General features: G+C 44.7%; 1 protein-coding gene across 1 annotated transcript; it reads right to left on the bottom strand.

Annotated features, from left to right (window-relative positions):
• Positions 1-58664: 58664 nt before the first annotated feature.
• Positions 58665-139696, bottom strand: TRIM33 (tripartite motif containing 33). Its single transcript, XM_073320068.1, has 20 exons — positions 139171-139696; positions 108763-108881; positions 108426-108573; positions 105660-105792; positions 93671-93787; positions 92808-92922; positions 88133-88279; positions 81824-81941; positions 77039-77283; positions 76590-76754; positions 75355-75555; positions 71885-72017; positions 68793-68856; positions 68224-68383; positions 66977-67323; positions 66313-66436; positions 65288-65362; positions 64436-64588; positions 62376-62426; positions 58665-62287 (listed from the first exon to the last, which is right to left on the bottom strand). Exons 1-20 carry the CDS (start codon positions 139580-139582, stop codon positions 62075-62077), a joined length of 3240 nt encoding a protein of 1079 aa, XP_073176169.1. The 5' UTR covers positions 139583-139696; the 3' UTR covers positions 58665-62074.
• Between the last annotated feature and the right edge of the window lie 4483 nt (positions 139697-144179).

Below are 144179 nucleotides of genomic sequence, written 5' to 3'. Positions count from 1 at the left end.
GCCTCATGCTTCATGCCCCGCAGCGCACCCAAGTCATAAAATAGCAGCCTAGAAACATGGATCTCGACCTGCACCACACCCCGAGGAAAGCCAGCTCCTCTCCCTGCACCCTGACTTGGGTCCTGTGACTCCCCCCAAGCCTGGCTCATCGCCTTCATGCCCCCAAGAACACACCCCAGAGATGGCATTCACAAACCCTGCTAGGCAAAGGGGGAGCATGCCACAGACAGCGACTGTTTGGCCCCAATACCCAAGCCAAATCCCCTGTCATCAGGCAGCTTTTCAGCTGAGCGGACATTCTGCAGTGCGGTAGCGACAGCAGGAAAATATTCTCTCTTCCCTATTTGGCCCTCGGCTCCTCTCGAGGGGGGTCCCAGAGTCCAGCTGATGTTCTGCATCGCTCTGATTCCCCCAACAATGTTATTTGCAGAAAGTCAGTCCCGAGAACTGTGGGAGAGTGAAAACGCTTCCCTTAAACTGGGGGGACCCAACTGTTGTGCTGGAAGAACTCCTTTAAGCAGCCTGTCATGAATTATGAATCTCTGACCTTTCCCAGCTTAATTAACACTGCAGGGCAAGGAAGGTTGTGGCTCCAGCACAGCTGGGTGCACCAGGCTCTGGAGGAGTCCGAGAGTTCCCTGCGGCTGGGGACGTTTGGAGCCTGGAACTTCCACTTTCATCTGTGCTCTGTGGCAGGGGAGGGGATTTGGAGAGCCCAGGCGCACTGGGAAATTGCCCACTGTTATTCAGGTCACACACAGGGCATTGGCAACAGGTGCCTGGCTGCCTGACCTTTGGGAGAAGACACACTGCTGTCTCCCAACCACCTCTGCTGTCTCAACCTGGCTCACCCCCCAGGGAAGAGGTGGTTTCAATTGGAATAACTTTCTGCACTTTGAGCTTGGTAACTGCAAGTCCCTCCAGGAGCTGCAGTAGCACCATTCTCTCCAGCTGGAGCTAATGACAGTGGGAGGAGCAGAGCCACCTCCAGCAGCTCAGGGCACATCTCCTTCAAAGAGCAGGTGCCTCCTTCCAGGTGTGGGCCCTTTGTCACGTCCATTCGCTCTCAGTACACCACATGCATTAAGCTGAGAGATGCAGGACACTCGACAGGCCGGCTTCTGTTCCCAGCTGGGAGAACTTTGCCCGTCATGTCCCCTCTCTGGGCCTCTCTTTTCCCTCCCACCCCATCTGTCTTGTCTGCTGCAGGCCTGATGAGGTGTTCGTACAGCACTGAGCACAGCGAGGCCCCGATCCAAGTGGGGATTCTCAGTGCTACTGGATGGGCTATGTAGACAACAAAGGCCCTGAATGGGATAAGTTGGCTGCTGGCCACAGGGTCCCTGGGTTGCAACCTGGTATAGTGGGAAGCCCCTGGCAAGGTGGCATGAGTCTGGAGGAGGTGACAAGGACATTGGAAAGCCCTGAGGCAAAGGTGTGAGAACCAGGAGCCCAGAACTGGTGGTCAAAGACCCTCTTGTGAGGACAATGGACTGTTTTATGCTCGACTTTCTGTTACCCCAGCAGGGCTGGACTACATCGCAACCTAGCCGGAGAGCTGAGTAATGGGAAGAGAGACAACAGCGACGGAGTGACCATCAGTAGCGGGAGCCATATGGTGAGGGAGCGCTATGGCATGCAAAGCCAGGAGGAGGCGCCCCTGTGGTGAACAAGTCCCCTTCACATGCTGTAATACGGCTAATACCAGGAATGCACAATTACCATCCTGTTTGAGCCAAGGTTGCAATAGCAGAGAGGAGATCACAGAGTCGGGCATACTGCAAGCAGGTAGGTAGCTTAGATTATTCTACCAAAAACAAAGGCATGAACCCTGGCACTATTGACACACCAGTCAAGTCAATATCTTCCATGCACAGAGACACACACACACACTTACTATCATGGCTCTGCATTTACAGCCATGGTTGGTTGCTATCTAAACTGATGCCCTTTCTGGATCAACTAAAAATTGTGGTTGCAAACTTCCCTCCTTTGTCCATTGGCACAAGCCTATTGGCTCGCAGAGCATGGCATGGCATGGTTACTCCTGCAGATGACAGCCACACTGCAACTAGTATGCACACCACAGACCCTAAGGCCTCTGTGTTGTGTGGCTTAGAAAAAGGTGGTTTTTTTCTCCCTCTGCATGTAAATGGTGCGACCGTACCCATGTTGCTAGCAGACTTCTCTGCACAGTGCGCTTTGTTCTGGGATGCTGAGGCTCCTTGCTAGCCTGCATTTGAGTTTAACTTGGACATCTTCCCGGTGCCAGCAGCTCTCACATCTCACCCACATACCCTGCAGAGGAGATGAATAGCCCAGAGAGCCCTGCTTGGTGAACCCCAGGCCGGCAGTTGTGGGAGTGGATTCCTTGGCAAGGAAGTCAGACAGCTGTTGCTTGTCTTGACATTCCTGGCGCTATGCACCTCTCAGAGAAGGATGCTGATTAGCACCACTGTTGCCAGATGGGGACCTCCTGGCTCTACAGCAGAGGCTGGAACATCTCCAAACCCGTTCCACCTTCCACCACTCCCTGCTGGGAAAGGTGTCAGGATCAGTGGGAAGTAGACCCCCTTCCCTGCCTGTACCATCCCTCAACAGGGAAGCTCTCAGGACAGATATGTGCCACATCCTCTCTTCGTGAGCAGGCATCTGTGGAAAGCTGGGAATCAGAAGGGGAGAAAACTAGCTCCCAGGAGAGAAGGTGTGACATTTTAGGATATTATGAATTCCAATATTGTAAAATTGCAATGAGTTATGCCAGATATGCCATGTGAGGTATCTGCAAAAATGTTGTAATTTGCCAGGTATGATCATCTCATTTCATTACCAAACAAGGGGAATGTGGTCTAAATTAAATTTCTGTAAAGTGGGTGCACAATGGTTGAAAGACTATACTCCCAAGAGTAGTTATCAATGGTTCGCTGTCCTGCAGGGATCAGTCCTGGGTCCAGTACTATTCCAATTTTTCATTAAGTACTTGGATAATGGAGTACACTTATCAAATCTTCAGATGACATCAAGTTGGGAGGGGTTGCAAGCACTTTTGAGGGCAGGATTAAAATTCAAAACAAGTTGTAGAATTAGTCTAAATTCAACAAACTGAAATTCGATAAAGACAAGTGCGAAGTACTTCACTGAGGAAGGAAAAATCAAATGCACAACTATACAATGGGGAATAACTGGCTAGCTGGTAGTTAGGCTCTGGGGGTTAGAGTGGATCACAAATTGAATATGAGTCAACAAGGTGATGCACTTGTGAAAAAGGCTAACATCATTCTGGGGTATATTAACAGGAGTGTTGTCTGTAAGACATGGGAGGTCATTGTCCCACTCCACTTGGCACTGGAGAGGCATCAGCTGGAGTTCTGTGTCCAGTTCTGGGTGCCATGCTTTAGGAAGATGTGGACAAATCAGAGAGTCCAGAGGAGAGCAACAAAAGGGATGAAAGGTTTAGAAAACCTGACCTATGAGGAAAGGTTAAAAACCTGGGTATGTTTAGTCTTGAGAAAATAAAGCTGAGGGGGAGACCTGATAACAGTCTTCAAGTATGTTCAGGGCCATTAGAAAGAGAACGGGGATCAATTGTTCTCCATGTCACTGAAGGCAGGGCAAGAAGTAATGGGCTTAATCTGCAGAAAGGGAGGAGATTTAGATTAGGAAAAACTTTCTAACCTCAAGGGTAGTTGAGCTCTGGAACAGGCTTGCCCTGGGCTCTGCTCCCACCTGAGGGGCCATGGAATGTTTTCATGCTGCTACATGAAACAGCTGAACATTCAAACCACATTGTAAGTGTAGAACAAAAGCAGCAGGCTGCAATTGGAGACGGCCCACATGGAGCCTCACTCCATCTTGTATTCACAACTCCTCATCAGCCCAATATCATTATATTCACAGAAAGGCTCAGAATTTCTCTCAAATGGGAGAAAATTTCTTCCCATTAATTCCAGGCTCTGGTGACTCAGACAGCTGAGTCTCCAGGAGCTGCTGCCTGGGATGTGCAAACAAAACAGAGTATATTGGAGACAGAAATTATAGCCCATCTTGTTATCTATTTCATATTTCAGCAGAGCACATTGCAACACATTATCCAGCAGCCTTTCAGTGCAGCGACAGTCTCATGGTGGGGACTTTTTGAGCTGTTCAGTTTAAAGCAGGAGGTGAAATGAAGCAAGAGGCTGTAATAGGCCAGGCAACTTTCAGAGAATGAATTTCACCAAATGCAAAGGATAGGGAAGAGCAGCCTGCTGTGTTTGGGTCAGCACAGGCTGGTCAGCGAAGAAGGAAATTCAGAGTGAAGGTGCGCTCAATCCTCATGTTCTGCATTCAGGCCCCTAGGAAGAGCTCTACAGATTGGGCTATGAGCCTCACATGCATGCTCCAAGATGCCGCCTACACCAGATTAGACCAGGGCAGCTAGGGACAGTGCAAAACTGTGGTGCTCAGCAGCACAGGGGGAGGGAGCTGTGCTGCCTGGGGCTCTTCTGGACCAACACTGACTTTCCTTTGAACCTAAGAGAGTAGGCTGAGATCAGTTTGGTTCCTCCTCTTCTTCTGCTTCCTGGTCTAATCTTGCTCCCTCCATGTTGGAGAGATGTCCTAACCCTTGAGCTGCCTCCTCCTCCTCACAAGTGGTCTCCCTGTCCCTTAGCCAGGCTTGGGTCTGTGCTCACAGAGGAGACAGTGGCTCCCCTGTGACACTATTGCTACCGAACTCACATTTATCCCCTACGCTTGCCAAGACCCTCCATGATTTCAGTGGGCACTGAACCTCTGGAGAGGGGCAGGAGCCACTTCCCTGCTTCCTTCAGGCAGTGTCCCCAGCCCAGACCCCTGCTGCTTTTGTGCTCGGGAGGTGTCAGAGCTTCTGCTGAACATTAAACCAAGCCTGGCCCAGGAGCATAACTGTGTGATGGGCAGCCTGTTATTAACAGACGAGGCAGGGGAGGGAATATCTTTTACTGGACTAGCTTCTCCTGGGGAGAGAGTTAAGCTTTCGGGCCACCCAGCGCTCTTCCTCAGGGCTGGGAAAGGTGCACCGAGCATCCCAGCTAAATACAAGCTGTGACAGATTGGTTAGCATAAGTAGTTAGCACATAACATTTCCCCAGTGTCTGTTAAGACACATACGCTAGCAGGATTTCCTGTCTTCCATGGAAAATTTCCCATGCAGCATCTACAAGTATCATTGCATTGCAGGACTGCAGCTGCTGCTGTCCCAAGCTTGCCTGGTGGCTGGGTGGAGACCGCGCAGCGATGGGAAGTGTGTGCAGTGAGCAGATAGCACCAAACATCTCCAGGAGCCAGTGCTGGGCTCTGGAAGGGAGATTTATAGGGGATGGCACACAAGAAGCATATAGATTGGGTTCCTGGTGCTAGACAATATACGTCCTCCTTCATGCCATGGTTAGGCTTCAGGAATAGGGATGATTGTTAAGTATTTGAAATTCCAGGGGAATGAGATGCAAAGACTGTTTCTAGGGAGCCCAGCTAAGTGGGACTGTTGCAGGTCTCTCAGATGAGGGTAAGGCAATTTGTCCGGTTGGGCTTAGAAGCCAGTGCAACCAATAACCATTTAAGCATGAAGATCTGAAGGAAGATGCAGTTACCCCAGCATGCACCACACGGACAGCAAAGACTGAAGCAAACACATCCCCCCATGCTCTGTGCCCTGCACTGGCTTCCCCGCAGCACCTGACTGCAGACTTCTAAAGCCCTCACTGGGCCTGAGACCAGATCTCTTGGACCCACCATTCACTCAGCCAGGGCATCACTCCCAGAGGCAGTGAGAGAGGTGTCTTTGGGAAGGTATCTGCTACTGCACCCCTCCTGGCAACACAGCAAGGACATGGCATGTCAGACAGCAGCAAAACCAATGGGTGGGAAGAACAACACATGGCCATCACGAAGGGAACTGGCACAGTTCTTTGTGCAGTCAGCCCATCGTTATATCATCTAAGGTCAATACACGTAGATCAGAGAGAATATTCCAGTGATGTGAGATTGCAGCAAGCGGCTTTTACTGCACCGTTGAAAGGATGCTGGTGTCATTGCTCCCTTGGGGATAAAACCGAATGATTCACAGGAAATGCACTGAACTTGTCATGTCAGGAAACAAAGATGTTTGTTGAGAGGTGACCTTGTGGTTAGTGGGGTGCCAAACTGTGCTGGTGAGGTCATAACAGACAGTATGAGGGACTCTGGCTGAGGCTGAGTAGCAGGAACCATCTGTTCCTTTGCTGAAAATCCAGCTGGTTACTATTGTAACTGAAACAAAACAGCAAACAAACAAATTCCAGCATTAACAAAGGATCAAACACTTGAGAATTTTAAAAATATTCGTTTGATGATAAAAGAAATAGGTAATAAATTACAAGCATCTGCTAACATGATCCCAGTGAACGGCACATTCGCATCACTCGGATCCACTGTTCATGGGAATCATTAATCAATTACAGCCTGATAAAACCATTACAGACCTGTAGTTCATTCCTCTCCAGGTCCTGGTTGCACTACAGGACCTCTAATGACATTCATGGGGCATGAATGGAGAAATTAGCTTCTGCACTGAGCATAATAACTGGTGAATGTTCTCATATCAAAACACCCCAAAACGTGGGGTAAAGCGTTATTTTAGTGAAGACCCAAAGCACTCAGCCTAAGGGGAGCTGGGGGATTGGGTGAGTCCCAGCACCTCTCTGACTTACCTTCCCCGTGTGTATAGTTGGGCTGGTGAGATGCACTCACCTGTGCCCAGGGGGGAGCGAGAAGGAGTTAGCTCACGCCTGGGAAGCGGTTTGAACACAGAAGATGCTCAGGGCAGTTATCATGCACTCGTCCCCAGCTAGACAGAGCCTTTATTTGTATCTCAGCAGCACTGACAGGCCCCAGGTCACAGACACCTAGCAAGAGACAATCCCTGCCCCAAACAGCTTCCAGGCCATGTGGACAGATGGACAAAGAGTGGGAGGGAGGGAGTGAGGGACGGAGGAAGGAAGGATGTAATCCGCTCTGTACAGATGTGGGATCTAAACCCAGAGAGATTAAGTGACTTGCCTAAGGTCACACAAGGGAGTTTGTGGCAGAGCCAAGAATGGGACCCATAGAATCATAGAATATCAGGGTTGGAAGGGACCTCAAAGGTCATCTAGTTCAACCCCCTGCTCAAAGCAGGACCAATCCCCAACTAAATCATCCCAGCCAGGGCTTTGTCAAGCCTGACTTTAAAAACTTCTAAGGAAGGAGATTCCACCACCTCCCTAGGTAACCCATTCCAGTGCTTCACCACCCTTCTAGTGACAAAGTTTTTTCCTAATATCCAACCTAAATCTCCCCCACTGCAACTTGAGACCATTACTCCTCGTTCTGTCATCTGCTACCACTGAGAACAGTCTAGATCCATCCCCCTTTGGAACCGCCTTTCAGATAGTTGAAAGCAGCTATCAAATCCCCCTTCATTCTTCTCTTCTGCAGACTAAACAATCTCAGTTCCCTCAGCCTCTCCTCATAAGTCATGTGTTCCAGTCCCCTAATCATATTTGTTGCCCTCTGCTGGACGTTTTCCAATTTTTCCACATCCTTCTTGTAGTGTGGGGCCCAAAACTGGACACAGTACTCCAAATGAGACCTCACCAATGTCGAATAGACAGGAACGATCATGTCCCTCGATCTGCTGGCAATGCCCCTACTTATACATCCCAAAATGCCACTGGCCTTCTTGACAACAAGGGCACACTGTTGACTCATATCCAGCTTCTCATATCAAACTGCTGCCTAACCATTCGGTCCCTAGTCTGTAGTGGTGCATGGGATTCTTCCGTCCTAAGTGCAGGACTCTGCACTTGTCCTTGTTGAACCTCATCAGATTTCTTTTGGCCCAATCCTCTAATTTGTCTAGGTCCCTCTATATCCTAGTCAAGGTGAAGAGGCCCATTCTTCTATCAGCAGTATTTCTGGTAAAAATATATGCCCCGTTGACAAACCTTGAATGTTATTTAGAAGTTAGGGTTACTTAAGTTTTACTTCTATTTAAAGAATACGTACAATTTCCTTTTGGGTATTTCTAGTACTTTCACTCTTATGAAGACAGTTCTCACAATGAGACTTTTCTTAGCAACAGTTCAAAAAATGTATTATATGAAGGCTATAAAGAGGCAGATCAGATATGAAGTTAAAGATCGTGATCCTGCAACACTTATGCACATAGCTTAACTTTAAGTACCTGTGGTCAGTAGGACTTCTTATGTGCAAAATTAAGCACATATGTAAACATTTGCAAGACTGGGGCCCAAAATCTTAAATTCTTTCCATTGCAAAAAGCTATCCAAGATCACCAGAGGTCTCACTCTGGAGCACCTGAAATGCTTACTATAGCTAGCGCATCAGGTATCAAATTAAAATCTGGAAGGGTTATCAGAAAATTCTCCACCAGAAAACTTTACAAATAATATTAAAATGGTTCTTTACTACTCTGAGACACCAGGGAGATACGTAGGAGAGAACTCAGAGTCACGCAGCTGGAGAAAGAGAGCTTAAGCAGAGACACAGCTTCCACCGCCCACTCCCCACCGCCATCTCATTGGATGCCCTGTGTATCCTCTCCCGTCTATCCCAACACCGAGCTCAGCAACGACCAGCACCAAACCTTCCAGTGTCAGTAGGGCAACAGCCGTGGTTCCACGCATGGTGCCTGGTGCTCGAGGGTACCACGGACAGGGGGCTGCTGCACTGTCAGTATTGCTGACCCCACATCTGCCTGTGGCTGGCCTTCAGGGGAAGCAAAGCATGCTAGGGTCAGCCAGGGCTGCCAGGGTCCCAGCGTGCTCGGTGCTGCACAAACAACACAAAATGCTGGTCCCTGCCCCAGAGAGCTCCCAGGCGAAAGGTCTGTCCTCCCTGCAGTGTCAGTTTGAGGGGCTGCTATCCAGGGCCCAGTCGGAGAATGGGAGAATGGTGTGACTTCACTCAGAGCCAGCTGACAAGACCTGGAGTGGGCGTGCTGAGACACACAAGATGGGTGAGAGGTGCAGCCCCCCAGTAACCACAACAGCAAGTATCCACACTTCTGGTTTTGTAGAATTCTGTTTCTGTTCTCCATGCAGGGATCCTGCATTATGAACTCCTACAACCCACAAGGGGGTTACAAGGCAGCCCAACAAACTGCAGCCATGGGTGCCACCTGGTGTGTGCTGCGGAGAACACACTTGCTGTTCTGCTTGGCATTTCAGTTCAGCAAGGCAAGTGCCTACCCAGTAACCTGAGCACTTCTAAGCCACCAACTCATCTAAACTAACTAGTGGGAAGTCTGCAGATAAAGGGAAATAAACAGCTGAAGTGAAGAGAGTGAAAAACAGCAGCAACTGAGCCCACCCCAGAAGCTGCAAGGGAGACTGGCCGCTACACAGAGATCACCACTGCACCATCAGGCCAGGGGGATCATTTTCCTCCCTAGCTCCCCAGGTAACTGGACCCGGGTGTATTTCCTCCCTCTGTTCTCCTCTCGCCCTTCACCTCTTTCTCCTTTCCTCTTTTCTGGCTGTGACAGTGCCCCACATAAGGCTTTATGGAAATATACTTATGAATGTATATATGACATAACTAGAATGTTTTTTGTGCTACATATGCCATGTAACATATCTCTGTAAAGGTTATGATCTATTGAATCTATTAACCCTATTGTATGCATGCATCATTTTTGTATTCAAAAGGTATGAATATTGGCTGTATACTTGTCTGATTCTAAGTAGGTTTTAGTGAAGTTCTCAGCTTCCTGAGAAAAGACTATTCTCAGTAAGTGCCCAATCAAGAAGCCCTTAAGCCAACAATGAACTTGGAGACACCGATCCACATCTGGGCTTTCCCAGGAATGTGGCTTGCCTGGTAAGGAACTCATGGACGGACATGTGACTTGCCCAGGTGACTCCAAAACTCCATTTTGTAGCTGGGCTTTGCATAGGAGAGAGGAGGGGGTCTCCACCCACAAGAGAAAGTCTATTTAAACCTCCACTGGGTCTTCAGCTGACTAAAGAGAGAGCCTCTCCACCCCCAAAGATACCCGAAAGAAACTGGAACAAAGGACAGTAATCATAGGGGGTGTGAGTGATTGCTGGACCCAGACTAGAAGGAGATTAGTCTGTAAAAGAAAGCTTACTGGAACTGATGAGGTTTTTATCTGTATTCAGTTTGATTGGACATAGACTTGCGTGTTTTATTTTATTTTGCTTGGTAATTCACTTTGGTCTGTCTGTTACTACTTGGAACCACTTAAATCCTACTTTCTGTATTTAATAAAATCATTTTTTACTTATTAATTAACCCAGAGTATGTATTAATACTTGAGGGGGAGGAAACAGCTGTGCATCTCTCTCTATCAGTGCTATAGAGGGCGAACAATTTATGAGTTTACCCTGTATAAGCTTTATACAAGGTAAAACAGATTTATTTAGGGTTTGGACCCCATTGGGAGTTGGGCATCTGAGTGTCAAAGACAGGAACATTTCTGTAAGCTGCTTTCAGTTAAGCCTTTGGCTGTTAGGGGATGTGGTTCAGATCTGGGTCTGGATTTGCAGCAGGCTAGCGTGTCTGGCTCAAACCAGACAGGCCACTGAAGTCCTAAGCTGTCTGGGCAGGAAAGCAGGAGCAGAAGTAGTCTTGGCACGTCAGGTGGCAGCCCCCAGGGGGTTTCTGTGATCCAACCCGTCACACTGGTTCCACTGTGTCTTGGGAAAGGACAACTCAGAGGCAGGTTTCAGGATCAGTTTTTTGGATGTGAAATTGGGGGTTACTCTGAGTTCCCAGGAGTGTTGCCTCCCAGGCCTCTGTGCTCCACATGAATAGGGATGCAGCTAACCAGACTGGGGTGGACTGATTACTACATGCGGCAGAAAATTTGCTGAAATCTGTCTCTCTTCCCCAAATGCAGGTAATGATCTCCAAACACTTCCAGCTGTCAGACTCCAAGCTCATTTGCCGTGTGCTGAAGAGGTTTGTGCTGCAAACGTCTGCTGTACAATTCATTTTGGTCACATTCACCCCCTGGAAAGTTCAGCACAATATAAAACTCCAGTACAGAATTTCTAGGCACCAAGTGGCCCAGCTCCTCAGGAGCAGCCAGGCAGGCCTGGAAATAACTAGCCTTAGGGTGCTTCAAGCCAGGAGGTGCAGCTCCCGCACAGCTCACAGGCCCTGCCCTTTGCACCTCAGAACCAGGTCAGTGTCTAGGAGATCACGTGACTCAAGTGTTTGCACATGGCAGATCTAGGGAAGCAAATGGAAAGTTGGAAGGAATTTAATGCCAAACTCCCAGCTCTAGTCGCTGTTCTTGCTCATTTCAGAAAGCAAACAGACACATTTCTCCCAGTCCATTCTCTGCTTCCCTAATGAGGCCAGATGGTCGTGCTGTTGCTTTGCTATTGTGCACATTCACTAATTTGATCCTGCTGCTACGTGAGTTTTCAGTGATAGAAAAAAACAACCCCTGGGAGATCACTTTATCAGAGTGTCCCACTTGGGGAGGGAGGAAATTGCCACGTGCCCTCCCAGCACACAGGTGCTGCATTCACTCTGGCTGGCCCGGCAGGGAGCACTAGAGAGAAGCCCTGGATCATTCCCAGCCTCTGCTTGCACCCCGGCATCCTTGTGCAGCTGACTTCCTCTCACAGCCCCAATGGAAACAGCCCCAGAGTCTCTCTGAGCCAGCCTGGGCTGCAGTGAAGAAGCGTTTGCTTGCAGTCCTTTTGCATTGCACTAAGTTGTCTCCCAGGCAGCTCCAAGCCACATAGAAAGACCTAGCACAGAAGAAGGGTAGAGTGGTTTGGGCACAGAGGGAAAGGAAGAGCAATAGGAATACTCACAGCCCCTGGAACATAAGAGCTCCTGTTACCGGGAAACGTGGGGTGGATCTTAACAAATGGCCCCTCGCACGGTGGGCTCTATAAAGCCAGCACATATCGCTGCAACTACAGGGCTCTGAAAGCATCAGCCTGGGACCAGACAGCTAAGCTAGTGCACCCTGTTCTTTCTCACAGGCAGGCACCGCTCCCCCCCGAACCTTGGCCTGGAAATATTAACAGTAACCCCGCTCTTCATTTCGGGAGCCTGCCTGCCACATCACACCCAGCTTGTGCCACTCCAGGCTTCCCACAGTGGTTCTTTTTAATTTCCCAGGCAATCAGAGCACCCAGCAGAGCCCAGGACACACTCACAAGTTCACAGCACCTCTGCAGCCAACCCAGAGCCCTATTAGGGCCCATTTCCCTGGCCCTGACAATGCAGGAACAAGGCTGCACATGTTGCAAACCAAAGCCAGTTAGCAGTAATTACTGTCAAACAACTAAACTGCTTCTAATGCCTTTAAATACCTTGACAGTAGGTATAATTAGCTGGCAAACCCCAAGTGGCCAGTTATCCATCACAACAGAGGCACAGGGACACAGGAAGGCTGTCTCCTCTGCTTACAGAGGGCAGAGAGGCCCTTTGCAGTGAAGGTCTGTCTCAACTCTTTCTGTTCCCAACATCTTGGCAGTTCTCCGGGCTCTGAGTCTTGGACTCGTTCTCTGAGCAGACATTTGTGTGCGATTTAATATTACACATTAGAGCCTCATGTCTCTCTGTGCCCCAGGATCTGTCCCTTCCCGGCATCCATTCTTAGCTGGGATGTGAGGGAATGAAACAGCCCCCAGCAGCCCTACAATCCCAGTGCCCTGGCCCCTGGCAGGCACCCCCAGAGGGCTGGGTTTGGAAAGGATCTTAGCTGCCCCATGTAGACATCAAGGCCTCAGCTCTCCAAAGTGGCCCCAGATTTTAAGAGCCGAGCGTGAGACCTGCTTCCCGGGGCGCTGAGTGAGCTCCCACAGCTCCCACAGCTGAGTCAGTGGGAGCCACAGGGGCCCAGTCCCTCTGATGCTCAGGCCCCAGGCATCTCTGCTCAGGTGCCCAAAATCTGGGCCCACTTTGGAAAGTGTTAGCCCATGGACCTGCCAGACCCCTGCCACCTGGGAGCTGCTCTTTGGCCCCAGCAGAGCCCCCTGCCCAGAGCCACTCTCCAGCCAGTAGTTACTCTGATGGCAGCAGAAAGGTTATTTTTATTCTGCTAAAATATATGTGCTGGGAGGAAATCCCCAGCTCTGCAAATTCATCATTCGGCTGTGCCTGGGCTTTCCAATTCAGAACTATCATTAGAGTCGGAATAATTCCCTCTCTCCAAATCCCAAGTGCTCTCTTGGAAGCAGCTGGGGTAATTTCATCTCGCTAAGCCTGCGGAAGCCCTGGAGCGAAGTTTCAAACACTACGCACGTCTGGGCTGTTGTCATTGTCAGAGCCCATATTACAGCTGCTTTCAGGCAGAGCTGGCAGCAGATCCAGAATGGAGAATAGATAGACATTTGCCATTATGATCTGCTAAGAAACCATTTCCCATCTCTTGGGCACTTCCACTAAACTCCCCGACCTTGGGCATGGCTGGGCCAGGAAGGACAGACATCCTCCTGGTCCATCCATGTCAACAAGTGTGTGGGGTGCACATATGTGTGTCTGCATGCGCTTGTGTTTCCATGAGTGCGGGCCCGGGTGGAGGAATGGGCTGGCCACAGCCCAGGCTCTGCCAGTGCTATGGATAAATTGAGACCCTCAGTCTCCAGGACTGTCCAGTTGCTTCTCGGCCCCAAATTAATTTGAGGAAGAAGAAGGTTCTTAAGGAAGCTGTGCCTGTGCTGGGCCAGACCTGATACACACAGCGCCAACTGCCAGCAATGCCCACTGAGTCTGTCCCTGCTATCGACCTGGCTGGAAAGGTTCCAAACGAACGCAAGAGGAGATCAGTGGGCAGGACCAAGGACAGGAGAGGATAAGTTGTCTTGCTGGCTGGTCACTAATGCATCAACAACATGCCAGTGGCGGAGGCCAGAAGCCCCAAAGCCCCCACAGAGATTCCGGATTCTGCCTTGTGCTCTGCGGGCTGTGCCTCTCCTGGAGAGGCAGCAGTTGAAGGTTGTTAAGGGCCTTGGCAGGAATCTGCTCCCTCGCCACAGGTGGAGTGAGAACAGCCAGGGGCCCTTTCGTCCAGCTCAGAGCCCAGCTCAGCCTCTGCACCAGCTCCATTCACCTCCTGCCACCCTTCGGCCTTTTCTCCTGTCTCGCAGCGTGATGTGCCACTCAGCTGAGGAGAAGGCAGAGCACGGCTCTTCCAGGGAGCAGCTCTCTTGAAACCAAGAATCTGGCTACCTGGGTTCCCTGATACGTATTCAATGCGGGACCACAGACAAGTCACCCAGAGATAACTCGGGTGATCAGCACCAGGTCTGAGCCCATGGTTAGCCAGGGGCAAGCTGCCCCACTGCAAAGCCCTAGCCCAGTTACTGTGTCCTCACTGGTGCTGCGCCTGCCCAGAAGAGTCACCAGGACCTCGGGAGCATAGCCCATGGTTCTTTGGGCTGCAGGGAGCTGAGCCACTCTAGAATAGTGGGAGAACTTGTCCCCATGTGCACAGAATGACAGACAACTGTGGGAAGGCGTTGGAGGAGTCTCAGCCTGTGTCCTCACTGCAAAGTGGGCAGGTTATCAGCCTGAGTGAATGCAGAATCTGGGCTCTAAACTGCCCCCACTCCCCAGCAAGGCCAGCTAGCCTGGCTCAAAAGCACCACTTAACTCAGGGGTGTGTGTGTGTGTGTGAATTTGTGATGAATTTTTCAGTCTGGAAAGGGAGTCGTCTTTGCCTCGATACTTTATGTACCAAGTGTACAATTGCCCAAACCATTCCATGCCATCTGGAGTTCCCCTCCAAACGTCCTTTTGTACGTGGTACTCTCAGCAGCCTGCTAGTTCCTGGAGAGCATAACCGGACCAATTTCTGTTCCTTGTGTGTGCAGGGGAATAGTGTAAAAGTACCATGTTTATTCCTTGTGACCTATCATTTCTTTTGCGCGGGGGGGCGGGGGGGGAAAGAGGGTGCTATAAATAAAATACAGCAGCAGCCAACCCAATTTTTGCAACCAGAAACAAGGCACTGGACATGATCAACATAGCAGAGACTGAGCTATCTTGGGAGCTGGCTATTTTACTGTAAAACAAGACAGTTAGACACACAACAGCCAGAAGAAGCTAAGCTGTCTGTTCAGGAGATACAGATATTTACGCTAGTGCCATACCTGTCATTAAATTTCAAAGCCTAATTAGTGACAAGTTAATTCAGCTGCATTGCTCACATGGAGCTATGCCAGGGATCAGATGCTGTGCAGTGACTGCAGGGCCACTGCCCTGCTACTTCTGGAGGCTGTGAATAAAAGTTTACTCTTACACCCCAATGAGCCCCTGAATTCCATTTTGGTTTCCTCATCTCCATTCCAATGAGGGCAGGCAGTGAATTGCTCATCAAAGATCTGGAATCCAGCCACGTTTCAGAAGAAGGGTGCAGAGCAGTGACAGTTTTCTGGCACTTTCAAGTGGTCTATAAATTATAAATTTTTACAGCCCGCTCCAGTAAACTCATTAAGGATTAATGCCATAAGGAATTAAGGGAATCAGAGGCATGGGAAGATCCCTGTATGTTAATAAATCCAGCTGGTGTAAAGGGGAACTGCAAAGCTTTGGGAGTAAGATTTAATAAGGCCCCAAGTCACAAACAAAACAGATAGATAGCTTACAACTGATGAATGTGCTTGGCAATCCAGGTTGGCAGTTTTTCTCCTCCAGGAATTGTTGTGGGGCAGTTCTCTGGGGTGTGTTACACAGGGGTCAGACCAGATGATCACAATGTCCTTTCTGGCTGTAGAATCTATTAAACAAAACCAGACTTCTGCACTTATCCACTAAGGTCTGAATCAGCCCAGAAAACAAGGGGAACCCCCAGACTGATTTCTGTCCCAGTGGTGCCAAGAGGTTGGCCCACAGGATCGGCTCCCTTTGCAGGATCAGGCCCTGGGCCCAGGGGAGTAAATGCCGGTGAAAGCGTTTGTGACTGTTTGATAGCCCATCTCTCTTGCAGGTGCTTAGATACCCTGGATGCTGCTAACCAGCACTTTTCTTTTTGTCAGAAAATATTCACCACTCACTTTAATAGCAGCAAAAACGTCCCGGTTGGTTACTTCTTAGTTATTGTGTCTATTCCAGCAGCACCACAAGATCTTTGAACAGGATAGGGGCCTATTTCTGCTAAGTGCTGTGCACAAGTATAGAGCCAGTCCCATCCCCAGAGCGCTGCCAGTCTAACCTGGCGAGACAGACAAAGCCTGGGGGAAAGCTGTCAGCAGAGTGGGGGGTGACAAACCTCAGGCTGGTGCGTTTTTATTATGATTATTTGTTTTATTTCACAACAAAGCAAAGCTTTGCCCGACACGCCCTTGCTCAGCTCCTGGGGATGTACAGATTCCAAAACACTAACCGCTTGTGCTCATCTGCGACAGCAGCCTGATAACTTGCCACCCCCCAGAACACACCCCGCCCTGTAATCCAGCATCCGCACATTCGGTCATGTTATCCCATTGCTTCCGCATCCATTTGCCGAGATGCTGCAGCCCTTCAGGAATTCCAGTGGAAAACAAATGTTTTTCTATCCACCAGGACCTTAACAACGTCCCGCACCATCGCTTGAGGTCACGTAAGCTCTTTTGGACCCACACGTTTAACCTTCAACAATGCAACTTCAACCCTCGTGAAGCTTGGAAAGCCAAATGGAGTTTGTAAGAAGTTACAAATAAACACTTAGTAAAAGACCCAATGCAGAAGATCCCTGGTTTCGATCTCCCACGAAGCTCATGGGCAACCCTAAGTGCATCCGCACAAACCATGGCAGATGTGGATACTTGCTGCACAAATGGAAAATTAAAGACTCTCCAGTGTGTGACTGGTCACCCAGAACAGACCCTGGAACATGTAACAACTCAATGCCCGATTCACAAATATGAAAGAGGCATTACAGCGATACACTGCTACTCCAGATGCAATTATCTCTCTTATTGTTTCATGGTCTCTGTGTATATAATGTCTTCTGCAGTTTCCACAGTATGGATCCGATGAAGTGAGCTGTAGCTCACGAAAGCTTATGCTCAAATAAATTGGTTAGTCTCTAAGGTGCCACAAGTACTCCTTTTCTTTTTGCGAATACAGACTAACACGGCTGTTACTCTGAAACCTATCTCTCTTAACCATCTGAATGTAAAATTATAGTTATTGCTCTCCATTTACATCAGCCATAAGAAGAAGAATCCCAATAAACTACCTGCCTTTGTTCCAGCCTCTCAGGGCCTGGGGTGGGGGATCAGTCCATGCTGGGGGAACGGGGGCCAATAACATTTTCCCTTGATCTCATCTGCTGCTTCTCCATGCCAGTAGCTGCCTTTCTGTCTCTCTCCCCCCTTCTATCCCCTGAAGACACAGGGTCTCATGCTGTGGGTGCAGGACATCTGCCTTCAATGTTCCTCTAGTGTTGGAATGTTAAATTCCTGCTTTCAGAGCTTCCAAACAGCCAGAGTATGACAGAAACCGCAGGCTCATTGGTGCCCGGGGGCTGCTCAGCCAAGAACAGCACCACGTTTTCCTGAAGATTAGCAATTATCTCCAAGCCCTCAGTCATTAGCTGGAGTGTGTCGCTGTTTTAGCATCTCCTGGCTGTGGATCCACTTGGTCAATAGGAAAATTAATGTCACTAATGAAAAGTAAGAGCTAGTGCAGAGACCTATCCCCCCATCCCAAGATTGTCCCAGCTCCATGAGCTGTGCAATTTGCCTTGGCAGCAGCTGCATTTGTAGCACAAATAGCTGCTTCCTGGCTGGTAGCTGATCTCTCACCAGCTGGAATGCCGCACACAGCTTATTGGGACAGTCACTGGCTCCCTTGCAGGGGCTGATCAACCAAATGACGGCGCCTCCCAGCCATCTGCCTCTCATGCACCAGGAAGCACAGGTTTATCTGAGTCTGTACCAGGGAAGCATAGTCTCCACCCATGATGCAATGCTGCCCAGCACTGTCACAGCTGGCTGGGGTGGGATCAGCAGTCACCATCTGGCTCGTAAGAGCCATGGCACGTTTGGACCCTGTCCATAGCACTGTCCCTGCACATGGAGCTGGAATGCCACCAGAGCACACACTTAGGGGTGTTCCTGGGTTCCCATTCAGCCACCCAAGAGCGCCATGGCCTTTGGATGTGGGCTGCTGTCCTCAGTCGGTTACTCACTGAGCAGGTAGCATAGGGAGCAGCTGCACATGGTCCTTCACATTGCACTGCTGCGCTCAGATCAGTCCGTACGGTAGCGTGCTCTCTGTAGGCCTGATTCTGCTGTCTCTTGCACTGGTGTGAGGCAGGAGTAATGGAGCAACACTGGTGGGAACAAAAGGGGAAGCTGACATGCTGCTTCTGCTTCCCCAGTAATCTCTGATGTGCAGCTACTGGGCAGGGGGGTGGGGGTGATACATACTTTGGACCTGAAAATATCGTCATGGGGAAACTGAAACACAATGAGCTTTTCTGAAACCAGGTTAAATTGCAGTGCCTCCCTCCCGAGGCTACACAAGGCAACATTCAGCCAGCAGAGAACATCATCTGCGAGGAGCTTGCTCTGCTCCTCGTGCATGTAGGGAAACTGCTCTGGGTACTGGGCTTGCGTTCAGCTTTGCCTGACGTCTCAGGAGAGCCCCTTTTCCCAGGTATGCAAATATACTGCCTGTGCTAGGTCTTTGCACATCTGAGTGTGTGCTCCGTACTGCTCTCTGCACGGCGGGTCACCAGATTAAGGTGGTTTCCACAATGTCCGGATCTAACTTGAGTTGCCAAGAAGCCATGTTCCTTTCCTGAAGCTGGCACTTCTTCCAAGTGTTTCCAACTTCATGGAATGGCGCTGTTGCTCTTTCCTCAGTAGCAATGGTATTTTCGTCATTTCCCAGCCCACAGAGAACTCCCAACACAGCCACTAATTTCTGATTTTATTTCTTTTTACAGCCTAACTTTTTATAGTCCTTTCCATGCTATATGCGCTCCTCTAGCCACACTTACACTTCCCTCCTTCACACACACTCACACTAGATGGGAAATATGGCAGCTCTCCCTCCTCACAAGCAAAAATATTGCTAACCCAGGCTGGGATTTTTGTAACAACCTAGGAACATCCCCTCTGGATACTGATCAGAAACAGCCAGAGAAGAGCCTTCCTGCGAGGATCCATGCTGTGCTTTACACTAAGCCCAGGGCACCCCTGGAATCTAGTTTGTGGATACAGTGCAGCGCAAGCTTGCAGTCAGGTAACTTGTCATAGAGCCCAAGTGCTTCATACAACATGTTCCCAAGCATGTAGGACACACATGGTTTCTCTTTGCTATTGTCTTCCATCCAAAGCCGGAACACTACTGATCTGCGTTAGGCAATAATGGGGGTCCCGCTGTCCCATGCCCAGGCTTAGGCAAAGGGAGCTTCCTACCCCAGATGCTGTACAACAATGTAGTCATGTGGCATGCGCTATGCAGAGACACCAGGCAGAGAGGGGCGGGTCACCTGCCCTTGACTCTCCTCCAGGTGAAATGGAGTGAGGGTGCTTCCATCTCTTGTCCTGGCCCTGTGTATCCTGGCAGCTGCCTTGTCCTCTCCACAGAGAGCAAAGATCCTGCTGCTGCTTGTTGCTGGCCTATTTCCTACCATCCCCTCTGTTCGCTGTCCATCTCATTCCTCCCCTTCCAGTGCTAGTGCCCTCACACCCCTCTTCCTGGGCAGATTCCCTTCCTTCACCGCACTCTATTTCCCGGCACAGCCCATTCAGACACCACTGTTCTGTTCCTCAGCTCCAGTTCTCCAGCATCAACCTTTCAGTCCAAACCTTCTAAATGCCTTTTTCTGCTGTTGGGTTTCCCAGCATTATGAGAGCGTCGCATTGCTCCGCATTCCCTGCCAGTGAACTGTCTTAGAGGGCATTCCTTGCTGGTGAATTGTCACATGTGGGGGGAGCATGCATGGGGATGCACAAGCATATTCTGTTCACTTACCCACCTGGGGACCTCACCCCAAATCCACCACAATCACCAGGGCTGAGGAGGAGCTTCCTGACTTCACCCTATTTGTCATCCAGCCTCATTTCCTAGGACTAAGCCCAGAAAAGACTGGGACTCCAGAGGCTGTTCAGCACTAGCCCAGCTCTGGCAGGGTGCTGGGTCCGGAGGCAGTCAGGGGAGTTTTGCTCCCTGTAGCACTGTATTATTAATCAACAGCAGCAGCATACCACAGAAACCAGTGCTGGCCTGCCTGTCTCCGGACCCAGGTCCCTGCCATAGCTTTGACAAAGCAGCTGCATCACTCTGCAGCAGAGCATTTGAAGTCACCATGTTCAGAGCTTGAGCCTTTTTACAGGTCACTTTCTTGGCCCAATCACCCCCATTGTCTTTTGTTCTATGTCAGCTGGTGCTGCAGCACCCATCCAATCGCACGGGCATGAAGTTCCATCTCCACCTAGGTCTCTGCTGTGTGAGCAAAGTGATAGATTTAGGGCATCTACACTACAAACTTGCCACCGCAGTAACTACTATGCCTGCTGAACAGCCGTGCCTCCCGCCCCGCACGGTCTACATGCCATCAGTGGCTGCTCTCGGAGTCCGCAGCTGTCCCATTGTGCGCGGTTCTGCTGCCTGCAATCAGAGCTCACTCCCCTGGCGGAGTGGTTGAGTTCCTTCCTGCAGAACTAGAGGCTGCTACTGTTGAGCTGAAGTCGATTACAAAGCAGCAAAGAAAGCTGAGCCCTGGCTTTCCCTGGCTCTGACTGAAACACAGACTTTTATGATTTAATGCGCTCCATAAATTAAACATTGTAACAGGGAGGCCAAAACACCTTGCGGGGAGGGGGCTGCATTGGGAAGAAGGTAAATCAAGCTCACCTTAGTTCCAGCTTTTCTGACTGAGTAAGCTGTTGAGCTGGTTTTTAGCAAGGGAAGCTATTTTGTGTCTGTTCTATAAGCCTAATGCAGTACACACACAGCAGTCATACATTAGCCAAACATTCCCAGACCATGCTGTAGGGGAGCACTTAGATGGTGCCATTATAATGTGCCATAACTCAGTGCTGGATCCTGGAACCCCAAAGCCAGCGCATTGATGAACCAGATTTCTATACAGTCCACTCATTCTAAACTAAAGGCCACCTATGAAATGTGCTCTCCTAACAGATTTCCTCATGAACCACCGCAGCATTCAGAGCCAGGGAGCCATCATTGCTCAAACGTGATGAACTATCAGCAGGAAAAGATTCAGGGCCAGCCCCTGTGGCCTTGCGCCATATGTATCTAGCTCTCCAATATCTCTGTGATCATTCCTAAAGAATCAGCCTCTATCTGCAAACTCCCTCCCCTGCAGTCAGGGCAGGCAATTTACAGTCCTGGCATTGTGGACATCCTGCTTCAATCAGGACCCTAAAATCCTGCTCTCATTTGCAGCTGACATGCAGCTTGCCATACATCTGGCACAGCTCAGCAATCCACTCCTTGCGGGGTGCCAGTCCAGCTGTACCGTGCCCCAGAGGTGTGAGAAGTTCAATGCAAAATGTGTGAGGCGGGCTATTCAGAGAGCTGTCAGTTGTGTAGCTGTGCAAATGCAGAGCCCCAGAATCAAGCCCTGTGTCTCTGAAATGCGCATTAGTGCGTGCAAGGAACTCAGTTCCACGGCATCAAATCTAGTCAGGACCCTGCTGCACTGCCTTGTCGACCTGGCTCAGCCGCTCTGTCTGTCATGTACAGCCCACCCCCCACCCCTTCCCCGAGGCCTGCAGCCAGTGGATAATTCAAGTGGCCAGGGAACGCCTCTGTCCATGGCACTCAGGAGTGACAGGGTCAGCAGTGCATGGGAGCAGAGCTCACTGCAGGCAAGGGGCCTGTTTGCCTGCCTGCCTCAGGCCACTGGGGCAGATTATCCATGGCAGAATGGGAAGGGGAGTTCTGCACTGTCATTGTCGCTGTCTGTGGGAGGAGGTATCACATTCAGCTCCTTTGGCTAGTGGGGCCAATCCTAGTCTCTTTATACCTGCTGGGCATGTAGAATGGAGGAGTCCCTGCTCCCAGTTCTGAAAAACGGATCTTACCCTAGGCATTACTTGCCCTTGCCCGTGTGACTGCAACGCAGTGCTGTGGGACAGCGCCATAATCCTGAGAGAGGCCAGCTCTCCCTCCACCCCATCCCTGGACATACAGCTATGTCAGCAACTCACCTGGCTATGAGCAAAGAGCCTCTGATCTTCTTCGGACTCATACCAGCAAAGGATTCCTCTCTAGTGTGCAATTCCCCATTTGCAGCCACATGATTATTCAGCCTGCACATAGTAGCAGGGTCAAATGATAACATGAAAACTGAAGTCCCTGGAGAAAGTCTTCCGCACAGCACGGCCACCTGCCCAACAGCTTCCCGGGGGCTAGCTGTCCACAAGGATCACAGGCATGAGGATTCATGGTAGCAGCCGTGTTAGTCTGTATTCACAAAAAGAAAAGGAGTATTTGTGGCACCTTAGAGACTAACCAATTTATTTGAGCATAAGATTTCGTGAGCTACAGCTCACTTCATGAATGCATCCGATGAAGTGAGCTGTAGCTCACGAAAGCTTATGCTCAAATAAATTGGTTAGTCTCTAAGGTGCCACAAGTACTCCTTTTCTTTTTAGGCATGAGGGAGTTATTCAGAGGTATGCATGTCATTGGCTCTGCAGAAGACTTACAGCTTAGTAAGTGCATGTGGTTTGGGAGGGAAAGGTGTTAAAATGAGGCTGTGATTCCAAGCCGTGGGCTGATTGTAAGGATCAGTCTCGCTCTGGCCCCTAAGGAGAGGAAGTCAGAATGACTGAAGAGGCTTTTTCCGTCTCTGAAGTCTTGTGCCCATCAGAATTCTCCCCCTTAGAATGGTGACACAGGGGGAATGGCTGATAGAAACGAAACTCTCACTGCTCCTGCTTCAATTTCTGTAAAATCTCAGTAGCTCCAGTATAAGGCACTCTTTTTATCATCTTCAATAAGCCTCAATTTGAAGTTCCTCAGAGTCACAGCAGAACAGTAAGTCATCGGTAAGAGTGAAATCGGAATGTTCTATAGGTTATTAGCATGTGAATGTGGTCTTTTATGACCCCCAAGTTTAAAAATTGACATGAAATTGCCAATATAATAAAATACAAAAGCAGTCACTTCATGCAATGTAGCAATATATCAGCACTTAAACATTCCAACCGGGCCAATAACTAAATATTATTCATTTCAGTCTAGTACTCTGGGATTTCCTGTCTGGGTTTCTTTTCAATTAAGCAATAAATCTCAAATCTGATTGGCTGTTTGTCTTAAGTGGAAACCGTTCATTTAAATCATGTTAATACACTGCCTATCTCCTATCCATATCTGCTAATTACTGACACTAACACTAAGGAAAGGCCCATATTTATGAGAATGCCTCCTCCCGCAGTTTATTTCACAACAAAGCCTCTTTAATTCAGTGTGACTAGCAGTTGATTCATTTTATTTGTCCGTTATCCTGAAGTTCAACTGCTGCTAGTGTCCAAATAGCTGAGGCACTCCGGTGTAATCAATCAGCACAGGGATTACACACTTTTAATGCTTTTCAATTCACCCAGATGTATCTGAGTCTCTTCTGGTCAAGCGCAGGTTTTAAAAATGACAGACTATTGCTAATTCTCCCTTGAAACGTGTGGATTGCAAACATGCTGAATTGCAGTGCTGTGGCGGCTGGTGAGTATGGGCAGGCACCAGGCAGCGGACGGTTATGTGTTGCCTCTGCTGCCCACCCGTCGGCCCTTTACATGCTCCCCCCCTCGCTGTCCTTTCCCTGCTTTGCTCCTTCTCACACACCCAGCCCCACTGCTCCTCCATATACTCCCTGGTGGGGCATGTCCCACTCCCAGCTCTGTGTGGAAAACCAGCCCCATGTCGGAAATCTCAGCTCACCAACAGCCTGGCCAGCAGGCTCCTTCCTTCTCCCACTGCTTCTGGCTGGGCCAGTGCCCCGGGAGAGCCGAAGCCCAAGGGTGCTGGCCAGGAGCCAAGCCCTGCATGTGCCAGCCCCCCCACAAAGCACTGGCACAGGGAAGCCTCTCCACCCCTCAGCTAAGCTCTGGAGTGAGTGGGGGAAAGTGATTTCCAGCCTGTTTGCGCCCTGACCCTGCAGGCTCCACAGCAGTCCCCCAGCCAGGGGCTTTGCATCCTCATCATCCACCCCCTTTCACCACTGCCCTGGAGCACAATGCATCCTTAGGGCTTAACCCCTTCCTGCACACACTGTAGCTGGTGGGGAGGCGGGGGGCGGAACAGGAGGCAGCTAGGTTATGTTGGTGGCCAGCAGCAGCCTGGAGGTGTTAGCTGCCCTTTGACACTGTGCAGGCAGGAAGGGAAAAGCCACAGGGGAGTGGGAAAGAGATGAACTCTAGAAAGACATGGGCCAGGTCATCCCTCCCCGGCAGCTGGAAGCAGCTCCTGTCCCTTCCCTCCCGCACAGTGCTGAAAGGCTGCTACTGGACACATTCTGATGTAGGGTGACCAGATGTCCTGATTTTATAGGGACAGTCCAGATATTTGGAGCTTTTTCTTACAAAGGTGCCTATTACCCCCCACCCTCGGTCCCGATTTTTCACACTTGCTATCTGGTCACCCTATTCTGATGTGAACTCTGAGATAAATCTGTGGAGGGGGTATGTGACCTTGTGTGTCCCCCACATATTGCCTCGGGAAGATGTGGTGCCAGGTCCATCCAGGCATGGAGGGCGAAGAGCGCCAGGCAGGGAGGGTCAGGTTGGTCAGTCACCACCCCCACCCGCCCGCGTGAGAGAGGTATACGGGAGTGTGTGTGTGTGTCACCTCTCCCTGTGTGAACCCTAAAGCCTTAAAGAAAAAAAGGAAAATAAAAATAATCCAACTTTGCAGTATTTCTTTTTAACAGGGGCTCAGTCAATTTGATGTTAATTTGAACGTTTGTACTGTATAGTTCTGATTGCCATTGAATTCGCCTGAATACGAATAATTTTACCAGGTGTTCTGTATTGAGCACAGGGAAATATGGTCTCCCTCTTCTCTGACTGCCACATCAATTGACTCCATGTGAAGGTCTGGTGCAGCATTGATAGCTTTGGTTACTTTGACTCCACATACAGCAGTAAGTATTTATGTTTTTCCAGTAGATAAGTCCTGGTGAATTTAATAGAGATGAACCCAATAAGGTTCTATAGACATTTAACAGAGCTCTAGGGAGAACTCTATAGGGTGGTTCAAAACCCTGTAGAAAGGAGAGATCAGTCTCCGCTGAGTTCTCACCTTTTGTAAACTCTCTGAGTTAAAAGGTGCTAAAGGCCAAGAGAATGAAGCCAAAGCAGCTGCCATGGGCAGAAGAGCAACACAACAATCTGGGACCGGAAGCAAAGAAGAGCACAGAACCCAACTGAAAGGACAGGGAAACGTAGGGAGGTGGAAAGTCCTGGAACATACCCAGGACACCAGCGTTAGAGCCTCTGTCTAGGGAGTCACATCTGTGGTGCTGAGTGTTGTTGTTGTTACTGATGTAGAACAATAAGGGTTCAGGGCACAAGATCTTCTTAAGTGTCTGACATATCCTCGCCCTGAAGAGCTGTCAGTCTGCAGGCTGTTCCTCTGAAACCTATCCTGCGATGCTCACTCAGGTACCATGCTGATTGGCATGGTATAAGAAAAGAGTTAGGCAAACTTAGTCCCACTGAAGTCAGTGGGGTGACTCTGATCCTGTAACCCGTAATCCCCAGTCAGTAAAACAGGTGGCCTACATGAAAGAAGGAAGAGAGATGTGACATGAGGCAGCTAGGCGAGGTTCTTGCACCAGCAGCTCCACAATCCCAGGAGTCTTTCTGTTTGCACTTTTGTTGGTGTTTTGGTTCCTGAATGTTGGTAGGTGCCTGTGACATGCCGTAGTGAGGTGCTGTATATATTTTCCATGCTAAGAGGGGAGCAGGAGCAGTTTTGCTGGGGGAGAGAATCTGCAGGAGGGAGAAAGTTTAGAATAGATGCTCTATCAAAGCTAAAGAAAAAACAGCTCTCCTGGCCCCCCAGTGGCTCCCAATGGCACACACTAAAAACCACCCCCTTCCTGCAGCTTTAACTCTGCCCAACACTTAGCAAAAATCCAGCACGTGGGTTTCGGAAATGTTCTACCCCAAAAAGGGCTGCACAACCAGCTCTAGAAAACATCCAGCACAAATGGGGAAGCCATTCTTCCACACATGCAGCAACAGACATAAAATTTTATAAATACTGAAAACCAATTCTGTCTAAAATGCATTTGCTGTTTCCTCCCCAGAACAAGCATGGGGCTGCTGGGACTCCAGCCAACTCCTATTTGCTCCTGTGATAGTTATTAAGGTCCCTGGACTCCTAAATTATTCTGTCTGCAGTATTCTCTCTCTAACAGGGCAGAGATTTTCCCCTCAATAAAATCCCAGTTTCAGAGCTGGATGAAATATTAATGAGGCTTCGCTGCCTTCATGTTTTCTAACATCAATTTGTTTAAACTTCCTGAAAACAATTTAGAAGTTTATAAAAATAAATGGTTCCCATGAGATGAGGAAGGCAGCTAATTTCCAATTATCACAGTTACTCCCACCGTGTGTCTTTAATATTCATGGAGTTTCCATGTTTCTTCAGAAACAGGCCACTAACGTTCTTTTGCTGTCATTTAAATGACATTTGGCCTGATTCCTCCAAGTCCGATATGTTACTAACGTTATAAAATGCCCCAAGGCCACAGAGACATAAATCACAGCACAAACCAGAGGACACACCTGGACACAGTCACTGGGGCTGATTTCCACAATCCCTTTGGCCTGCATCCTTGAGGAGAAAACCAAAAGAGTGAGAGATCGTGTAGGAGGTTAAGAGCGTGGAGGATTTATCAAGGTTGCAGCGTCAGGGGAGCAGGCTGGCATGAAATGGTCTGTGCCCATAAAGCTGACAAGAGGTCAGATCAGTCCTCCAGCAAAAGGGTGCTTAAGCTTCAAATGGGAGCATGGCCTGTATTGTCATTTATACACTCCAGTGTCTGATCAGGGAGGTAGCAGCACTACCCAGTCAGCACAGCAGAGCAAGGCAAGCCTGGCATTTTCAGGAGTGTTGGTGGATTTGATGCTGATTTTACCTCCTCCATCCCCAGTAACAGATGTGCCTTTGCAAGGGAAGTCTCCCAGGGTCATAATTGTGTAGCCCTTTTAAATTGCAACCCAAGAACTTGTGTTCTCACTCGGGGGCCTCTGACATAGCCAGACATTTTCAGTGTCAGGATCTTGGTCCCCAACCAACATCCCAATCAGGGCAGGTCTGGGGAACTTCTCTCCTGCTCTTTACCAGAGCTCGGTGCTCTTAGGGGGGCAGCGGGAGAAAGTTACAGTGACGGTAAAAATTACTGCTGCTTTGTCCATTTAGAAAGGCCTAAAGGGAAGAGTCGGATCACTCGTTAGAGCAGCTGCGGGGCTGAGCAGACGGAAGGCCAGGCCCAGGCACGCGGTCCCAATGAAACACGCTGTTTACAATACATGATACAAAACACTGCAGCCCCAGAAGCTCCCTACCAGAAGGGCAGCCCCTCTGGGACGCCTTCCCGACCTCAGGCAGCTTCGCGGCCAGGTTGCTGAGAAACCTGCTCAGGGGACCGTCGGCCCCTCGCTGACACCGAGTGGCGGTTTTGGTGGGTCTTCGCCCAGTGCCAAAGGACAGGGGCAGGGCCAATGGGAAATCAGGAGCCTGAGACTGATGGTCCCCGGGGCCAATGGGGAGGGGCCAACCTCCAGGTCAGCCCGATTGACAGGGCAGACGGGCCAATGAGGGAGTCAGGAGCCCAGGGTCCCGTCCTCCGTGTGCGCTGGAGCTGCCTGAGGCAGCGCAGGGCCGAGCTAAGGGGAGCGGGGGCCCGAGCTGAGCCGGGAGCAGAGCCAGAAAGGAGCAGCCCAGAGGGCCGGGCCGGGAGCAGAGCCAGAAAGGAGCAGCCCAGAGGGCCGGGCCGGGAGCAGAGCCAGAAAGGAGCAGCCCAGAGGGCCGGGCCGGGAGCAGAGCCAGAAAGGAGCAGCCCAGAGGGCCGGGCCGGGCCGGGAGCAGAGCCAGAAAGGAGCAGCCCAGAGGGCCGGGCCGGGCCGGGAGCAGAGCCGCGCCGGCCGGCCGGAGGGGCGCCTGGGGAGCCGCGCTGAGGCCGGGGCCGAGGCCGGGGCCGTCCGGAGCCGCGTGCGGTGAGCAGCTGGGGACTGCGAGGGGGGACCCCAGGCCGAGGGCCCAGCGCAGGGAGAGGTCACCAGCCCAGGGGTCTCCCAGGCCGGACCGGGAGGGGGGCCGTGACCCCGACGGGCGGAGGGGGCAACACTGGGGGAAGGGCCCTGCCACCTAGAGCCTGAGGGTGGCTCCGGCCAGAGCAAGTGTCCGACCCGCCGGGCTGCCAACTTTCTGACCGAACGAAACCGAACACCCTTGCCCCGCCCCTTCTCTGAGGCCCCGCCCCTTCTCCGAGGCCCCTCCCCCTCCATCTCCCCCCCTCCCCCACTCGCTCTGTTTCACCGGGCTGGGGAGGGCCCTTTCTCAACTGGGTGTTTGGGTGAAAACTGGACACCTGGCAACTCACCCGCGGCGTCCCTGCCGCGCGGCCAGGGCCTGGGACGTGCGAGGGACGGACTGACCTTCCCTTGCAGCCCAGAGGCGGCTGGTGGTGTGTCCCCGGCCCACCGAGGGGGTGACGTGGTTTCCTGTAACCGGCCCATTTGTCCTTATTTTGTTTGTTGGTTGCTGTTTAATCAGTCGTGTTTGCTTTGAACCACTCTATGTAATGAGCAGTGGGTCAGGGACGTGGCCGGGGCGGAGAGACCCCCCGCCGTGGTGCTCTCAGATCCTTTCACTAGCCAATTCCACCAGGGTAGTGTATAGGTCATGGAAGTTCCCCACGATGGCGGGACCATTCCCCCACTGACACCTATTCAAAGGGACTTGTAATAAGGTGAACAAATGCTGAGAACAGAAAAGGCCATTGTTGAGGTTAGGGGCAAGCAGTGTAAGCTGGTGTCACCTGACTTCACCTCTTGGGCAGCTACCCTGCCCTTCGGCTAGGAAAGCCCAGGCAATCTGCAGAAACGCCAACCCCGCATCCTCTCTTGAGCCCATTGTTCTCTAGTTAGCTGTCGAGCGGCAGAGCCTGAGGCTGGGTCATTCATGCACCGCTCCACGCCTGGCAGGGCAGAGCTCTCCTGCTATGTTAGCACGAGGCACTTGGAAACTTGAACTCTGACTCCCAAGTGGGACTCCCCAAACTGAGTCCTCAAGGACCTGGAGCCGAACCGCACTGCAGGGTGGGGAAGCACCTCCCCCCAGCGTGCTCAGCACCCTGGGAGGCTGGACAATGAGGGAAGGCCAGTCTCACAGTCCCTAAATAGCCCCTCAAATTACAGCAACAAGCAGTGCCAGCCAGGTCACGCTGATTTCATGCAAACACCAGCAGCCCAACAACAGACAGATACATCACACAGAGGGGGCACAATTCTCTCTGGGAAGAGAGGCAGTACAGCCAGCCCCATGAGTCTGCAGTGCGGGAGCTGCAAGGGAGAGAACCACCCCCTAAAGCAGTCGGGGAGGCAATGGGAGTGGCAGGTGTCCAGCCCCTCAAGACAATGGGCAAGTTATTTATGGGTCTCTATGTGGATTTAGAGCCTGTCTTTAGGCACCCATATTTGAAAACACAGGCCTGTGCGGGGAAATAGCTAACCTCTCTGAAATCAGGACGTTCTCTCCTACGCCACATAGGACTCTTCCTGGCTAGGTAAGAAGAGAGGAACTAAGGACCTTCCACTGTAATTTTCTGACACATTGATGTTCATAATGTGCCATCATTTATTGCTAAAATATCACCGGGGAACTCAGTGCAAATCTCCTTTGCAATACAAACCTAGATAAATATCAGGTTTCAGAGGAACAGCCGTGTTAGTCTGTATTCGCAAAAAGAAAAGGAGTACTTGTGGCACCTTAGAGACTAACCAATTTATTTGAGCATGAGCTTTCGTGAGCTACAGCTCACTTCATCAGATGTTTACCGTGGAAACTGCAGCAGACTTTATATACACACAGAAATCATGAAACAATACCTCCTCCCACCCCACTGTCCTGCTGGTAATAGCTTATCTAAAGTGATCAACAGGTGGGCCATTTCCAGCACAAATCCAGGTTTTCTCACCCTCCACCCCCCCCCACAAATTCACTCTCCTGCTGGTGCTAGCCCATCCAAAGTGACAACTCTTTACATAATCAAGTCGGGCTATTTCCTGCATAGATCAAGGTTTTCTCACATCCCCCCCACCCCCATACACACACAAACTCACTCTCCTGCTGGTAATAGCTCATCTAAACTGACCATTCTCCAGGTTTAAATCCAAGTTAAACCAGAACATCTGGGGGGGGGGGGTAGGAAAAAACAAGAGGACACAGGCTACCTTGCATAATGACTTAGCCACTCCCAGTCTCTATTTAAGCCTAAATTAATAGTATCCAATTTGCAAATGAATTCCAATTCAGCAGTTTCTCGCTGGAGTCTGGATTTGAAGTTTTTTTGTTTTAAGATAGCGACCTTCATGTCTGTGATTGCGTGACCAGAGAGATTGAAGTGTTCTCCGACTGGTTTATGAATGTTATAATTCTTGACATCTGATTTGTGTCCATTTATTCTTTTACGTAGAGACTGTCCAGTTTGACCAATGTACATGGCAGAGGGGCATTGCTGGCACATGATGGCATAGATCACATTGGTGGATGTGCAGGTGAACGAGCCTCTGATAGTGTGGCTGATGTTATTAGGCCCTGTGATGGTGTCCCCTGAATAGATATGTGGGCACAATTGGCAACGGGCTTTGTTGCAAGGATAAGTTCCTGGGTTAGTGGTTCTGTTGTGTGGTATGTGGTTGTTGGTGAGTATTTGCTTCAGGTTGCGGGGCTGTCTGTAGGCAAGGACTGGCCTGTCTCCCAAGACTTGTGAGAGTGTTGGGTCATCCTTTAGGATAGGTTGTAGATCCTTAATAATGCGTTGGAGGGGTTTTAGTTGGGGGCTGAAGGTGACGGCTAGTGGCGTTCTGTTATTTTCTTTGTTAGGCCTGTCCTGTAGTAGGTAACTTCTGGGAACTCTTCTGGCTCTATCAATCTGTTTCTTTACTTCTGCAGGTGGGTATTGTAGTTGTAAGAAAGCTTGACAGAGATCTTGTAGGTGTTTGTCTCTGTCTGAGGGGTTGGAGCAAATGCGGTTGTATCGCAGAGCTTGGCTGTAGACGATGGATCGTGTGGTGTGGTCAGGGTGAAAGCTGGAGGCATGCAGGTAGGAATAGCGGTCAGTAGGTTTACGGTATAGGGTGGTGTTTATGTGGCCATTGTTTATTAGCACTGTAGTGTCCAGGAAGTGGATCTCTTGTGTGGACTGGACCAGGCTGAGGTTGGTGGTGGGATGGAAATTGTTGAAATCATGGTGGAATTCCTCAAGGGCTTCTTTTCCATGGGTCCAGATGATGAAGATGTCATCAATATAGCGCAAGTAGAGTAGGGGCTTTAGGGGACGAGAGCTGAGGAAGCGTTGTTCTAAATCAGCCATAAAAATGTTGGCATACTGTGGGGCCATGCGGGTACCCATAGCAGTGCCGCTGATCTGAAGGTATACATTGTCCCCAAATGTGAAATAGTTATGGGTAAGGACAAAGTCACAAAGTTCAGCCACCAGGTTAGCCGTGACATTATCGGCCCCACAGTATGCCAACATTTTTATGGCTGATTTAGAACAACGCTTCCTCAGCTCTCGTCCCCTAAAGCCCCTACTCTACTTGCGCTATATTGATGACATCTTCATCATCTGGACCCATGGAAAAGAAGCCCTTGAGGAATTCCACCATGATTTCAACAATTTCCATCCCACCACCAACCTCAGCCTGGTCCAGTCCACACAAGAGATCCACTTCCTGGACACTACAGTGCTAATAAACAATGGCCACATAAACACCACCCTATACCGTAAACCTACTGACCGCTATTCCTACCTGCATGCCTCCAGCTTTCACCCTGACCACACCACACGATCCATCGTCTACAGCCAAGCTCTGCGATACAACCGCATTTGCTCCAACCCCTCAGACAGAGACAAACACCTACAAGATCTCTGTCAAGCTTTCTTACAACTACAATACCCACCTGCAGAAGTAAAGAAACAGATTGATAGAGCCAGAAGAGTTCCCAGAAGTTACCTACTACAGGACAGGCCTAACAAAGAAAATAACAGAACGCCACTAGCCGTCACCTTCAGCCCCCAACTAAAACCCCTCCAACGCATTATTAAGGATCTACAACCTATCCTAAAGGATGACCCAACACTCTCACAAGTCTTGGGAGACAGGCCAGTCCTTGCCTACAGACAGCCCCGCAACCTGAAGCAAATACTCACCAACAACCACATACCACACAACAGAACCACTAACCCAGGAACTTATCCTTGCAACAAAGCCCGTTGCCAATTGTGCCCACATATCTATTCAGGGGACACCATCACAGGGCCTAATAACATCAGCCACACTATCAGAGGCTCGTTCACCTGCACATCCACCAATGTGATCTATGCCATCATGTGCCAGCAATGCCCCTCTGCCATGTACATTGGTCAAACTGGACAGTCTCTACGTAAAAGAATAAATGGACACAAATCAGATGTCAAGAATTATAACATTCATAAACCAGTCGGAGAACACTTCAATCTCTCTGGTCACGCAATCACAGACATGAAGGTCGCTATCTTAAAACAAAAAAACTTCAAATCCAGACTCCAGCGAGAAACTGCTGAATTGGAATTCATTTGCAAATTGGATACTATTAATTTAGGCTTAAATAGAGACTGGGAGTGGCTAAGTCATTATGCAAGGTAGCCTGTGTCCTCTTGTTTTTTCCTACCCCCCCCCCCCAGATGTTCTGGTTTAACTTGGATTTAAACCTGGAGAATGGTCAGTTTAGATGAGCTATTACCAGCAGGAGAGTGAGTTTGTGTGTGTATGGGGGTGGGGGGGATGTGAGAAAACCTTGATCTATGCAGGAAATAGCCCGACTTGATTATGTAAAGAGTTGTCACTTTGGATGGGCTAGCACCAGCAGGAGAGTGAATTTGTGGGGGGGGGTGGAGGGTGAGAAAACCTGGATTTGTGCTGGAAATGGCCCACCTGTTGATCACTTTAGATAAGCTATTACCAGCAGGACAGTGGGGTGGGAGGAGGTATTGTTTCATGATTTCTGTGTGTATATAAAGTCTGCTGCAGTTTCCACGGTAAACATCTGATGAAGTGAGCTGTAGCTCACGAAAGCTCATGCTCAAATAAATTGGTTAGTCTCTAAGGTGCCACAAGTACTCCTTTTCTAGATAAATATGCAAGTCTTAGAGAAAACCAAGCGCAGGTGTGAGTGCATTGCTCTGTATGCGTGCCCTGGGTACTGTCTTTTCACTTGGGAAAAGCCTGAGCACCAACTGCTCCCCCATGCTCTGTACCTAACCAGACACAGGCAGGAGGTATCTGTAATGTTCCTAGGAACTTGGGTGAGGTGACCTCCATTAACCTTTTTATACTGGGAGTTGTACTGTATGTGAAATGGCTGCATGGAAGCAGCTGGGCTCTGAAACCGGGCTGATGCTACCAGATTTGTCTTGCCAGTGGATAATGCCTGCATTCCACATGGACACTGGGAGGAGTATCTGGACCTGCAGCGATACAATGCATGAGAGTGAGCTGTGCATGTGCACACACGGCACGGAGTTACACCAGGTGCTCTCACGGCCAGGGAGGTGACAGTCAGTCCTGGAGTGGAGCCATTGTTGCTCCGCTGAAGTCATCACAATAAGAGATTATTTCTAAGCCGGGCGTTGGTCTCAGTTCTGTGGCCTGCCCGTTGCTTTGCAAAGGGAGCTGATTTATTTGAGCAGGAGCACTGCAGTTCAAGTCACAAGTTGTGCACTGGCCACGAGCTGCCTGGACTGGAGAGTTATTTTGCACTCACAAAATCTGTTTTCTGGGGCTTCTGTCAATGGAAACAGGAGCCTCTGCTACCAAGCAAAGCCCTTGTGCTCCTTAAAGCCCCTAGCTGAGCCATCGATTCTGCAGACAGCACCATTCCCTGGGTGATGCTTCATCTCATTCCTGGGCTGAGCACTACTTTTCCACATGCTTCCTGCTTAGTGTCTTCTAGGCTGTGAAAATATTGAAGGTGGTTTTCTGACAGTACAGACACATGAGGTTTCACTCCAAGAGGGGCAGGGCAGAAAGAGGGAGGTATGTTGTGTTTATTTAACTTGGTTTGTGTCTCAGAGGAGATTTCTCTCAGGATGGATCTTTCAGGACGGCATCACTCAGAAGGAGTTGGACCACATCATTACATGAGATAGGCGTCTCTTCGCCTCCTGTGGAGTATATTGCGATGCAGAATGTGCAGCGAACACAGATCACCATCTAGTGGTCACCCGTATGGTGTTGATGCTCTAATGAGCAGGTTAGCCCTCTGCGATGATGAAGTTTGACATCGATGCACTCCGTGTGCCAGGTTTAGCCAACAGGTTTTGTATTGATGTCAGCAACAGATTCTCGGCTCTAGCTAATCTGCCAGACGACGTGGAGGTTGCCTGGTCCTTGTTCACGTCTACCCTCAACCAATATGCTGAGCAGACGATTGGCTATAGACATCCAACTATAGGAAGAGGCCTTCCAGATACTTAAATTGAAGGTAATGGCAAGAAATGGCCTCAGCAGGGTGAGCTGGCACATCAGTCAGAGCCAATGGGAACAGGGAGTCCCCCGGTTTCCTCAGGTAGTCCACAATGTGGGGGTTTAAAGTCACTCTCCACACTTTGTAATTAGGGCCTGAAGGTGATAGCTGAAGAGCCAGAGGATCCCAGCATCAAGTAGCATTCATCTCTCCAGCCCTGCTATATCCAGCAAGCATTGCCTGCTCTGAATGGTCAGTGCATGTCTCTGCAATTAATATACTCAACCCAGAATGCACTGGGGTGACTCATTTCAGGGATTTTTAAAAATCTGAGTTTTCTAAATTGTTGAACATCCCAAAGGTTATGAGAAAAGGAGCAAGACAGACTGTAAGGATGGATGGTAGCCAAGTGGGGGTAACTGGCTATACTGTGCAATGCCCCTGCACAGACACTCAGTTACTATGGTGATCAGTGTAGGACAAGAATCCAGACAGACCCAGCCACTCAGGACCTTTCATGGCTTTGCGTACAAAGCCTGAACTCTGTCCAAGCCCCAGAAATCAGTCAGCCAAGCAAGCTCACTAAGGAATTAATATTATATTGCAATAAAATCAATATAAAATTTAACAGTAAAAGTTAACTATCAGGTTAGCAAGAAATTATGGTGAAGACAGTCAGAAGCACCTCATATAAGGAGGTCTTTGGATGCAGTGAGTTATATTAAACTGATCAAGGTGCTAAGCGAGGAATATGATGAGCAAGGTGTATTCAGCCCTCAGGAATGTCAGTGAGACCTGTATGCATCTGAGGGACAGAAATTACAGGTGGAAAAGGCCTTTCAGACCATCGCTTCCTGCACAGATGGCCCCGAGCCTTTTGTTAGCGAGAATAGCAGGGCTTTTGCCTCTTCCTCTGGTAACTGCCAAAGCCCAAGAACCTTCCCTTGGAAGCACTGATGGAAATGCTCAGTGGGAGAGTGGTTAGCATAGCTGTGGGAGCAGGAGAGTGGAGCACACAGCCATGGGGAGGACCCTGGTCAGGATGGGCAGCAGGCTGGGCTTGCTGAAGTTCCTTTCTGGCCCCAACGCCCAGCATTCTGTGAGAACCTGCTCAATATCCAGGCTCCCTCCTTGCTACATTTAACACCAGATAGTTTGGCATGAAGCACATCTTTCTGCTTTTTCGCTTCCCCTGAAGCCATTCCAGCCTCTTGCTAGAATGTTTCCCCCAAGTTCAGGAATCTGTCTAAGCACTCTTCTCTTCAGCCAGCATCAGATTTCCATTAGAGGGAGGTTTTCTCCTCAGCCATACTAAGGCAAAGGCACACATTTCTGTTCTTTTTAAACCCTGTGCTTTATTGAACTCAGGCCTTTCAATAATGAATGAAAAGAAAATCCTTTCATGGCTAATAAAGCAGGATTGGCAAAAAACTTTCTGACAGGAGCATCTGACTTTGAACAGAATCGATGCAACTGTAACGAGCCTCTCGGTCCAGCATTGATCGGGGAGACTGTGGAACTAGCGCTTTGAGGAAATTACACTCTAGATTAACTGCTCTTTTTAATTCCTGCTGCAGTTTTTAGAAAGTCCCCAATGCTATAATCAGAAGCGAGACTCAGGGCAGAACTCAGATTGTGCAGGTTTGAGTGGCTGCAGGACATGACTACGGCCCCTAGTGATTCGGGGCTAGCACATCATTTTATCAAAGAGGGGCTGTTAAATAACAGTGCTGCTGCTTCACGTACAGCCAAGGCCACCTGGGCCATCCCCAGACTGCTGAGGTCGGGAGTTCTGAGCTGGCCCTAGCAGCCCAATAATGGCGCCATTGCTGCTTGCTCCGCGTCCCGCTGTGTTCCCCTGTGGGACTTGGAAAGTCTCTTCTCATGTGCTACTGCTGGCTAGGTGGGCTGCATTGCTCAGGAGAGCCCTGGGAGGCTCAGCCACAGAAATGGACAACAAAGAGTTAATGCCAAGTGAAGGAGGCTTTGTGCCAGGGGATCCCCATGCTAACTACACAATAGGACTTTCTGTGAAGCCTCAGGGATGTGGCTTGTCTGCCAGGGCTCAGCCACCTCCCCCAGGGCCTTTTGCATGGCTGCGGCCTAGGCTTCTCTTTATGTCCAGCCCTGTCTGGCAGGTGGCTTGTGCCTTCTCTCTGCTCCCTGTGGTCATTGGGTACCTGCCCGGCAGGGGACAGCAGCCAGAGCCCCTTCAGGCTGAAGGGATGCTGCCGGGTGGCTCACACCAGCCTCTGAGCCAGGACACGCTAGCAAACCGCCAGCACCTTGATCCCCTCTAGCGACCAGTTAGAGCCCAGGTCTGTACATGCATGAGGCAGGTCTCTCACTGTGAGGAGCCAGCAAGGTCTCATGGACCTTCCCCAGCCCCACACATGTCAGTGGCTGTTGCAATGGCAGAGTCTGTGCTGGGATGGCCTAGTTTGGGGTTGGCCACCTCAGCCCCATCTGCAGCTGAATAACGCAGCAAAAATGGGCCAAGAAAAGTCACCACTACAGTGATTGGCACTGGAGGGAGGCCAGGCCCACCATGAGCTGGCTAGTGCCCCTTCAGCGCGTTCCTCAGCCACCACCAGACCCTGGTCCCCAAGGTCACTCACAACACATTTCAAAACCAACAATCCTGCTCTCAAGCTGCTGCCCCTGGCTGCAAAGGGCTGGGGAGGCTCCTGTCCCCAGATCAGTGAGCAGCCACTGCCCGAGCACAGATACACAAGGGCCACCTCGGGGCACAGGAAACGGATGCTGTCCCAGATGCTAGTGAGCACCCCCCATTCTGCCCAGGCCCCCCTGCACTGTGTTAGTTCCTGAGTCTCAGCAGGCTGCAGCACTGGTTCCTCCCTTGGCCTGGGCACTGGCCCTCAGTCTGCTGCCCTTTCTGGAAACGGGGCTCCTCAGCAACCTATCCTAGGCCTCCAAACCAGCACTGACCCCTGGACATACCCTCCTCTCCCAGAATTTCACCCAAAGGAGCTAAGTTTCCGGTTCCAGTTTAATGCTAGCAGGGGTGTGCAGTCAGCACATGCTCAGACCCTGTGCAGGGCCTACCACCTTTATGCTCTTTATACTAAATCATGTAAAGCATAGAGGAGTACAGATCCTATAAAACAATAACCCTACACACATGTCCATGCCTCGGTTTCCTTACCACTCCAGGGCATTCCCTGCGCAGTCCACATTGGAGCCATCTGTGCTCAGGACAGCAGGCCAGGACCTCTGCCCCAGGAGACTGATACATCCTGGGTTGCTTTTCTGTCCTAGACTGGAGAGAGAGACCCCTGAGCAGACCAGCCTCTGCTCTTTTGAAACCTCCAATCCCCTGTGGCAGGTGAAGGACCCCCAGCCAGCTTCCCCACATGAGCACCCACCCCTGTCATGTGACTGCTGCCCAGGGGCTAAACCAATCCCCTGCTAAACCAGTTCCTCTGGGCAGGAACCAGTCTTTTGTCCAAAGTGAATCATGTCCAGCCATTGGGTACTTAGAGTCAAATACTGTCTCCTGCCTTTGCCTGTCTCCTGCTTCCTCCTTTCAGCCCAATGGAGACAAACAGGCTGTGGATAAGGCAAAAGGCAATTCAAAATGGAGTTTGCAGCCTGATCCAGACACACAAGGTTCATAATCTCACAGAATTCATCAATTGTATAGACATTTCCACTTCATCACAGACATTATACTAGGCCCTGTTGCCAGTAGAGCCCGAGGCCCAAAATTCAGGGTCAGAGACAGATTCTGGGAGCTGAGCCCAGACAGTCCCAGGGGACATTGAGATGCCTCCTAACGACAGCCACAGAACTTCCTGGTGCAGGGCTGCAGCGTTCGTCTACTGAGATAAGCCATTTCCATCCACACTGCACCAGGGGTGCAGCACCCAGCACTGTCCCTAGTTCCAGATATTTTCTGACTGACACGTGTTGCCAGCTTCTAAATGAAAAGTAACCACTCAGGAAAAGTCATGAGCATCGCTGTGGGCAGGTCAGAGACATCCTACCCCACTCAGTGTGCAACAACTGCAGTCAGAACAGTATAAAATGTGAGGCTAAGTACGAAATGGGGTGGGGAAGAATCCTAAAAACCCTGCGGGGTCCATCTATAAATCAAAGCTTTCCCCTCACCCAGGGCACTGTGTACAGCTCTGATCACCCCGTCTCACACAAGCACAGTAAACACAGGAGATGGTTTGGAGACAGGGGACAAGAATGAGTATCCACCTGGAAAAAATTCTGCATGAGATGGGGAGTCAAACGTTTTGGACTATTCAGATAGAAGTGAAAGGGTGTCAGGACAGCGGCGAGCAAGCTGAGTGATAGAGAGAAGGTAGGTCAGGTAGCTCCTGTTTACCCTCTCTGCTAATACAGAGGCAAGCCCAATGGAATTAAACTGAGAAAAGGAGACACTTTACACATTTATACACTGTAAATTATTATCCCTTCAAACTCATCAACGCAAACAGCTTGTAGAATCAAAAAAAAAAAAAAGATATTCACCAACAACATGGACACCAAAAGCTATTAAAATCCATCACGTGAGCTTTGCAGGTTTCTTCAGCTCAGATGAGCACTGAAGTCTAAGTATCTTTACAAAGCATCATCTTCATTGACAACAGATTACATCCACTTCCCTAATGATGAAGGAGCTCTGCATCTGGAAAGCTATTTCCTCAGACTATTTCTAGCATTTCTTCTGTGCATTGAGCAAATTTACTTTAAAATCCAACATATTCCTAGGAGTGAAAAGCACTTTCCACACACTGCAAGTTTTTATGAGTGGTTTGTGATGTACATCTCTCTCAGGAGCTATCAGTTCCCATTGTCATGAGACTCCAGCCTTTCTTTCCCACTCTGACAACAGCCCTAACACATCAGACTAGACTTGCAAAAAGGAAGGTTAAAAGTCCCTTATTTCAAAAGTTAAATGTTTTTGCAGCTTTGGGGAATGGAATAAATGGATCTGTTGTAACAATCCAATAACATGGCCTGATACCTTTTTAAACGGGCAATCCCAACATTCAGTTCCTACTCTATAGCCACTGAGGCCTTCCAAATACTAACAAAACAGAACTGCAGCTGAATGTAACTGCACAGGTTACCAAAATAAGGCACTGTGTGCATCAGGCCTTTCAAGAAATCTCTTATTACCTTTTGCTCCAGCTCTTCACAGGCAGTTGGTTTCATTGCTCTGATCTGAGTTCTAACAATTTTCTACATTTATTTCATAGAGCCTTTAATCTCAGCCGGTTTTACAGTCTTCTGGCCATATGTACAAGTGTCAACATACCCACTACTTAACTGCAGCCACCTCTGGGTTGAAATATGGCAGCTATGTAAGCAACATATAGCCATAATACACACACACATTTAGGACAGGAAATGAAGAACCCCACATCTTAGTTATTGAGACTTTGATTACCTATGTACGTTGCTCTGTGGAGATATAAGATCCAGGTTCCTTCATTTCTGTCAGCAAGTGCCCAGGAAAGATGCTCTGTGCTTCAGAACAGGTGCCAATCTTTAAGTGAGGTATGAGTTTGGAGACAATACCCCTATGGTCAGGTTGTCCCATAATCCCCCCAGGGGGTTTCATGCACCTTTCTGCGATGCAGCCAAAGCTGCCCATCTGAGATGGATACTGGGCTAGATGGACCCTGGGCGGATTAGCTTGGCAATTCCTACATTCATGTGATGATGTGGAAGTCAAACAGTGCCATAAACCAGAACAGGAATCACGCTCCACCCTTTTGGTTCAGTCCAGTTATAATCCTGACAGAAGCTGTCTAATGGACAAGAGCTACCCACACTGGTTTGGCTTAATGTTTTCTCTGAGCTTGAACATTGCTTTTCTTCCCCTTGCCTGGCTTTAAGGAGTCAGTAATGTTAAAGTGCTTGTGGAGTGAACTCCAATGAAAAGAGGAGTCTCTGCCTTTGCTGTCGTTTATTATTCACAGCTGTGAGAACTGGGTTGTTAATTGAGCAAAAGAGGGCCAATTACCCACTTTTCTCCGGTTTTTGTACCCTTGCTGACATCCCTGGGAGAAGCAGAGCACAGTGCAGACAGGTGTGGAGCTCAGGCACTCAGGGCTTGGCTACACTTGTGAGTTACAGCGCAATAAAGGAGCCCCAGGCGCACTAGCGCACTACCCGTCCACATTGGCAAGGCACATAAAGCGCTCTGACTCTGCGGCTACAGTGCTGCTCGTACTCCACCTCGGCGAGTGGGATAACGTTTGCTGTGCCCCTGCTGGAGCACCACAGCGCCAGTGTGAAAACGGTGTTGCTTTACTGTGCTCCGATCAGCCTCTGGAAACGTCCCATCATCCCCTTAAGTCAAGTGGCCACTCTTGTCATTGTTTGGACTCAGCTGTAAGAATGCAAAAATGCCCGTTGAAAGCTCTGTGGAATGCTGTGTGTGTGAGAGAGAGACGGAGGCGGGGAGAAAGGGGGTCTGCTGCTGTCTGGACTTACAAGACAGCATGCTGACATGCTCTCAGGTCCCCCAAAACCCAGTCTCTCTCCCCCCACATACACACAACACACTCCCTGTCACACTCCCTCCCACCATTTGAAAAGCACGTTGCAGCCACTTGCATGCTGGGATAGCTGCCCATAATGCACCGCTCTCAATGCCGCAAATGTGGCCACGCCAGTGCGCTTGAAGCTGTCAGTGTGGACAGACTGCAGCGCTTTCCCTACTGCGCTCTACGAAGGCTGGTTTAACTCAAAAGCTCTACATCTGCAAGTGTAGCCATGCCCTCAGGGCCAGAGTCGGGAGTTAAGTTCCCTTGATCATTGGAAAACACAAATGGTGCTTCAGCATAGAACTGTCGGTAGTGCTCTAGTAGAACGAACTCCGGCCTGGGAGAGCTCAAGTCTCTTCTGCTTTAGGGCCAAAACAAGGCAGCTCTGTTTCCCCTCCCAGCCGTTGTCTGTCTCACCTACATAAAGAGGTAGATTAAGATTTATTGGGTCCCTGGTACAAAGAATATTTGGGGCCCCCCCACACACCATGGGGGGCTGGGAGGGCCAGAGAGGCCATGCACACCCCACTTTTTAACACGAGCGTAGTAGCCTTGGGCAGATACGGAGTGGCGGTGGCAGAGGCTGCCCTTCGTGATGGGGTGATCAGCTCCTTTGCTGGCCCATAAAGCGCAACCCCTGCTAGAGGCACCAGCCTCTTCCCAGTGAGGGGCTGAAGTGGGCCTTAGCCTCCCTCACCACAGGGCCCTGCCCCCTGCTCCTCCTAGGCTAGGCTGGGCCGAAGTAAGAGCCTCCCAGGCAGTCCGGGCTGCTGTGGGGAGCCCAAGACCATCCACCTGCCCTGGGAAGTACCCCCAGGGGGCAGAAACACAGGCTGGGGACTGCTCTTGGGCACCCTGCCCCCTACCCAGAGCATGTCTGGCCTCTCAGGGTGGCTCTTTCCACAGCCTGGCTTCCAGCTTGGCCAGGGGGTAGGACCTCGGGAGGAAGTGGAGGGGCAGGGCTATAGTTCTGGCACTGGTGGCACCCCCTACTTCTTACCAGGTTCTGGTGCTTTTACGGGGGCCCCCAAATTGGCTGGGGCATCTAGGCATGGGCCCTGTGGGCTCTTGCTTTCATCCACCACTGACTACCTAGACTGTATGGTCTTCAGGGCAGGGGCCTGAGCTCAGCTTGGGGCTTTTGGATGCTGCTAAAAAACAATAAAAAGACAAATAAAATAAAGCATTCCACAAACCTTGGACCAGCCACAGAGTGAGAACATGACCACCCAGCCGCTCTCGAGGCTCTGTCAGCACAGACCCGGTTTTATGCCTGCAATTAGTAACCAGGCATCACACCAAAGACCTGGTGAGTCTTGGGTAAAGAAAGGTTTCAGAGTAGCAGCCGTGTTAGTCTGTATCCGCAAAAAGAAAAGGAGTACTTGTGGCACCTTAGAGACATGCATCCAATGAAGTGAGCCGTAGCTCACGAAAGCTTATGCTCAAATAGGTTAGTCTCTAAGGTGCCACAAGTACTCCTTTTCTTTTTGGGTAAAGAAGCTGCTCTTCTAAATGCCCAGCGGTAGCGATGGAACCTAACTGTAGAAACTCCAACAGTCCGCCTAACTCCAACAGTTCGCTCCCCACTCCAGTAGAAGTGACACCTAGGCCCTGAGACTCAGTCGCCCAGCACAGTAATGCTCACAAGGCAGCATTGCTTCGCTTCGCAGCACATTACAATATAAAACTACACTGAGAATTTTTCCCTCCCTGGAGGCTTGCATACAAATAACTACCACCAGCCTTAGGGCAAGGAGCCAGAGCCACTTCTTAAAACAATCCTTAACCAGCCTGACCATTGCTGCGGCACTCACAGTATACGGATCCCCAGGCACATCCTACTGTAACAGGGAGCGTCTCATCCAGGATTGCTGCAGCTCTTCTTGGTACCTCCTAATGTGTAATAATTTATTACAGAGGTTGGTAAACTATGGCCCGCGGGCTGGCCGGGCCCCTGAGCTCCCGGCCTGGAGGCTATCCCCCAGCCCTTCCCCCGCTCTCCCTTCTTTTGTACAGCCGCGCGGGCAGCGTGGCTTGCGCCCACCCACCTCCCAGGCTTTCCAATAAGCCTGTCATGCCACTCTGAGCAGCATGGTAAGGGGACAGGGGCGGTTGGATAAGGGGCAGGAGGTCCTGGGGTGTAGTTGGGGTGGTTGGATGGGGCCGAACTTTGTGGGGTGGGGCACTCAGGAGACAGGGAGCATGGGGGTTGGATAGGGTGTCGGGGGTCCCAGGAAGGGGGGGGACAGGGAGCGGGAGGGTTGGATATTGGGTGGGGTCCTGGGGGGGCAGTTAGAGACAGGAAGGGGGCAGTCAGGGGACAAGGAGTGGGGCAGAGGGGGTGAATGAGTCGGGGGGCCTGTCAGGGGGTGGAGTTAGGGGTCGGGACAGTCAGGGAGCAGGGAGAGTTGGATAGTGGGTGAGGTCCCGGAGCGGGGCAGTTAGGGGCAGGGGGTCCCAGGAGGGGGCGGTTGGGGACAAGGAGCAGGGGTAGGTTGGATGGGTCAGGAGTTCTGAGGAGGGCAATCGGGGCAGGAAATGTGTGTGGGGGGGAGGATGGTGACAGAGGCCAGGCTGTTTGCGGAGGCACAGCCTTCCCTACCCGGCCCAGTCCAGATCCCTGGTGCTAGGTGCTGTACAAACCAATCAAGAGGCAGTCCCTGTGCTAAGGGCCACAGGGCCTAGTGCCCCCCCAGCAGCCCATAGAAAGGAGTATTGCAGTTCATAGGGATCTTCATTTCTGCTTCTTATATTTTAATTTGTGTTGGGAAGGGTTGGAACCTTTCCATTTCCTGCATCAGCAGCTCAGGAATGAGATTTGGGCAGGGACAACAGCAGGTGTTAGACGCTTACCCTCTACTACAGCAGCTTCTTTGCTGTTTGGCCCACTCTTTGCTCTTCCCTCACAGAGTTTCCAAACAACCCTGGGCCTATAGCTCACTGAATAGGAGTTGTTGTTAGTTCCATGGGATACAGAGCTCGGCTCCCGGAAGGTGTTCTGGGTTTATTTCCTCATTAACCACAGATCAGTCTCCCCCTATACATTGCAGTGGGATTCCCTTCCCCAGTTGTTGGGGTTCACAATGTGGCTGTGGTTTGCTAGAGGCTGGGGCAACGCAAAGCAAGGCAGTATGTTCTTGGGATGGTGCCTCCCTCATTCTAGGGAAGGCAAGTGCTGCTGAGAGAGGGACAGGGCACATCTGCTGGACTTTGAAGACAAAGCAGTCTTAGTCCCCACACTGGGAGACCCTTGACACTCCCTCAGTTTTAGAGGAAAACTTGCTGTGGCTACATATTTATTGCACCTGAAATAAACATCACTCTGCATATGACACATGTGCATCCCAACAGCAAGGCTTGCGGACATGGGCACCGCTAGGGCACTCAGTCTTCGCTTAAAGGCTCAGCACCATGGGCATGTTCTAGGTCGGGGAAAGGAGCAGCTTTCTCAGAACATATGCGTAGGGGAGAGCAGCACCCTGAGCAATGAGGCGGAGGCCTGCAGGGGGTGTTACGAGAGTGTCTTACATGCCCAGCCCTGATGGTTGCCAGCCTGGCATTTGCAGACCTGTGCTAATTTCTTTGGGCCCTCAGTCAGAGCAGTTCTGGGCTTCACACTGGGATTTGAATGCCAGGGGTTCCCTCTGTTGGTGCTAAATGGTAGCTGCTGTTCTCTTGTATTCTAATCCCCATACACAGAAGCTGTTGCCATGTTATGGTCATTTGTAAGTTTGGCTTAAAAACACCCAAGGAGTGGCTCATTGTGTTTTTTAGAAGAGGAATGAGGGGAGTTTTGAACGTGGTTTTCCCAGGAAGACAAGGGCACCTGTAAAGGAGAGGGGTCCCTAAACAGGAATCTGCTACCTTCTCCATCACCTGGGAGATAGGATTTCTCCATTCAAACCCCTTCTAAAGGGGTAGAGGCAGGATTCAAACTGGGAAATCCAAGGATCACCCTTTCCTAAGCAAGCACCCAAGAACTCAACCATATAGTGATCAGGAGTTCTGTGCTGCCCCAATTCATACTTTAGTAAAGGGGAACAGCTCCAGAAGGTAAGCCTGAGGCATTCCCTGGTCAAATGAACTGCCTTTGCCAGCAGAGCACGCACTTGAACCAAGTAGGCCACCATCCCAGACAAGGGCTGTAACCACTACACTATAGACAGGTTCCTGGGCTTAAGCCTTGCTTTGGCCCAATTAATAGTTAATGAAAGTGGACCCACGTCAACAGGAAAGCCAGGGTAACTCCTTGCTCAAATCCCCAGTTTACAGCCAGGGGAACTGAACCAGTATAGTTCAGAGACCAAGTGATCACTGTAACCACTGCACCATAGAAGGCTTCCCACAATGGAGTCTTGCTTTGGCCCGATTAATAGTTAATTAAAATGGAACAGCTTCAACAGAAAAGCTGAACTGTCTGTTCAAATCCTTTTACTCCATCTGGCAGATAATGGAATTAAACCAGGGAACTTCATAGCCCAGGTGAGTACCCTCACCACTGCACCACAGAGGGCTTTCCCTACTAGAAGCTTCCTTTGGGCCAATTAAAGTGGAACAGCTTCAACCAGAAAGCCACTATTGTTCAAATCCCTTTTTTTGAACTTTTGCCGCAAACTTTGATGCCAAGTGAGCTTGGGCGCTAGTTGAGCAGGAGTTTGGCAGCACATAACTCCCTGTGTGGATCTGGCTTTGTGTGCCAACGGAGTGGCACAAGTGCGACCATTCTTGGCTCCCCTGTAACTCTGTGTGAGTGCCTGTGGCATGTACTGTGCACAGTCTCAGTTCACTCCCCAGCTCAGCACTGGATGCCTGCTGCCTCAGCACTGCCTGTACTTCCACCTAGCGTTCTGCTCAGTCTGCTCGAGTTGCCTGGCTAGTTCACCCCATTGTAAAATCAAAGTGTAAAAGGAAGGTTTGATGCACCAGAAGACCCCCAAACGTGTACCTCAGACATTGATAGCAGCCTTCAACTACCTGAAGGGAGGTTCTAAAGAGGATGGAGCTCAGCTCTTCTCAGTAGTGGCAAATGACAGAACAAGAAGCAATGGTCTCAAGTTGCAGTGGGGGAGGTCTAGGTTGGATATTAGGAAAACTATTTTACTAGGAGGGTGGTGAAGCACTGGAATGGGTTACCTAGGGAGGTGGTGGAATCTCCATCCTCAGATGTTTTTAAGGCCCAGCTTGACAAAACCCTGGCTGGGATGATTTAGTTGGGGTTGGTCCTGCTTTGAGCAGGGGGTTGGACTAGATGACCTCCTGAGGTCTCTTCCAACCCTAATCTTCTATGATTCTTTCTGGGTCTTCCTGGCATAGCAGTTCTCAAACCAATCTGGTTCTGCTTTGGCATTTTAGAGCACTTAGAAATTAACACAGGTCATTGCTGGGAGGGGACGGGAGCTGTACTTCAGGAGCCCTTTCTTTGATCATGATCTCGAACTGGCATCCCAAATGGTACCTAAGGCCTTCTCCTAACATAACAAATTTCCAAACCAATCTGACTTTGTCCATGAACTTTAAAGAGAAACACTACTGGCACCCTTTTGAGAGTAACAGCCGTGTTAGTCTGTATTCGCAAAAAGAAAAGGAGTACTTGTGGCACCTTAGAGACTAACCAATTTATTTGAGCATAAGCTTTCGTGAGCTACAGCTCACTTCATCGGATGCATACCATGGAAACTGCAACAGACTTTATATACACACAGAGAATATGAAACAATACCTCCTCCCACCCCACTGTCCTGCTGGTAATAGCTTATCTAAAGTGATCATCAGGTTGGGCCATTTCCAGCACAAATCCAGGTTTTCTCACCCTCCACCCCCCCACACAAATTCACTCTCCTGCTGGTGATAGCCCATCCAAAGTGACAACTTACAACTTTCTTACAACTACAATACCCACCTGCGGAAGTAAAGAAACAGATTAATAGAGCCAGAAGAGTTCCCAGAAGTTACCTACTACAGGACAGGCCTAACAAAGAAAATAACAGAACGCCACTAGCCGTCACCTTCAGCCCCCAACTAAAACCCCTCCAACGCATTATTAAGGATCTACAACCTATCCTAAAGGATGACCCAACACTCTCACAAATCTTGGGAGACAGGCCAGTCCTTGCCTACAGACAGCCCCGCAACCTGAAGCAAATACTCACCAACAACCACATACCACACAACAGAACCACTAACCCAGGAACTTATCCTTGCAACAAAGCCCGTTGCCAATTGTGCCCACATATCTATTCAGGGGACACCATCACAGGGCCTAATAACATCAGCCACACTATCAGAGGCTCGTTCACCTGCACATCCACCAATGTGATATATGCCATCATGTGCCAGCAATGCCCCTCTGCCATTTACATTGGTCAAACTGGACAGTCTCTACGTAAAAGAATAAATGGACACAAATCAGATGTCAAGAATTATAACATTCATAAACCAGTTGGAGAACACTTCAATCTCTCTGGTCACGCAATCACAGACATGAAGGTCGCTATCTTAAAACAAAAAAACTTCAAATCCAGACTCTAGCGAGAAACTGCTGAATTGGAATTCATTTGCAAATTGGATACTATTAATTTAGGCTTAAATAGAGACTGGGAGTGGCTAAGTCATTATGCAAGGTAGCCTATTTCCCCTTGTTTTTTCCTACCCCCCCCCCCCCCCAGATGTTCTGGTTTAACTTGGAGAGTGGTCAGTTTGGATGAGCTATTACCAGTAGGAGAGTGAGTTTGTGTGTGTGGTTTTTGGGAGGGGGGTGAGAGAACCTGGATTTGTGCAGGAAATGGCCCAACTTGATTATCATGCACATTGTGTAAAGAGTTGTCACTTTGGATGGGCTATCACCAGCAGGAGAGTGAATTTGTGTCGGGGGGTGGAGGGTGAGAAAACCTGGATTTGTGCTGGAAATGGCCCACCTGATGATCACTTTAGATAAGCTATTACCAGCAGGACAGTGGGGTGGGAGGAGGTATTGTTTCATATTCTCTGTGTGTATATAAAGTCTGCTGCAGTTTCCATGGTATGCATCCGATGAAGTGAGCTGTAGCTCACGAAAGCTCATGCTCAAATAAATTGGTTAGTCTCTAAGGTGCCACAAGTACTCCTTTTCTTTTTACTGGCACCCTGTGTGTCTCTGTGCCTGTTGGCGTTCCATGGCTTGCTCCCAGCCCCACCGCTTTGTAAAACCAATGTGAACATCTAGTACTGCTGGGATTATTGGGTTTTGGAGCTGGGTGTTGGTCACATTCAGGGAAGACTAGTGACATGCACACACTTGGTGAACATTGCTCATTTCCCCCCCTAGCTTTCGGAAAAGAAAAATGATTTCTTCCCATCCCACAAACCAGAATGAAATCTCAGCTGTGGTTTATCAGTAACCTGTCATTTTTAAGCCTGCTCCCATTAGCTACAGTGTGAGCAGTTTTAAAGGCCACGAGCAGAAACTCTCAGACATGGTTGTTACGCTTATAAGCACATGGGATCTTTTTCACAGGAAAAGGCAATATGCCGCATTTATTGAAGATACAGTAATCACACACACGCACACACACAGTCCTGCCAGTTGATGTTATAGTTACCAGTCAAGAGTCCGGATCAATATAGTGGCCAGCTAGGTTATTTGCCAAAGTTTCATGGCAAAGCACCCTGTTTATAGAGTGATTTTCCTTCATTAGGACCAATGAGTTTTGCACCATCATGCTGTAATCAATTGCCGTTTGAGGAATGCTTGTTTTCTTAGATTATTCTTCTTATCCTTTATCTTGTTCTTTCATCAGTCTCTCAGGGAGTTACCCCATGCTGGTTTTGATCACAGCTATCTTGTCCCCATTGACAGGTGCTTGCCCTATCTTTTAGAGTCATCATTCCGCCCTCCTCTGACATCTCAGTAGGGGCGTGTTGCAATCTCCTGGCGCCTTTATGTCCGTCCTCGATTCCTGCCTAGAACATCTGGTCTGGTGATGGCCTTCACACTTATCTTGTAAGAAAACACATTCCTCATTCACACACAAAACAGGATCGATTTACACAAAGCATATGAACAGGAACAGCAAATATCAATGCGGAAGAAAACAATCATTGCATTCTTTTACTTGCTGAATGCTAAACCTACAACAAAGTGGTGTCCCTAACGGTCTGTCTCTCCCTTGAAATCAGCTTCAGTCCCAAGATTCTGACTGATGCATCTTTACCAATGGCACACTAGGCCATTCCTTTTTGCTTTTAGAAAGGGCGGCTGGAAGGGTATGATCAGATCATACATCAATACATTTAATGCATGCCACATTATTATTATTTATCCTTAATTCTAAATCATACAAAATACAAACAAAATCCTACTACTACATGGTCACATATCAAAGATGATCGGATAGTCTCGGAGGTAGCCCCGTCTCTGCCTGGTGACGGCTTTATAAATTAGGGTTTGAACCCACAGTATGAACAGACCTGACCTAGCCAGAGAGTTAACAAAGAACCAAGCCGCCAAGGTAGGTAAGCGCAGTCCAACACAGGAGCAGCTTTTCCAGAGCCAGCCGCCCGAGTCTCTGTGGTGTCTTTATTGTATCACCACATCCAGCACGGGAGCGTGGGAAGGACACGGGGTCACGTCCCCCAAGATTTCTGCCAGTGTTTGCCAGCCCTGCTCAGTCACATGGTGCGGCTGCCCCCGCCCCCTACAGCAGCTGCTGGAGCCAGAGCTGTGTGTGGAGAGGCGGAGTAACAGCTAGGAGCTGCAGGGAGGGGCCGCTGCTTTCTAGGAGGGGAGCCTGAGGTTAAAGGGGGAGGGGCAGCCTTGGGGGAAGGGTGACTTGAGCTGGTTGGGGGGGAGCAGCCAAACCTTTACACTGTGTCCCCACTATTAGCAGGTGCAGGTTATCCCTGCTCAAGCTCCCCATCTGCACCCCAGCCCCTGACATGAAAGCCGAGCAGGCCAAAGAATCAAGCTGTGAGGGAGCCCTGCAGTACACAGGCCAAGCATGGCCAAAGTAATGCGAGGGCGGGGGGGGCAGGGTTACTGAGTGTGAGGGGGATCAAAGAGCCGGCACAGGAGGGCTATGTGCCCCCACGGGCAGGCCAGCGCAGCCAGGGTATTCATAGAATGATAGAATATCAGGGTTGGAAGGGACCTCAGGAGGTCATCTAGTCTAACCCCCTGCTCAAAGCAGGACCAATCCCCAATTTTTGCCCCAAATCCCTAAATGGCCCCCTCAAGGATTGAACTCACAACCCTGGGTTTAGCAGGCCAATGCTCAAACCACTGAGGTATCCCTCCCCCCATGGCACCCTTTTCAGTGTGGGACCGAAGTGCGGTGGGGGCAACAGAGCAAGCTGCGCCTCTCCCCAGGCCAAGACAGGAGCTGGTATTTAGTCCCAGGCTGCAGACAGAGCAGCCCAGCATGGCAGTGCAGGGCCCTGTTTGTGTGCACTCTGTCTGGGGTCAGCCTGCACACCCAGCTGGGCTCAGCCTGGCTCCAATCACCACCATGGACCTGCTTGCTGTCAAAATCAACCCTGAGAAAAGCATTGGTGTTTTGCGGTCCTGGGCTGCTAGCCACCGCCAGCCTGCTGTGGGAGCAACAACCAGCCCATGCAGCCCCTGCTCCTGGCTGGCAGCTGGTGCCTCTCGGCAGGGTGTGGCTGGCGGGTGCATCCCCCTTTGGTAACAGTGATTCTAGCCCTTACACCGCCGGCCATGTGGCACTGGGGCCCTGCGGGAAGCAATTACTGACGGGTCAGCACCTGCAGACACTAGAACAGCAATGGATCTGCAGAATGCGCTGGGCTGCCAGGGCTGGCTCCATGGAAACTGCCTTGCGAGGCAGGGCCTCAGTCAGGAAGGGCCAGGTCTCCCTGTCTCTGCCTGCTTTCTCTCTGCTTCCCCCTGTCCAGCCTTTGCCAGAGTCCAGCCAAAAGCCTCTTGTGTTCCAGTCCGTGGGTGATTGCCCTTTGAACAGTCCTGTCCCGTGCCATGGGGGGCAGGCTCCTCCCCTTACCCTGGCAGGGCAGCCATCTGGAAAGCGACGGCTAGGTGCAGGCAGCCGGTCAGCGCACAGATGGTCCTTTCGCAGCAAGCTGCCCTGCCATCTGTGCTGGACTTTCCCCCCTGGGCTGAGACACGCTGTGCACAGGATGGCAGGGGCTATGGATATCTCTGCCAATGCTTCGTCCGGGGGCAAGGAGGAGGAAGCATGCGCCGGTGGTAGAAGCTTCCTGCTCTCTGCCCCAGATGGGTCATGTGACTCCTGGGGCAGCATTGGAGGTACCACCGATGATAGTGCCAGGGCCGTAGGCTTCGTAGCCAGCGTCAGCCTCAGCCTCACAGGAGGGAGCTGCATCAGCACGCTCACAGGAGCCGCTGGGGTCGGGAGGCCTGGTGCCGACATCAGCACATGGGTTGTAGGAGCCTGCATTGAGGTTGACAACAGTGCAGGCATGGGAGACAGCTGTGGCGACGTCGTGAAGGCTGGTGCCGAAGTTGACGATGGTGCCAGAGGAAAGGGCATTGGGACCGTCTGCGGCGAGGGCGGATGTACAGTGGGAGGCAGTACGTAAGTGGCAGAGGCAACTGAAGACGTCGCTGAGCGTGGGCCCTTGGATTATTTTTTCCACCTGAAGCAGGAAGGTCTCTCCTTGTCTTCTATAAGAGTACACCTAGCTGCCATCTCGGTTTTCCACCCGGAGGTACAGGGCTGCTTGGTTTTCACTAACTCCCAGTCAGCTGCCTCCTGAAGGGTCTCGACAGGTGGTACCTGCATGTCTGCCAACTGGTTCCTGCTTGGGACCTTAACCTGGTCCTCTCTAGGCTCATGGGCACCCCTTTGAGCCTCTAGCAACATGCTCTACGTCTCCTACAAGGTCACATTCTTGGTGGCAACCTCAGCCCGGAGGGTGTCTGAACTTAAGGCTGTAACATCCGAGCCGCCATACACCGTGTTTTTTAAGGACATGGTTCAGTTCAGATCCCATCCAGCCTTCCTCCCGAAGGTGGTATCACAGTTCCACATCAACCAGGACATTTTCCTCCCGGTGTTCTATCCCAAGCCTCATGTGAGTAGCAGGGAGCAGAGACTCTACACTCTCGACGTCTGGAGAGCGCTGGCTTTTTACATAGAAAGGACAAAACCATTCAGGAAGTCGGTAGAGCTGTGTGTCACAGTAGCGGACAGGATGAAGGGCCAGCCTGTTTCAACAGCACATTTTATCATGGATTGTGGCCTGCATTACCAAGTGCTACAATCTAGCAGGGATCCCAGCGCACTCTACAAGGGCACAAGCTTCATCAACAGCCTTCCTGGCCCAAGTCCCCACCCAGGAAATCTGCAGGGTGGCGATGTGATCATCGATACACTCTTTCGCCGCACACTATGCAATTACTTGACCGGCCAGAGATGATGCAGCCTTTGGTAGAGCAGTACTCCAGTCAGTGGACAGCTCCGACCCCACCTCCTAATTTTGCTTGGGAGTCACCTGATTGGAATCAACATGAACAAGCACTCGAAGAAAGAACAGTTAGTCACTGTCTTGTAACTGTTGTTCATGTCCATTCCAATATCCACCCTCTTACTCCTCTGTCAGAATAGCCAGCAAGAAGGAACTGAAGGGGTAGTGGGTCGGCAGGGCTATATATTAGGCGCCATGAGGGCGTGACTCCAGGGGGCGCCCAAGCCGACCTGATGGATGCTGCTAAGGGAAAAATCTTCTGGCCATCGTGCATGCGCGCACACACACACCTGATTGGAATGGACATGAACGCATCTCGAAGAACAACAGTTACGAGAAGGTAACCGTTTTATCCCCCTCCTGCACCCACATGGGAAAACTGACCTAGATGCACAAAACAGCTGGCAGTGCTGCTCACTCCCCCACTGGCCTGCTGCTCCTCTGCCCTAGGGAGCTGTGAGGGGAGAGCAAGGAGCGATGTCAGGCTCCCTGCATCCAGGTCACTTTCCCCGCAGGCTGTAGAAGGGGAGGGCAGAAGAGCAGCAGCTTCTGCACAGCGTAGGTGGGGAAAGCGACTGGATGCAGGGAGCCCTGGTGTGTGTTGGGGGGGGAGAGAGAGTGAGAATGTGTCCCCGAGTGTATGAGTGTGCTGTCTCTTTAAGAAAGCACTCCGGGTCAGGAGCGTGAAGGTGTGTTCAGACAAGCAACCCCCAGCAACCCTGGACCCAGAGAGGCAGCAGCAGTAGGAGGTGGAATTGGGTCATCCTGGGCCAACCACACACCAGCTAGATGGGGACCACTTTTAACCCCTGTAGAGCTGGGCCAGCCGCAAACTGGTGCCCTGCAGCTGGAAGGCGCCTGAGCTCATTAGCACCACCTGGGTGGGTTCAGGCTCCTGTCCTGCCTTCGGCCTGAAGCTTCAATCACACACTGGTGCTAGAACTCCCAGAAGTCAGTTGTTCTCTGCTCACAGGCATCATCTCCTAGTGCTCAGCCTCATGCACAAATATTAGAAAATGACCAACTTCACTGCTAAATACTATCATTGAGGTTCCTATACTGCCTTGAACTCAGCCCCTTCAGTTGCACAGCACATACCTCCTGTTGCACCACAGGCATGAATGGGAGGAGGGGTTAGTTATGCTGTTCTCCCCACTATGGACCAGGCCATGCAGCCCGGCAAATTGCATGGCCAGCGAGTTACTCCCGTTTGTGAGGACCATGGGCTGCTGGGCACTGGGATTCACGGGCTCTCTTTTTGGCACTGTGAACAGCTTCTGCTCTACTAGTCAGACACTGACAACTGTAACAGGGCCCATGTGGATCACCTGCAGGGACAAAGCCAGGGCAGCCCCAGCAGAGTCAAACCTCTATATATGGTCAAGACCCTAGAGGGCAATACAGAGCCCCTCTGGTAGTGTGGATCACAGCAGCACTAATCTGGCATATCCCTTCTGAAAGGCTGCATGGTAAAGCAGAGAAGTAGCCTCAAGCAGAAGGGTTTATATGCTTTTTTTTAATTCCCACCTACTGGTTGTTTTTTTGATTCATGTAATTGTCCAGTTATTTTTGAAGCCTGCTAAGGAATTAGCCTCACTGATGCATTGTGGTGGTGAGCTACACAGGCTAATTCTACATAGAGTACTTCCGTTTATCAGGAGGAGTTTGGTTTAACATGCTTTGTTCCTGTATTATGGGAGAGAGTGAACAGGAGCGTAATGGCACACAACCCAACCCTGAATACAGGCCTTCAAGCACTGGAATACTCAACCATCTCAACTGCCAACACCACGCTGATTTCTAAAATTGCATTCTGCAGTAAGGAGAGGGGAATGACTAAAAGAAGGCACTTTGCAGACACCAGCTAATCTCCACCCTGGGATAAGAGCATTCTGAAATCGCATTTTCTCTCCATGGAAATAGTTCTTGCTAATGCTGGAGTGTCTCGGCCAGGGGCAGTAACTGTGCCATGGTTCCAAACTTAGTTTTCCTCATCACAGGCTAAGTGGCTGTCTTCAACTGCTGGTGTTTTGGAGGTACGGGGGAAGGGGTTAAAAGCCTAAACCTTGACAGCTGGAAACCAAACTCTCCTTTCTGATGTAGGGAAGATTCTGAATCTCACTGAAGCAAGCCAGGACAAAGGTCACCAAAGAGAAACAAGCTAGAATGAAAGATGAAGTCTATTCCCAGCAGATTGAATGGAGACAGACATGTTGGTGCTGAAACTGACAGAAGAGAGTCCAGCCACAGGGGCAGGCCAGATGAACAGCACAGTAGGAGATGGAGCAGATGGTCTAGCCAAAGTGCTGACAAGGCTGAGTCTGTTTTCAATATGCAGAGGGGAGAACGCACTCAACTTTACAGACTAGCTGAAAGATGCACACAATGAAACCTCCACCCCCAGAGCTCCCATGGGCCTGTTATCCCTGGACCCCTAAGTCCCAGCACTTAGGGAGTGCCTGTTTAAGACAGGAGATTTTAGCAGATTTAGATTTAATCTCATGAAAAACTCCCGAACTGCAAGAACAGTGGGACAATGGAGCAGACGCCTGGGAAGGCTGTGGAAGCGCCTTTCCTGGAGGTTTTCAAAAGGAGGCTGGGTAGACATCTACCTTGGATGGTTCAGACCAGAGGTTCTCTAACTTTCTGGACTACTGCACCCCTTTCAGGAGTCTGATTGGTCTTGCCTACCCCCACATTTCACCTCACTTAAAAACGACTTGCTTAGTACAGTACTGAATCAGACAAAAATACAGAAGTGTCACAGCACACTATTACTGAAAAATTGCTGTCATTTTTACCATATAGTTATAAAATAAATTGGAATATATTGTTTTTGCATTTCAGTGTATAGTATATAAAGCAGTATAAACAAGTCATTGTCTGTATGACATTTTAGTTTGTACTGACTTTGCTAGTGCTTTTTATGTAGTGTGTTGTAAAACTAGGAAAATATCTAGATGAATTTATGTACCCCCTGGAAGACGTCTGTTCTCCAGGGGTATGGGTACCCCTCACTGCAAACTACTGGTGTAGACCCAACAAATCCTGCATCTTGGCATGGGGCTAGGCTAAATGACCTTTGTGGTCCCGTCTAACCCCAGTTCTACGACTAGTGGCAGATTACAGAGCCAGCATCTCAAAATGTGCAGCACTGGAAACCTTTCTAGATGCATTTGTGGGAATGGGGATCACGGTGGACACAAACGTCATCTCTTTAAAGACAAATGCTAGAGCTGATAGCGAAAGACTCTTACCCAAAAGACAACAGTTTGCTTTCAGATCCATCCATCTTTCTGCTACAGCCCACCACAGATACATGTGTTTGTGGACAGTGCTCAGCTGAGAGCACAGATTTTCAATGGATGTGTTTGCAAGAAGTAACACCTCGTATTTCAGCAAAATCTTAAGTTAACACTGCTTAGTGCTAGAGATGCAGCACCTTCTATCTAGGTGGTTGCATGGTACCTGGTCACCACCCAAGCACTTGAAGAAATCAATCTCTTTCCATCCCACCCACAGGAGGAGACTTAGTCAGTGGGGCTTTAGTGTGCAGGAGCAATGGTGTGTTAGGTGTAGAAAACTTGGCTTTCCCAAGCGTTTCCCCATCCTAGATTTTAAGGCCAGAAGGGACTGTTGTGATCGTCTCACCTCCTGCAGAACCCACAACCACAGGACTTACCAGAATTCTTGCTTAAAACTAACAGCTGTGGTTGAATAGGGCACACCTGAGGAGGAGTGGTTTTGCATTTAGTTCTGCATGTGAGAAGGCTTGTGGTCATACCTGGGACAATAAACAATTCTCCTCTTTCCAAGACCTCTCTTCTACAAATAGGACAGAGCTGACTGCAAGGTATAACAGCCAAACTATCTGGCTTAACCACCGTCATGAGCAAGCAGCTATTACCCATGCTGAAGTGTTCATGGTGGTGTATGTGTGCACACGTCAGACACTTTTCTACAAGCGCTCATGCAGATAGCATTCAAACATGAGAGCCTCAACAACCCAAGAGGAAGAACTTTCAAAGCCATGCAACCTCCTTCCCTCACACTCCCCAGAACTAAAGTTCTAGATAACTTCCTACCATTTAGCTACCATTCAGAGACGGCCCTCTCCAAAACAATAATTGGACAAGCCAAGAATGCACCTTCTGGTACTATCCAGTCTAGTCTCATTTTAAAATGAGTAAATACACAAACCATGATGGAGAGATGGGTGGCAACAGCAAAGCCAAAGGAGGGAGAGAAACAAGGACCATTAGACAAAAATCATGCTAGGAATGTGCTTTACACCTTGTCCTGTTCTAGCTCATGCGCCAGATACTGCTCTCTTCTTTATTTGATAGACAGTCTTGCCCAACAATGGAGTTTACTTTTATTTGTACAAACTTTTGGTCTAAGTATTTACTGTTACCCACTATTGTGAAAATGACTTATCAAAATACATTTGTACCTTCTAAAGGTTTAGTTCAGATTTGCAAAAAAAAACTCAAATTGAAAAATTCTGCATTTTTCTAATTTAATAGAAATAACCAAAACAAAGTGGTTTTCAAACAATGCTTTAAACTGATCTAGTACAACTTCTACACCACATTCCAGAGTATTTAACAAGAAATATTTACAGGCAGCTAATGTATTAAATAACCATGAAAAGAAAAAACTTGCCTTTATTACACACCAGCAAAAAACACAGGAACAGAACAATTAGAAACTGTAACTGTTAAAGTTAAATATGATTATTCAGATAATACAGTATCACAGAAACAGCACTTTTTGAAGAATCATACTGAAGGATGACCAAAGTTAACTATGTGCAAAAAAGTTTAATTGCTGGAAACAAGAAATTATTGAGATTGCTGTGAAGTTAACCCTTCCATGAGTATGCTTACATATAAAATTAAAACAGGCTTGCAATTGCACAAATCTTTATAGGCTATATACATGTTTCATGATGTTTTGAACTTAAGAAATGTTCACATTCGCAGACCATTACCAGACATGCATTTTATTTTTTTATTCCTTTAAATTTAGGTCACACTCTAGAGAGAATGCTATAATAAGTCAGCCGTATAAAATTCTTTTAGTACCTTTCCTTGTATAAATTCAGTTAATTTTAAAGAAAGCAGCCTTCGGTTGTAAAGATCATTCAATAGAAAAGGGCAAAACTGCATTTCATACATTTAATAGTTTAGTTACAATAAAGATACCCAAATTAACTGCAATTTTTGAAAACTATTTTGATTCAGATACATTAAAAAGCATATAAAGGAGGACCCGAGTAGGCAAACCCAAGGAATTAAGATGGAAGTGTTACTGTACATGCATTTTTGACAAAGTAAAAGAAATTGCCATATCTGAAGTTACAATGTCTATGTTTAGTCTGAAATATGTCTATGTAAACTGTGGCATATACATTTTTTAAAAAAGTACCTCCATTATTTACTCAAACACCTACTTTTTAAAAAAATATGTAACTTTCCCCAATTTTTAAAATAAAATGCCACACTATATTGTCAATAACTCCTGCACACTTTGTTTTAAAAGCTAGACTTGGTGATATGCATACAAACTTTCCTATAAAACCACTATCCAAAGGAAAGGATTCCTGTCATGCTAATAGGCAACAGACAAAGCAGTTTTATTGCTTTTTCCAAGGAAGAGAATAAGAAAACAAGAAAAATAGCCTACATCCAGTACATCATACACGCAACTTTAAAACACTGTTGCCATTACCTAAGCTTAAATAGGATCAGCTAATAAACTGGGTTATACAACAGAATGGTAAGTTTGGGTTAATTTTAAAGATCTCAGTTAGTTCTGGTAGCTTGCAGAAATGTTTATAAAACATTTCACTGATCCAGTGTTGAGTATGTTGACATACCATCAGTGCCATACCACATAGTATTAATGGTGACATTTCACAAGAAACAAGCTATCTACACTTAACAGAGCATTTGTACTTTTAAAAGTTAGAGGAACAACCTTTTTGGATAGTAACTCAGCCTTAACATTGCATGGTAGGCCATTTAATTCCAGGGCACAGTTAAGTAAGAGACCTGAACCTATGTAGCTGGTTAAATTAACACTAATCACTAGTAATTTACATGGCAGGATACCTGCTGAGGTAATTGAGAAGTCCACAATTAGCACACTGTACGCTTTTCACTCCTGTTTCAAAGCAAGTTGCCTTTTACTTTTTTGGATTAACTTAAACTGCAGAACCATTTACAACAAAAAGTGAGATGCGAATGATCTTTTTACAGGAGCATTTAAAAATCAGAGCATATAGTTATATCACATGCCAAAATATCTTCTTGCTATCACATTAGAACATTGCAACTGTGCAGATAAACTATGATGCATGCACAGTGCACCCTAATATCTGCTACAAGGCTTAACCTTAATGTAAGGCATGTTCTAAATTCCAATGTAGCTCACAACTTTTATTTGCATCTATTGCACACACATCCTTCAGTACCTATCAATTGCCAAACAGAGGCCGCTCCGAATGTGTCCAGATGTTAATACAAAATTAATCAACTTGCTATTAAGTAAAATATATGCAAACCGGCACAAATACATTTTGGCTGAGTGAACTCTGAACAGTTCTAGGATAAATTTATGATCATAGTCTAAGGGAAGAAGCAGCAGATTAATGTAGCTTATATATCCGTCAGCATCCTTTATGAACGGAACCTAGCTAATTCCAAAAAGTTACTCTGATTTAGTATATTTGGAGTACCAAAAGGGAAAGAAAAAATGAAAAATATTTACTTGAGTGAATTGTTCTTCATTCTCATTTACTTGATTGGACTGTTCATTAAATTTGTTGTACACAAGTTAAGAAAATTTAAGATTTCTTGCCAACAGTTCAAATTTCATATAATCAATAGCAATAATCTTTATGGTCATCTGCAGAGATTAAAGGAAAAACTGGATAACGGGCAAGAATAAAACTTGAACTGTGACCAGGATCAAAGTTCAATGTCACTAACTGTGGTTTGTAGATGGAACTAATGGAATACAGGCTACTTTAAAGTTTAACAAAATTCCTCATAGTGAGTCTACCTGTTTATATGGAGCAGAACAAATCTAAAGTGTCTGAGAGGTTATATCAAAATGTTAAGACATCTGCAGAACATAGTGTTTAAATGCCATAAAATCTGGCAACACAAACTGAAGACAATCCACGAAATCTCATTTTCCACTGTTAATTCAATAGTGAATATTCCTTTTCAAATTGACAAGTTTTTCTGAGATAAACTAGAAACTGACAGGGAATAGGTGATGAGTGTAGTCACTAAGTGATCTAATCTTACCAAAAGGTTAGAATTTCCTACGCATACTTCCCATCCTTCTCTTCTGACACTCAAAGGTTTAACAAAGTGTCACTACATGAATGTACATAAGTATATTTTTAAAGAAGTTGAGTAACTACTTTTTGCATTCAAATATAAATGGTTTATAATGATTACATTTAATGGGACAAAATCCTTTGAGAAATCATCATTTGAACAAAATAAAACAAAAGGATCCAACACTTTTGTTCAAGTGTAAAGTTAAGGTAACCTAAGGAAGTAAGACAAAGCCGTAAATGCCTTCAAATCCCTTTCATTATTTTAGAGGGGATTTAGTCGCATGTGAATTAATTTTTTTTCTATGTAAATATAAAATTAATCCTAAGTGTTTTGCATAAAGAATTTTTTAGAGCATCATTTATGTTGATTCAATACATTTTTTGCTAAAAATATTTACCTCTACTTTATGGTTAAGTTAAATCTTTCTTTACATGCAAAGTTTGTCATATGACTCATTCATGCTGAATGTTAAAAAAAAATCATTTGCCACAGATCTGCTGTATTTAAGCAAAATTTCATGTCAAATTTACATTCTGGTCACCCTGATCTGGTCTGCGTTCACACAAAGGACTGTTTCATCTTATTCTAACAAAAGATTAATCTGTACAAAGGCTAAAAATTACATTTCTTGGTGCCAATCCTTGCAGATCAGGCCAGTAGAGGAAGTTTAACCAGTTCATTGTGCGGGTATGTCTACCCACAAATGCTGCACTCAAGGGAGTTTTCAATGGGAAGGTATAGCAGAGGTGCCTACTTTATACAGAGTTCGGATGGGGACTGATCTATTTTCAGAATTCAACCAGAAATCACTCAAAATTTCAAACCCTGGTCTGTGCAAGTGCTCCATTTTGTGGCTGGATAAGTAACCCAATTCCAACAGGTTTATTCTGATCTTTCTAGATATTTCACTCATAAGCTGCTTCTGAAGAAAGTTCTGAGTGGTTCTCTAATAAAATTAGATAGAACCTCAATATGAATGCAATGATAGAAATAGACAGCATATATTACCAATCTGCTCTTGATAGGAACATTAGTAAGAATACATATAAGCTTAAAAACAGCTCAGCAAATGTTGCTGAGCTGCAAAAAATTTCAGTCCACTATTTACAAGTAAGAAAGTGAATACAGAAAATTTTACACATTTGGTAGTCAGGTTATTGTTTGCCAATAGTGGTCTATCAGAAACGGATATTCGGGAAGACTGGAAAGTCACCAGTTATCTTCTCAGCCTAAATAGGTAAGTACAGAAAATTATATAACTAATATTGGCGCTATCTGCCTCTGCAGGGGGATTTGGAAGAGACAATAAAATCTTAAGAATTCCAACAAGAAATGAATTTAAGTGTTCTGTGCATAGGACTCCATTAATAACTATGTATGAACCCTACTGAAAAGCGTTCATTGCAGCCAGGCCTAGTCCTGCGTGTATTAAGAACTCACACTCCTGCACTTGCCAATTTAGAACAGTTTAATGATCATTTGTAATGTTTCTATACATAAAATGTTGTAAAGAAAGCAGAATCTAGATATTTGAATTAACACAGAAGATCAGTTACTCACAACATCACTTAAATGAGAAGGTGATAAAAGCAATGATGCAATTCACACTTATAAGTTCACACAAGAGGGGATTTTTTAGCAAAGTTTCTTACAGTTTAGACAGCAGTCCATCATGAAAGTGATATACAGTTGCTGTATTGGTCCAGTCTTGCAGAAAAGTTCACTAAGCAGCATGACAGTCCACTTATCTGTACAAGGAGCATCCTATATCAGCTCTGCATCTTTATCAACATTCACTCACCTCCAACTGTGAGAACATGCCAAGAGTGTCCTCGGGAAAAGAAAAGGGAATTCCAAGTAATCCAACCCCACAAAAAATTACAACCGAACTTTTCCCCCTTTGACAAGAATGTTTCTGTACACAGTTATTGTAATCTAATACTGTCTAAAAGCTATCAGCTTCTTCAAAATGACCACTGAAGGCATGATGATATTCCAGGAACACTTAAATAACAGTTTTTACAATAGGTTTAGGTCCGTATCATCAGATTACTTTATATGCACTGGTCTTTCATCTGATTTTAGACGTTTTCTACGCGGCTGTATAAAATCTTCATCGGAGTCCTCAGTTATTTCACCATCATCCTCTTCCTGCTCAAATTCAGGCAAAGGTTGGAAGGTCCTGTCTGGGTAGATGTCAGTAAGTTTATCTTCAAAGTACAACGCAACTGCCTTCCCTGCCTGTGCTACTTCTGAATCAGCCTGCAAATAAAAAAAAAAAAAAAAAGGAATATTCACCTGTTGGTAATGCACATCCCTTCACCAAGTGTGCGTGGTCTGAAACGCTTACCTTCAAATTAATCTCTTGTGTTTCTGCATAAACTTGAACAACTTTCATCATCTAAAAAGGATACCAGAGTCAAAAAAAATGAAATTATAATCCTTTCTAAAGTTATGAGATTGCATAGGGTTGGATGACTAAAGTTAGCCATAACAGGAAAAACAGATTGTTATGACCAGATAAGTATAGTTCTAAAATTCAGTGTTGTATAGGTCACCCTCTTTATAAGGCCGGTTCAAAAATCTATGGTTCATGAACCTTTGGCAAGATATGAAACCATCGTATAATAAGCGGCTCCCGGTCATGTTAAAACACATTATAATAAACGCTCATGACAACATTCCTTTATTATAAAGCTCAGTTGCCCAGAATGTTATCATGGAAAGTAAGTGCTCTATGCTTCAATCATAACAGAAGAGCTCCTGCATAAATCTTCTCTATAAAAGAAATGAGAGTGCATTCTTGTGGATCCATTTCCACTTTGATTACCTTCATGTGTCAAGCTATAAAAATGCATGAACTATATCTGAACCTGTGTCATGAGTAAGGATCTGGTTTATATCATGGTGGTCACCACTATCATGGATCTGTAAATTTTGCTATTTATATAGACCCTGCTGCCACACATTAACAGTTCATTAGTTCACTGTGATCTAGTCCTCTTTGAAAGAGACTAGTTTAAAGCCAACTAATGAACTTTTCATGTGGACCCTGTTGCCCTATATTAAACGTTGGTTAGTTTGCTTTGATCTAGCTCTGTTTCAAAGAGGACTACATCAATGTGAACTAAAACTGTTAATGCATGGGAGGAGGGTCCACAAGGTGGCCACGATCATAGCATGAAATTCACCTGACAGATAGTTATAAAGAGCTCAAGTTCAAAGTGCATGTGTTTAAGTCTATTGTGCAAAAGTGCCTCATTCTGAAACTTGTTTTTAACTGTTATTTTCACTATTCCAGTATTTTACATGAGGCTCAGTCAGTTTTAAACATAGGTTTGATTGCTCCAAAGGGCCTCTCTCTGTGCAGAGGACAGAAATGCTTTTTAAACATCAGAAATCTGAAGTTATACATTGAAGAGAACTATCAAGGTCATTTCACCATCACTAGGGCCCATGCAAGACCATTCCCTACAGTACATTCTGCAGGCCTTCATGTGATCTTGCTTTAAGTGTTCCAGAGATGGTCATTCTCCCCCACTTCTCTCCAGGACTATTCCAGGGGGCTCAGCATCAAGGACTTTTCTGTGACATTCAGATTAAATTTTCCTTTTCTTTGTTCCACTTTATTACGGTTATACGCTCTACACCACCTGAAGTGGGACCTCCCCGCTAGGGATTCACACTCTTCAGCTCTTCCTGTGAGCGAGTTCTTCCCACAGCTACTGGAGCATCTATCCACATTCCTCAGAAAAGTTTTACATCCCTGTGCGGACTACCCATTTAAGGTCTGCTTCTGTGCCAGACTAGACATCTATGAGCCAGACGGAGAGAGAACGGCCAGATCTTTTGGGGACTAACAGAAAGACTTTTGGGGCTCTGCTTACAGTTATGAAAGCCTGATTCTGGGAGCTCAGGAAGAGACAACCAGTAGGGGGTTCTCTCTAGATACGCTTTTTTCCTTAGCGGTACAAGTTTATGGCATAATATTGATAAGCATTAATGGTATATTCCATTTGGAATATTTTGGAGGACTGCCCAATTTACACCACACCACAGGTCTCAGCAACAGCCACAATCCAGTCAAGATGCGCCAGCCAGAATGCCTTAGCAAATAACTGCTCCCTCACATCATGAATTTAATCCCTAAGTACAGCTATTGCAGAGTTCACGACTTCCCACAAACACATGTAAAAGTTTTCCTTCAGTGGACTTTATAGCCTCTTCTAACTAAAACCGTAGGCAAGATCTGTCATTACTTGGTTTGTATTTACTTATAAAGGGTCCGACTCTGCATCTGCTCCACACATGGAACTCCCACAGACTGAAAACTGGAGTTCTGTGTGAGGCAGCTGTGGAATCAGCATAAATCTCAATCCAAAAATGTTTACAGTTTGGAAGTTAACATACTTCATTAAACCTTTCACAGTTCTTGAAGATCAGCCGGACATCTGCCACAAAGTCGTCAGGAGTTTGGTAGTGCTGGGAATGTTTCTTTTGCAGCTTCTTTTTTACTGTAGACAAATCCATTGGTTTCTTTATAATTTTATAGTAGTTTGGTATCTGTGAAGAAAGCATACATCTAATCACAAACCACCAAAAAAGATTGATATGCAATTTTTATACTTCACAAAAGGAGAATTAAAGCTACTTATCAGAATATCAAAATAGCATCCAGCCAACCCCATCATAGCATGTACACACAGGGAACAATCAGAAGCAACTACCTCAGTTCATAAGGAAGGAAAGAGGGCAATCGGAGGTTTTATTAACACAACGTATTTTGTTATATTTTAGTGCCGGTTATTAGTATTCGGGAGAGAAACTTGTGTATAAAGATATTAGACCATCGCTATCTTTTCCAGAATAATTAAAATAAACTTGTTTTACATCTCAAAATACAAAACTGCCAAGCAGATCAGATTTTTTGGTTTAATTCAAATGTTTCTTTTAAAGCCTCTTGCTAAGCATAAATGGTACAATATTTTGCATTTTATAAGATATCCCTAATCCTCTCCAGTTCATTCAGTTATTGCTATTGGGAAGGATTTTTTTAATTAATGGGTTTAATGGTTCAGAAGTACCATGCTAGATAAGACCAGTGACATTTTCAGACTTGTTTTACTCCAGAAGTATCTCAATGACAAATATGGCAAGAACAAGCAACTCATTCCAAAAAACAAAACTTGTCACGACGGTGGTCTTTTGGTGACATTGCTGACGTTTTATTTTTTCCCCAGTTTCATGTAGCAGGAGACTCACCGAGGCTGGGACTGGCTCCTGGAATTCAATGCTCAGCTCATGGCAATATAGGTAAAGCAGGAGACGTTCACATTTCTTGCAAAGGAACAAAAAACTTCAAGTGAATATCTCTTTTTAATCCTCAGTCTAAAAACTGATACTTAACTAATTTAAATAGGTTCAGATTATGTAGTCTCAATAGTAGAAAATGAAGTCCTACAAGCCTAGAAGCCTCTTCATTCAAAGAGTGTAAAAGGTAACATTTATAGAGTGCTATATTGTTGGAGGAGAAGGAAAGAGTGCCTTTACTTTGGCTCGCACAATATACTTAATATAAAAGCTCTTGACTCCTTTTTTTGGCTTTCCTTTCCCCAAAAGAAAGCTGGGGTTAATAAAACAAAAATTGCAGAACAAGGCAATACATTAAATAACCAAATTAGAACAGAGCAACTGTTCAATGACACTGTTACTATTCATATTGTTAAATGCAACGGAACTACACTTCGGTCTGAACTATTCGTTTAATTCTGGATTTATGAAAAATCTGAAATTCCATTCAAATAATTGTTTTCAATATTTCCCCTCAAACATTTCCTTAATTCAATTTTTTGGTAAGTTTCTCTGAAGAATTTATTCATGATGAAGAAGTTCTAAGGACTATTCTGACTGCTGATTCAAAACTCCTGATTCTCCATATATAAAGCTAGAAATCATTTGGACACAGTCAAGACATTTTGCCATATACTTGCTCTTAGAAATACCTATCAGCATGTCTCCCCATGAATTTAAGGCATCAAATTTACATATTGTTATGTAGGTAGGTTAAAACATCCATGTTAAATCCACAAAAGAGCTTCCAATTAAAAACTTGTAGAAGGTATATTAAAATTAACTTTTAAATGTGAATTAATTTTATTAGTTGTGTGCTCACAGAAATTTTAACCCACTGGACAAGTACAGCGATAATATAGGGATGCCCAGTAACAATCAATCAAGTCAAAGGTGACAGTTTTTAGATGCAGATACCTACAGTATTTGACACATACCCTTTGGTCCACAGGACTTAAGCCTTGTGCTGTTTTCCCCTTCTTACTATGTTGCAAATTGTCACAATCATATTCTACTTCAGGTTTGCTTAGATCTCTGCAGAATGTACATATCCACTCCCCACTAAATAGGAAGAGAGACAATTAGTCCAGGAATCCACCAGAGATTACGTGGGTAAAAAAAACTTTACCCACGAAAGCTTATGCCCAAATAAATCTGTTAGTCTTTAAGGTGCCACCGGACTCCTTGTTGTTTTTGTGAATACAGACTAACACGGCTACTCCCCAATACTTGACACCAGAGATTACGTCTACTACATGACCACTATGACGTTTCTACAGCTTCTATGCTTTTCAAAAGTTAAGTTGTACTGCATTAAAGACTCCTCCAGTGTAGAATTTACCATGGTGTAAGTGTTAAATCATGTATGCACCAAACACTCTGTGCACCACTTTAAAAATCACTGGAAAATACTGACATTGACAGAATCAGCACAGAACAGCTATAAAGCAAAATAAATCCTAAGAACAAAGACAATATACATGCTAGGGAAGTTTTTATGCTATTCATGGGCACTGAGGTTCCCAATTCTGAGTTTCACTGTGTGAATAAGCCCACAAAACTCTTTTTGGGCACCAGTAACATTATTTTAATTTCTGGTACCTTGGAAAGCTGAGAAGTGTTGGTACATGACAAGTGAGGTGAAACACTTTGGGGCACTTTTCACAACATAACAAATCGCCTCCATTTTGGCATACAGCACACCAGTCTTCATTTGGATCATCCTCTTTGTTGTTGCCTTCTCCTCCAATTCTAGCTGACCGATGCATTAGACTTCGCACTGGCGATTTCCCATTTACAAGACTATGTCCAGACTGTTTGCAACTTTCACTTAAATCTGTTGGTTCAGTTTTTACATGATTTTCAAGACTTCCTAATGCTTCCAACTCGCTTTCCAGATGCAAGTTAGTGGAGAGAGGTGGTGTCAAGCTGCTCTCAGGACTGCTAAGCTGAAATAAAATTACTGCATGAAAATCTGCAAAGAGATCAGTTTTACAAATACATCTTTCCTCATATGGTTGGAATCAGAAGCCATCTGCTGCTTACTAGCACTTCAAATTAAAATGCTTCCCAAAACAAACAAATATTGGCAATTCATTGTCAGATATTTGAGTTACATACTATATGGAGAACAAGCATACCTTATTTTTTATGCTAAATTGCATAGGACTTTAATAGAGTTACAAACATTCAGTAGATTGATCCTGAGAGAACATGCCAGTGAATTATCAGAAGCTTTTATTAGCTAGAGATTAAAAACGGTAAACATACTAAACCCTTGATGGCAGTTTTACTGAGATCCCAAAGACAGCACCAGCTGGGGGACTAGCCTGCCTCTGGCTCGATGCATCAGCTGTTCAGCATGTATACCAAAGGACAGAATAAAGTCCTAAGTAAGATGCCAATTTGAGATTAAGCTCCGATTTGTTTCTACTGTACTGCTTTCACTGCTGTATTACCTGACAGCAACATATGTAACACTTGGTAGGATAGGACGCCTTGCACAAGATACTAGGTCAAATCCAGCCCAGCTCAGTAGCAAACAAAACTGCTACAATCTGATATCTGTATGGGGGCATGCATCAAAAAAGTGGGAATCCTAGTCTTTTTGCCAGTAGACTGATGTCCACCTCACTACACCCATCAACACTGTTGGCAGCCTTAGCTGCAGTTTCAGCAGAGGTATCAAGGAAACTGAAATGCCCTCATCTCTCGAACTGGCCCATACAGAACAGAGTTTAGGGATGTTACTAGGGGCTGGTATCTTGCCCTTTTGTCTCCAGGGCTGTGAGGCACCTTTATGGATTTCCAAATTCTTAAAGATGCCATTGGGCACAGGGCAACTTTACCATGCATGCACTCCTCCTGCCATCCTCTGTTTTTTCTTGCTTCACTGCTCCTGAGAAACTGCATATCTCTTCCTCTGTCCCTGGCTCTTGCTTGACTTTCACGTGGTCAGACTTGAAATTAATGCCAGTCTTTTCAGCAGTTCTGCCCGATGAACCACAGCTAGAAAGACAAGAGTACATGGAAAGATTAGCTGCAATTGAAACTGACAAAACACTAGTCAGGGATGATCTAGATTTACTTGGTTTTGCCTCCTCAGCGCAGCGTGGACTTGACCTCTCCAGGTCCCTTCCAGTCCTACATTTCCATGTTTAAAACAATTTAAGGGAATGTTTCAAAGCCAAAGCTATTACTGTGAATTTTCTGATGTCTACATTTTACAAAATATAAGGACAGACATCTGGCAACATAATTTTTCAATAATTATTTTCCTGTATGTATTCACTTCAATTAAGAGGTCATAGTTATAACAGTAGCTAATAGTGACTTGCTGTTGATTTTAGTTTAAACTTTAACATGTTCTTTACATTTGATTTTTCAGCCACACACTGTTAACTAAGAACACACTCACCTGCCTCTGCTGCCCGTGCTGGAAGTGCTGGGTGGCCTCACGGGGGTGTGGGAATTGGATAACCCTGAAAAAGTATAAATCACTTTTCATAAATATCTACCGTAGGTTACATATAACTAGTATTCTACAACAACATAATTGAAAGTGATGCTAAATGGAATAAGTCAGTGATTCATGCAAGTCAGTGATCCTTTAGTCCACTGGCTATCAACCTTTCCAGATTACTGCACCCCTTTCAAGAATCTGATTTGTCTTGCGTACCCAAAGTTTCGCCTCACTTAAAAACTACTTGCTTACAAAAATCAAACAAAAATCCCAAGTGTCGCAGCACATAGTTACTGAAAAATTGCTGACTTTCTCATTTTTACCATGTAATTATAAAATAAATTAATTGGAATGTAAACATTGTATTTACATTTCAGTGTATAGTATATAAAGCAGTATAAACAAGTCACTGTCTGTATGAAATTTTATGAAATTGTACTGAATTCCCTAGGGCTTTTTATGTAGCCTGTTGTAAAACTAATAACTCCTCACTTAACGTTGTAGTTACGTTGAAAACACAACTAAGCGAAACAATGTTAAGCGAATCCAGTTTCCCCCGTAAGAATGAATGTAAATAGGGGGGTTAGGTTCCAAGGAAATTTTTTTTGCCAGACAAAAAGATGACATATACATATGCAGTATAAGTTCTAAACAATTTTAAACTACCCAGCAGTGTTGATTGTGAAGTTTGGCTGACGTGGTGCAGTCAGAGGGTGAAAGAGGGTGGATTGTCCGGCTGCTCCTCTTGCTGTTCTTTCCAAAGTGCTGGGGGGGGAGGGAGGGGTGCTAAAACCCTGGCTCTGCCCCAGGCCCGCCCCTCACTCCCCCCCAGCCTCCTGAATACCGTGAAACAGCTGATTGCTGCAGGCGGGGGGTGGGGTGTTGCTGATCTGCGGGTCTGCTGGCGGATGGAGGTGCTGGGGTGTGTGTATGTGTGTGGAGGGGAGCTGATGGGGGGCTGCCAGCCCACCCTGGTTCCAAGCCCCCAATAGCCAAACAATGTTCTAAGCAAACATTGCACAACTTTAAATGAATATGTTCTCTAACAGATCAGCGATGTAACAATGGAACAACGTTAACTGGAACGATGTTAAGCGAGGAGTTACTTTAGGTAGATATCTAGATGACTTGATGTACCTCCTGAAAGACCTCTGTGTACTCCCAGGTGTACATGTATCCCTGGTTGAGAACCACTGCTAGTTTAGTCCTTGGCTCAAACATAAAAAAGCAGATCTGATACAGAATCTGGCATGTTTGCGTTAGTTTGTCAATTGCCTTTTCATTTATAATCCCAGTAACTACTTAATTTAATACAAATATAAAAGAGACCAATATTCTAAATGCCTCTTTTTATCATCTATGAATTATCCTGATCTGGTCATCACCACCACACGTTGCAAATAAATGTTAGTCTCTGAACAAAAGTTGTCACTTGTGTTTTAAGTTTCTAGTCTTATTTTCAACCCATGTTTCAGGACCAACTTTCTACTCATCTGTTTTAAAACAGCTGGATTGTTCGCTATTGCAAATAAAGTCAGCAGAAAGGTAGACCCACAGCATGCGTTTTGTATGTGAGCTTAGAGAAAATACATTTATACTGTAAGCATACACTAACTCACAATTCAGACCAAGCTAGCTTGGCAGGCTGCAGGGAAAGAACTAAATGATGGAAAGACCTGTATGGAATTGCTGAAACCTGTTTTTCTTGTGACCAGTATTTCTGAAATAGCCATTTGCATTATGGAATGTTAGGTGATTTCAGTAATGTAATTTGTTCAGATGCAGAACAAAAGCTTGGTTCAAAATTATATGTACTTCTAAAAGAACTGTGCAAATAGCAAACTCCTTACGTAACTCTGGATCTCTCCCTAAGCAGGGTATCTAATGAAATTCGGTAAGTTCCCTTCACAAAACCTGGAATGGACTGGAGCTTCATAAGTCAAATCATTCCAACTGAACTGTGGACTCAGAGCTAAGTCTGCAAGGTGATATGGTAACAAAAAGGTCCAATGGACTTTTGAGGAACACAGAGGTCTAACGTCACAGCACAGAAACGTGCTGGACCCTCTCTGGGCCTCTGGAATACTGTGTTCCCTTTTGGGCACTTCCTTCACATAAAAACATCGTTTGGGGGAAAAAGGGTAGGGTGCTAGAGGGACTGATTTACAAGGAAAGGCAAGTTCATGACCAAAGTCTAGCGGAGTGTTTCTCAAATGTGGCCACCACGGGCTTTTCTTGCAGCCACAGCCTGCTTGGTGGTGATATGGGGGGGGGGGGAGGGCGCAAAGCAACAGCCCCTCCACCAGGGCCACCAGCAGGGGCAGGTCCCCGCCCCATTCTGGAGCCACAAACACTAGCAGCAGGCAACCATTGAGAGTTCCCCACCACCCGAGGGGCAGTTGGGCTTGGGCTTCCGGCTTCAGCCCTGGGGTGGTGGCGGCTCCGGCCATGTGGCAGCAGGCTCCATTCTCCCAGCTGCAGTGTTTCGGGCTCCAGCCCCGGGCTCACCCACACAGGTCCTCTCCACCTCCCTCCCCACCTTTGGCTTAATGTGTCCCCCAGCTTGCAGGGGCCGAGTAAATCTGCTGTGAAAAGTGATAATATACAAATATCACTTTTCACAGTAGCAGATTTACTAGATAACAAGTCTTAAAAAAAAAATCAACTAAAAATAGCAAAACATGTAAAGCATTTTATTTGTGTTTCTGTTTAGGTCCAGTAAAGAACAGAGACAACTGTACATTATTTTTTATTATTGAGTCTGCAAAAAAATCAGCTTCAATAAATTGCAATGATTTGGACATGTATATGTGCATATTTGTTTTTCCTAAAGTTAATTAAGTATTTTAGGAAAAATTGTCAGAGCAGCCACCAGCAAGAGTTGGTGGCCAAACTCTGAAGCCACCAAAAACATTGTTGAGAGAACCTCTGGGTGAACGTACCAAAAAAGGAGAGGAATATTACTTTCTTGTACATTGGGGAAATCACTTACCAATTGTTTTAAGCCTAAAATATCAAAAATACCTACCACCCTCATTCCCGCTTACCTGATGATCCTGGAGACAGGGCTGAGGGTCCTGGGGAAGGATTCATGGTGCTTGTAGGCTGAGGGGGTAGGTGACTGCCTGAGATGTATCTACTTAGTAGGTTATCTAAATTACTTGAACCAGCATCTTCCAGCTGAAAACAAATCAAACAAAAACAAATTTGAGCTGGGGAAGTCAAATGAGATTAAACCATTAACAGTTTTTCATCTATATGCACATGTAAATATACATGCATGTTAGATTAGCTGAACTGTTTTACCAAATTTAAATTTGAAAATGGTTTTCTACCAGTGTAACTCATCAGTACTTATGAGAAACACTTACACAATTACTACCACTTAATAAAGATAAGCAATATTGATTCACAATATATTCTGAATCCTCATCTTCTAAGAATTACAACCTCCATTCAGAAAACACTTCTGTACTTGCAAGTTAATTTCTTACACCTGATAATGCTGAACAATGGACAAAACCTAATAAAAACAGTACCAGAATTTGTGATTCTCGGATATGCTTTAATTTTAGTCTTAATAGTCAAGACTCACTGGCAAGCATATTAGGGGGCCTGGTGTTTAAGTTGGCCTTTCAATTATTCACTTAAATGTCTTCACCATATAAGAAAGAAACTCATTTCACCATAGTGGAGCAATTTAAATCGACTGATATAATTCATTAGACTTTTTTTTAGGTCCTTGATTAAATCAGGTTGAGACCGTAAAATCAATTAGAAAATTTATATTACAACTTCAGATTATAAATATATAATGATTAAATTATAAATGCTTTTAAAAAATGCTATCCTCCCAGTATTTATCTTATTTGAATTTTACAAAAATATAGCACTAGCTATTTGCTTATCAATATTGTAAGAGTTTGTGTTGTTCTCACAATAAGGATGCTAATGACACACTAGACTTCTCTTTTTCAGCAAACAATAATGAAGTGTGAAAACTTCAACAGAAAAAAAGACCTATGTAAAATTTGAATTCTTACTAACAGGAAAATTAGAACAAGTACAATTTAAAACTATAAAATAAAAAAACCTAGTAACCTGTAAATAAATATCTATTTTGACTAAAAAATTATTTTATCATCATCACTCTCAGTTTCACTAAAGACAAGGGTTCTCAAACTGGGAGTTGGGACCCCTCGGGGGTCATGAGGTTATTACATGGGGGGTTGCAAGCCGTCAGCCTCTACCCCAAACCCCACTTTGTCTCTAGCATTTATAATGGTGCTAAATATATAAAAAATTGTTTTAAGTTCATAAGGGGGGGGGGTCTCATGCAGAGGCTTGCTGTGCAAAAGGGGTCACCAGTACAAAAGTTTGAGAACCACGGACTAAAGCCAACAATTATAAGAGTAGTCATGAATTAGGAAACAGTAGTTTCATACCCTATCTCTCTAAAGGAAGAAAGATCTGTTGGAGGTTAACACAATGAGAGGTTTCAGAGTAACAGCCGTGTTAGTCTGTATTCGCAAAAAGAAAAGGAGTACTTGTGGCACCTTAGAGACTAACCAATTTATTAGAGCATAAGCTTTCGTGAGCTACAGCTCACTTCATCAGATGCATATCTGATGCAGTTTCCACGATATGCATCTGAGGAAGTGAGCTGTAGCTCACGAAAGCTTATGCTCTAATAAATTGGTTAGTCTCTAAGGTGCCACAAGTACTCCTTTTCTTTTTGCGAACACAATGAGAGGTGCACGTAGCATTTATACAAGACTTTACGTTTTCAAAACACCCCAAAGTCACCCAGTTAAGCTTGTGTTACGGTATATCCTACCATCAGACCCTTCTATCTTGGTGGCCATAAAATTTGTTTAAAACTGCAAGGCCATAGTCTAGTGAGCTCTTCTTTTCCAGTGGCTCAACAACAATGAGCTTCAGCGCTGCAGACCAATTTAACCACCTCAAAAATGTGCCATAGGTGTCCTTGAGCCTATGCACATTTCTCTGTTTCCTGATATGCTTTTAGGCAAGTAAATTACTTGATTTGATGAGCAATAGCAAAATAGGCTCTAGTTAAATTAGGGCTTGTCTATATGGAAAAGCTATTCTGAAGTAAGCTAAGGTGGGAATTTAAATGGATATAGTTATACCAATATAGCTTATCCCCCTACACGGGGGTACATTAAATCCTATGTCAGCATTGGGAAGAACTAGATCAACTGCTGAAGTCCCTTCAAGCCCTACATTTCTCTCATTCTAGAAGAGTGCCTTTTTATGTAGTTTAGGTCATTCTGAAAGGGGTTTAAGCTAAACTGAAAAAAGCCACCCGGACTGGAATGAGAGTGACCACATGGGGAGTTCTACCGGTATTAGAGCACCAGCTTTGCTATAGTCAAGGTTCAGCATTGCTTTCTGTTTAAAGGTGGTCTATTCTAAGTGCTCTAAAATCCAAGTGCTCACTGTCTTAAGCTTGCTGTGTCTCAGAGGTGCTTGATAGTGTTAGCTGACCAAGTTTGGGGTCATTTGAGCCAGTGGAGCCTGAGACAGCCCCCCAAAAACATAACAGCATTTTACAAAATGATCTTTTACTTTTTTTTTTTTTTTGCACACAACTGGACTTAAACTGTAACTATGATCCTCCCATAACTGATCTCAGTTGCTCAGGATCTCTCTCAGGTAGTACTGGGGAAGCAATACCAAAAAAGTTAATGGTGACGTTTGTAATTCCACATCAGTGTGTGCCAAACTGACATACCTAAAAGAGTGAAACGTACATGTGCAGCAAGATTAGGGGTCTGTTCGAGCAAGAGGGTTTCCAGGCAGTCTGTTGTCACAGTAATGGAATGGCTGAAGGGGACATATTATGGTTACATGTTCTCTAGCATCTGTGAGGGCACAGTGATGAGTATGTTTTTTTGGTGTGTTAGGGCTTGGCTCAAACAGGACAGAGTTAAAATAAACCCCCACCATGCAATCTTAACTCAATATTTCCTTCTTTTCAGAGTTTGTTTTTAGCTACTCTGCACATTCTGGAACGACATGAGGCACCATTAACAACCTTAGCTCTGTATTCAAGTTTTGGGCATTTAAATAACTATTGGTTTATATACCAGCATAATTATACCAGTATAACTTTCCTGTGTAGACAAGCCATAAGTTACTGAAAACAGCCACCTAAGACTGACATTTTCTTGTGACTCCAAGTGTGCCTTGGTGTCAATTTTTTGTATCAAGCATTACATCACTCCATGAAGCGCTGCCTAATTTAACATTAGTATGCTGTATCTAAAAGCTGAGTAGATCAGCGCTGGATGGTTCAACAGTTGGTATATCCAACACAAGACTTCAAATTCCAGTTCTTACTACTTAGAATGATCTCAAACAGTAACAGCCTTATTACAGTCTTCAAGTAATGGTGCAAATACAAAAAACATATGAAGAAAAAAAGATTTTAATGAAGGAAAGTTAGTGATCACCTCATCTATAGCAGAATGAGCGGATTTTCTGCACTAACCTGTATGGGTGGAATATCTGGCAAGGAAGGTAGATTCTCTGGGTTTGTGACTGAAGGAATAAGTTCTATTGCTGTAACAGACGGACTTGTTGGACCACGGTTTGCATTTGCCATGGTAGCTGTCGTAGGACTAGTTGGATTGATAGTAGTGTTGTGCACTGAAACAACTGGAAAGGGCCCGGCATGCCCTGGGTTAGAATGCTGTTGGAAAAGTCAGGAAAAATAGACAACTATTGTGTTAGGGCTAAAGGCAGCAAAATATTCACCTTGGGTACAAAATTATAGGACTTTAAACTACATGCTGGTCCCCGACACCCAACCAGCTAGTCTCAATCTAGTTTAGCAATGTTTGCAGGAAATATGCAGTCCCTTTTCTGTATGAAAATTACAATCTAACGCAATGTAAACAACCAACCAGCACTGAACATTAGAATGGAACGGGGAAAAAAAGAAACAACAACTCTGAATCGCTAGAGATACTGGTGTACAGTGTGGATTTCCCATGGCCTCCTGTCTAGATCCTTACTGTTGCACATGGGGGGGGGGGGGAGGAGAATGGGGGAGAGAGGGGGGGAAGAGGTATTTTCTTAGAAATGCAGCATTTTAATCTAGGGATGACTTTAGCAGAAACTGCATTTGCACAATATTCATAGTTGTGCTGTTTTAAAAGCATTAATAAACAGGTTATGTTTTTGAAAAATTCTTCCCTTCTGCTTTTCTAATTGAGCAAACTCCCATTATTACAGATATTTTTATTCTGAATGTTTATGAAAGGTCTGCACCACTTTTTTGCAGATATATAGTGTCACAGCCATTGTAGCTCAGGACCAACATTTAGTTTAGAAAATGTTTTACAAAAATCATGAACATTTTTATTCATGCAATAATTTGAAAAAGAAACTCAGCAGCTGCCCAGCCACCACAAAGTGCAATGAGTCATTCGTGGTTCAGCTTCTTAGCTGACGAAAATGCAGAATGAAAACAATGGAAATTATTAGATTTTTCACACTTACGTAACTTTGAAATATCAGCCAGCACGTGACATGAAAAAGGTTAGCCACTCACAAGTGTAGTTCACATACAGCGGAAATATATACATTCATGTATTTTCACACACACACTTTCCTATCTATATGAGAACTGACAAATCTGCAGATAGTGATCAGTGAATTAAGTAAGTTTTTAAATGAAAGGTTAGTATGCTGGGGCACAAAAAAGGTATGCATAGTACATACTTGTCTCTGAAGGTGCGGCTGCATCATTGAGTACTGTGGTCCATTATGGCGTGGTATTCCTGGAATACGAGCAGCATTCTGAGCCATTCTCATCTGGTGTGCTTGGAAAGCCCCACAGTTCAAGTTACCCCTCTGCATGGTCTGCATGCTGATCAACCTAGGAGGCTACAAGAGTTTGTTTTTTTAAAAAATTCCTGCTGTTAACAAGAAAACGAGAAGCAAACCTTTTTCCATAGAAGTAGATGCAATTACTGATTTCCATAATCTCTAGAAAAAGCCAGTCATTGCCCTATTTAAATAAAGCATGTCAAATTTCATAAGACTAGACTGCTCATACATTTTAATTTAATTCTGTACAATATAAGTAGGTATCTGCTCATGTCAGAGAGGAGCAGAGTTAAGTCTTAGCATTACACTGCAATGTAAGGTAAGGTATTCAGGAAACTTGCCTGTTGCTGTAACATCTGAGGGCCTGCTTGCCTAGGAAGAGGCCCAGCTGGTTGTCCCATCCTCATTTGTTGCAATTGCTGGTGTTTTTGTGCATACACCTGCTGTTGCATATGCTGGAGCCGCAGCTGTGCTAGATTAATCTGTCCAGGGGCTTTGTTGATGTGGTTTGTTCCTGGAGGAACTTGTCCAACTACTACATTAGGAGTGTAGCTAGGGGTTGGTTTATTTTCAATAACAAGGTTACCTAAGGAATAGAGAAAAAGCAAGCTGGTGAAGTACAAAATTTCCACTTTAACTCAATGGCTGATAAAGATTCGAAACAGAAATCTCTGAATTTTTTACTTCAGTTTTCTCAGTATTTTACGTTAAAGGAAGGAAGCAATTTAAGTCTAAATTAAAATGTAAATTCCTCGACAGCCATTTGCAAGTATCTCTGATCTAGTCTAGATGCAGGCTAGCCAGGGCTGAGCTTGTCTTGTTACTCAGCTGGCGTAGTTTTTACGCTAAAGCAGGATAAAGCAGCATCACTCCACAATAATTGCAGGTCAGATAAAGTTACCTACAAGTTTATACCACTAAACTTTTTCCCCCCAATTATATCCTCTATAACAGACTGGGGCTTGGTAAAAGACTTTCAGACTGAAGTCTTAACATTTATTTTGGGAAGAGGTACATTTTGGGCAGAATGGGCACTATCTGTTGTGCCTTAGGACTTGTCTACACTAGAAAGTTATACCAAACTATACCAGTACAATCCTGCTAGTGTGAGCACAATTATCTCAGCACAAAGGTGCTTTATACCAGAATAGCTATTCCCGTGCAGGAAGGGGAATAACTATATTGGTATAAGGCACCTCTTTTATACTGCTATAACTCCATCTACACTCAGACGCGTATCCATATAACTATATCTAAAAAACTGAAAACGCTGCATTGGTATAACTATCAAGTGTAGACCAAGCCTTGGCTCTGCTTTGGAGAGATTGCCTCTAAATACAAGAGTAGATTCTTGTGTCCATTCAAATCCTTGGCTGCTGCTGAGAACTAACAAATATGTGGGACCCTACCAATTTCACGGCAATGGAAAATGCATCACGATCTCCCCCGCGGCTACGAGTGCCCTGCACAGCCACTCTCGGGGGGAGCTCAGACCCACCTCCAGGTGCCTCCCCCAGTTGCAGGATGCTCTGCAACTGGACAGCAGCTCCAGCGGTTCCTGCAGCTGGAGGCAGCTTGGGGAAGTGGGTCTGATCTCCCCTTGCACTGAGGAGCACCCAAGCCCACTGAGGAGCGCCCTAGGGGGATCCTAGCTCTGGCTGGGATGGGGAGGGACAGGACTTGTCCATGCCGTGAGTGGGCTCAGACCCGCCTCCACGAACCTCCTGCGACTGCAAGAAGTGCCACAGTTGCTTCCTTCAGAATCCAGCTCTGAGGGCAGCACAGGAGTGAGGCTGGCAATCCCGTGACCCCCCTACAACAGCTCTGCGACACCCCCTCCCCCATCCCCTTTTGGGTTGGGACCCCCACAGTTACAACACTGTGAAATTTCAGATGTAAACATGTGAAGTGACATTTATCAGTTTTCAAATCCTATGGCTGTGAAATTGACCATAATGGACTTTGAATTTGGCAGGGCCTTACCAATATGATAGTGATTTTTACATTGTGGAAATTTATGCACCATGAACTGTACTGAACTCCACCAACTCACTTCACACAGTCTAAAGAATATTATGGAGGCATCTTATGGTAACTCAATAGTTTGGGATCTGCTCTAAAGTGAGTTTAAAATGGGATATAAATTCCTGCTTTTTTATCAATGTGGAATTTCACACAGGATTCGTTTTTATGCTCTTTGAATTTTCTGTGCAGCTTTCTTTGGTTTCTCTTCATAAAGTGTTAATAGGAACCCTCTGAATTTGGGCTCTGGATGAAATTTTCTTTGATAGTCCTTTTAATTGATGACTAATCTTCACAAAACCTGGCTGAGAGGTAGCCCCTGAGGAGAACTGGTGTAAGGGGAAAAGTTTTTTTAAGGGTAACTTTTACCAATTTTTCACATTGTAACAGTGTATTCGTTGTGCACACAAACCTGATTGACTGAGGCTGGGCACATACAAACTTGGCTGGTTGATGTGGGGCTGGGGTTGTGGGTAGTGGGTGCACACAAAACCTTCGCCATGAAGAGCTACACCGTCTGGTCAGATTTTGTCCCACAACAGAGAACGATCAGCTGCTGCGCATGGACCTATAGATACGCTTGCTGAATTTCCATCCCTCAGGCCTGTGCCCACCTGCTCTAAAGCCAACCCCCAAAGCAGCATAAATTAGGAAATTAATCATAGAAAAACATTTGTAAGTAATTAGTGTTGCCTGACAACTCAAAAAGTTAAGCCACTTACCAGTACATGAGCCCGTGCTCTGACCCACAAGCAGATACCTTACCACCACCTCTAATGGACCCCATAGGCCATGCACTGTAACATTAACTCTAGCCCCTCAAGGGTGCCAACCTTTCTTAAACCCTTTTACACATAACGCCTTTACCAAACTACTCTCTCTCACCGCAACCATCACATCAAACATCCACAACTAATAGTGCTGGGGAAAAAAATCTAGCAACTGGGTGCAGTTAGAAGAATGACTGAAAATGGGGCAAAGTTACAGCTGCAGTGCATGGTCTGCGGTGTAGTCGTAAGGTGTCAACCCTGTAGTCCTTTACCCACAAGCTATATGTTATCAGGAAGCTTAACTTTCCATTTCTTTGCCTTTGTGGTTTTGTATGGGTAGCGACCAAAATTACTTTACAAAGTTTTGTGTATTAATTAATGGGCTAGCTTGGAACCAGTCAACTAGGTTATCTGGGTCATCCAGTCCTCTTAAGAGTTACACTGGCTCAAGCCATATTAAACACAGTAAAACATCTAGTGATTGGATAAAACTAAATCTAATATTATTCCTGATACAGAACTAATTAAGAAGGTCAAAGAGTTCATCCTTATAAGGCCCCTTTGGTAGGTAAATATGCAAATAAATAGACCAGAAATGTAGAGAACCCACTTAGTAGAAATGTATTTAGGCTTCACTGTTTTGACCAAAAAAAAGAGTACTTGTGGCACTTTAGAGACTAACCAATTTATTTGAGCATAAGCTTTCGTGAGCTACAGCTCACTTCATCGGATGCATACTGTGGAAAATACAGAAGATGCATCCGATGAAGTGAGCTGTAGCTCACGAAAGCTTATGCTCAGATAAATTGGTTAGTCTCTAAGGTGCCACAAGTACTCCTGTTCTTTTTGCGAATACAGACTAACACGGCTGTTACTCTGAAACCTATTTTGACCAAGTTTACCCTAATCTAAAACTAGGTAATCCTGCCAAAAGAAAAGGTTTTCAGAACAAGTCTATTAAAAATTACAAACTAAAGGTCTGGGTTCAGCAATTAGAAGAGGTTCTCCATCAGCTGGTGAAAGGAAAACAGAGTGAAGCCAGCAGGCACCATCAGACAGTATGTCACATCACAAATGTTTTGCGCATTTCAATCTCCAAATGGCAGGCAAATCTTGATGGAAGGGATAATCATACCAAAACTGGACAGACTCTTACTCTTGCATGGAAAAGAGGGATCCTGTATCAATGGACAGGCAAGCAAGGTCAGCCCAAGAAGAGAAGACACCAGGCATCAGTGTGACCAGCTACAGTGACCATATACTTAAAATGGAATACAAAGTGACTGAAGGGCCAAAATCCCAATAATATGTATGTAAGATCTTGACCACAGTCTTTGTTAAGAACTTTCACATAGGCCCAAATTCCACGGCTTGGTCTGAGGCATGAGGCTTAGTTAACAATGGACAATACATGGCTAAGAAAGCTGGGATAGACAGGAGACAACTTTGTTTGTTTCTACTATACATAAAATAAGATGAGACAGCATAACTCCAGGTGAAGAGCAGTAATTGGGAGGCTTATCAGGAGTTACAGGCACACAACTCGCTGAAAGGAGCCTTAAAGTCTGCTTCCTGGTGCAGGAAGAAGATAATGGTACATACTCCCCAAATGCCAACCAGAGTTCAGGGAGAGGCCTAACATGATAGCATGAATTATGGCATCCTCCCTTGCACAGATGCATCCTCCCTCACAGATGCCAACCCCAGCTCGCAGAAACGGAGGGGTAACCATAAACAGTCATTGCTGTGTACTGTTTACTGTTCTTTTTGCTTTAAACCCTCCAGGAATGTACCTGTGGGCCAAACCTGTCTGGAAAAAGCCACAGTCATTTCTATGGACCTGAAATCAGGATTTAATTTACACACTGCAAGAGGAGAATTTTCAGGGATAATACCTGTGCATTAGCAAACATGTTAACTTGAGCTATGAGCGGAGCCATTGTATAATCTTTTAGACTACTGGTTTATTGTGCTAATTTCATCTTGCTGCTAGAACCTATCCAGCGGCTCAGAAACTCCCACCCCATCGCTTCTCTCCACTCCTGACACCACATATAATCTATTGTAATCAACTGTTTAGCAGTGTCTCACTGAGCCTAATAAGCGAAGTGACACTCCACCAGTGCTGTGCGTAATAAATCCTCATGCTTGACTCTACTCAGTGTCCACTTGTGTTCCTTCAGTGACCAAAGCTCTTTCCATCATGACTGCCTTTAGGGTCTAACTACAGAAAAGATAAAATATTTAATTCTGTTTCATACCCGCTGGTAATACATTGAAAACTCCCCATACAATCCAGTCTCCCCAGAAACACTTTATACGTTTTTTTCTCACCTAAATTGACTACATTCTTTGCCCAGAATGTGGGGTCACAATGGAAGCGTATTGCTCCGTTAGCAGCTGGGACGGGATCACATCGTGCCTTTAAAATATGTCGCAACTGGAACGTAATCTGATGGGACACAAAACAAATTAAGATTGATTATGACATTGAATGTATGAGCAAAGAGTGAACATGTTAAGGAGAAGCATACAGTTAGTTCAGCAAAGAGCTGCCAGTTACCACATAAAATTATGACTTTCAACAGCCACTTAGGTCACTGCCAAAGAAAACTATTGCTGGATAGCGTTCCTTCTTAATCATCCACGTAGAGTCTTATTCGTGAAAAGTTAGTGCATCCACCATACAACTCACTTCATACAGTTTCGTAGCACATATCAGCAATGCTAAACACATGAAGGAGAACAACAGTAATCAGAATGATGTGATTTCAGATGTCTCACGGCCTGCCTCACTAAGATTCCCAGCTTTCCAGCAGACTACACTGTCTGTTTAGTGCTGACTGAATGCAAGATTGATAGTATGCAACATATTCTGGTCCCTTGGTTTTGCATTAATCCAGGATTTAATTAGTAATGATTAACCAAAAAAACCCAACTAACATTACGAAGTACTGTCCAATTTCTAACCTTTAAGTTTGCTCACCTGCTTTCAGGAAATGTTCTCAACTAGTTGTTTCTACCCAGTTATATAATAAAGGTGTAATCCAACTACTGTTTTAGAAATTCTTATGTTTGTAAGGGAAAAAGCTTGTCTAAAAACAGTTACTCCTTTTATCATAATGTAGGAAACCTTAAATACAACTCACAAGGATTGAGGGTTTATTTCGTTAGTGGGCATAGCTACTATACAGTGGAGTCGCATCTTACGCGGGGGTCAGGTGCTAAAGTCAGTGCGTAAGGCTAAAATCGCAGAGTCAAAATTACCACTGAAAATCCCTTGAATCGCCCATAAAGTACAGTATACTGTACATAGTTTTGTGTATACAACCCTATACAGTAATATGTATAAATGTATAATGTATACAGTAACGTACAGTATATAATAAAGAGTACATATGCAAAATATAATTTTACAGTACTGTATTTTTAATTACGGGGGTCATCAGGGCTTGATGTCGATCCAGGAGACGGAGGTGACGGAGAGCGAGTCGTAGACGAAGTGGTTGGCTCTGGTTCAGCTCGACAAGTTGATTGCGCAGGCTCATCTGCTGCTGGTTGTTTTTCCTTGAAAAACATGATCAGCAACTGTCGCTGTTGTCTCTTGAGCTGCTCAAACATTTCTTGATACGGTCTCAAATAGTCCATAATACGACGTGTGATTTTGAGGCTTCGTTCCATAAAGGGATTGTATTCAGAAATTAAATCATTCTTCATTGGCACATGCAGCTTCACCAGTAGTCTGCACGTTTTTGAGGTTGAAGCAGTTCCTAAAACTATTAAGCCAACCTTGGCTGGCTTTGAATTCCTTCTCATCAGAAGGCTCATCATCCAGCGTTTCTTCGCTGTTTCTTCGGTTGAGCACCAGATGAAGTAGTTGGCTTGCATTTAGGGGCCATGTTGTACGAAAAATACATATTTTTAAACACTAGAATCATACTTAGCGCGGCAAGATGCTCACACTACGAGGGGCACACGGGAACTGAGACCGCCTGAGGGAACAGCAGATTCATGTCTTCCACCTCATGCTCACTCCGGGGCATACACTCATTGAGTGGAATGGTGGGCAGAAGCGCTCACACTATTTACAGGTATCTTGTTATTTTTCTTTTTTTTTGCCGAGCACGTATAGTTGAATTCGCATAAGTTAAATGTGAATATGATGAGACTCACTTGTATTCTGCTCTTAGAAAATATTGCGTACATTTTACTTACAAATGTGAGTATCTCTTTGCTTTAGAAATAAATTATGCTAAATTATAAATCCAGATGATTCAGCTTGATGATCTGTAACAATTACTTAGAATACTGCCAGTTAGTCTGAACTTTTTCTAAACTCAACACGTTCTAACTATCTTCAGTTGAATCATTTAAAGAACTTTAACCCTTTGATAGCATCAGAAAATACAACTTTTAACATTACACAGAAGTAGTTCTGGGAATTCATATAAATGAGTTCACCTTGAAATTCCTACTCCAGTGCTAATGGACTAAAAAGGTGTGTGCTCCACAGCATCTCCCCCTCTTCAAGTCAATACAACAGCAGATATGCTTTCTGCCGTTAGGTTAGAAATCTAAATAAGAAGATTGGTGAACTTAAGTGTCTGATATTAAATGAGGATATTTATAGAATAGGCATTACAAAAACTTGGTGGAGCAATGATAAATCAATGGGACACAGTAATTCCAGGATACAAAATATACAGGAATGACAGAGTAGGTCATGCTGGTGGGGGAGTTGCACTATATATGAAAGAAAGCATAGAATCAAATATAGTAAAAATCATAAATACATCAAACTGTTCCACAGAATCTCTATGGATAGAAATTCCAAGCTTGAACAACAATATAGCAGTAGGAATATACTCCTGAACACCTAACTGAGATGACAACAGTGATTGTGAAATGCTCCAGGAGATTAGAGAGGCTATAAAAATAGAAAACTCAATAATAATGGGGGATTTCAACTATCCCCATATACAGATCACCTCAGGACAGAATGCACAGATAAAATGTCTAGACACCATTAATGACTACTTCTTGGAGCACCTAGTCCTGGAACCCGTAAGAGGACAGGCAATTCTTGATTTAGCTCTAAGTGGAGCATAGGATCTGGTTCAAAAGGTGAATGTAGCTGAACCACTCGGTAATTGCTACCAAAATATAAATTAAATTTAACATCCTTGTGGGTTGGAAATACCAAAGAAGCCGACCACAGTAGCATTTAACTTAAAGAAGGGGAATGACACAAAAACGACGAAGCTAAACAGAAATTAAAAGGAACAGTCACAAGACTGAAATGCCTGCAACCTGTAGACACTTTATATAAACCACCACACTAAAGACTCAAATTAAATTTATACCCCAAATTAAAGAAAAAAATAGTAAGAGGACCAAAAAAATGCCACCCTGACTAAACAGAGTAGAAGAAGCGGTTAGAGCCAAAAAAGCGCCCTTTAAAAATTGGAAGCCAAATTGTACGGAGGAAAATAGAAAGGAGCATAAACTCTGGCAAGTCAAGTGTAAAAGTATAATTAGGCAGGTGAAAAAAGAATTTTGAAGAGTATCTAGCAAAAGACATGCTCTCTGAACCATCTGGCATTGGCCATTGTCAGAAGACAGGGTACTTGGCTAGATGGACCATTGATCTAACACAGTGTGGCCGTTCTCATGTTATTTAGCCATCTGATCTTTCAAAAGCAAGAATAATTTAGCACCAAGTACAAAGCACAACATAATTTTAGTCAAATTTAGGAAATGAATTCCCAGCAGAACCAGACTTTCTTCATTCATAAAGACAACTTTAAACACAATACTGCCCCATAATTCCCAAAGCCAACATTTTATAACTTGTTTTCCAGTCAGAAAGTAGGCATTTCCCACTGAAGAAAATGTAGATCCATGATTCTTGTGGAAAACTGGGAAATATTTATATTAGTTTTTATAAACATATATGCCTCTGTGTATGTGTGATATTACCCTGTTTGAATGCATAGAGTTAGATCAAAAGGGGTTGTTAAAGAAACCAAACAGGAAATATAAAAAAAGTGTCCTAGTAAACACCTGAGTATACAACAGTCAAGTTTTTAGCTATGATCACACCTGAGATACAATCCTGGTGACAGAGCTGTTTTGCCACAGTTGAGAATCTGGAGATCAAAAGACCATATTCTGTTAAAAGAGTGACAGACCTAGGGGTATGAATCATAGAATATCAGGGTTGGAAGGGACCTCAGGAGACCACCTACTCCATCCCCCTGCTCAAAGCAGGACCAATCCCCAACTAAATCATCCCAACCAGGGCTTTGTCAAGCCTGACCTTAAAAACGTCTAAGGAAGGAGATTCCACCACCTCCCTTCGTAAAGCACTCCAGTGCTTCACCACCCTCCTAGTGAAAAAGGTTTTCCTAATATACAACCTAAACCTCCCCCACTGCAACTTGAGACCATTACTCCTCGTTCTGTCATCTGCTACCACTGAGAACAGTCTAGATCCATCCTCTTTGGAAACCCCTTTCAGGTAGTTGAAAGCAGCTATCAAATCCCTCCTCATTCTTCTCTTCTGCAGACTAAACAATCCCAGTTCCCTCAGCCTCTCCTCATAACTCATGTGTTCCAGTCCCCTAATCATATTTGTTGCCCTCCGCTGGACACTTATTAATTTTTTCACATCCTTCTTGTAGTGTGGGGCCCCAAACTGGACACAGTACTCCAGATGAGGCCTCACCAATGTCAAATAGAGGGGAACGATCACGTCCCTCGATCTGCTGGCAATGCCCCTATTTATACATCCCAAAATGCCATTGGCCTTCTTGGTAACAAGGGCACACTGTTGACTCATATCCAGCGTCTCATCCACTGTAACCCCTAGGTCCTTTTCTGTAGGACTGCTGCCGAGCCATTTGGTCCCTAGTTTGTAGTAGTGCATGGGATTCTTCCATCCTAAGTGCAGGACTGTGCACTTGTCCTTGTTGAACCTCATCAGATTTCTTTTGGCCCAATCCTCCAATTTGTCTAGGTCCCTCTGTATCCTATCCCTACCCTCCAGCGTATCTACCTCTCCTCCCAGTTTCGTGTCATCTGAAAACTTGCTGGGGGTGCAATCCACGCCATCCTCCAGATCATTAATGAAGATATTGAACAAAACCAGCCCCAAGACTGACCCTTGGGGCACTCCGCTTGATACCGGCTGCCAACTAGACATGGAGTCATTGATCACTACCCGTTGAGTCCGACAATCTAGCCAACTTTCTATCCACCTTATAGTCCATTCATCCAGCGCATACTTCTTTAACTTGCTGGCAAGAATACTGTGGGAGACCATGTCAAAAGCTTTGCTAAAGTCAAGGAATAACACGTCCACTGCTTTCCCCTCATCCACAGAGCCAGTTATCTCGTCGTAGAAGGCAATTAGATGATGCCCTTGGTGAATCCATGCTGACTGTTCCTGATCACTTTCCGCTCCTCTAAGTGCTTCAGAATTGATTCCTTGAGGACATGCTCCATGATTTTTCCAGGGACTGAGGTAAGGCTGACTGGCCTGTAGTTCCCCAAATCCTCCTCCTTCCCTTTTTTAAAGATGGGCACTACATTAGCCCTTTTTCAGCCGTCCGGGACCTCCCCCGATCGCCATGAGTTTTCAAAGATAATGGCCAATGGCTCTGCAATCACATCTGCTAACTCCTTTAGCACTCTTGGATGCAGTGCATCCAGCCCCATGGACTTGTGCTCGTCCAGCTTTTCTAAATAGTCCCAAACCACTTCTTTCTCCACAGAGGGCTGGTCACCTCCTCCCCATGCTGTGCTGCCCAGTGCAGTAGTCTGGGAGCCAACCTTGTTTGTGAAGAGGGACAAAAAAGCATTGAGTACATTAGCTTTTTCCACATCATGCATGCAGTAAACAGGCTGTAACTTGGTGCCCAAGAGAAGGCAGGAGGACCCGTGGCAGAAAGACTAAATTATGTCTTCCTAGGTGCTTGAGGGGAATGCCAAGTTAAGGTAAGAGTATGTTTATACATATCTTGTTTTAAATTAGTTTCTCTACTGCTGTGTATCTTTTGGCAAACTTCATCCTTTGTTTTGAAGAAACCATTTCTGTGTCACTGAACATCATCATCTATAGGCTCCTGAAGGAAAACTCTCACACGTATCAAGACCATTGGGCCTCCTAAGTATCACAGCTGGCAACCACTCGGTGTTAGTTGATACGCTTTGTTCACAGGATCCCACTCTAAAAACTAGAACCATGGACCTGCCACTTCAAAAGGTGTACTCGGGCCTGGAAAAGGGTCTCAAGAAGGGGCAGTTTACCCAGGGACTGTGACAACACTGATGGCACAGAATTCTACAAAAGAAACAACCACACAACTATCCACCCCAAACTCTTTCAGCAAGGAGAGAGAGGTCACTGCGCTGGCAAACCCTTTTTCATTACTATTAAATCATGAAGCCAACAGTTTTAGATGGAGTGTGATTAACTGGCTCTCCTTTCCTTGTAAGTGATCTGGAGAAAATAAACCATGTCTTGAAAATTCTTTTGACCATAAAGTTCTCTTCTGTCAAGGTTGGAGGCGCAAACATACTAAGATCCCAAAATTTTTGCTATACTCGATTCTAAATTCTGGAAGGGGCAGGTTTCCTTACCAGCCGCTTGCTGTACAGCAATGCAGTGCTGCTGCCGCTTGCAATGGCCCAGTTGGTAAAGTTCATCACATGCTTCACCTGCCGCGAAAGCCCTGTGATGTCATTCTGCTGTTGTATTAGCTTCATCTGTCTTTCCTTTGTCACATTCTACAAAGAAACAGAAGCTCAGATTATTAGATTTAAAAATCATCTATACTGATATCAGACAATTAAATGCACACAATTAAAACAATATACATTATACATATATACATTATAGGAGGACCTGGCAGTGACATTGTTAAGTTACTTAACACTCTCCTTTATGAAAGACACGAAGTACTAACACTGCCAATTCTTTGCAGCAGGTGTTCAAAATTCAGGAGAGAAAAAACCCTGAGGTTGGAAGAACCACCTTTTAGGTCCCACAAAATTCCATTCGGGTTTAGCAGAGTCATGAACCACTGCAAATTGTCATTTCCTCTTCGTTCCCTGACTTGTCAGTAACATTTTGATAGCATGCTGCCACCAAAGCACTTGTTATACTGGGAACCCAGAGAGCAGCCAGCCAAGCTACAGCCAGAGCAGCTGTACAGTAGTGATTGGGGGGAGGAGAGGGAGAGAGAACAAGGCTGGACTCCCCCCAGTTCCAACAACCCACACCCCCAAATGCAACAAATGGTCCCAGGGGCTTATTTCAGCACCACATGGGGCAGAGGATCCCCCATAACTACAGCACACAGTCCCAGCATCAGGTCACTAATAATATTAACAAAGGAAAAGGAATACAAGCCGGAACAGAGAAAACAGGTGAAAGAATATTTAGATAAGTTAGATGTATTCATGTGAGCAGGGCCTGATTAAATTCATCACAGGGTACCGTTGTGATAACTGGGCCTAAAAATTTACCCTAATTGTGAGCTCAACTGTAAAAACTAGGATGATGTTTATAAAATGTCACAACCTATAATAAACATTGATGGGAAAATGTGCAAAAGACTAAATTAGTTCAAACAAAAAGGCCTACTGATCTAATTCAAGGTCTGTGTTAAGATCATGCCTGGTAAACAACAGAAGCGTGGGACAGGAAATTAATGGACCAAAATTGGTGTGTCGGAAATTAGGCCTAACTGGTGAACAAAATAATGAGGGGATGGGCTATTCCACCCATCACTCCCTTCTGGGGTTCTTTAAAAAAGCAAGACTTTGGGGGATAGTGCAGATGGACACAGGCTACTGCAACACTGGCTGACTGAAAGGGGAAGGAGTGAGCTTCACCATCATGGCTGCCACCCCTGCTGTCTTTTGGGACCCCGGAATCCAGTGCACCATCGTTCTACCTGCATCATTCTGATCGGAGAGGGCCAGCGAGTGGGAGCCAGATGACATCGTCACCTCCACTGGCTCTGGTTAAATCCCAACCACTACCTCATATGTGAGACTGCCTCCCGCTCACCTCCAGTGTGTCCTTTTCCTTCCTTACCTTATTTCTTCTCTCTCTTATCTCTCCTTTTTCCTTCTATCTATTAGGAGTCTGGCTCAGCCAGCCAAGGCTGTACATTTTGCAACACTGCTGTCAAGCCCGTGACCAGAAAGGGGCAGCTAAAAACAATGCCGTAAACAGCCTAATACTGGTACAAGTTTGCCAGGTCTCAGAGTGGCTGATAAGACAGCATGTTCAGCCTGTGTTTCTCCAGCAGTGAGGATGCAAGTGAATCAACACCAGAGACAGAAGCTGCATTTTCTATCTTTGCTGTTTTTATTTCCCCCTTTCTCCTTCCAAAAGGGCTAAAGGGAAAGGGAACAAGGGATGTTGTTAAAATGAAAGCCTTATTTGAGATTTTACATTTCAAATGCTATCACTGTTTTTCTTTCCTTTCTGTATCTTCAATAAAAGGTTAAAAAGGATTTTAATGGTGTTTGCCATGGTGCTAAGCAGGCTGAGATCTCTATATATCAAATCCAAAACTTTGTTTAAAAAACTGTTTTATGCTGGACCGTTTCAGGGGTCATGTTAACATCTTTGAGTCTTTGGGCCTATCTATTCCATTTAAATTAATACAAGACACTGTTTAAGGAGCTATTTGAAGCAGTCTCACAACCATTAGGTAAGGTTCTAGAGAACTGGAGAAGGGAATTATAGGGAACAAGAGGACCCAGGGAATTGCAGACCAGTCAAGCCTAATACCTGGAAAGATACTGGGACAAATTGTTGAACAATCAATTTTAAGGACCTAGAGAACAACAAGTTGATAAATAGCCAGCATGGATTTTGTCAAGAACAAATCATGCCAAACCAACCTAATTTCCTTCTTTGACAGGTTTACTGGCCTAGTGGATGGGAAGAAGCAGTTGATGTTATATATCTTGACTTTAATTAGGCTTTTGACACAGTCCAAAGTGACATTTTCATAAGCAAATTAAAGTAATTTCATTCAGACCACATTTCCCTAAGGGTGGGGGTGAAAAACACATTGAAAAACTGTACTCAAAGAGTAATCATCAATGGTTTGCTGTCAAACTGGGAGGACTATCTAGTAGGTCTTCTTTGGGTCTGGTACTATTCAGTGTCGTCATTAATGACTTGGATAATGGGGTGGAGAACATGCTTCTAAAGTTTGCAGATGACACCAAGCTACAGGAGGTTGTTAACACTTTGGAGGACAGAATTAGAATTCAAAATTACCTTGATGAACTGGAGAATTGGTCAGAAATCAACTAGGTGAAATTCAATTGACAAGTGCTAAGTACTTCAATAGGAAGGAAAAATCAAATACACAAATACAAAATGGGGAATAACTAATAGGCAAAAGTACTGCTAAAGAGGACAGAGAGGCTATAGTGGATCATAAAAATTGAATGAGTCAATGTGATGCAGTTGCAAAAAAGGCTAATATTTTGGGGTTTATTAGCAGGACTGTCATATGTAAGACATGGGAGGCAACTGTCCCACTCTGCTCAGTACTGCTGAGGCCTCGGCTGGAGTAGTGTGTCCATTTTGGGCACTGCACCTTAAGAAAGATGTGGACAAATATGAGAGAGTCCAGAGAAGAGAAACAAAAATGATAAAATGTTTAGATGCATGTGTTTAGTCTTGAGAAGAAAAAAAAATAGGGAGGGGGATACAGGAGCACCGGATAACAGGGTGGGTTATTACAAAGGACTGTGATCAACTGTCTTCCATGTCTACTGTGAGTAGGACAAGAAGCAATTGGCTTAATTTGCAGCAAAGGAGATTTGGATTGGGGGGAAAACTTGAGGTCCCTTCCACTTCTATATTTTTATGATTCTATAAATGCAACACATGCTTTAAAAGTTTAATTAAACTACGTAATTTAAGATTTGTGCTTTACATGTTTATGTAAAAATATGCAATACCTATCCTACCAGATTTCTGAAGCCATTATTTGGAATGTCTCAGCTCTTTTAGTTATTAGGAATTACAGTGTCAATTCTGAAGAATGACTTTCACAACTCCAAGGGTACATAATCTGATATTAAGACCTCTACTGCAGTACAAAGTAGCAGTAAGCACTCCTTACACAATGTAGCCTTGCAGAATCCTACTTTTAGTCTGTCTCCCTTCCCTGTGCATCCCTCTGCCCCCAAAACAGTTCCCTGACTGAAAATATTAATTTGCCATCAGAGTTGTAAGAGTAGACAAGTAGGTCCTGCTTGGGCTGGTAAATTTTCATTACAATTTATTGAGATATTTATTGGTGTCTTTCAAACAGCCTTTTGTCAGCGCACACACACAAAAGTATGTAACAAGCCACAACTATGAGATAGAATGCACTGCTCCCTGTTAAGCTGTCATATATAGGAGTTCTGAAGCTGAAGTGACAAGCTTTCTTGATGGAGACAAGGAGATTTATGAACACGGAGGAATCACATTTCAGCCACATTCAACTACTTCCTTATGGAGTGAGAATAATTTGAGACCCAGCCACAGACTATCCACTCAGAGGTATATTGACAAGCTCAAGTTAGGTTAAGTAGGGAAGGACAGCCTCAAGCAAGGACGACGACTTTAGAAGTCTTCTGAGCTACCTCCCCTTTGCCACTACCATCTCACAAGAGCAGAAGGAGAGGGGAGAATCCGGTTCTGACTGCATTAAGTCACACAAAATGCAGAGCAAATAGACAATTAGCAAATATTTGCCATTTATACAGTACCAATTATTTTTTTTGTCTGAAAAACTTAAGGCAGATCCCTGCCTCTAAGAGCTGACATTCTAAAGAGAAGGACTCCTAGACAAGTCATTGGGAGAGGAAGTGAAAAAAGCAAGCAAATGAGCAGTGATATTATGAGTCATGTTAATTCCACAGTCTGTACACATTAGCCTCTTAAAAAAGGACAAGAGTTTACAGACTTCAGGAGTAGTATGTTTTAGGGTAGGAACATGGCATTTTGAGTCAGAAAGGGCTTTTTCCAGACATTTATCTATGATAAAGAGCAAGTTTAAAATGGGGCTATACGACACAGATGTACAAGTTAAGAAAGTCATAGCATTTTAGATCAATGAAAAGATCACAGGAGATTTAACTCCAACCATATCATACTTGAGTGGCATACCACTGAAACACCTGTGCCTGCACAGAATAAACTCCTCACTCAAGTATGGAATGCAAGTTCTCAATAGGTGTTCGAAAGAGCGAGTTTGTGAACTGATTTTTTGTTTGTTCTTAACTGTACCTCAAGCTGCTGTAAGAGAGATTTTCCCTTTTTATTGATTTCATTGATGAGGGTGAAAATAGCCACTTTGATTTCCTGTTCTACTCGTTTGTTAGTTTCATTTACTTCTTTTATCCTAAAAAAGAGAAATGTATGATCAGGCAATTACTTTATACTATGCCTTCAAATACTACACAGTCATTTTTCTTCCATAAAAAGTAAAGAAGCAACTTTCTTTAAAGTTATTTAATAAACGCAGAATTGTATGGCTTATTTACTTTCTGCCTAACAGATAAAAAGTTGCTAACCCACTGCTACAGATCTAGAACCATCTAGAATTTAATTCTTGGCAAATAAAGGAGAAAGTTTACACAAAGTCTGACCCTGATTTGATGACTTAATTGTCTGACTTTTCTGTCCACCTTTTTATGTTTAACTGCTCTTTCATGTTTTGCTTGAATTAGTGTGAAGTATTAATCCTCTGCTTCTATTTTCTTATTTTAATATCTCCAGCTCTTGTCTTTTCTGATCTGAAAGATGTGTATATTAAACAGTATGGCCAGTATGTCTCTCACCCCCACAGAGTTCTCACTGACAAGACCAGAGCAGTAGAGGTTATTTTACTCTATAATAAATTATGCCACACCTTTGACAGTACCAGCAGTTCCATAAAGGGTCATCTACTTTGACATTTATATAGTTGCAACAGTGTGCCATGGACAAGCATAATAAAGTATAAAACATTCCAACTATAAATCCAGTATAACTGACACAAGGACCAACTAGAATTTAAATGAGTTACGAGCCTACAAAAGTATGAACAATAGGCTTTATTAAATGCACAATACAATATCAACACTTGAATATTATCTGTAGGTACTTACCTATTCTGCACTTGAGTAGCTGCAAAATTAACATAATTCTTCTTTTCAAGAAGTTTGGCCAACAGATTCTCAATTGCACCCTTCTGATTCTGAAAAGCTTCTTCCAAAAACTGATACCTTTTCAAGTCACAAAACAAGATACCAATTACTGTGGAGCAGTGCATGGAAACTAAAACTTCTCAGTATGGATTTAAACCTACATTTGCTAGTAAAAGCGTGACAAATTATGGAAGAATTAGTGGAAAGTAGTGATTTAAGTCAAAACCTGCTCAATTTACAATACTTCTGAGTGGTGATAATGGCACAATAAAGTTCCCAAGGAAAGAGAATCCTTAGAAGTCATTTGTGCGCCATTTTAAATTTTCTATACATTGGGAGAAGATGAGACGCATTACTGTTCACAAGATAAGAAGCTACAGGATATTACTGTAAAGGGGACACAGCAGAAAAACTCATAATAAACAATTTTATAGTTTGTCAATATTTGAAAAAGCTCCTTGAAAAGTCTATTCTGTGGGAAATAAATTTAAGTTATTTTCTTTTATTATTAAGAAAACATATGTTTGGACAAGATGCACAGTGCATAAAGAGCAGTCAAAAATTAAAGATATACTGACTGCTAGAACAGACTTCCACCTAAGACAGGTAATTTCACCTTTTACACTATGTCGTTCATATTCAGTAACAGTAATGTAAATTTAAAGCAGTTACATTCTAACAGCTTAATTGTTTGGTTCTTCTGGCTCTGTTTACTTCACAACTCCCCATACACCAAATCTCTGACTGAACAAACACCACTTCTAAAGCACCTCCACTTAGTATTACCTAAAAAGAATACAAGAAGCTGTAATATCAGACGGGATGAAACTAGGAATGCTTCACTTCTTAGTGCAGAGCACGGCAAAATAAGATAGACAACATAAAAAGCAGAACACTTAATATAAGGCTGGCAAGGAGAATTTAAGAAATACTTTCTAGATTTTGTGATCTTTTCCCATCAGGTGTCCAAGCTACTAAGGTATCTTCCTCCCCACCCTTCATGATTCTGTTTAATAAGTCCCATTACAAAGGCCATGTCTACACTACAAACATTGGTTGACGTAAGTTACATTAGCATACACCTGCCGAATTTGTATATCACTTGGGTGCGTACATACTTGCTGTTTGCATTGGTGCTGCATGTACTCTTCAGAAGTGCTTGGGGTTGATGTAAAATACAATACACCATGAGGTATCCCAGTGGGATACACACTGCCCTCCAATGCAATGCCTTGGGGGGACATTTTTCCCATGTTTTGTGGGACAGTAATAACTTGTGCCCAGGGATCTCCGAGAGCTAGGAGTCAAGTTCCCAGCATGTAACTTTCTCCACCCCATAAAGCCATCCATACAGCCCATAATTTTTGCACCTTTAAAAAAAAATCCTATGAACCCACATGGTCCTTTTCAGTGTCTGCAATCTCTGACAGAAGTACAGGAACCACAGAGCTAGCCTCATGAATGTTGCAAATACTGGATGCATGATTCTCCTGTCTTTCCAGATCTTAAGTGTTTTGTTTCAGGTGAGCCTGGCTGCTTAAAAAAGCCGGCGCTCCGCGAACCAGCTGAGTGGCGGGGAACCAGCTGAGCAGCAAACAGCAAGAGTTTGCCTGGGAGTTCGCCTGAAGTGAGCCCATTGAGTCTTACAGCCTAACGACTTCTCTGAGTAATTACTGCATCTCCTGAGGAAGTTCATAGTAGGAAGGTAATATGGATGGGGAGTGTTCAACTGTTGTGACCTGCACTGGATGTGCCATGTTTGCCTTTCTTCCAGAGGACAGAAGCGACTTTGTGTGTACAAAGTGCAAGCTGGTCTCCATACTGGAAGAGAAGGTTCAAGGTCTGGAGCAACAGGTATCGACCCTGCGTTGTATAAGAGAAACTGAAGGTTTCCTGGACAGACGTCAGGATATACTTCTACAGGCACAAGGTTCTGAAGATTCAGAGCAGGCTGCGCAGTGCGGACAGGATGAAGAAATCTGGCAACATGTGACCTCCAGAAGAAGGGGGAACATCCATGTACCAGCAACGCGGATACAGGTAAGTAACCATTTTCATGTTCTCTCCACAGGTACCATTGCGGGGAGTGGCCCAGATGATACGTCTGGGGGAAGGGAGCAGAAGAAGACTCCACCAGTTGAAAGGCATGAGATGCACTGTCCTAAAGTTGGGGGTTCCACAACCACCACTCCCAAGAGGAGGTGGCGGTGGTCGGGGACTCTCTCCTCAGGGGGACTGAGTCATCTATCTCCCACCCTGACCGGAAAAACAGAGAAGTCTGCTGCTTGCCAGGGGCTAAGATTCGCAGTGTGACGGAGAGGCTGCTGAGACTCATCAAGCCCTCGGACCGCTAGCCCTTCCTGCTCTTCCATGTGGGCACCAATGATATTGCCAAGAATGACCTTGAGTGGATCACTGCGGACTACGTGGCTCTAGGAAGGAGGATAAAGGAGTATGAGGTGCAAGTGGTGTTCTCGTCCATCCTCCCTGTGGAAGGAAAAGGCCGGGGTAGGGATTGTCGAATCGTGGAAGTCAATGAATGGCTATGCAGGTGGTGTCGGAGAGAAGGCTTTGGATTCTTCGACCATGGGACGGTGTTCCAAGAAGGCGGAGTGCTAAGCAGAGACGGGCTTCACTTAACGAAGAGAAGGAAGAGCATCTTCACGAGCAGGCTGGCTAACCTAGTGAGGAGGGCTTTAAACTAGGTTCACTGGGGGAAGGAGACCAAAGCCCTGAGGTAAGCAGGGAAGTGGGATACCGGGAGGAAGCACGAGCAGGAGTGTGTGAGAGGGGAGGGCTCCTGCCTCATACTGAGAACAAGGGGCGATCAGCTGGTTATCTCAAGTGCCTATATACAAATGCACAAAGCCTGGGAAACAAGCAGGGAGAACCGGAGGTCCTGGCAAAGTCAGGGAATTATGAATAACGGAGACTTGGTGGGATAACTCGCATGTCTGGAGTACTGTCATGGATGGGTATAAACTGTTCAGGAAGGACAGGGAGGCCAGAAAAGGTGGGGGGAGTTGCACTGTATGTAAGGGAGCAGTATGACTGCTCAGAGCTCAAGTATGAAACTGCAGAAAAACCTGAGTCTCTCTGATTAAGTTTAGAAGTGTGAGCAACAAAGGTGATGTCGTGGTGGGAGTCTGCTTTAGACCACCGGACCAGGGGGATGAGGTGGACGAGGCTTTCTTCTGGCAAGTCGCAGAAGCTACTAGATTGCACACCCTGGTTCTCATGGGTGACTTCAATCATCCTGATATCTGCTGGGAGAGCAATACAGTGGTGCACAGACAATCCAGGAAGTTTTTGGAAAGGGTAGGGGACAATTTCCTGGTGCAAGTGCTGGAGGAACCAACTAGGGGCAGAGCTATTCTTGACCTGCTGCTCACAAACCGGGAAGAATTAGTAGGGGAAGCAAAAGTGGATGGGAACCTGGGAGGCAGTGACCATGAGATGGTTGAGTTTAGGATCCTGACACAAGGAAGAAAGGAAAGCAGCAGAATACGGACCCTGGACTTCAGAAAAGCAGACTTTGACTCCCTCAGGGAACTGATGGGCAAGATCCCCTGGGAGAATAACATGAGGGGGAAAGGAGTCCAGGAGAGCTGGCTGTATTTTAAAGAATCCTTATTGAGGTTACAGGGACAAACCATCCCGATGTGTAGAAAGAATAGTAAATGGCAGGCAACCAACTTAGCTTAACAGTGAAATCCTTGCTGATCTTAAAACACAAAAAAGAGACTTACAAGAAGTGGAAGATTGGACAAATGACCTGGGATGAGTATATAAATATTGCTCGGGCATGGAGGAATGGAATCAGGAAGGCTAAATCACACCTGGGAGTTGCAGCTAGCGAGGGATGTTAAGAGGTAACAAGAAGGGTTTCTTCAGGTATGTTGGCAATAAGAAGAAAGCCAAGGAAAGTGTGGGCCCCTTACTAAATGAGGGAGGCAACCTAGTAACAGAGGATGTGGAAAAAGCTAAATGTACTCAATGCTTTTTTTGCCTCTGGCTTCATGAACAAGGTCAGCTCCCAGACTACTGCACTGGGCAGCACAGCATGGGGAGGAGGTGGCCAGGCCTCTGTGAAGGAAGAAGTGGTTCGGGACTATTTAGAAAAACTGGACGTACACAAGTTCATGGGGCCGGATGCGTTGCATCCGAGTGCGCTAAAGGAATTGGCGGATGTGATTGCAGAGCCATTGGCCATTATATTTGAAAACTCATGGCGACTGGGGGAAGTCCCAGAAGATTGGAAAAAGGCTAATGTAGTGCCCATCTTTAAAAAAGGGAAGGAGGAGGATCCTGGGAACTACAGGCCGGTCAGCCTCACCTCAGTCCCTGGAAAAATCATGGAGCATGTCCTCAAGGAATCAATTCTGAAGCACTTAGATGAGAGGAAAGTGATCAGGAACAGTCAGCATGGATTCACCAAGGGAAAGTCATGCCTGACTAATTGCCTTCTATGATGAGATAACTGGTTCTGTGGATGAAGGAAAGCAGTGGACGTGTTATTCCTCGACTTCAGCAAAGCTTTTGACACGGTCTCCCACAGTATTCTTGTCAGCAAGTTAAAGAAGTATGAGCTGGATGGGTGCACTACAAGGTGGGCAGAAAATTGGCTAGATTATCGGGCTCAACGGGTAGTGATCAATGGCTCCATGTCTAGTTGGCAGCCGGTATCTAGCGGAGTGCCCCAAGGGTCGGTCCTGGGGCTGGTTTTGTTCAATATCTTCATTAATGATCTGGAGGGTGGTGTGGATTGCTCCCTCAGCAAATTTGCAGATGACACTAAACTGGGAGGAGTGGTAGATACGCTGGAGGGTAGGGATAGGATACAGAGGGACCTAGACAAATTGGAGGATTGGGCCAAAAGAAACCTGATGAGGTTCAACAAGGACAAGTGCAGGGTCCTGCACTTAGGACGAAAGAATCCAATGCACCGCTACAGAATAGGGACCGAATGGCTAGGCAGCAGTTCTGCAGAGAAGGACCTATAGGTGACAGTGGACGAGAAGCTGGATATGAGTTGACAGTGTGCCCTTGTTGCCCAGAAAGCAAATGGCATTTTGGGGTGTATAAGTAGGGGCACTGCCAGCAGATCGAGGGATGTGATCGTTCCCCTCTATTCGACATTGGTGAGGCCATAAGGTCAGGCTTGACAAAGCCCTGGCTGGGATGATTTAATTGGGGATTGGTCCTGCTTTGAGCAGGGGGTTGGACTAGATGACCTCTTTAGGTCCCTTCCAACCCTGATATTCTAGGATTCATCTGGAGTACTGTGTCCAGTTTGGGGCCCCACACTACAAGAACGATGTGGAAAAATTGGAGAGTGTCCAGAGAAGGGCAACAAAAATGATTAGGGGACTGGAACACATGAGTTATGAGGAGCGGCTGAGGGAACTGGGATTGTTTAGTCTACGGAAGAGAAGAATGAGGGGGGATTTGATAGCTGCTTTTAACTACCTGAAAGGTGGATCCAAAGAGGATGGATCTAGATTATTCTCAGTGATAGCAGATGACAGGACAAGGAGTAATGGTCTCAAATTGCAGTGGGGGAGGTTTATGTTGGATATTAGGAAAAACTTTTTCACTAGGAGGGTGATGAAACACTGGAATGTGTTACCTAGGGAGGTGGTGGAATCTCCTTCCTTAGAAGTTTTTAAGGTCAGACTTGACAAAGCCCTGGCTGGGATGATTTAGTTGGGATTGGTCCTGCTCTGGGCAGGGGGTTGGACTAGACAGCCTCCAGAGGTCCCTTCCAACTCTGTTATTCTATGATTCTAAGTGCAGCAACATCTAGGACACAAGGATTTCTTCAAGGACAATTTGATGAGGGACACAGCGAGAAAACAATCCAAGGCTGTTGATGGCTTTCAGGGAGCAGCTGCAGATTATGGAAATATCTTGTCTGGGCCTGAGAAATGAGCCCAGACTGGTGGGACTGCAAAAGGTGACATTCCTGGATTTATGTGCCAGACTTGCCCCAGCCCTGGGACACCAGAATAACTGCATGTACAGTGGAGAAGTGGTAAATCGCATGTTGGAAACTTGCAGCGCTGGATTACTACTAGTCAGTGGGAAGTCATTCTGGAGTTGAAAACCCACAGTGAGGACATTTTCATACAACTGGGTAGGGACATTAACTGTCTCCTGTTATGTAGGACTAACTCTTGGCAATGTGCAAGACACAGTGGATGGATTTGCAGCAAGGAGGTTTCTGAACTGCACTGGGGTGACAGACAGCTGGAATATCCCAATTTTGGCACCAGCCCATCGGGCTACAGGGTACATCAACAGAAAGGGCTACTACTGTTCCATAGTCTGCAAGTGTTGTTGGATCATCATTGACGCTTCAATGATTTCAGCGTTGGCTGGTCAGGGAAAGTGCACGATGCTTGCATCCTATAGAACACAGGACTGTTCACAAAGCTTTAACCAGGGATGTTCTTTCCCAGCCAACAGACTACCATTGGCAATACTGAAATGGAACCCAGTCTACCCCTTGCTCCCTTAGCTTATGACGTTATACACCAGCCACGCAGACAGCACCAAGGAAAGATTAAACTACTGGCTCAGCAAGTGCAGAAGGGTAGACTGAAGGGACACTGGCTGATTTGCTCACTAGATTGGATCTTGGTGAGAAAAATATCCCAATGGCTATAGCTGCTTGTTGTGTCCTGCATAATAGCTGTGAGGCAAAGTGGTGAACATTTGGGGTGCTGCTAAGAACTGTGTAGTACTTACTATACATTGATAAATATGACTGCGTGTTTTCCTGAAGCTATGAATTATGTGATGCTTGGTGCATTTTGACAACTGTAATGCATTCTGCAATATTTGTTGGGAATAAAGATAATTTGATTCTCCAAAAATAGAACTTTTATTGAGTAGAAAAAGCAATGTAGAAAATCAATATGCAAAAAAAAAACACCCGAACAAGAAGCAGCGTTATACAAGTTTTTAACATAACAGGTTGAAAATTTAAAATTATAAAAGTAAACATTTATGTCTATTTGAGTAAACACATGTAACCCATTGTGACTACACACACACACACCAACTGGGGTCCTCACAGCATATGTGGAGCTGTGGTTTTCCTTGTTGTCCCCCAGCATGGAGTGATAAGGGTGATGATGATGGGCCCTGTGATGTCATGTGGTAGGGGAGGGGAGGGGAGCAGAATAGGAAGCAGTGACCATGGAGTTCTCCAATGACTGCAAAAGGTGGACAGTCTGGTATTTTTGGACATGTAGGTCAACCAGGATCTGCAGCATTTGGGTTTGCTGCCTGAGGAGACCAATTGGGTAGGTCTTCACTGCAATTAAACACCTGCATCTGGCCCATGCCCGAGCCTGAATGTCTACACAGCAATTAACCAGACCCATAGCTTGAGTCAGCTGACACAGGCCAGCCAGAAGTGTTTACTTGTAGCGTAAACAGACCCATTATGTCCTGGTGCATTTCCTGTTCCTTTTCCTGCTAGGACTCCTAGGCCTTTTTCCCTGTCCTCTTGGTCTTTCTTCATGTTCTTAGTCATATAGCTCCAAGTCCTTTGTTCGTGGCCCAATGCAGTGCTGCCTTGCAGGTTCTTGCAGAGTACATCACTCTTAGTCTTCTTCTTTCTGCACCTCACTGAGATGAAGTGTTCTTTGGGTGTGGAGGGGCACCCCTTCAGGCCACAACAGCGGCAAGTACTGATAAAAACAGATAGATGTATCATTGGATTTACAGTCAAAAGGGAAAGGGAGAGAAGTTTCCAAACTCCCGTCCCTCATGCTCATAAGCACTTTTAATAAGACAGGTTTAATGACACTTTGGCTTTGGAGTGCCTCGACAATGCTTTGCTTTCCAGCCCCGGCCATTGTGAATATAGCCCGCTAGAGACAAGGGGGGGGTGAGGAGATGGAAGGATTTCCTGTTGCATGAAGTTATAAAATTTTAGTCCCTATTCCATGGGTACAATTACAGGGCAACAGCACCGAATATTGGCACTATTTTCCACAGGCTGTGGTGATTTTAGGGAATATCTCACTGCGGACAGGCACAGAGAACACAGTTGCTACTGGTGACCTGAAGCTGCCTGGGCTCATGTGCTGCTAGCCTGTTTATGCAATGGTGCCAATCAAACTCATCACAGATACCATGGGAAAGCATACTACCATGGAGGAAGAAACAAGGGAGTCATCACTAGAAGCCTTCAGGAGAGGACTGCAGACCATTTCCATGGAAGTTCCACAGAGATCTCTTAGGAGGATACAAAGGACATCCCTAGGTACCTAAACAAATTATTCTACATATCCCAGCTAACCAAATATAGAGAATGATAATCACATGCCAAATCTACCTCTTCTCATACAAGCAAAACAACGAAAAGTTGATACCTGTATCTTGTTAACTTGGGGGTGGGCCAGAAGCCATCTATAACTAACATTTTAAGGAAAAAGGCATACACATACTTTTCCCGAGTCCCCTTCCTTTTCCTCAGCCTCATCTGCATTTGACTGGCTAGACTGTGGTACAGTCTCAAACTAGTCCAAGCTCATGGCATGGCTGGAGTCCCACATTGTCTTTTTCTTCCACTCCTTCCTGTTCATGGCAGGGACTTCTGTGTCAGGATCCTCCAAGGTATCCACAGCGATTGACAGGGTGCTGGTGACATCTCTACCAAGTATGACACATAGTTGGTTGTAGAAGTGGTAGGGCTGAGGCACAGCATCAGATCTATTGTTGCACTCTCTGGCCTTGTGGTATCCCTGGCGAAGTTCCTTCACTTTCACATGGCATTGCTGCAGACCCCTGTCGTACCTCTCTGCCTGCATCCCCAGTGCAGTCTGTTAGTAGACGTTCACGTTTCTGTGGTTGGTCTACAGCTGTTCTTGCACAGCATCTTTTCCCCACAGGACCAAGAGAGCCATTACTTCTTGTCTACTCCAGTCAGGAGAGCTCCTAGTACCTGTCTGTCTGCACAGAGCTGGCATGGTCAGCAGAGTAGCGGCACACAATGGTGAACCACTAGGTGTGCTCATCAAGGGGGGCAATCAGGAAAAGGTATTTCAACACCACCCAGGCGAGCTTAAAGGGCATGCCTTCCAGACTCTGATTCCTGGGCAGTGGAGTTTAACCTTGTGACCACTGCAGTCATTGTCGTAAGGAATGGAGCATTGTGGGACAGTTGCTGGAGGTCTGTTAGGGCGAACACAGACCATGCAGTCTCTGCACGCACAGACTATATATAGCTGTATGCCATTCAGGGAGGTGGTTTTAATGTATCATTTTAACAGAGCACTTATGTCAAGACAGAGAGAAATTTGAGCATCAATACAAGCACAAATAGGTTAATGCAAGGCTACTTACCTCAACCTAACTTCATAGTACAAAACAGGCCAGAGGGTCACTTGCTACTTCTGTTGTGGCTTAGTTGTATATAAATCCCACGCTTTTGAAGTGCAGTTTAGCAACAGCATTAGGAAACTTAACCAAGAGAACCCCAGAATATGCTTCTTCCCTCCCTCTCTAGAGGCAATTACAGCACTCTTCAAGAGGTCAGGGAGCTCTAGTGATGGAACAAAAGTAATTTACACTCTGTTCAAAGACTACCATTGAAAGGGTAAATGAGCCTCATTTGAAATCTAGAAGGGCAACTGATCTGTCTAACCAATTCAGAGAAATGTCTGCATCTAGTGTTTAAAGTATACACAAACCCCATTTCTTGCTTCAACTCTTTCTGGTCTATGTTTTTGCAGTAAACCACAGTAAGGAGTGTGCTACTTAGACCAGTATATTTTGTTCTTGTATTGACAAAATACTACCCACTTTGAACTAACAATGGACAGGTTTGAATTAAAAAAGCCTCCTCCCTCAAAATCAGCGTAACATTACTTTCCATATACAAGGAAAAGAACGTAACGAGTCCTGAAATATATATTAAAGGCCCACAGATACCAAAAAATCACTCATAGTCTGCATGGAATTTTCTGTCTGTTCTCATGCAGTGTCTCTGAAAAAAAGATTAAGAAAATCACCTTTAGCAAAACAGAAATTTTACTGAGTTTATTTATTGCTAAGCTTTTGGCACAACAGTCCTGGTAAATTATCTAGAACGACTGGATTTTACTCTAATTTCTAATATTTGGGTTGGAAGGAACCTAAACCAACTAATCCACATCAGTCTATTGCCACAAGACAATCTCAGCTTTCTAAAGCATCCACAAAAGCTCCTTCCCTCAAAGTTCTCTGGAGTCTGAATAGTGTGCCCTGTGGCTATTCAGATGGTGATTCAACAGCCTCTTGTGTTTCAGAGGATTAGGATTTCAGGTGAGGAATAAGCAGGAGATTAAAAACAGTGCGTGTTCTCCTGGCATGATTTTGCTTAAACATTTTACAGAGCTCCATAAACAAAATCCCAGTTTTAATTTGAAAGTCAAGGCAGACATTTTGTCCATCTGTAATTTACAGCTGCACACAAGAGATTTTAAATAAAAATTTCTATTTAGTGGCACCTGAAAGCAGGTTATTAGTGAAGTCTTATGGAAGAGAATACACTGTAACAAGATGCATCTATTTATGGATTGTTAATCAGTTAGTGTCAAGTGCACAACAGGTGGAAATGTAAGACAGGCTACCAAGCAAAAGCTCATCAACAAATCCTAGACGTTAATATTCTTGGTAATTGTATTTTTGAGGCTATTTACAATCAAATAGCATGGAAAAAACCTGGGCCAGACATGTGTTTCAGTTCCTTACATTATAAAACTGTCAGTAACTGTTAGAAGTTAAAGAAGTTAAGTTTTCTCTATTAAGCTGCTTTAATGTTCTATGAAGTCATTGACGATGCTGGAAAGGTACTAAAAACGGCTAGATCAGCTGTTTCAAACCAGTGTCCAAATACACGGAGAGAGCAGAGAAGTGCTGTCTGGAGACAGATTGCAGGAAGCAGTTCTGCAATGGTCTGCTAAAGCTCCCAACGTGCAGAGTTTTAGATGACTTGAAACATATATTTGCACATTAGAACCCTTACTACACCACTGCAGAACTACTTACCAAAATTCCCAAATAGCATCATTCAAATCACTGCACAACCATAAGACTTCAAAGACTTTATGCTCTTCAACAGCTTCTTCTCTCCCATGGATCAGATAATTTCTTAAGACTAATACAAAATGAGAGGAAAACTTAAATTCTTTATGTGTTACCAGCCTCACCATTTTTACCTGGAATTAGGTAAGTTTCAGACAAGTAACACACCAAGACAAGTGGATCAAACTTCAGCCCACTGTATTAGGCAAGTACATTCATCCATGATGCAAACCTTATATATAAGCTTTGTGATTTAGTCTAAAAGTTCCACAGTATCCATCATATTAAAACATGACCTTTCCAGAAAATTACTACCTGACCCCTCATTCACTACTATAGCCTCCGCTCAGTCAAAGCACCACTTTTTTAAATCCAGGTTTGTGCCAGTTTTATGTTTTATTATATTTCATTTGTGTACACATTAAAGTGGCAGCTCCAACAAGTTCCAGGCAAGTTTACACCTTAACCTCTGCTGTCAATTCACCTCAAGCCCTGACCAGCAGTTCCCTGAATCCAGTCCTAGATGTCCCACATAGCTCTACCAATGCACCACCCTTACAAGTCACATCACCCTTTGCTACACCAGACATAACCAGGCAGCCAGTCATGTAGCATGGTGTGACTGTTATAAGTATCCACCACAGATGAGGATGAGACTAAAATATTCATTTGTACTTATGACCTAACTCACCTGTAGAGCTCAGGACCTTAAAGGAGGCCTAGTGACTTCCCCTCACCAAGAGAGCATTTCAGTCTAATCAACAGTAAATACAGCAATATTTAATTACACAAATGCTTGAGATTAATTTCACTTCCTCCTGCTCTGAGAAAATGCACCACAGGAGGTAAGACATGTTAATAATTGTACCTGTGTTCTTTGTGTTCCAATAACTGACAGTCTCTGCATGTCAGTCTGTCACATGTTTCACAGAAAAGTTTTAACTGTTCTTGTTTGTGGACAGGACAGAAAACAGGACGTTGACCGGATGCTCCCACGGCCTCTGTTTTTAAAAACAAACCATTTTTGCATTTTAAAATAAAGTTTGACGAGCAAAATCTTTAACTGCCATGCTGGGTAAGATTTAAGAAGTCAGGCAAGGATAATTATAAACCTACTCTCAGATAAGTCAGTGCTTATTCCTGTAAATATGTACTTATTAAAACATTTACAGTGTCAGTAGTTTATCAAGGAAGTTTCCAGGCGTGTTACTTTTAAGCAAAAAAAAAAAAAAAAAAGGTGAAGATGGCTTTCCCTTCCCTGCCTTAAAAAACCCGAAATCAAGCTATTTTGCTGGACTATAAAACCACGTTTTCACCCCACCCTAGCGCCGCCTCACTATCAGAAGGTTCAAACACCCCTCAAACTTTTGAATTGTCAAGAACCCAGGGATCTTCTAAATTACCTCTTTAAAAATCTGACAAAGTAAACACCACCACCACCACTAGGGAATTTCATTTTAGTCAACATCTAGTCATTTGAGCTGCAGTTGGGCTGGATAATAGAAATTTACACACAAGCAAATGAAGGATAAACAAAAAAATTCTTTCTGGGATTCCAAATTGCCCAATGACCCTTTGAAGACACTTGTGGAGGAAAAGCAGTTTTTGGAAGATGAAGCAGATATGGATTAAAGAGAAGTAGTAAGTGGATGTTTTCCCGTATTGACAAGTACTGTCTGAAGCTTGTTACATGATGCAAGTTATTGTAAGAAAAGACAGCATACACAAATACAAAGTTGGGTCTTCCACTAAAGAAATTTTCAAGTATTCAGGATATATTTCACGTGGTCTAACAAACCATCAAACGTATTACATATAATAGATAATTTCTTCCAAGTACGTGAAGAGTAAATAATTTACCACAGCTGATAACATCACTAAGAATCACTATGTGGTTCGGTGTCTAGGGAACGATTACTGCATTAAAATAGTCCTAAATATAGAAGTGATATTTTCTAACACACTACATTCGCAGCAAAGCATTGAAGGGTAAATCTGGCCGTATTGTCATCCTGACAAAGTCATGATATTTGTATGGTGTTCCATTAAGAATTATGCCATTTTTAAAGTAGCCATGCTATTGTGGCTTTACCTGGACACTCTGACACCTACTTCGATTCAGAAGTTTAAAATTTACCCATGTAAGATCTTATGAATTAGTAAATGACGTCAAATTTAAAGCAGAAATAAAAAAGCCTCTTAAAGTTTAATTTTGCTGCTAGAACTACAAGTTTTTGGACTAATCAAACCAATTTTCATTAATATTAAGCATTATAAGTCATTAATAATACAGTTTTAGCATAGACCAGGAGTTCCTGGAAAGCACTTACAGTGCAACTACACTAAAAGGGGACCAAAACTGCCATCACGAGGTTCCTAGTTACATACTCTCAACTTATTTGATATCACTATTGTGAACAGAACTGTGTCTGTCTTAATTGACCAGCCCACAACAGACTTAGATTCTGCAGAAACTAAGCTTCAATTTAAAAACCTTTTGTCCCTCGTTCGCAAAGAAAACCTTCCAAATGAAAACGCAGTAGTTTTACATACCCTGAAAACAGCTTTAAGAGGAGTGACCTGTCCCCATTTATTTCAGTAGGTTGTGAAGTGCAAAGCCTAATGATGACAATTTAAAGGACCAAATTTCTCAATACTTTAGATGTGCAATTTCACACCAAATTTGTGCACTCAGTTACCACAGTAGTGCCAGCAAACTGTCCAATTGCATATGTAATTGGTGAAAGATACTAAGCAGAAACAGTGATGGTCCTGAATGTGTGCTGCCAATTGCATCCCCACTTAGTAATACTGATGCAATAGTAACTTGGCATCCTGTACAAAGGCCATATTCTGTGCTCAATCTTTATGTAAACCTCCTGTGGGGGCCCTAGTGCGTATAATAAAGAGTGGTACAGTATGATACGCTTCATAGTCTTGGTCCACAGATCATAATTAAAGGTGTATTCCAGTCCTTTCCACCAGATGAGTTGACACCTGTTTTACACCCTCCACCCCCACCCCTTTAAACTACCAGCCCTGAAAATACATCCTAGGATCTAGTTTGGCTCTGTTACTAGCGATGAGAGAACCAGAAAGGTTCTACAACTGGAACTTAGTAATTGTATTGATACTTAAGCCAAAACAGAATCCAATTCACTCTCCCATATCTGACCTAGCTCTGCAGTGTTAATAAATACATTTGTCACTAAGGAAATCAGGTATGATTCAGAATACACACATCAGTTCTGTCGATTAAGGTGGTGCACCACTCACTTTTTTTTAAAAAACAAACCCAAACAAAAAATAGAAGCCTCTCCCTGTTTTTCTGTTCTATGCTCATGTATTTCCTTCACAGACCCTTTTAACTGTATTAAGTATTACCAGAACAAGACATTTTAATTTATTTAACATGTACAAGTTTCTTCTATTTTCAAGGCTCACTGATTGCATGTTGGCTTGCCCCCATCTTTCTCTAAAACCTTCCAGGGAAGTCACAGACTAAGGATAAGTACATACTCATCCTTCCTCTCTTGGTTTGTATGGGCACACACACTCACCCACACCAGGAACCTCCAAGTAGTTTTTATTCCTAGGCTACAGGTAGGGTTGGGCAAAAGATCAACAAACTTACCTGAGGAGACATCCTCTTTCTTTCTGATCATATGATCTTTAGTAAATTTTACTCGCTGATGTGCTTCTATGCATGTCTTGCACAGCCATTCCCCACATTCCACACAAAAGCCCACAGCACTAGCATTATCTTCACAACTAGTGCACACCTAAAAGCAGGAACAAAACAAGTCAACATAGTTACTGACAAAGATTCAAATTCCCTCTGGGGCTTTAATATGCAGGTAAATAAAGTCCAGTAAAAGTGTTTATTTCTTTAGATGCTCAATCAAATATACACAAGATGCACATACACCAAATAGTACCTAACTTGCAGTAAGAAAAGTAGAAAACCATACCTGTTCCGATTTTTCATCAGAGCTACTTGGTGCTTCCGAAGTGTCCTTCACAAAGTAGTTATCCACCAGGTCTATCTGTCTGCACTCCTGGCGGCATATTGGACACCTGATCACACCAACTGCAACACACAAGAAGAAATGTTTTACATTCCCTTGGTTTCAAGAAACAAAACGATGAAAGTCAAATTTATAACAGTAATGTGCTAGAATCAAGTGGATTTAAAAGACAAGTGACCAGAATGAACAAAGAAAACCATCTTCTGAGTGCTTAATGTGATCGGGTAAGTGAAAACAAGACTCTAGGATTAATAGCAACACCCCAACAAACCCACACTGGGCCAAACATGGTGAAGTTTCAGCCAAACCTTTAGAATGAATGACTAAACACCACTAAAGAGACTTTCCTCCCTTCAGGGGGCCAATCCCAGTTGGTATGAATTGTGATGCAATCATTCACAGACTTTCCCAACAAGATCCAAGTATAGTATGTCATTTAGTTAAATTATGTGGTCTTGGCTTCATGGATTTTTCTTTCTAAATAAGGTTAACTATTTTACTCATTGCATCCCTTCCCTACACCTCAGATCCATTACACAAATTTAAATGTCAAAGCAGCCTTAACACCAAGGGCTTGGCTACACTTGTGAGTTGCAAAGCAATAAAGGAGCCCCAGGCGCACTAGCTCACTACCCGTCCACAATGGCAAGGCACGTAGAGTGCTCTCACTCCGCAGCTACAGCGCTGCTGGTACTCCACCTTGGCGACTGGAATAACGTTTGCTGCACCCCCGCTGAAGCGCCGCAGCACCAGTGGGGACAAGGTGTTGCGTTACTACGCTCTGATCAGCCTCCAGAAACGTCCCATAATCCCCTTACGTCAAGTAGCCACTCGTCATTATTTTTGAACACTGTAGGAATGCGGATATGCCCTTTGAAAGCTCCGTTTCTGACAGCCAGCATGCTTATCTGCTCCAAGACAAAGCAACCATTACTGTGGAATGCTGTGCAGGTGGGGGTGGGGGGTGTCGGGTGTCTGCTGCTGTCTGAACTTACAAGACAGCATGCTGACTGTTAGGATACAGATATTCAGGCCTGTCGGTAAAGGCCTGTACCTAAGAATTTAGATGTATTCTTATCACTTGGCTAGTTAGGGGTATAAAAGAAAATCAAAATCACTGTCTGCCGGTGTAAGGTCCTTCTCTTACTGTGACAGTCTGAGGCCCTGTGCTTAGGCTAAGGCCTTTGGCTAAGCAGCAGAGGCAGCCATAAGCTAAGAAGCGAATGGTCACAGCCTCACATTCCAAACCATTAGAGCATGAGCTTTCGTGAGCTACAGCTCACTTCCTCAGATGCATATCGTGGAAACTGCAGCAGGCTTTATATATACACAGAGAATATGAAACAATACCTATTCCCACCCCACTGTCCTGCTGGTAATAGCTTATCTAAAGTGATTTCCAGCACAAATCCAGGTTTTCTCACCCTCCACCCCCCCACACAAATTCACTCTCCTGCTGGTGATAGCCCATCCAAAGTGACAACTCTTTACACAATGTGCATGACAATCAAGCTGGGCTATTTCCTGCATAAATCCAGGTTCTCACATCCCCCCCACCCCCATACACACACAAACTCACTCTCCTGCTGGTAATAGCTCATCCAAACTAAACCAGTCGGAGAACACTTCAATCTCTCTGGTCACGCGATCACAGACATGAAGGTCGCTATCTTAAAACAAAAAAACTTCAAATCCAGACTCCAGCGAGAAACTGCTGAATTGGAATTCATTTGCAAATTGGATACTATTAATTTAGGCTTAAATAGAGACTTGGAGTGGCTAAGTCATTATGCAAGGTAGCCTGTTTCCTCTTGTTTTTTCCTACCCCCCCCCCCCCAGATGTTCTGGTTTAACTTGGATTTTAACTTGAAGAGTGGTCAGTTTGGATGAGCTATTACCAGCAGGAGAGTGAGTTTGTGTGTGTATGGGGGTGGGGGGGATGTGAGAACCTGGATTTATGCAGGAAATAGCCCAGCTTGATTGTCATGCACATTGTGTAAAGAGTTGTCACTTTGGATGGGCTATCACCAGCAGGAGAGTGAATTTGTGTGGGGGGGTGGAGGGTGAGAAAACCTGGATTTGTGCTGGAAATCACTTTAGATAAGCTATTACCAGCAGGACAGTGGGGTGGGAATAGGTATTGTTTCATATTCTCTGTGTATATATAAAGCCTGCTGCAGTTTCCACGATATGCATCTGAGGAAGTGAGCTGTAGCTCACGAAAGCTCATGCTCTAATAAATTGGTTAGTCTCTAAGGTGCCACAAGTCCTCCTTTTCTTTTTGCGAATACAGACTAACACGGCTGTTACTCTGAAACATTCCAAACTAGTCACATTGAAAGAAGGTGCTATTGGGCTGTTAGGAATACAATCCTGTCCTGATAGTGCCTATCACCTCCAGAGAAAGGGAAGTGCCTAGAAAATGTAAAAGGAAACTTCGTTTGATAGCATCCTGTCACTTATCAATAGCTGGGATGTGAAATCCTCACTTCTGTATTGTTTCGTCATTATAGTTCCCACTTTGCTATTGTTTGTCTGTATAATCTCTGTCTGGTTCTGTGATTGTTCCTGTCTACTGTATAATTAATTTTGCTGGGTGTAAACTAATTAAGGTGATGGGATATAATTGGTTACATATCATGTTACAATATGTTAGGACTGGTTAGTTAAATTTCAGGAAAATGACTGGTTAAGGTACAGCAAAGCAGAACTCAAGTTTTACTATATAGTCTGCAGTCAATCAGGAAGTGAGTGGGTGGGTGGGTGGGGGAAATGGGAACAAGGAATGGGGTTGGGGAAATTGGAATCATGTTTGGCTAAGGGCAGGAATGGGAACAGGGACACAGGTGTAAGGCTCTGTGGTGTCAGAGCTGGGAAGGGGGACACTAAGGAAGGAAACTGGAATCATGCTTGCTGGAAGTTCACCCCAACAAACATCAAATTGTTTGCTCCTTTGGACTTCGAGTATTGTTGCTCTCTGTTCATGCGAGAAGGACCAGGGAAGTAAGTGGGTGAAGGAATAAAGCCCCTAACACTGACATGCTCTCAGCTCCCCAAAAACCCACTCTTTTCCCCCACATACACACAACACTCTCCCTGTCACACTCCACCCCACCCACCCCATTTGAAAAGCACACTGCACGCACTTGCATGCTGGGATAGCTGCCCATAATGCGCCACGCCCAATGCCACTTCAAGTGCTGCAAATGTGGCCACACCAGTGCGCTTGAAGCTGTCAGCGTGACAGACTGCAGCGCTTTCCCTACTGTGCTCTACGAAGACTGGTTTAACTCAAAGCATTTTACATCTGCAAGTGTAGCCATGCCCCAAGTGACTTTGTCCCCATACTCTCCAATCTGAATTCTTGTCATATGGATATAATTATTCCACACTACATTAAGGATTTTAAATGCCTACAATGTACTCCAGCAGACCATTCCTGGCTGCAATATTGCAGGCAACAGAAACTCAATCACATGCTTCCACTAAGATTTACCAGAGTACCACAGGGATATTCTAAAAACCTTTTGATTTTTAAACCCAAAACCAGCATTTTCGTTAATAGCACAAAAGCCAGCCATTACGCTAGCTCTATTAGTCTTGCTATGTTCTACACAATGAATTAGTGTGAACGCCAATGAAACCACCAGAAAAAGAAAAGAGATCTCAGAGCAGACTAAATGTGTCCCCTACATAACTTAATGTTAGTACTTAAAGAAAGCACTGACCCTGAGGCATGACCATCCAAAAAATTAAATATTTTTATTTCGTGTTTTAGATGGAAGAATTTTCAGGTGAAATGTCCTGTATATTTAAGTGGGCAAATTTGTATTTAACAGAGCTGGGAACTTCAGGGAAAGATGATGCTATTTCAGTGGAGATCAGTTAAGTCACTGCCAAAGCAGAAAGACATCAGGAACAGAACCTAGAAGCCCAAGCACTTGGAAGCAGGGTTTTGGAAGATACAGTATTTAAACTAAATGGGAATGCAGCTAGATAATTTGGTGTCACATTAGTAAAGTAAGGTTTCAGAGTAACAGCCGTGTTAGTCTGTATTCGCAAAAAGAAAAGGAGGACTTGTGGCACCTTAGAGACTAACCAATTTATTAGAGCATAAGCTTTCGTGAGCTACAGCTCACTTCTTCAGATGCATATCGTGGAAACTGCAGCAGGCTTTATATATACACAGAGAATATGAAACAATACCTATTCCCACCCCAGGACAGTGGGGTGGGAATAGGTATTGTTTCATATTCTCTGTGTATATATAAAGCCTGCTGCAGTTTCCACGATATGCATCTGAAGAAGTGAGCTGTAGCTCACGAAAGCTTATGCTCTAATAAATTGGTTAGTCTCTAAGGTGCCACAAGTCCTCCTTTTCTTATTAGTAAAGTACTGTTTTCAGGAACTTTGTAGGGCATTACAACACTTCACCCAAATTCAAGAATGGATGTTCTCTAGCATGACCTATTTCTAGCAATTCTGGTTGTATTGCCGTATCATTGTGGTACACCATTTACAATGTGCATAACATTGCTAAATTGTTTAAACCAACACACAAATAATATCAACAAGCAAATGGCAGCAAACATAACGGCCAAAAAACCCAACCCCAAATTGGTAAAAAAATTCAGTTACATAGTAACTACAAACTGGGTAAACAAATTCCCTGGTAGTACCAGAAACACTCTGGGGTCAGTAACACCGCATCCTAAGTAAGGCACATGTTATTCAAAACAACCTTGTTCAGTGTCTGGGTATCAATATTAAATATTGCTGTGTTAGTATTTAATAAACTGGTTAAATAAATAAATAGGGTAAACATTCTCCCCATAAAAAGACAAAAAGCAGGGGAATGTAGTAGGAAGACAGCCTGAGACATAAGGCCTTGTATCAGAGGCCTGGTATGACACAGGACCTGCTCACAGAATCTAGCAAGAACATGGCTAATATTGCAGAAACACACATTCTTTAGAAGTGCGAAGCACACAGTACTTACACAAACACATTCCGATATCAAGGATGGTACAAAAACATTCCACAAGGATAACAGGAACACACTGACCTCTCCTAAAAGGTCAGGTCAGAATGACAGTACGTAGTAGAGATGTTTTGATCGAACCACCATGTACAAGGTGATGGGTAAAAACTAGCCACATCAGGAGGCAGTACTAACTTGTTTGTATCAGGGTATAAAGATGCATCTCCAAGGGAGAATCTTTGTCCAGCTGAGGGGTGAATGGAAAGTCCTGCCATTCATTGAGCTGCGTCCATTGTCATGTGCATACATGTCTTAGCATCCTCGTAGAGTCTGCCAGGTGCTATTACTGTGCTTTGTCGACAATAAACCTGGCCTGGCACCTTTGTACCTTAACGCATCTTGTGGTCATTGGGCGGTTCACTTGAAGTCTGCTGTGCCAGCTGTCTGCGCAGAGCTGGGACAGCACACAGGGAGAACACACACATGTAGCCAAACATCTAACCACATTAACCATTGGAACAATCTACGAAGGGTCATGGTGGATTATTTATCACTCATGATTTTTACATCAAGATTGGATGTTTTTCTAAAAGTTATGCTCTAAGAATTATTTTGGGGAAGTACGATGGTCCATGACCTACAGAAGGTCAAAACAGAATATCACAATGCCCTCCTCCCCCCTTCTGGCCTTGAAATCCAGGAATTTACTTTATTATATCTACCTTTTGAGGGAGTAGCTTTCAGATTAGTCTAAGATTAATGGTCATGCCTCAGAATTCTTTATGTACATAAGAACAGCCATACTGGATCAGACCAAAGGTCCATCTAGCCCAGTATCCTGTCTTCCGACAGTGGCAAATGCCAGGTGCCCCAGAGGGAATGAACAGAACAGGTAATCATCAACTGATCTATGCCCTGTCACGCATTCCCAGCTTCTGGCAAACAGAGGCTAGGGACACCATCCCCGCCCATCCTGGCTAATAGCCATTGATGGACCTATCCTCCATGAATTTATCTAGTTCTTTTTTGAACTCTGTTAGAGCCTTGGCCTTCACATCCTCTGGCAAGGAGTTACACAGGTTGACTATGCATTGTGAGAAAAATACTTCCTTTTGTTTGTTTTAAATCTGCTGTCTATTAATTTCATTTGGTGACCCCTAGTTCTTGTATTATGAGTGAAGAACACTTCCTTATTTATTTTCTCTGCACCAGTCATGATTTTATAGGCCTCTATCATATTCCCCCCCTTAGTCATCTCTTTTCCAAGATGAAAAGTCCCAGTCTTCTTAATCTCTCCCCATACGGAAGCCATTCCATACTCCTAATCATTTTTGTTCCCCTTTTCTGAACTTTTTCCAATTCCAATATATCTTTTTTGAGATGGGGTGACCACATCTGCACACAGTATTCAAGATGTGGGTGTACCATGGATTTATATAAAGGCAACATGATATTTTCTGTCTCTATCTATCCCTTTCTTAATGATTCCCAACATTGTTTGCTTTTTTGACCGCCGCTGCACACTGAGTGGATATTTTCAGAGAACTATCCACAATGACTCCAAGATCTCTTTCTTGAGTGGTAACAGCTAATTTAGACCCCATCATTTTATATGTATAGGTGGGATTATGTAGATATGCAACTGCACTTATTCCAGGGAAATAATCTAGGATGACCAGATCTCACATCAACCCAAACTCAGGACTGTTGCAAGTTGTCAAGGTTCCTTCCCCATTCTGAACTTTAGGGTACAGATGTGGGGACCTGCATGAAAACCCCCTAAGCTTATTTTTACCAGCTTAGGTTAAAACTTCCCCAAGGTACAAACTATTTTACCTTTTGCCCTTGGACTTTATTGCTACCACCACCAACCATCTAACAAATATATATAACAGGGAAAGAGCCCGCTTGGAAACATCTTTCCCCCCCAAATCCTACACCCCCTTTTCTGGGGAAGGCCTGATAAAAATCCTCACCAATTTGCATAAGTGAACACAGACCCAAACCCTTGGATCTTAAGAACAATGAAAAAGCAATCAGATTCTTAAAAGAAGAATTTTAATTGAAGAAAAAAAGTAAAAGAATCACCTCTGTAAAATCAGGATAGTAAATACCTTACAGGGTAATCAGATTCAAAACAGAGAATCCCTCTAGGCAAAACCTTAAGTTACAAAAAGACACAAAAACAGGAACATACAGTCCATTCAGCACAGCTATTTTATCAGCCATTTAAACAAAACAGAATCTAACGTATATCTAGCTAGATTACTTACTAAGTTCTAAGACTCCATTCCTTTTCTATTCCCAGCAAAAGCATCACACAGACAGAGCGAGCCTTTGTTTCTCCCCCCCCCGGCCCCCCAGCTTTGAAAGTATCTTGTCTCCTCATTGGTCATTTTGGTCATGTGCCAGCGAGGTTATCCTAGCTTCTTAACCCTTTACAGGTGAAAGGGTTTTTCCTCTGGCCAGGCGGGATTTTAAAGGTGTTTACCCTTCCCTTTATATTTATGACATAAGTGTTAGATTTGCAGAAATAACCAATGGTTTCATATTGTCTAGGTATACAAGCGTTCACTTATTTATATAACAAAGTCTCCAAAGTGAGGAGAGCCTTGATATTTTCTTCATACCAAAAGCTATGATTCCGTTAATTATGGACAACCAGGTGAGAATTCCAAAAAGGTACTTTAACAAGCCAAGAGTCTAGATATACAGAGGAAAAAAATAGTTGCACTGAACAATTACCACTACAAGTATTCTCAGTGGAACACAATCCCCTTGACAAACTGAAACAGATCACTTATCACTCCTCGGTTTTACTACAGTTGTTCTCCTAGGCTAACCACAAGACAGTGGAAGAAAAACTAATAAAACCAGAGGTCTAAAATCTCTGATCTCTCTGAAGTCAGGTCCCACAGCTTTAATACACTTCTTGAAAAACAGCCTCTGGTTCTCACCGTGAAAATTAAATGAGGGAGGAGTGAACAAGCATCAAATGTTTCTAGAGCATTTAGCCATCTAAAAATATGTAATCTTGGTTAGGGTGATATCACAAGACTCAAGAAAAAAACAGTTGTACTTCAAGGATTTTTCACAAGAAGAGCCAAATACTTCTTGAGATCCCATGTGAAAAAAAATCTATTTTCATACTATTTTTAGGGTGACCTGCAGAAAGCCAAAGTCTTGAAAAGAAGAGACAAAAAACTTAACACCTATGAAAGACGGTAGAAACAAGTTATAATTTCAGATCACAAGAAGGACCTTGTAGAGCAAGTAAAGATGTGACTGACTGCACATAAAGTGCCCACACCAAAGTAATGGGTATGGAGGGTATATCGGAACTTTCCTTGAAACACTAGATTTATACTCCTGATTATGTTCATTAGAGCCAGAGTAAGAGCGCACTCATGTACTCAGTGGATTACAGAATCCTTCTAAAAAAAAAAGTATCTTCTCAGCCTGCACATTGTCATTTTTCAGATTTCATTATTTTTGATAGTGGTTTTCATATATCCTGTGCATTACGCAAAATGCTTCAGCCTGTGTCCCACATTCTTCCAGCCAGAATACATATCTACCCGTAACCCTGTGCGTGATCTTAACTATTGATACTCCACATTCCATCTTCCCAACGTCATTGATAAGCTTTCTGCATGAGAAAAATGTGGAAATGGTGTTATTTTATAGAAAAGAAAACAGGAGGAACTGGTCACTACCATTAAAACTTCCACAACATGTAGCCAAATTAACAGAAAAACAAGTGTATTTTAGTAGTTAAGCTACCTATGGCTAATGTTTTAATCATGAAGCCAGAAGAACAGAAGAAGGTTTTCCTTTCCAGTCTTCCAACAGGAGACAACAGGCAGTTTCCCTGAAGTGCTGGTGGACATTTTGGTGGTGTTTTCTGATCCACCCAAGGCACCTAACAGAGTTTTTGATGGAGCAGAACACAGACATGGACTCAAACTAGCTGATGATGGTATAACCATCACAGACCAAACTGAGTGCTTGGCAGAATGTGTTAGCAGGCTGTTCAAACTTCCTGTAACGTGCAGGGTGGTCAGTGAAGTTTTCCTGCAGTGCACCACGGTCAAACAGCTAGAGCAGCCACATGCTGGGAAGCCACTAGGTAGTCTGGGATATAACCGGTTTGATTGGGTCTGCGTGCAGCAGTGTGGATGCCAGAACTCAGGTTTGAGCACAGGGCTGAAAATTTGTTAACACAAAGGGTTAACAATCAGTGTAGACCCTAAAGCCCTGGGTTCTCTGACCCACGGTCAGCTGGGTTGACTCCCTCTAACCCTGGGCTTACACTAAAGTGTAGATATATACTAAGAATGCATTTCATCATACACAAAAACACACAGCTGCTATGTAAATTAGCACCACAGATAATAGTGGATCTTGTTTCTCTCCTGTAGCCCTAGCTAAATCTGATCTAATCAAGGAGCAGGAATAACTTCTTACCTGAAAATTTGCTTTGAGTCACCAATCCAGCAGGTAGGGAAAGCCTGCCTGGCACTGTCAACCACACTCAAATGGAGATAGGTTTCACTTGCCATCTTCTCACATCATGAGCCACTCCTCCCTGTCATGGCACCAGGAGAGAGAGTGTTTCCTGCAACAGAGGGAGAAAAGAAACTCCCAGATCCCTTGTGACAAGTTCCTAACAAGGGTCAGGTGACCCCAATAGGTGCAGTAATTAACCTAACACGCTAATATGGGCAGAAGGCAATGTGGGAAAATATGCCCCTAAAACTGTGTGGTCAAGGAGGCACCTGTGAGTGAGAAGAACTAGAGTATATAGTGTTTAATGTTGGAATTCAGTCCTGTGTAACTGCTCTGTAGATTTTGCATACTGACAATTAAAACTACTCAAAAAAAGAATCCACAGTAGGATGGATGAAGGGAATTCTTGTCACCTTCTAAGAATTGTCACTATCCTTCTAGTCAGCTGCCAGACCCAAGAAAGGGAATTTGAGCCTCCATCAATCAGACAATGAATTACAATCTTGAAACTGCAGAGTGAGAAGCAAGGACATCTTAACAGTTCTTCAGCTATCTGAATGCTATTTTTAAGATACTGAAGTTATTTCCTCACCTTCTTGACTGAAACAGAAGACAGAACATCCAGATGAAGGAAAGCCTTGTTGAGATGAAGGAACAGATGCAAGCAGTATAGTTCTACTGTATACCAGGAGTGTTACATTGTTAGATAACTGCAAAAAGGCTGGAAAGTCAAGTCTTGCTTAGAGTTCATGTTACACATTCATTTTGTTGAGGTAAAAAAGATTTTAAGAGAATGTCAATGCAGAAAGCTTTTTAAGGAGCCATTTTGTTTATAACTCTGATAACTCAAAGTATATTAAATTAAAACCTTGGCTTTACTACAGAAGGACTCAAAAATATTCCAAACAGTAAAGAAAGTCACTATTCCTATTTTCATAGAAGTGAAAAAAAGATCATTAACCCCTACAATAGGTTCTAAAATCCCACACTAACCTATATTGGAAGGTATTACAGATACATTGACATAAAAACAGTGCCCATCTGAAATTTTACCTACCACTGTCAAGTAACATCTAAAATGTCTTTAGACATATTTTTCACTTTATTTTGTGATGTGACATGAGTATTTCACCTTTTGTTAGCATCAATGTTTTCCCAGAATAGTCAGATTCCCCTGATGGCTGCTTGCAAGGGTCTTTCACACAATATGGGAGAGAATTTTTTAATAGAAAAATGTAATTATGTAAACCATAGAGGTGGCAAGTATAATACCCAAAGTTAATTTGAAATCTAGTAAATTTATAATTCAAAGTAACTTTGTCCTTTTAAATAAACTACATCTAACTCTTTACTCAGATTCTGCCTTCTTCACCATGACTTCATAAAAAGTTCTCTTTATTTCTTTAATACTTTAGAAGATCTGAAAAACAGCCAGAAAAACAGCTGAATTCTACAAAGACCTTTGGTGTTGTGGGATAAAGTTAGCTAAATCTTTTCAAGACAGCATTTATTAGGGTAAGTCTCCTGCCCATTATCAAATTAGCACAACGTTCTGACTTGGGGTGGAGGGGGGGGAAAGAAGGAGAGAGTCAAGCTCCTACTTAAGGCATTTGTAAAATACTTGTACGAAAAGGAGACACCCATGTCAAACATGAATAAACCTTGTAACTCATGTAGTGAAGTGATACAAATCAATTCAAGTTTATCTGAAGGATACAAACATTTTGAAACTACTACAATACTGGAACTTGAAATTACTCATTTTGGGGTTTTTCTATGCTGAATAGCTTTTTAATGCAGAAAATACCACTTGCAAAAACTAAGTGATGTGAGCCATGATCATGAATTATAATTCATTCAAAAATATTAGGGAAGTTTAAATACATTTGTAACACTTGAGAGCACTGAACACATAGCATTCAGCATAGATATATGGTTAAAAATAGAATAAAATATATACTATGTAAAAAAAAATGAAAAGAAAAAAATTCCAGTCCACAAACGGAGTAATCCAAACCAGCAAACCTTGCTCTATTTGAATACATTTTATCCAATAATTCTGTGTGTGTGTGTGTGTGTGTGTGTGTCCGTCCACCACATCTGTCCTGGCTTTTTGATCCAACTGATTATCCAGCTGACAGCAGAATGTGTAGTATTGATAATATTATGAGAGCAACGTCAGTCAAACTTAAAGGTACCTAGTTTTCTCTATTTAAAAACCTAATTTTACTTATAACTTAAACCAGACAAAATGTACAATTCAACCCAAAGTAAAACCATTGCACTATGCTACAGAGAAAGGTAAAATTCAAATCCTAGCTTGTTCCCAGAGGGGGAGGAGTATTTAAGTGTGTTGCTAAGGGAAATATTCATCTTACTGTGCAAATAGAAGAATCAAAAATAAAAAATTCTTGTTACTAAAAGCAAAACTAGATTAGAACAAAAAGAGCTCTGGCTACAAAATGCGCTTATTTGATACATTGATAGAAGTCGGGTGTAGAAAGTAAATTATCAGAGTCCACACATATAAGCCTGGCTAAACTGCTTTTATTTGGACATTTAAACTTGGATTAAACTTTTGAAAAATGTATTGAAAATGATGTCACTAAAAATAAAACAAAGAAATGTGAATAAATGGCCATTACGTATTTGCTTATAAGCAAGATGTCATAATATCCAAGATGGAAAAAAGTCCCATAATCACAAAAATTAAACACAATTAGAAAGCTGAAAGATCGGCTTACATTTTACACTGATTAAATTAAAACTTCACTGTTCTCAGCTAAAACCATCTACTTAAGCTTCAGAACTTCACAAACTCTGATGGCTGCAAAAGAGCTGCCAATTTTGCTGCAAACAATGCATTTCATATTAGCAGTACTGATTCAGTACCAGAAGGTGCTGCTTCCCAGAATGCCTACTCAGCGTGCTCAGAGAACAGCAAATTTAGGGAGTGCCAAATAATTTTCATACATCTGCACCAGAGTCCATCCTTTTCAATATAATTACCATTTTTAACAAAGGTTATGTTTCACACGGGGTAGATTTATACTTGTGCTAGGTAACGAATGCTTCCTCCTTGACAATTCTGGCGGAGGATGCATTAAGTGTTGACATAGTACTGTTGTTACATTTTAAACCACTCAATTACATTAGAGAGGACCAACTCATAACTATCTTCCTTATTTACTATTAAAGAGTTTCATCCTTAACAATTTAGATATGTATGTTTACTCTAATTGCCATTATGTGTTCAGCAGGAACTACAGTCTAAACATACCTGACAACAGTATTCACCTAAACTTGGGGAACTGTAATGAATTTTCCATGTAAAAAGCAATACTGTCCATATCACAAGAAGAAAAGGAGTACTTGTGGCACCTTAGAGACTAACCAATTTATTTGAGCATGAGCTTTCGTGAGCTACAGCTCACTTCATCAGATGTTCATCAGATGAGAAAGCTCATGCTCAAATAAATTGGTTAGTCTCTAAGGTGCCACAAGTACTCCTTTTCTTTTTGCGAATACAGACTAACACGGCTGTTCCTCTGAAACCTGTCATATCACAAGAGCAAACTTACGAAGAGATTCAGAACACAGCACTAACCCAATCCAAAATTAGTGAAGTGCCCACGAAAACAATTGAGAGTATAGTTTGGAATTGATACAAACACTTAGATCAGACCATTTAAACTGACTCTGAAACTTCCCAGGGGTACCCAGGATTGTGAGGCACCTTGCTACCATGTGCCCTTAGCTTGAGGAAGCCTGGTCTGTGGCTGTCACCTTTGCTTCTCTGCTAGCATCTCCCTCCCTGTCCTGGGCACTCAGCTTTGTTCCCCCACTTTCTAGCTCTCTCTGCTATTTCCAGCTTTTGGATCTCTATCTTGGCCAGTTCTAATGGCAGGACTGCCCCACTGGGACATGTGCCACGCTGGTTTCCTAAGCCAACACCTCCCTCAACCACAGGCACTTTCAATGGATTAATCAGTTGTCCCTGATGTTTATCAGATTCCATGAGTAGAGATTTCATCCCCTCTCTGGTTTTCCCTGTAGCTTCCAAGTCATGGTCTGCACACAGTTTTTCCCAACTTGGATCTGGTATGCTTAGCATGTGTCTCTGGCTTACCCATTCTGTCCTCTCCTTTGTTTTATTTCCCTTACCCAAAACAAACAAAAATCTTTTTCTCTACCTGTTTCTAACCTTCTCACTTTTAAATCTTTCTGTATCTGTGTTATCTGGTATATAAATGTGTGGAGCGTGACCCTTGGCTAACCAGCAAGGGTGTAGTTCCTGCCAACTATGCCACTGTGATACTTCCTGGGGTATACCCAGGGTTGTGAGGCACCTTGCTACCACCTGCCATTAGCATAAAGAAGCCTTATTTGTGCCTGCTTGGGGTCTGCTCTCTAACCCTAGTGGCCATGGGTAACACGCACACTCCCCTCAAGGCTTCACAGGCCCCACTCTGCTGCTTCTTGACAGGTTAGCGATAAGTCCAAGTATTGAAAGTAAGTAGAAGTATTGGAAACAAAGGTGTGGTTACATATAAAATAAAAATCATAACGTTCATTGTAGAACCTAGTCTGAATTAACTAGATACTCATGTCTGATACAGTAATGCATACCCAAAGTCCTTGAAGAACTTTACAGCCAGGCTTTGCTGTGAGCCTCTTCTCATGAGAGACAGACACAATTAAGCTTGTCTCCTTCTAGGTCAGGAGTTGGCAACCTTCGACACACGGCCCATCAGGGTAATCCGCTGGCCACAAGACATTTTGTTTACATTGACCATCCGCAGGCACGCCCCCCCTCCCCCGCAGCTCACAGCACCGGTCCGCCCCTTCCCGCAGCTCCTATTGGCCGGGAACGGGGAACCACAGCCACTGGGAGCTATGGGGGGGCCGTGCCTGTAGACGGTCAACGTAAACAAAATGTCTCGTGGCCTGCCAGCGGATTACCCTCATGGGCCCCATGCAGAAGCTTGCTGACCCCTGTTCTAGGTGAAGGACCCAGCATGTTCCCTTGCCTCCCAAGACAAACAAGTCCCAGCCTTTGTTTTCATGCATAAAGGGGACAGGAGGGACATAGACCTCCCCCCCATCCCCTTTTGTTTCTTCCTATAGATTTTCTCTTGTAGATTTTGCAGCCTTTTGGCTAGCACCAGGCTCAGTATGCAAATAGGCCTCCATTGTGAGGCAGACAATACACAATTCACATATGACCAGACAGGGAGATAAGCATCTGTTACCTCTGCCTGAAAGATACATTCCTGAAGCATGTCACCTCTGGGTGACCTGCCTTAATTCCAAGACCTTAAGAACATAATTTTCGATATAGATACATAACTTAAATATTATCTATACGTACATTTTGCAATGATGATGACAAGTGGGCTACTGGCTTTCAGTAAGACCTCATCACCTTTTGGTGACCTATTAAGCATACATCTAACGCATGGGATCCCTACTCCCCTTCTGTGCCCTCTGCCAGTTGGCACCACCGAGATCCGAGTTACACGAATAGTACATGTTAAAAGTTTAATTACTTCTAGATAAGACTTCAATTTTTAGCTCCACTAAATGTTTAACAGCATAACGGAAGTATCACAGAAACACTGGAAATTCAACTGGAAAGTACACTTTTTGTGACAGTTCCCCTTTAAGGCTGCTGCCACTTAAAACAGAAGCACAAAACTTTGTATTTCATTATTTTTATTGGTTTCAGAGGAACAGTTGGAAAGGAAGATGATGTCTGTCTGTATCTGTACAAGTTTCTTCATGCAGTTGATATTGGAAAGGAAGATGATGTCCAAGCCAGAGTGATATCTGATCCAACAGCAAACAGACTGCATTATCAGTACATCAGCGCATCTTTGTAACAGAAGACTTCTGCCAAAGAGTACTTACAATTCTAGACTAAAGGAAAAAAGCATTTTACAAAACTTCTCTATCCAACAGATTTTGTCCAATATAAAGAGTCACTACAGAAATAATTTCAGCTGCTCCTATTACACCAGTGCCAATGAAAAACATATGGAAGAGGAGAAACAATCTGATGGCTTGAGTACTATAACAAGAATTAGAAACCCCTTTACTCCTTGCACGGACACAAACTTCCTTGAGGCACTGGACAAGACTCTGCCTCTTTTTTTCAGCTGTAAAATGTTGCTAACCTGACCTACACAAGCATTAGATAATGACAGTACCCAGTGTATGTGGCATGTGCACAGCCTGCTTCAATGAAGTTTATTCTGATCAACCATAGGGCTTCTCTCTCAAACACCAGTGAAAATGTCAAGGATGTTGTCAGTTTCACACACTGCTGCTGCTGCTACTTGGGAAAGCAGCTCCAATGTCTGCTAAGGAAGAGGTACAGCAGAGACCTCCTCCCTTCCCTCTGACAGCAGCCAAGAGGCTCTGAAGATGGGAGAGCAGATAAAGCTCTAGCTGCTGAAAAGGCAAGAATGGGGGTTAGGAAGGAGGGGGGGTTGGAACTTCAGATTTCAGACCCTCTGAGCCAGAATTTGGTGTAAAAGATGGAGCACCTAAAAAGGGTCCAAAGACAGCACCCTGCTATAAATGTATTCGGTATTTGTATGGTAGCTCTTTACTGCAGTATCTGATTGCCTCACCACCTTTCATGTATTTATCCTCAACACCCAAGAGGCCGGGCAGGGCTATCATCCCCATTTTACAGATGGAGAACTGGGGCAGAGTGATTGACTTGCTAAGGTCACACAGGAAAGCTGGTGGAGCAGTAACTTAAACCCAGCCTAGGTTCCAAGTCCTAAGCTAATGCCCTAGGCACTGAGCCATCCTTCTTTAAAACCCCCACACTCCTCACACTCACTAACAGCAGCAAAGGCAGCACTTCCCATGAACTTCACTAGCGTGTTCCCCAATACTAGACTTTTGTATCTCACTTTGTATAGCAGGTGTCCCGTCATGTTTACAGCTCCCTGATGGAAGGGCTTAAATTACAGATTTCAACATTAAGTTTGATGCTAATACTAAATATAATGGGTAACGGCTAATTAGCTGCAATCTAATGAAATGGTGTCAGATCCTCTTTATGTTTCAAATTTCCCCATTCCTGAAACAGGATGAAGTAGCATGAAATAGACTGCAGTTATATTCACTTTAGACATGAACATGCATAAAGCAGTATATTATGAATCTGAAACCAAAGTATGACAAAGGAACCATACAGGTAAATATATAATGGCATATTTCCAGTAATAATGGCCTTTATCATTTTTCTTTTGTTGTTCTAAAAAGTATCAGGGTAAAGTATACCACATTTTTACCAGCTAAACTAGAGTACTATAGCCACTGCCTAACGTTAGCTAGAGCATTCAAGGAAGAGTATTTCCCTAGTAACTAACTACACATATCCATTATTCTCTTTCACCACATAAAAATTATGCTATGTTTTAGTATTCAAATCTAACCACCAGAAGCTTAATAAATATAATAGATAGCATAAATATAATAGATGAGGAGAATCAAGAAAATGTTCTCGTCTCTCACAGTCACCAGAAACAGTCCATTACAGAAGCTTCTTAAGTCTTATTAGCCAGTCCAAGCTTTAAGCAGCCTTGCACAGAATGTTCAGTGCCATAAGAGAGGGACATGGCTTTGAAAGTGTTCTGAAAGTCAGACCCATGGGTCAGTCTGACACAGTCAACTGAACAGGTAAGAACTCCACTTTCCTACTGAATACATTTTCTGAATAATTTTTTGCATAACTGGATTAAAGACAGATGGACATTGCCATTTAGTGATGATTACATGAACTAGTAACCTGTAGTGGAATTTCTTCCCAGTTTTCCCTCTTGACACAATTAGGGTCATAACAGAATTCAAAGTCAGTTTTCCCCTACAGAGGAGGAGCAACTCAAGTTGTTCCTCTAACTCAGAGGATTAAAGGAACTAATTTTTCTCTCTCATAGGAAAGAGTCTAAGACCTGATGCTACATCTCCATCAAAAAACACTTAACGGACAGCTGCGAAAACCAGAGTTTGAGATCCTCCCTTTACCACAGCAGCAATAAGCCAAAGAGCATCACTTTAGTGACATTTATTTCTAACCCATGATCCCAGAGAGGAAGTGCCAACTTTAACATGTCTTTTAGTTTAACATTATTGTATGCAACACCCACAGTGGAATTTACTTATTTAGGTCTTGTCTACACTGCCAATGCTAAAAAACTACCTCCACGAGGGGCATAGCTCCCAGAGCTGGTGTACTGTCTACCCTGGTGCTTTACAGTGCTGAAACTTGCTGCGCTCATGGGGGTCTTTTTTCACACCCCACTGCGAGAAAGTTGCAGCACTGTAAATTGCTAGTGTAGACAGCCCTTGGTGGTTTTGGGGAGCAGGGGGAGAAATGTTGGGAAGGAAAAATCCAGCCTTGCAGAGCAACACTTTGTTGCAACATGGAGAAAACACATGCAACTGCTAGGGAATTGAAATGTTCCTTGGACCACAGAACATATACCTATACTCTGTAATTTACATGCAGCTCCACTTAAAACTTCATGACATATGTATCAGGTGTGTTTTTCTGTAAACTGACAAGAAATTTTTTTAATCCAAGAAGAACTGACACTGATTTACATTCCTGAATAATACCAGCTGGAGCACTCAAAGGACACACATCTGACCTCTTAAAAAGCAAAGAAAGGTAAAGTGAGTATGCATCTGGGGAAAGGGCAAGGAGAATGCTGCAACCTGTTCTTGGACGTATTACTGTAGGCACAATGATAGAGGACCCAAGACTGCAAGGCACTGTCACAAGTGCTTTGCATTTCTGGACCTCAAGATCCTTTACAAACATAAAGCCTCAACATCCCAGTTTTATTACACCTATTACATCTAAATAGAAGATAAATTGAGGCAGGACAACAGAGTTAACATTTCCTTCTCTTTACAAAAAGAAACAATATCTTTAACAGTCACATGTGGTCAGGGCCTTGTTTGACATCTTGGCAGAAAGTTTATGTTCTCCAGCAGAACACATACCCTTCAGCATCATGCTTAGGCACTGATTCAGATGAGATCATAGCCAGAGATGGTATGGCCAGTCAGAAGAGATAGCTTTGTATCTTTTATAAGGCTTATCCAGAATTCAAGCCTGGACTCCACTGCCTAAAGATGCATTTTACTTATATGTAGTTAGGAAATTTCTTATTTTATTGAATAATGTGGCTTATTTATGTAACCTATTCTTTGTAATTATTTACACACACAGACAAGCCAGAAGTTAAAATGAATAACATTTCTTTGTATGTTTCTTCATTGTAGCACTTTATGAAAAACCAAAACCCAAGAATGTGAAAATGAAAAAAGGAAAACAAATGAGATCACACATTTTGGAAGAGACCTATTCTCAGGACTGACTTAATATAGCAAATACCCAAGAACCTTCACTTTAGAGAAGTTACTAGAATTCTTCACTGATACATAGGAGATGCCACATTAGTTAACAATGGCCTAAAGACCTATAGCTGTGTATCCAAAACCCCCATTTTAAGCTTCTATTTTTAACCAGTTTTTGTAATAAAATTTACCCTTTGAAGTGTCCCATGCTTGTTCTCAACCCAAAGATGAATTTTTCCTCACAATATTTAAAAAAAACCCCTTCAGTTGTTTACTTTTTTATAAGCATAATAAAAATAGTGTCACACACTTCAGGAAATATTTTCAAACACTTGTGTTCTCTAATAACTCAAACTTCCGTTTTAAAGTTGAAACTTGGCATACACATAGCCCTCTGAAGAATGAGTATTTTGCCAAGTTTGATATATTGGTTGAGATAGCCAAAATGAGTAAGTAGTTTTGCACATGTATAATATGTCATCATTTCCCTCACCAGCTTCAAGGCTCATCCAACACACATATGTGATAGCACAGGTATTTTGATGTGTGGCTAATTGAATTGATTAGACATTCAAATAAACCCACACAGGTCACTAGAATGTCCCACCATCAGCTTGACATCTAAACAAAATTTAAAGTAATTTAAAATTCTACATCCAAGTGTCTCTGGCAATATTCATGGTATTACAACTGATCTTTTAAAAAAAAGGTTTATCTTCCTTTGTAACTGTTTGAAAGACCTGCCAAAAAAGCGAAGAAGTGATATCGCACTAGATCTTAGAAAGCCCAGTTGAGGCTGGGACCCGAATGGAAAATAGCAAAACTGACTAGGTGCACAATGCTGTCAAATATATAAAGTAAACTGACAGGGGGGAAAAAACCCTCAGTTATATCAGAAGTTCCCAAAGTGTCATCAATAGATAGGGGGCTGACTGGTCACGTGGTGTTGGCTGCTCCCCCTGATTTCCAGTTGCCAAATTCATTAAAAGACACTTAGAAACATGAAATTCTCTCTCATATCACTTATTTACGTAAGCAGTTGCCACAAGGATGTTATGTGATCGTGAACAGGAGAAGCTGTTGTCCACACATCAATCAATGCAATTACTGGTGGCTCAGAAGACACTTACATATTAAAAAGTATGGGAACCTGTAATTCACAGTAATCTTAGACATTATTTGCAACACAGGTTACAAATAATCAGATTCATGTATGAAAATGTATTAAATTGAAAGAGCTCAGAAATTTGTATTTCACCAGTATAAGAAAACATACAAAACCTAAAAGAAGGAATTTCATTGAACACTTTTTAGAATTAAACCTCCACTGAATGTTTAGCCAACATTGCACACATCGCCTTCCTAATTATGCACGAGAAAGAAAGTGAGGGTAGGAGACAAATACATGCTAGCTCTGCTCAAGTTAACACCCTAAAAATAGCAGTGCGCATGCTGAGGCAAGGGCACTGGTACGGACTAGCCACCCAAGTATGATCCTAGGGGTTCAGGCAGGCTTACACACAGGTGGCTTGCCTGCACCACCAGGTCCACACTGTTATTTTTTTTGTGCTCTAGCTCAGGCAGAGCTAGCTTGTCTGTCCACCCAGGCATACTTTGAGTCAGTATCTGAGCTAAATGAAATGCAAATAAACGGAGTAAACTAATTTATAACCACTTCTACAGTTTCAATAGTCTGTTATTTAACAGAATTTTTTACTTTGCATCTTACTTTACTGAATGCATGATGCTTACATATAAGCTGACAGAACAGTTCATTGTATTTGAGTGTCACATCACATTCATATTCACATCACATTCATTGCATCCGATGAAGTGAGCTGTAGCTCACGAAAGCTCATGCTCAAATAAATTGGTTAGTCTCTATGGCGCCACAAGTACTCCTTTTCTTTTTGCGAATACAGACTAACACGGCTGTTACTCTGAAACCATTCATAACTATGATAGCTTGACACGTGCAGTCAGTTTTTGTCTTCCTTTTAAACAAAAGGATACTGCACGCATTTCTTAGAATATCATAGAATATCAGGGTTGGAAGGGACCCCAGAAGGTCATCTAGTCCAACCCCCTGCTCGAAGCAGGACCAATTGCCAGTTAAATCATCCCAGCCAGGGCTTTGTCAAGCCTGACCTTAAAAACCTCTAAGGAAGGAGATTCTACCACCTCCCTAGGTAACGCATTCCAGTGTTTCACCACCCTCATAGTGAAAAAGTTTTTCCTAATATCCAATCTAAACCTCCCCCACTGCAACTTGAGACCATTACTCCTCGTTCTGTCATCTGCTACCATTGAGAACAGTCTAGAGCCATCTTCTTTGGAACCCCCTTTCAGGTAGTTGAAAGCAGCTATCAAATCCCCCCTCATTCTTCTCTTCTGCAGGCTAAACAATCCCAGCTCCCTCAGCCTCTCCTCATAACTCATGTGTTCTAGACCCCTAATCATTTTTGTTGCCCTTCGCTGGACTCTCTCCAATTTATCCACATCCTTCTTGTAGTGTGGGGCCCAAAACTGGACACAGTACTCCAGATGAGGCCTCACCAATGTCGAATAGAGGGGAACGATCACATCCCTCGATCTGCTCGCTATGCCCCTACTTATACATCCCAAAATGCCATTGGCCTTCTTGGCAACAAGGGCACACTGCTGACTCATATCCAGCTTCTCATCCACTGTCACCCCTAGGTCCTTTTCCGCAGAACTGCTGCCTAGCCATTCGGCCCCTAGTCTGTAGCGGTGCATTGGATTCTTCCGTCCTAAGTGCAGGACCCTGCACTTATCCTTATTGAACCTCAGATTTCTTTTGGCCCAATCCTCCAATTTGTCTAGGTCCTTCTGTATCCTATCCCTCCCCTCCAGCGTATCTACCACTCCTCCCAGTTTAGTATCATCCGCAAATTTGTTGAGAGTGCAATCCACACCATCCTCCAGATCATTTATGAAGATATTGAACAAAACCGGCCCCAGGACCGACCCTTGGGGCACTCCACTTGATACCGGCTGCCAACTAGACATGGAGCCATTGATCACTACCCGTTGAGCCCGACAATCTAGCCAGTTTTCTACCCACCTTATAGTGCATTCATCCAGCCCATACTTCCTTAACTTGCTGACAAGAATACTGTGGGAGACCGTGTCAAAAGCTTTGCTAAAGTCCAGAAACAATACATCCACTGCTTTCCCTTCATCCGCAGAACCAGTAATCTCATCATAAAAGGCGATTAGATTAGTCAGGCATGACCTTCCCTTGGTGAATCCATGCTGGCTGTTCCTGATCACTTTCCTCTCATGCAAGTGCTTCAGGATTGATTCTTTGAGGACCTGCTCCATGATTTTTCCAGGGACTGAGGTGAGGCTGACTGGCCTGTAGTTCCCAGGATCCTCCTTCTTCCCTTTTTTAAAGATTGGCACTACACTAGCCTTTTTCCAGTCATCCGGGACTTCCCCCGTTCGCCACGAGTTTTCAAAGATAATGGCCAATGGCTCTGCAACCACAGCCGCCAATTCCTTCAGCACTCTCGGATGCAACTCGTCCGGCCCCATGGACTTGTGCACGTCCAGCTTTTCTAAATAGTCCCTAACCACCTCTATCTCCACAGGGGGCTGGCCATCTCTTCCCCATTTTGTGATGCCCAGCGCAGCAGTCTGGGAGCTGACCTTGTTCGTGAAGACAGAGGCAAAAAAAGCATTGAGTACATTAGCTTTTTCCACATCCTCTGTCACTAGGTTGCCTCCCTCATTCAGTAAGGGGCCCACACTTTCCTTGGCTTTCTTCTTGTTGCCAACATACCTGAAGAAACCCTTCTTGTTACTCTTGACATCTCTTGCTAGCTGCAGCTCCAGGTGCGATTTGGCCCTCCTGATATCATTCCTATATGCCCAAGCAATATTTTTATACTCTTCCCTGGTCATATGTCCCACCTTCCACTTCTTGTAAGCTTCTTTTTTATGTTTAAGATCCGCTAGGATTTCACCATTAAGCCAAGCTGGTCGCCTGCCATATTTTCTATTCTTTCGACTCATCGGGATGGTTTGTCCCTGTAACCTCAACAGGGATTCCTTGAAATACAGCCAGCTCTCCTGGACTCCTTTCCCCTTCACGTTAGTCCCCCAGGGGATCCTCGCCATCCGTTCCCTGAGGGAGTCAAAGTCTGCTTTCCTGAAGTCCAGGGTCCGTATCCTGCTGCTTACCTTTCTTCCCTGAGTCAGGATCCTGAACTCAACCAACTCATGGTCACTGCCTCCCAGATTCCCATCCACTTTTGCTTCCCCCACTAATTCTACCTGGTTTGTGAGCAGCAGGTCAAGAAAAGCGCCCCCCCAGTTGGCTCCTCTAGCACTTGCGCCAGGAAATTGTCCCCTACGCTTTCCAAAAACTTCCTGGATTGTCTATGCACTGCTGTATTGCTCTCCCAGCAGATATCAGGAAAATTAAAGTCACCCATGAGAATCAGGGCATGCGATCTAGTAGCTTCCGTGAGCTGCCAGAAGAAAGCCTCATCTACCTCATCCCCCTGGTCCGGTGGTCTATAGCAGACTCCCACCACTACATCACTCTTGTTGCACACACTTCTAAACTTAATCCAGAGACACTCAGGTTTTTCTACAGTTTCGTACCGGAGCTCTGAGCAGTCATACTGCTCCCTTACATACAGTGCTACTCCCCCACCTTTTCTGCCCTGCCTGTCCTTCCTGAACAGTTTATAGATGTCCATCACGGTCATATAAATGCCCTAAATGCAAAACTCTATGAAATGTTATGAATGGAACTGTGTACACGAGAAGAAATTAAAAGTAACTGTTTTTATAGCAATTATAATTTAGCTATGTTGCACATTACAGCATTCACCACTAACACAGCTGCTACTCTGAAACCACAAGAAGTATTAATGCATCTGATTACATGCACACTTCCATTTAACCCTATGTCTATGTTTTCCTAAAGTTTTCAGAAAACTTCTCCTCGTGGGCTCACTGGCTAAGATTTCAGTAGCCTAATGAAGTCCTGACCCTTTGTGGTGTTCATAAGGGGCTAGGAGAACTCCACATTCTCCATAGTGGGATATAATCTCCTTAACAGATTGCAAATACCTCACTGAAATATTGTGAAATTCTCAGAACAACCTATCTTCTCAGGGAGAGAAGAAAATCATGGGTGCAAGAAAAAAAAAAAAGTGGATCCTAAAGTGTTAGATGTATCTCCTTTCCTGACATTTTAAGCTTTCACTTGAAAAAAAGTTTCTATTTTTCCACATTTAAAATTTCACTGTCAGAACATAAACAAGCAATTGTGCAGATGACCAGTAACCCAGCCCTGCAGGAAACTGCCTCCATCTGGACAGTAAAAACAACTACAGAAACTCAACCATTATTTAATTATCTTCAACTCACTATCAATTGTGAAATATATTAAACCCCCAAAAGTATTTCACTGAGCATTTAGGCATCACTTGAAGGACAAAGGTAAGCATGCTTCAAAGCACTCCTTTAATACAGCAGAATTGTTTTACCATCTAGATAATAAAATGGAACTCTCCCATGTCAGTCATTTTCAGAAATACATGAAAATGGCTCTTTTACACTATCTGTTTATACTCCAGGGTAGAGTAAAACCAGCCCATTCTCCCTCATGCCCCATGGCCAATTTGTGAAATTATGGGCCTATATCCTACTTAATGTTTAAAACTCCAGATCCTTTAAGGAATCTAAGGAGTGAAAAATGAGATTAACGAGCTAGCAACGGTAACAGGACAAATTTACCAGAAAAGAAGAAGTGTCACTCTACCCCACTCTTCCCAAGGAAAAAAAATATATATAACCAATAGTTTTCACTCGCCCTTAACAATCTTTTAGCGTAGGTGTGCAAAATCTTGTAAACATAATCCAAGCGTGATGTAAATTAAAATACATGTAAAATAAAAACAATGGAGCATGTAATCAGAAAGTAGTATCCTGCAGTTGCACAGGATGCTTCAGGTGTATCAGTGGGCATGGCTAACTATCAAGACTGACAGGGAAAGTAGCTGCTCATGGCATGCTAACAGGCCATATGGATTGCAGAATTATACATGAAAGAAAAGGAGCTTCTGCAAAGGTGGCAGTAATGAAAGCAGGAAAATTTAAACATTGTGGTTTACACTGCCCATGATTGCATCACACACTGCTCAGCAATGCTGTAGCTGCCTCTGGTGCAAGAATGTTCCATTCCCACAAATACCATGATTTTCTTGCCATCTAGCTAGTTCCATCTGTAGTTTGTAGGAATGTGTGTCCATTGAACACCAGTACTCTTCAAACATCTATAGCTTTCTGGTTTTACTCAGTTCCTAGGGAACCTGCTGGGCTGATGGAAGTTTGACCATGCAGTGCTGCACCCTGTCCTCCACAGCTTCCAACAGGGCTATAATACTTCCTTGTCCATGAAGTTGATGCATTTTTCAGAGCCATCCTTGGGCATCAATTTAAATACCTATAGTCAGATGAACCACAGTACTGGATGTTTACACATTTCAATTCACACATCAGTTAGGTGTCTAAGTTGCCCCATCAAACAGGTAAGGTGTCTTTTACATCAGCACAGAATATGGCCTAGTGTTCTTTAAGAGAATGCAGGGCCGGCTCCAGGCACCAGCTTTCCAAGCAGGTGCTTGGGGTGGCATTCAGAACAGGGCAGCACTCCGTGTCGCGCGGCGGCAATTCAGCGGCAGCTCCGCCACAGCAGCTTTTGGGCAGCAGCTCCGCTGCTCTTCCGGGCGCAGCAGCAATTTGACAGCAGCTCCACTGCTGTTGCAGCAGCAGCAATTCGGCGGCGACTGCTTGGGGCAGCAAAATTGGTGGAGCTGCCCCTAAGAGAATGTTATCGGAATTTGTTTTCCATCCTTAAATTATTTATTTTCTGCAGAAGTTACTCTTTACTAATTCTCTATACTTGGGACACTTGTTTATCTGAACATGCCATTATTAGATAAAGCATGCAAAATTTGGCTTGATAATCCTCTACATCCTTTAGTACAGTACATCCTATACAGCATGCAAGATTTAGAATCTGGCCTCAGCAAAACGCCAACAGATGTGTCAAAATCCTTCAAATAAGATTTAATGAACCTTCATTTTAAGAACCTTCATTTTAAGATGGACCTTCTGATACCATTTGCTAGAACATTTGATGTGTTCTCTACTGTTTTCCAGTATACCCCAAAGATATCAAATTCAAGTTGTGCACTCTGCAAGAGCACAAAGCACAGAATGAATGAGGACTAAATTAGTGCCTTCACATAACAATATGGGACAGATGTATAGGCAGTGTCAAGAACAGGCAAGGTTAAGGTGGACCAGCTGGCAAACAAAGGGTGAACTACTGTATTAATTGGTTTATACTCTAGTTGAGAGCCTCTGATCCTTTCCAGACTACTGTACCCCTTTCAGGAGTCTGATTTGTCTTACGTACCCCCAAGTTTCACCTCAATTAAAAACTACTTGCCTACAAAATCAGACAAAAATATAGAAGTGTCACAACACATTACTAAAAATTTGCTTGTTTTCTCATTTTTACCATACAAATATAAAATAAATCAATTGGAATACAAATAGTTTTCTTACATTTCAGTGTACAGTAGATAGAGCAGTATAAACAAATCATTGTCTGTATGAAATTTTAGTTTGTACTGACTTTGGTAGTGCTTTTTATGTAGCATGTTGTAAAACTAGACAAGTATCTAGATGAGTTGATACCCCTTTGTGTACCTCCACGTGTACACATAACCCTGATTGAGAACCACTACTGTTTAGATCATAAGTACATAGCTGGAGCTCTGCAGCTCAGTGTGTATTTCATACCATGTGCAGACCATATACAAATATCTAATGATGTTTCTAACCTAAAATTCTTCAAACCTGCCAAAAGCACTCATTCTGATTGAAGACTAAGGCCAAACCAAGTTTTATTAAAAAGAAGCAGCTTGAGTTGCGAACACAAATGTCAGAAAAGTTTCAGTGATGAAAAGAATGACACTGTTTTAGAGCTGTCAATTAATCGCAGTTACTCATGCGATTAACTCAAAAAATTAATCGTGATTAAAGAAGTTAATCGTGATTAATCACACTATTAAACATAATACCAATTAAAACTTATTCTTCAATATTTTAGAATTTTTTCTACATTTTCAAATATATTGATTTCTATTAAACATTTGATGAAGTAAGCTGTAGTTCAGGAAAGCTTATGCTCAAATAAATTTGTTAGTCTCTAAGGTGCCACAAGTACTCCTTTTCTTTTTGCAGATACAGACTAACACGGCTGCTACTCTGAAACAGAATATAAAGTGTACAGTGTCCACTTCATATTTTAATTACAGATATTTGCACTGTAAAAAGATAAACAAAATAGTATTTTTCAATTCACCTCATAAAAGTATTGTAGTGAAATCTCTTTATTGTGAAAGTGTAACTTACAAATGTTGATTTTTTTGTTAAATAACTGCACTCAAAAACAAAACAATGTAAAACTTTAGAGCCTACAAATCCACTCAGTCCTACTCCTTTTTCAGTCACTCAGACAAACAAGTTTATTTACAGTTACAAAAGATACTGCTACCTGATTCTTATTTACAATGTCACCTGAAAGTGAAAACAGGCATTCGCATGGCACTTTTGTAGTTGGCGTTGCAAGGTATTTACGTGCCAGATACGCTAAACATTGGTATGCCACCTTTATGCTTCGACTACCATTCCAGAGGACATGTTTCCATGCTGATGATGCTCATTTAAAAAAATGTGTTAATTAAATTTGTGACTGAACTCCTTGGCGGAGAATTGTAGGTCTCCTGTTCTGTTTCACCAACCTTCTGCCATACATTTCATGTTTCAGAGTAGCAGCTGTGTTAGTCTGTATTTGCAAAAAGAAAAGGAGTACTTGTGGCGCCATAGAGACTAACAAAATTTATCTGAGCATAAGCTTTCGTGAGCTACAGCTCACTTCATCGGATGCGTTCAGGTGCCACAAGTACTCCTTTTCTTTTTGCATATATTTCATGTTATAGCAGTCTCGGATGATGATCCAGCACATGTTCGTTTTAAGAACACTTTCAGAGCAGATCTGACAAAATGCAAAGGTGGTACCAATGTGAGATTTCGAAAAATAGGTACAGCACTGGACCCAAGGTTTAAGCATCTGAAGTGCAGTCCAAAATCTGAAAGGGACGAGGTGTGAAGCATGTTTTCAGAAGTCTTAAAAGACAACACTCCAATGCAGAAACTACAGAACCTGAACCATCAAAAAACAAAATCAACTTTTTCTGGTGGCATCTTACTCAGATGATGAATATGAACATGCTTCGGGCCACTCTGCTTTGAATTGTTATTGAGCAGAACCCGTCATCTGGAAGGACGCATGTCCTCTGGAATGATGGTTGAAGCATGAAGGGACACATGAATCTTTAGCGCATTTGGCACGTAAATATCTTGCGACGCCAACTACAATGGTGCCATGCAAACGCCTGTTCTCACTTTCAGGTGACATTGTAAACAAGAAGCAGGCAGCATTATCTCCTGCAAATTGTAACAAAACTTGTTTGTCTGAGCCATTGGCTGAAGTAGGACTTAGTGGACTTGTAGGCTCTAAAGTTTTACATTGTTTTATTTTTGAATGCTGTTATTTTTTATACATAATTCTATATTTGTAAATTCAACTTTCATGATAAAGGGATTGCACTACAGTATTTGTATTAGGTGAAATGAAAAATACTATTTCTTTTGTTTTTTTACAGTGCAAGTATTTGTAATCAAAAATAAATATAAAGTGAACGCTGTATTTTGTATTCTGTTTTGTAATTGAAATCAATACATTTTAAAATGTAGAAAAACACCCAAATATTTAAATGGTATTCTATTACTGTTTAACAGCACAGTTAATCGCACTTAATTTTTGTAATCGCTTGACCCTACATTATTTCTTATTGTTGAATACTGATGAAAATAAACAGCGTTTTACAAAAAGTTGCATTTAGGTGCATTTCATTTAAGTGAGCAAATTTTTTTAAACAGTTGTAAAACTGGAAAAGGGGCCCTTTCATGAAAATGTTCCCAAGAGTGTTCCTTATAACCAAACCAAAATAACTATTTATAAAAACTGCTTTTAAAATGGTAATTTAAATATCTAAAAACCTGAAAGTTTCAAAACATATGCTAACTTTCAGTTTTAAACAAGTTTAGAAATAAATCCCATTATGTATCCCAATTGAACATGGAAATATTATACCAATAGACACAGCATTTCTAACATGCACATGCAGATTCTTCTAGAAAGAAACCATGTAGTAACCAGGATTCAAATGAAGTTAAGTTCTCCAAATTTTTGTTGGCATTCACATTATAACTACCAGAGACAAAATTATTTGAGAAGACTAGCCAAGAAAGTTTTCAGGTCTGTTTAACTACAAGGCCAAGACTGTCATCTTCCAGGAACATACAGTATGAGTGTCATATGAAGTATCACATAGGTCATTCAAAAAAGAAAAGGAGTACTTGTGGCACCTTAGAGACTAACCAATTTATTAGTCTCTAAGGTGCCACAAGTACTCCTTTTCTTTTTGCGAATACAGACTAACACGACTGTTACTTTGACACCATTCAAAAAAAGAGGTCGACATAAGAAAACCACCATACATAATTACATGAATTTTGCCATCCTCATTCCATCTAACTGTGCCAAAATGGATGACAACACAAAGATGCAATTTTACCATGACTGTGAATGAACAGGTTGGCAAACTAAAGGTAGCCCAAATACATACTTATTCCTTCCCAAACCACCTTTTAAACCAAACATAAAATTACCAGAAAATCAGTATTACAGCATATTCTTAAAAAGATCGAATCAACAAAATACATCCAATCAACGGCATAAGGGTGCCTAGATTTTAATTCTTATCCTACACCACTGCTTGCAAACAAAGACTGTTCCAAACGGAACTAAATTAAGACAAAACTGGGGGAGGGCTCCATGAAGCTCTCTAGGTTTCTCAAACGAGTCTATTTTTCGAGACTATGCGTGGGTAGTTCCCAACAGAGCTGAGCTAATAAGCCCCCAAAGGCTCACATGCCAGATTCGGGACTCTCCCTCTGCTCGGAGAGGCTCAGCCTGACCGCCTCGGCCCCCAAGTTCACGGCACAGCGGCAGCGCCGGGTGCCCGGGGAAGGCAGAGCGCGCTGCGGGAGTCGCTCCGCACACCGGGCGCGGGCGCTCCGCTTCCCAGAGAGCGCGGAACAATTCGGACTCGCGGAGGCTCGGCGCTCCCGGCAGCTCGGACCCCGGGCCCACGCCCAGCCCGGGGCTCCGGGGCTCGGTCCCTCCGGCAAGAGCCCAACCCCGACCTGTGCCGCCTGTCGTGGGCAGGGCGCGGAGCAGGCCCCCGCCCGGCCCCGGCCCCGGCGGCGCCGGGCCCCGTCCCGCCGCCCGGCCTCACCTTGCTGGATGTCGCCGTTGGCGCCGCCCGGCACGGGCACGCTGAGCTGGCGCTCGGGCTCGGGCAGGCAGCGGCGGCAGAAGGAGTGCAGGCAGGGCAGCAGCTTGGGCTCGGCCTCCCGCCGGCTCTGCAGGCTCTGCGCGCACACGGCGCAGGTGTCCAGCAGCGACAGCGGGCCCGGCGCGGCCGCCGGCAGGGGGGGCACTGGGCTGGGGCCGGGGCCGGGGCCTGCCGCGGCCTCCGCCTCCGCCGGGCCCTTCTCGGCCGCCGCCCCGGGACTCTCGCGCTCCTCGGGCGGGGCGACGGCGGGCGGGGCGGAGCCGGAGGGGGACGCGGCTGCGGGCTCCTGGCCGCCACCGTCCGGGCCGGGCTCCGCGGCCCCCTCCCCGCCGCCTCCTTTGTTTTCCGCCATGTTTCCTCCTTTGAACCCGACTCCCCGCTCCGCGCACGCACAGCTCCGCGCCTGCGCCCGCACGCCCCGCGTCACCGGGCTCCCGCACACGCTGCGTGCTCGTGCCCGGTAGGTACGCGTTAGGCGGTGCAGGGGCGGGGCTGGGCACGTGGCCGAGCGAGGCGCGCACCCGACACGCCGCGGCTACAGAGCGCGGGCAGCGTGGAGCGCGCGGCCGACACGCCACTTCAAGGGAACGCGCACAGCGTGCCGAGCGTGCCCGCGCCTTTGGAGGGAGCGCGTACGGCATGGCCCTGGGCAGCTGCGGCGCGTGCGCATAGCGTTCCTCCCTGGCTGGAACAAGGAGGCGCCGTGAAGCTGCTTCGCTCTTCGGCTCGGCCTCAGCTGCGGCGGAGAGCGGGCGCGGAAAGGGGCGGGGCAACGAGGGGCGGGGCTTCCTTTCCTCTCCTCAGGCTCCCCTCTTCGGCCCGACTGGCTGAGCCGTGGCTCCCTTAGGGGCTGCAGCCAATCAGCTGCCCGGGGTGGAAGCAGGCTGCCCGGCCGCGGCAGAGCGCGTGAGGGGCAGCGGCGCAAGGCGGGCCCTTCTCCCCTCTCCAGCCGTGCCGCAGCCAGCTCCCGCCCGGCGCGGGTGGGCCGGGGCCGGGGCCGGGGCCGGGGCCGGGCCGGGGCCGGGGCCGGGCCGGGCCGGGCCATGGGGGCGGAGGGGGAGAGGCTCTTCCCTCAGGCCTGTCCCCGGGGCGGCTGTCCGCCCAGGCCCTGGCTGCCGCCTCCCGCCTGGCCACCCCAGGCCCAGCCCCTTCGCCCCCAGCTCAGGGGCGTCCCTAAGCCGCGCCAAGCGTGAGCGACTCAGGGTCGCCCCCCAGCAAGGTCTGACCCTGCTGCGGCCACTCCGCTGAGCGGTCAGGGCCAGCGGCTCGAGGCTGAGGCCGTTACCCCCGGAGGGCCCGGTTTGTCCCTGCCAGGGACCCGAAGAGGGGCACCGTTACATTTGGTGTCGTTGTCGGTGGCCACGCTCATCACAGCACCAAGAAAAGAAACCAAACCCAATGGCCAGCATCCCCCTGTCACCTCACATATAGGTGGGTGACCTACTGGCCATGCAATCCATCTTGCCCTTCCCACGGTGGCCGGCCGAGATAGTGGCTAGCACCATGACTAATCCTTACTAGTTGCTAGTGTAGCTGAACTGGAAGCAGGTGGTGCTGAGTTCTGAGGGTTCAAATGCTCCTGCTCACTTGAGATAGGATGTTTAAAAAATACATATATAAAAGTTAATGTAAGGATCCCACAGTAATTATTGGAATGAATTGATATGCAACATTGTTTTCAGAAGCGAAGTTGGACATTCTGTTAAAAAAAAAGTGGCTCCCTGTTTAGCATTTCATTTTGGTGAATTGAGGCTACCCCTTTATGAACAGGATTGGGTTCTATATTGGAGGTTGAAAGCAATGTGTAGGAGACAGTGCTTGTGTAAACTCCAAAAAGGATTTTGGAAAAATAAGCTGAAGCCAAACACCAGACCATACAGAAACCAAAAAGAAGAGTTTGAATCTAAAGGAACAGGCAGTACCATGACCCTCAACACCCCCTGCCTCATGAACCAGCAGTTGAGAGGAGTGGCAAAATTTAAAAGTTGCCTTTTGTTCACTTTTTTTGAAATCATAGATAAGGTCATTCTATTTGGGTCTTTCAGTTACCAAGTGAATAAGTTTGGGGGCCAACTACAGGCCAAGCCATGTATGTATTGGTTTGTCTATCTTATGAGCCCAGATAAACTTGGCAGGGAGTAGAAAAACAATTATTCCTCTTAAGTAGTTTCTCATACCTATTCATCTCTCCCCTGTATTCGGCTGAAACCTAAAAGGTCTCATTTTGTAGAGAATGATAAATAGTGTGAATTACCATGGGTCAGTTTGACCAGTTCCTTATTTCTTATAAATTACCTCCTCATTTGAGATATAGAACTTGTTCATAGATTACAAGATAATTTTTCATTTGCGTTTTATAGTTAATAATTTTGTGTCAAAGAAATCACAGTAATTGTCTTTTTCCTTTTTCAAGCTGTATTTTGTTATACACCTAGTTTATGTGCTCATTTGATTAAAATACTGTTTACTGTTACTGACAACCCCTATTGTCTGTGGTGAATTAATAAATACTAATTGGTTAAGAATAAGCAACAGACCTGTTTTTAAGATTACTATCTGAGTTATAAAAATAATTTACTGGATAAGTACAGCATTGAAATAGTGGGTTGTGGTACCTCATCACTAATCGAAGTGATAAGCATTAAGAGTTAGTCTAGAATAAATCAATCAAAACTGTTAAATTTAGGACCAAAACTGTAATTTGCTACTCAGTTCCTTCCTGCTTGTATCACAGTTTTCACATACCCCACCAAGTGTTTCATGTTCTCCATCAGCAGTCAGCCTTTTGTTTTCCTGCTTACTGGTTCAGATTAAGTTTTTCACAACTTCCTAAAAGTAGGTGTGGTTGTACTGGCCTCCTTGCCAGCAGTCTGAGGCTTCATAAAATATTCATATTGTGAACAGGCTTTGGTGACGGGTTATTTTGCTGTTCACTTTTAAATAAAGTATATAGTCATTTCATTACATATCATCTTTCTGCTGCACATTAATAGCAACGCAAATGACAATCATACAGAAGACAGAAAATTAAAGAGAACCATAAGACTACATACAAAATTAGACAAAATACAGTTCTGTCTTCATATCACCATGCAGATATTGTTTGAAAGAAGCAACTACAAAGTGTAATGGGGCTATACTGCTTGTTCCAAACAACACACATTAACCAACATACACCAGTAACACTAGCTCTGATTCCTGACAAGTTCTCAAAACACATTTTTCATCCAGACCCATCCCCTCAGTATGTCACAGCATGGATGCTGGCTGGTTAACCACAGTGGAAAGAAGCTGCTCTGCTGATATTTTCAACATTCTAATTCAAAGCATAAAAGATTCCACAAGACTGACAGTAAGTGCAGGACTAGTTCATGTTATCTTCCAGTCCTAGAACCCCTCTCCTGCCTGAAATCTCAATGTGGTTTCAGCTAGCTTGATGGGTTCCCTGAGTCCTTGGCATCATGCTTGCTAAACTACCTTTTAATAGAGATAGTGATTGCCACTAAAAAGGCTATCAGCCCAAATGTTAGGGAAGATGCAGGTACTTGTGGCAGACGCACCATACACTGTCTTCCACAGGACCTCAACAAGAATTTTTACCCAATGTGATCTCTGACTTCATCTAAACCAGATGACCCACCTTATCTGTGTTCTTTCCTAAAATCACATACCGAACAAGGGGAGGCTAGGCTTCATACCTTAGATGTACTCAGAACTCTCTCCACTTACCTTGATACAACCAAAACAGTCAGGGTCTCTCCTAGACTGTTTATTGCTTCTGCTATTGCAGATAGGGTTACGGGTCAAGCTACATCATCCCAAAGGCTTTCAAAATGGGTCTCTATTACTATGTTATAAGCTCACTGTAGGGCTAATTTAGCTGACATGAGTAGGTCCAAGTTAAGACAAGCCCAAACAAGTAATTGCTGACACCACTAGCTATTGTGAATATTTATAGTAAGTATGGGAAGAGAGAAATTAACACAACTAACTATTGTAGGTGTGTTTATAGTAAACCAAATAGGCAGGAACACAATGAACTGATAAGTTTGCCTTAACTAATCTGCAAAGTGATTTGTCCTCATATAGAAAAAGTATAGCTATAAGTAGCTAGGAAAGATGTGTATAAACTGTGTAGTGTGTGACATGAATTGGGATTATGGCTCATCCTGTACCTAAACTCCCAGCACCTTCGTCTGGCCAGCCTGGGCAAAGAGCTGTTAAGTGCCTAATGAAGTAACCTGAGTGATGAGCTGGATCTGAACTGAGTTTTTTGGATCCTAGAGAACTGGATAAAGTCTTTTCCCAGAACTGGACCAGGTGTTCTGGATAAGCCACATGGAAAGGTCTCAGAGGGAATCCCAACACTAGCTAGTTTAGAAACCTACCCACCAAGTCAGGGCAGAGCCCATTTGACTAGGGCGCAGGCTGCATCTGTGGTTTCTTTGAAAGGTTTTCCATCTTTGAAATCTGCAGGGCACCTACTTGGGGATCAGTACATGCATTTACAAAACACTATTCCCTCATTGAGGCTTCCCAGTTGGATGCCCATTTTGGCAAAGCTGTCTTACAATCACTGGTTTTGTAGATTCTGAGCACCCACCTCCTCCACATCAAGTCACTGTTTGTTAGTCACCTAGAGTGGAATACATATGGAAGGAAGGATACCTACTCTGTAATAAATGTGGTTCTTCAAGTTGCATTGTCAATATGTAATCCATCATCCAGCCTCCTTTCCCACTACTAAGGAGTCTTAATTCCTGGATTCTGATTCTCCTTGGCAAAGGAACTGAGGGAAGGCTGGTCCTACTTCACTCTGTATGCCCTTACGGGTGGGGAATGAGGGCAATCAAGGCACAGGTGTGGCTCCAACAGACACCGCTGAGATCAGAATCTTTTGGCAGAGCACATGACAGCCAGGAATGGAATACATATGGATAAGGTAAGAA

Source organism: Lepidochelys kempii, chromosome 21 (genome assembly GCF_965140265.1).
Source record: "Lepidochelys kempii isolate rLepKem1 chromosome 21, rLepKem1.hap2, whole genome shotgun sequence".
Taxonomy (NCBI): Eukaryota; Metazoa; Chordata; order Testudines; family Cheloniidae; genus Lepidochelys; species Lepidochelys kempii.
This window is presented reverse-complemented; position numbering and strand designations above follow the sequence as displayed.

Excerpts from the sequence above, each read along its gene's own strand:
- TRIM33 (XM_073320068.1), bottom strand. The coding sequence starts at position 139,582 with ATGGCGGAAAACAAAGGAGGCGGCGGGGAGGGGGCCGCGGAGCCCGGC. Across the intron at positions 92,923-93,670 it reads GCTACTCAAGTGCAGAATAG|GATAAAAGAAGTAAATGAAA; the intron begins GTAAGTACCTAC and ends TCTCTTTTTTAG. Across the intron at positions 88,280-92,807 it reads CTCTCTTACAGCAGCTTGAG|AATGTGACAAAGGAAAGACA; the intron begins GTACAGTTAAGA and ends GTTTCTTTGTAG.